General features: G+C 37.4%; 5 protein-coding genes and 1 long non-coding RNA gene across 10 annotated transcripts; 3 read left to right on the top strand and 3 right to left on the bottom strand.

Annotated features, from left to right (window-relative positions):
• Nucleotides 1–6,783: 6,783 nt before the first annotated feature.
• LOC149678753 (uncharacterized) lies at nucleotides 6,784–18,675 on the bottom strand. 3 transcript variants are annotated; one of them, XM_089836715.1, is made up of 10 exons: nucleotides 18,229–18,675; nucleotides 9,292–9,412; nucleotides 9,186–9,225; nucleotides 9,029–9,105; nucleotides 8,607–8,679; nucleotides 8,355–8,519; nucleotides 8,119–8,287; nucleotides 7,747–7,964; nucleotides 7,448–7,683; nucleotides 6,784–7,390 (listed from the first exon to the last, which is right to left on the bottom strand). In XM_089836715.1, exons 1-10 carry the CDS (start codon nucleotides 18,278–18,280, stop codon nucleotides 7,180–7,182), a joined length of 1,362 nt encoding a protein of 453 aa, XP_089692841.1. In that variant the 5' UTR covers nucleotides 18,281–18,675; the 3' UTR covers nucleotides 6,784–7,179. The 3 variants fall into 3 exon arrangements, with proteins under 3 accessions (XP_089692841.1, XP_089692843.1, XP_089692842.1); XM_089836717.1 differs by having other exon boundaries at nucleotides 7,489–7,683; XM_089836716.1 differs by lacking the exon at nucleotides 18,229–18,675 and adding an exon at nucleotides 10,964–11,962.
• On the top strand, nucleotides 15,233–16,701 carry LOC149678754 (uncharacterized). Its single transcript, XR_016366146.1, has 2 exons — nucleotides 15,233–15,949; nucleotides 16,058–16,701. It is a non-coding gene; the product is annotated as an uncharacterized LOC149678754 (long non-coding RNA).
• Nucleotides 18,676–19,632: 957 nt separating the features above from the next.
• Ctl2 (Choline transporter-like 2) lies at nucleotides 19,633–50,302 on the top strand. 2 transcript variants are annotated; one of them, XM_089836712.1, is made up of 22 exons: nucleotides 19,633–19,799; nucleotides 24,479–24,527; nucleotides 26,232–26,305; nucleotides 26,386–26,464; nucleotides 28,930–29,011; nucleotides 29,500–29,616; nucleotides 30,601–30,661; nucleotides 36,002–36,095; nucleotides 37,526–37,609; nucleotides 37,766–37,878; nucleotides 38,637–38,765; nucleotides 40,381–40,480; nucleotides 40,561–40,653; nucleotides 40,760–40,841; nucleotides 41,875–42,107; nucleotides 42,844–42,972; nucleotides 43,051–43,120; nucleotides 43,190–43,263; nucleotides 43,837–43,907; nucleotides 44,431–44,519; nucleotides 45,063–45,147; nucleotides 45,860–50,302. In XM_089836712.1, exons 1-22 carry the CDS (start codon nucleotides 19,760–19,762, stop codon nucleotides 45,961–45,963), a joined length of 2,052 nt encoding a protein of 683 aa, XP_089692838.1. In that variant the 5' UTR covers nucleotides 19,633–19,759; the 3' UTR covers nucleotides 45,964–50,302. The 2 variants fall into 2 exon arrangements, with proteins under 2 accessions (XP_089692838.1, XP_089692840.1); XM_089836714.1 differs by lacking the exon at nucleotides 19,633–19,799 and adding an exon at nucleotides 24,151–24,342.
• A 1,104-nt stretch (nucleotides 50,303–51,406) lies between these two features.
• On the bottom strand, nucleotides 51,407–67,372 carry LOC149678750 (splicing factor C9orf78). 2 transcript variants are annotated; one of them, XM_089836694.1, is made up of 10 exons: nucleotides 67,231–67,372; nucleotides 56,027–56,086; nucleotides 54,133–54,187; nucleotides 53,885–53,949; nucleotides 53,414–53,497; nucleotides 53,271–53,345; nucleotides 53,072–53,200; nucleotides 51,889–52,022; nucleotides 51,685–51,810; nucleotides 51,407–51,615 (listed from the first exon to the last, which is right to left on the bottom strand). In XM_089836694.1, the coding sequence occupies exons 1-10, from the start codon at nucleotides 67,347–67,349 to the stop codon at nucleotides 51,515–51,517; spliced, it is 948 nt and encodes a 315-aa protein (XP_089692820.1). In that variant the 5' UTR covers nucleotides 67,350–67,372; the 3' UTR covers nucleotides 51,407–51,514. The 2 variants fall into 2 exon arrangements, with proteins under 2 accessions (XP_089692820.1, XP_089692821.1); XM_089836695.1 differs by having other exon boundaries at nucleotides 54,139–54,187.
• ari-2 (E3 ubiquitin-protein ligase ari-2) lies at nucleotides 57,348–67,371 on the bottom strand. The gene is made up of 2 exons (XM_089836693.1): nucleotides 67,231–67,371; nucleotides 57,348–59,214 (listed from the first exon to the last, which is right to left on the bottom strand). Exon 2 carries the CDS (start codon nucleotides 59,119–59,121, stop codon nucleotides 57,667–57,669), a length of 1,455 nt encoding a protein of 484 aa, XP_089692819.1. The 5' UTR covers nucleotides 59,122–59,214; nucleotides 67,231–67,371; the 3' UTR covers nucleotides 57,348–57,666.
• Nucleotides 67,373–68,172: 800 nt separating the features above from the next.
• On the top strand, nucleotides 68,173–89,348 carry LOC149678749 (uncharacterized). The gene is made up of 12 exons (XM_089836692.1): nucleotides 68,173–68,466; nucleotides 72,054–72,128; nucleotides 76,225–76,379; nucleotides 77,161–77,339; nucleotides 78,160–78,314; nucleotides 79,530–79,677; nucleotides 79,821–79,964; nucleotides 80,449–80,786; nucleotides 82,356–82,603; nucleotides 83,586–83,768; nucleotides 84,405–84,481; nucleotides 86,337–89,348. Exons 1-12 carry the CDS (start codon nucleotides 68,371–68,373, stop codon nucleotides 86,420–86,422), a joined length of 1,884 nt encoding a protein of 627 aa, XP_089692818.1. The 5' UTR covers nucleotides 68,173–68,370; the 3' UTR covers nucleotides 86,423–89,348.
• Nucleotides 89,349–103,197: the final 13,849 nt, after the last annotated feature.

Genomic DNA, 103,197 nt, shown 5'->3' with positions numbered 1-103,197 from the left:
TAGCCTATCCTAAAAGTTGTCATTTAAAAATTAGGGTCAGTTTGAACTCAAACTTATTATAAGAAAGACCCGGCTTAAATTGTCTGTATGTTTTTTAGTAACAGTATCATAGCTTTCAGCATACAAAACCTTTTTATTAACAGTTTTGAATTATCTTCAGTTGCTGTAAAGCAGATTATATATTAACTCTATGGGGATGTCGTCTTGAGACTCTTCTATCTGTTTTCGACTTCTTCACAAAAATCAGAAGCCAAATGGCATATTCCAATATTAAAGCCAATACCGCGATGACGTTTCCCACGTAGTACAGGGAAAGAAGGCTTTCGATTTCCTTAACAGATATTGTTGAAAAATCGTCCACTGGCTGTTTCCATTCGATGAGATCCATCGAGTATCGCGCTTTGTAGAGATGATGGAAAAAGAGGTCGTTTTCCATGGTTAACTCTATCCTGAAATGAAGATTAATGTGTTATTAATTACACGGTGACTGAAGAATCTCTGATTCTTTTGTCTTACATCAGGTTAACTTTCTCCATGAACTTTGATTGGGAAAAATTGTAGGAAACCGCAAAAGACAAAAGCTGATTGTCTATGGACGGCGAGAAGTAGAATTTGTTTGCATAATTTATTTTATTTTCCATGTGTTGATTTTCAATCAAAAGAAATTGTATTATCAGTGTCCCAACGACCATGAACCTCCTGTTGTCCCCGACGTTTCTTGATACGTTGACGAACTCGTCTCCGAAAACCCCGTTCTCAATCGGAAGTATTGAGCTTCTCGGGATGGACACTTTGGCCTAGAAACGAGATTTATTGTTCTATTTAAACCATCCAGAAATTTTAGAAGCAAAGAAAAATGTTTACTTACTGGTGTTCAATTGCCGATCGGTTGGTATATTTCTGCACTTACTTTTCGTTGAAAAGATACTAATTCGTCAGTGCCGTCCCAGAACATGACGTTGTGAAAACCCTGTTTGACGAGTTGGTCGACGGTATCCACAGTATCGTAGTTCTTCTCGGTGAAATCCGATTTCAACTTGGCTGATATTTCGAAGAAAATGAATGTGGTCGCGATCAACCAGGACATGGCTGCCAGACGCCAAGTGATGGCTTTCTTGACGCGGTTGTACGCTGTGCCCAGAATTGCAAGTATGGATTTATTACACCATTTAAATTCGGAGAAGCTTACGTTCGAAGAAAAAGAGGAGTAAATTATTCCAGATCATTTCGAAAAAAGTCATGACGAACGTTCGGCCCTTTTTGGGCGTGGCCATAGCCAAGATAATGGAAACTGCCAACAGACTCACTGCCCAAGTTATCGAGAACTGCAGTTAATGTTGAAACAAATTGTTATTGCATTTCCTTTGTTTATACGGATAAGTTTATGTTACTTGTCCTTCCATGTTGAGGAAAGAGAGAGATGGTTTCTTGGTCATTTTCGGGATTGAAGAGACGATAAAGGTGGAAGCTGAATCGCAAACGCTCGTCATTCGCCATTTCATCTCCGGGGAATACAAAGTATCGATTTGGAAAGGAAAAAACATCAGGTCTATTTCCTGATAAAAGAAAAGAAAACCATATCTTACTTCTTTCACTGATCAATTTAGAGCTGTAGAAGCATATGCCATTTGTTTAAGTAATCTATGGTTGGAGTGCAGAGATTTTTATAGATTCAAGGCGACTCAAATGAGAGAGCCCAAAATTTACCTGAAGTTCTTTTTTTTTCTTTTTAAAGATTTCTTATCCAGAATTGGTTCATATCAAATCATAATATTAGGTAATGGATTAATTCTCAATTTAGGATTTAATTACTCTACGTGCAAATATTAGCAAGTGGTTCGTGGAAGGCCTGCAGCGCCTGCCACGTTGTTGCGCGAGATTGAAATTCTGAAAATTACCGTTGGTAAATCACTCCGATTTCGAAACTTCTGTAGAACTTCCAAAGGTATGGACACGATTTCGACACTTTGAATAACGTTTATATATTATTCATACAACGTCTTAAGATGAAGTGTAATAGATTTTCACCTAATGTTAAATCTTTTACGGAAAAACTCCGTCATCGAAGTGAAGAAATATTTGGTGATCTCAAATTCCTCAGTTTCCTATAATAAAAGCAAAGTTTAGAGCAACCATTTTAGTCTTTCAAGAAGAATCTTTATTCATAGTTTCAGAACCGAGTTGAAAGATGCTTTTGTCATTGACTAAATACTCTTACCTCGACTACTCCGAACCGCATATCAATCATGTTGAATGATCTTTCAATTACACTAAATCCAACGGGCGTATGAGGATAGGATGATTTTCAGGACCTTACATGCCTATTTGAGAGACCGACAAAAGTTGTTTCAAGACTAAATGTGTACCATTCGTACCAACAACAGCCTTAAAAACGCATAGTGCACGTTACCAAAAACTAAATTTAGGAACGCTATTGAACCCAAACGTTTTATTATTTATCTATTCTTTTTTTATCACGATATATTTCGTTCGCACTCTTAATTAAATATTGACTCGTGTATAATTATGTTAAATCATTATTTCCGTTATGGGTTAAGTATCTTTTATATTTATAATATCGATCCAACTTCACACGCACTTGGGGTTGGCTGAAAAGGTATACTGGAAGATATTAAAGAAAACAAATATGTTACGAAAGAGTAAATGCGTCGTTGGAACGGTTACCCTAAAGATACTTAGTAGAAATCCATATTTGGCCGCTATATTTAATTGTTTTGTAGATGTTTTTGGAAATATTATTTGTTCTTTATACAAAGTGGAATCAGGGATAGATTGAATTTTAGAAGTAGGAATGGAGAACGGTTAGTATTTACTTCAGTCCGACTCATAGCCCAGTATAAAGCCCCTCCCTCCAACACGTAACGAAAAGGTTAAATTATCTTATTGGCTCACTTGAACTACGTTTTGATGACGTTGCTGACGGGTACGGCGAAAAATAAGTAATTCCTTTTTACCTCTGTCGATATGACCCTCCCACCTCTTCTTTCATACCCCCCCTCCGTCCTGTGGAAGGGGGTCCGGGACTTTGATGTCCCTGCGCGATTCCTGACAAAAAAATATTAAAAGTATAATTTCCATGAAGAGATTGCATTTTTCGAGACACGCCACCAAATGAATGTTGACATAAACTCACCGCAATTGTCGTCACGTTTACTGGAGTTTCTTGGGCGCACCTATAAAAAGAAGTTGTTTTTCTAAACGACGACAACATTACGATTTGAAAATGCAAAATATTACCTGTATTTAAAATATCGGTTATTTCCAAGAAATTCAAATAGGTTCATTGTCATTTTGGGTTCTTCTTAAATCCTAGCGAGTAATCGATATGAAACCTTCGAAGACTGTAACGTGTTGCTGATAGATTTGGCGATTTTTTTTTCTGTCCTGCCGAGGAAAACGAGAGTATTTAATCGTAGTAAAGTGGAAAGTAAGCGCTGAACTCAAACAGAAATGAAGTAGAAGTTTTTTGTTTCACTTTTAATTCAATCCTAGCCGGTAGAGTGTTAGTATTTAGTAAAAGGCTGTAATTGTTGGTTTAAGATAGCGTCGAGAAAAAACTTCCAAGGGCGCGGTTTTAAGCTAGTGTACTATTGTTGCGGGAAATCTATGTTCTCTATTTGATAGGCGCCAATTAATTGGGCATAAATATAGCCAGAAAGTTAAGGATAAGGTGAGGACAAAAGTAACAAACCTATAATCAAATCTATAATCGAGAGTTGAAAGAATATTTTACCCTAGTTGACATTGAAATTTATTTAATTTCCATAATTATTATTAAACGACGCCTTAAACACGGAAAATCTGCTCAATATTTCTGAAAGTTTCATAAAACCCAGATTGGGTAGAATTGAACATGGAAGAGAATTGCAATATTTACCCTTTCTAAGAATGAAATCTATTTGAAGCAGGCTCATATTACACGCCCTTTTAAATGATATTACGGTTGGATGATTTTTCAAACAAAGTTAGTTAAGCACTCGCTCTCCTAATGGAATTAGTTCATTAATAATAGCGTTCGGGTTTAACTTTGCTTTCAAGCCTTCATTAACGTTTGAACTTTGAGGAGAAAACTCGATATCAGAAACTAGAATTTTACTTTCAAAATTAATTATATTTTTAACTGCAAATTTAGCTTGGAATATCTTTGGCGTATGCCTATAATTGACTCATTTTTGCTAGGTGTGGTTATGTAACCAGACCTAGCTTTGCGATGATGTTTTGTGTGTGTGTGTTCGTGGCATCGGGTACAAGAATTGAATTAGTTTCTATTATTACCACGAAACGACGCCTTAAACCCGGAAATTTCTGAAAACTTTATAGAACCGAGATTGGGTAGAATTGGACATAGAAGAGAAATACTTTGCTACGGGAATATTTGCCCTTTCCAAGACTGTATTCAGTCGCGCCGCCAGCAGTAGGCACGGGTAGGCACGTGCCTACGTTGGATAATTTTCGACTACTTGGAGGGCCTCCAAATTTTTAAAAACGTGCCTATAGAGGCCTTCAAACAAAATTTTATAGTTTATATTTCTATCTGTAAAAATCTAACACCACATCACACAACTGTTTGACATATTCGCTACACTATGCTGTTGTAAAGTACAAGAGAGCATTTTCAAAACCAGTTTTCTTTATATTCTAAAGAACAAGATCCCCCGCTAAAGTGTTGACCTTTGACCCCCAGGCTACACCTTTCTTGCATAGAAACTAGAAAGGACACTAGTCGAAAATTCCCCTCCCTACCTAAAAAAGGTAGGCGGCATGCGTCGCGGAGAGGAATAAAATTTTCCAACTCTAAACTAGTATCAAGAACACCCAAGATTAAACGAGAGTAACTTTTTTTGGGTGTACCTTGTATGATCAGTTCCCGGTAGAGCAGTTCTCGAAATACCAACCGCAATTCCAAAAAACAGCGGCGTTGTTCAAAACTGCTGTTTTAGAAATAGCGGTGGTTGTGTTGAGTTTCGAGCATTTCTTAACAATACAGTTATATTCGTTGGTTTCAAAAACTACGTTTTTCTGACATCATTTAATCAGTTATGTGACCTACTGTGTGAACTGATCGTGTTTTCGAATTTTTTTGAAGTACACTTAAATATTGTACTATTCTTAGGCTGTATCAGTTTACATTTCTCATACCAGTAGAGAAAAATAATTCGAGAAAGCTTATTTTATTTCGAAAGTAGATAATTGCAATCAGTAAACAGTAATTTTTTGGAAAAGGCATGTTATTATTTGGGAAGTAAGTCAATGAAGATAAACAGCAATACTTTGGAAAAGTCGTAACATTGTTTCCAAAATATTACTAACCTAAGTCTAACCAAACGAAACAAAACTTAAAAACCCAACCTAACCTGATTTAATACTGTTTAGTTGAAATAGTCAACTTTAACCTAACCAAATTATCCATATCTAAACTAGTTCAATTTGAGTTCATTTAACCCAGCTGGGCCAGCTAAGCTTACACCATAATAAACAACTATCGTTTTTCGCATATCTGTTTTACTGCTCTTCAAAGAACTGCTGTAATGGTACGCTGCGTTTACGAGAACCGCTGTATCGGTAACTGCTGTAACGGGTAAACTGCCATTTCGGGAAACCGCTATTTATTGAACTGCTGTATGAGGACCGCTATTATGAAATCCACTCATACGGGAATCGCTCATGTGAGAGCTTCCAGTTACGAGTATTTATTGCCAATGAAAGATGGCTTTCGGGATCTAGTAAAATATTATATTGTTGTTTTGTGTATTCCCGTAGCCAATACAGTTTAAGAAAGAAGTTTCAGTTCCCTGAATAGAATTGGAACACGATTACGTACTACAATGGGGGAGGAGAGGTTATCAGACTGGCCATACTTTAATTAACCGAGATAAATCTAACTAAATAAGAGACTATCCTATCTTAGTGGTTCATGAATTCGGAAAAGCTTCGAAAAGAAGAATTTCATTCTTTCACTAAATTTATAAGAAGGGTCGCTAGGACACGGTTGCCAAAAACTCCGTACTCTTAATAATCTCACAAAAAAGGAAATACTTAAATCTGGAGATATTCGTCAAAATCCTGAAACATATTCCAAAATTATGCACGATAAATTTTCAAAACAAAAGGGAGGGGGCCTCTAGATCATGCTGTGCCTACGCGAGAAATAATCCTGGCGGCGCTACTGACTGTATTCTATTAGAAGCAGGTTCGTATTACACGCCAGTTAAATGATATTACGGTTGGATGATTTTTCAAATAAAGTTAGTTAAACACTTCGTTTACTTATTCTCTTAATGGATTTAGTTAGAGCTCGATTAAACTTCATGCTTTCAAACCTTCGTTAAAATTTAATGTTTGAACTTTGAGGAGAGAAATCTATTCAAGAAACCAGAACTTTCTTAGGTCGAGCGTTTGTATTCCAATGTTCCCAACGTTGACTGTTAGGCCAAAGTTTCCAAGCACTTTTTGAAAATAGGTGCGTTGAGGGGAGGGGGGGCACCTCATTGTGCTTGTGCTCGGATCACAAAATAGACTTTATTGATTGAGTATTCTTTCAAAGAAGAAACATATTCCAGGATATTGAGATAAAAATTGGCAGCTCGATGAGGAAAAGTTAAGAACAATAGGGCCATTTGATGTTATGAAGAAAAATCAATATCAGAAACTAAAATTTTTCTTCACTCTTGTAAAATGAAGTGTATTTTAATTTCCAATTTAGCTTGGAATGTCTTTGTCGTATGCTTACAATTAGCTCTTATTTTAAAATCAACGATCACGTTTTAGATTTGAAAAAGCAATTTTTATTTGCATCTACCGTTTCCAAAGAAATTAAAATTCAACATGTGCTTTTTTCAATCTGCGACCGGTAAAATACAACTGTTCTTTTTGTCTTTATTTCAAAACTGTCATAATGACGTTATATCAAAACCATGACTATTTATATTTTTGACGGTTAAGACATTTAATTTGTATTGTAATGCTAATTAATTTCATATTCGATTGCAATTGTGTTTAACATAATTATCATAGTATATAATTATGACCTATAAGTTAAAGGGAACTTTTGAAGTGAGGTTGAAAGGAGCCATTTTGTTGTTCGTGTGTTTGATTGAAGAGCAAAATATTTTGAAAATTTTCGAAGCATTCAATTTCGTCTCGCGACGTATTTTATGTTTAAGCAAATCCGTTGAAGAATATTTCGGTTGTGACCACGGCTACTGTTCCTGACAACAGCATGAGAAGTAAGTAGAAGGGAACGCTAACGCTACTCAGGTCCAAATCAGCCGCGCTTTTCATGGGTGTCTTCCAAGTGACCTGTCCAAATAAGTGACGCACCTCGAGATCCAGATAGTCCAACGCCTGAGTTTCGAATAATGGTTCCATGCTGCAATAGAACGTTCATCAAATTCATTAATCATTTTATGATCAAATGCATACTGACATCAGTTGGGAAAAGTAGAGCCCTCCATTGCTGAGAAATACTTCTTTATTCTCTGGATCAGATGTCAAGAATTCTCCCAAGATCCAAACCAGAAAAGTGTCTCTAGTGATCAGAGCTTTTTCTCCAGAAAGTATTGGAATGTATCCATCGAGGGTTAGATATTCCGCAGGACTGGTGAAAATATTGTCTTTGTCGAGTGCGTCTAGCCATTCCTTAACAACTGGGTCCTGCGTTGCCTACAGATACGCAACAGTGACTTCGGAAGAATTGAATAACTTAACACGACAACGCCTATTTACCAATATTTTCAGATACTCGAGAGTTCTGGTTTCTTTGAACATGGTGGGTGGAATTCCCGATTTGATCAAGTCCAAGAGGGTGTCGATGCGATTGTAACTTTCCGTCGTGAACTCTGTCCGCAAGAAACAACCCAAGAAGAACAGAATGAAAGTCACTCCGATCAGCCACGACGCAGCGAGCAGACGACAAGTAATGTGCGGCAAAATGGATGGAATAGCTGTGGAACGTAATTATGTTTGATTATAGTGCTACCCCTTTTTCGTTATGGTAATGCAATCTCCGCTAAATAGATTGTGGAAACTGACTCGCACTTAGATTTGACGTAATGGGAAAGATTATTTTCAAATGTAAGCGAGCGGTTAATCACTTACGTTCGGCGCACAAGAGCGACGCGTTGTCCCAAACATTTCCCAGGGTTTCTCGGGCCATTTTATTGACAACTTTCTTGGTGGGCACTGATTTGTATTTGTTGGTTACGACGGAGTGAATGACGAGCAAAAGTGACAGAATGACCAAAGTGGTCACAATTAAAATCACCACCTAATTGAACCGAGAATAGATTTCAATGAATTGGGTAGTCATAGGAATGTAAATGAGCAAAATTTACTGGAGTGTCCATATTTAAGAAGGACAAGGAAGTGGACAAGACTCTTTTCGGGGCGGCTGACACGATAATCATCCTGGCAGTTTCAAACACCGAAGACGGAATGAAATGTTCCTGTTGACCATAGAAAGTCGAGAGTGGAAAGGGAATCATGAAAATATTTGATTCCTATAACCAGAGTTTAGTAGGATCATTCAAACTTTGTTAAATGTGTGTAATTTAATTCAGTCTGATTTTTCTTTCAGTTTCACTTACATTCAAATCATCAGGTTCATTGTGTACTTTTTCAAGATTCAAAAAGTCAAGTTTATGCTCTTCGAAAGATACCCTATAAATCATCGACGAAATTAAATTACAATGAGGAGTCCACAAGTTGGCTAATATTCCTTTCCGAGAGACAGAATTTGGTTGGTTGTGGGAATCATGGTTTTTGACTACGATTTCAAAAATAGATCAAACCCTATCCCTATTTGATTTTTCCGGATTTTTAACATATAAATAAAGCCTTCTCGATTAATGGTCAAAAGTTCCAAATTGATCGAGTCGAAGGAGGCAAAGAATTTAGTAAAATTCTCGAACATTCGCGCACACATTTGACCTAACGACTATGGAACGTTTACAGCGCAATTCTTTCGCGCTCGGCCCAATTAACAAATTTAAAGTAATGTGAAAAATACTTCAGGTTTAGGGATCGTTTTATGTATTCCGCTACGAAATTGTAAGTTGCCCCTCCTCGCTCCATTTCCCACGATTCCTGACAATAAAAGTATAATTTCAATTAAGAAACGCCATTCTGCGAGACACGCCACCAAATGGATGTTGACATATACTCACCGTAATTGTCGTCGCGTTTATTGGAGTTTCTTTTGCGTACCTATAAGAAACATTTTACTTTTCAAATCGACGACAGCATATTGTATTTGAAAATTGAAAATATTACCTGTATTTAAAATATCGGTTATTTCCAAGAAATTCGAATGGGTTCATTGTCATTTTGGATTCCACGATAATCCTAGCAATTAAGTATTCAAAGCGAAAGATTCGAAAGCTGTAAAGAGTTGCTGATAGATTTGCGATTGTTTACTCTGTCATGTCGCTGAAAACAAGGGCTCTGCCCCATTGGACCGAATCGCATTCGGGCGAAACCAGTCCCAATCAACCGAAAACCCGCACTTCTCCGGGTTTCGGATTCGATCCATTGGGAGAAGAATGCATGCGCACATACACCCGATGGAACTAAAATGAATTTAATTCCCGGGAGCGCAGAGCGCAAAGATTGCATCTTTGCAAGCAAACAATTTTTTTGACTTATAATAAAATAATGGTCAAAGAAATTGAGCAATAATACACAGGTTACAATAAACCTAACCAAACCTAACCTAACATAACAATGTTTTGGAAAAGGCATATTATTTGAGAAGTCAAGAAGCTAAACATGAATATTTTGGAAAAGGCGTACCATAGTTAAAAGTTTTATAAAATATTACTAACCTAACTTAACCAAACCAAACCTAACCTAACATAACAGTAATGTTTTGGAAAAGGCATATTATTTGAGAAGTCAATGAAGCTAAACATAAATATTTTGGAAAAGGCGTAGCATAGTTAAATGATTTGTAAAATATTATTAACCTAACTTAACCAAACCAAACCAAACCAAACCAAACCAAACCAAACCTAACCTAACCTAACATAACATAACAGTGTAATGTTTTGGAAAAGGCATATTATTTGAGATGTCAATGAAGCTAAACATGAATATTTTGGAAAAGGCGTACCATAGTTAAATGATTTATAAAATATTACTAACCTAACTTAACCAACCCAAACCTAACCTAACATAACAGTAATGTTTTGGAAAAGGCATATTATTTGAGAAGTCAATGAAGCTAAACATGGATATTTTGGAAAAGGCGTACCATAGTTAAATGATTTATAAAAAATATTACAAACCTAACCTAACCAAACCTATAACCTATCAATAAACCAATTACAACCAAACCTAACCTAAACTGACTATAAAAATGTTATAAAATATTCCACCTCAATTGAAACCCGCCGTTGGGCTAAATTTTAAAATTCTAGCCAAACATTTTCTGACGAATGCGATTCTGTCCAATGAGATTCGGTTGAATGGGAACCCCCCGAAAACGAGTGAGTTTAATCGTAGGAAGGTAGAATGTAAACGCTCAACTCAAACAGAATGAAGTAAAAGGATTTTTTTTGTCACTTTTAATTCACTTCTATCCGGTAAAGTGTTATTATTTAGCAAGAGGCTATAATTGTTGGTTTAAGTTAGCGTTGAGAAAAGACTTGCAAGGGTGTGGTTATACGCTAGGGTTGGTTGCTGGAAATCTTCGCATACGCTTTCTGCTAACCACTTCTATTTTCTCAAAAAAGGGTAGTATGACAACTTAAAGAAATCATTAAGTTTGTTTCATTGTAAAAGTTAACTGGAGTCCGACCACGAAAGTCTAATCATAGCATTTTTGTTATGAAATAAACTCAGAGTTAGAAAAGTCGAACACGTGAATGTTAAACGTGGAAAACACAGGTTTTCTACTGGAATATTTATCTTTTCTAAGATTGTATGGTAAACTCATATTACGTACACCATTCAAAAGCACTGTGCTCATTATGATTGGCCGGTTCTTCGTCGAGTTTAGAGGCAAATAATATAGGTCAGGTTTCACTTAATGATATAAAGCCTTGGTACGATTTCCTTTTTGAACTTTGAAAAGAACATTCGATAAAAAAAACCAAAGTTTGCTTAGCGATTGTAATGCGAAACCTTCGAAGACTGTGAAGAGTTACTGATAGATTTCCGATGATTTATTTTGTTATGCATTGGGAAAACAGTGTGTTTAATCTTAGTAAAGTACAAAGTAAACGCTTAAACTCTCTACACTAAAACAGAATGAAGTAAAAGTTTTTGTTTTGACTTTTAATTCGACTTCTAATCGGTTAAGTGTTAGTATTTTAAAACGTTATAATATTTGATTTAAGTTAGCGTCTAGAAATGCTTCTAGGGCGCGGTTTTACGCAATTTTACTATTATTCCGGGAAATCGACGTTCTGTATTTGATAAGCGACAATTAATTTAGCATAAATGTAGGCAAAACGTTAAGGATAAGGCGAAGACAGAAGTAACAAACCTATGATCGATAATAGTTTGAGAGAGTTGAAAGAATATTTTTTTTTAAGTACAATTATGGCATCAAGTAATTCTCGACTCGTTCCATGGCTGATTTTTAGTGCAACGCGTCATCGAGAGCGCTTGAACCACTCTTACTGTTAACCACCGACTCCCGCTTACTAAACTGTTGCTGGGGTTTAAAAGGAATCGCGGAATAATTAGGCGAAATCACAAAGCTTGACGCGACATTGAAAATTGATTAACTTCCACAATTATTATTAAACGACGCCTTAAACCCGGAAAATCTGTTCAATATTTCTGAAAGTTTCATAAAACCCAGATTGGGTAGAATTGGACATGGAAGAGAATTACTTTGCCACGGGAATATTTGCCCTTTCCAAGATTAAATTCTATTAGAGGCAGGTTCATATTACATAACATTTAAATGATATTACGGTTGGATGATTTTTCAAACAAACTTAGTTAAGTACTCGAAGTGGACAAGACTCTTTTCGGGGCGGCTGACACGATAATCATCCTGGCAGTTTCAAACACCGAAGACGGAATGAAATGTTCCTGTTGACCATAGAAAGTCGAGAGTGGAAAGGGAATCATGAAAATATTTGATTCCTATAACCAGAGTTTAGTAGGATCATTCAAACTTTGTTAAATGTGTGTAATTTAATTCAGTCTGATTTTTCTTTCAGTTTCACTTACATTGAAATCATCAGGTTCATTGTGTACTTTTTCAAGATTCAAAAAGTCAAGTTTATGCTCTTCGAAAGATACCCTATAAATCATCGACGAAATTAAATTACAATGAGGAGTCCACAAGTTGGCTAATATTCCTTTCCGAGAGACAGAATTTGGTTGGTTGTGGGAATCATGGTTTTTGACTACGATTTCAAAAATAGATCAAACCCTATCCCTATTTGATTTTTCCGGATTTTTAACATATAAATAAAGCCTTCTCGATTAATGGTCAAAAGTTCCAAATTGATCGAGTCGAAGGAGGCAAAGAATTTAGTAAAATTCTCGAACATTCGCGCACACATTTGACCTAACGACTATGGAACGTTTACAGCGCAATTCTTTCCAGTGGCGTCGCTAGGCCTTTTTGGGGGGGGGGCTATAGCCCCCCCAAATTCCAAACTTAGCCCCCCCAAAATAATCCGTAAACCCTACCAAAAATTCCTATTAGCCACCTAAAATTCTGTAGCAATATAAAAAAATTTCAATATCAAACAGTAAAATAAGAAAAGAACAGATGGAGACAAGTAAAATGTTTTATGTTCTTTCGAAGGGAGTGTCAATAGTGTGGACTAAAAGCTAACCAAAACTAAAAATAAACCTAAGACGAGTGAAAATCCTTTATAATCGGTTCCGTAGTCTTTATCAGTAAAAGGTTGTATATCTTTAAAATACGAATAATTTCACGTTGACACAAATTTACGGATAGTTATAAAGGTCTACACATTTTCCAATGAACCCATTATGCAATAGACCCAACCGACAAATCTTTTCAATTTTTATAACGGCTCAGATCTCGTTCTCAGGTTTTGAGGCGAGAAAGGGATTACCTGATTGGCTTGATTTTGACATGCGCAGAACCTGTTTTACCCCAAGAGTCAGACTCTAATCCAATCAGATAAATAGGAGATTTATTTTCGTTGCTCAACTACAGTCCAGTCTGGGAAATAGCACACGTTCACTGGTCCAAAACCAGTTTATTAATTGCTTGGACTAGTTTTTTAATTCAAGAAGTGGGGGTTACTGGCCCTCAGGACCAGTTTACTAATTGCAAATCTATAGAACAATGGCTGGGACCAGTCCGGAGACCAGTTAATTATTTCGGGGACTAGGGGGTCACTGGTCCCAAGGACTAGTTTGAAAAATATCCTTATTTCCCAGACTGCTACAGTCAACTTTGTTAGTCACGTGATCCTATCCCAACTTGTTTATTTGTTGGTTGGGTCTATTTTTTATATTAAGTTCTTATAATAACTTTCAAATAGTTTGCCCAGATTTAGCCCCCCCCCCCAAATTTCAAACCCTAGCGACGCTACTGATTCTTTCTCGCTCGGCCCAATTAACAAATTTAAAGTAATGTGAAAAATACTTCAGGTTTAGGGATCGTTTTATGTATTCCGCTACGAAATTGTAAGTTGCCCCTCCTCGCTCCATTTCCCACGATTCCTGACAATAAAAGTATAATTTCAATTAAGAAACGCCATTCTGCTAGACACGCCACCAAATGGATGTTGACAGACTCACCTTAATTGTCGTCGCGTTTATTGGAGTTTCTTTCGCGTACCTATAAAAACATTTTACTTTTCAAATCGACGACAGCATATTGTATTTGAAAATTGAAAATATTACCTGTATTTAAAATATCGGTTATTTCCAAGAAATTCGAATGGGTTCATTGTCATTTTCGATTCCACGATAATACTAGCAAGTATTCAAAGCGAAAGATTCGAAAGCTGTAAAGAGTTGCTGATCATAGATTTGCGATTGTTTACTCTGTCACGTCTCGGACTTGCAGAGGTTAACGGTAATAGTTAGTATAGGGCGCTGTCGGTTAGCTGTGGCATAGGGGCTAGCCACCACCCCTCTATGCATTGTAAGGCGTTAGATAAGTGGCAATAAGTCGCAAGATGACTTGGTCCAATTAGCTAGCTGAACTTAACTTAACTTAACTTAACCTAAGCGAGTGAGTTTAATTGTAGGAAGGTAGAATGTAAACGCTCAACTCAAACAGAATGAAGTAAAAGCAATAATTTTTTGGTCACTTTTAATTCACTTCTATCCGGTAAAGTGTTATTATTTAGCAAGAGGCTATAATTGTTGGTTTAAGCTAGCGCTGAGAAAAGACTTGCAAGGGCGCGGTACTGTTGCTGGAAATCTTCGCTACGCTTTCTGCTAACCACTATTTTCTCAACAAAGGGTAATATGGCAACTTAAAGAAATCATTAAGTTTGTTTCATTGTAAGAGTTAACTGGAGTCCGACCACGAAAGTCTAATCATAGCATTTTGTAATGAAAAAAAGTTAGAAAAGTCGAACACGCGAATGTTAAACGTGGGAAACATAGGTTTTCTACTGGAATATTTATCTTTTCTAAGATTGTATGGTAAATTCATATTACGTACACCATTCAAAAGCACTGTGCTCATTATGATTGGCCGGTTCTTCATCGACTTTAGAGGCGAATAATATAAGTCAGGTTTTGCTTAGTGATATAGCGCCTTTGAAAAGAACATTCGATAAAATAAACCAAGGTTTGCTTAGCGAGTGCAATGCGAAACCTTCGAAGACTGTGAAGAGTTACTGATAGATTTCCGATGGTTTATTTTGTTATGCATTGGGAAAAGAGTGTGTTTAAACTTAGTAAAGTACAAAGAAAACGCTTAAACTCTCTACACTAAAACAGAATGAAGTAAAAGTTTTTTGTTTTGACTTTTAATTCGACTTCTACTCGGTTAAGTGTTAGTATTTTAAAACGCTATAATATTTGATTTAAGTTAGCGTCTAGAAATGCTTCTAGGGCGCGGTTTTACGCAATTTTACTATTATTCCGGGAAATCGACGTTCTGTATTTGATAGGCGACAATTAATTTAGCATAAATGTACGCAGAACGTTAAGGATAAGGTGAAGACAGAAGTAACAAACCTATGATCGATAATAGTTTGAGAGAGTTGAAAGAATATTTTTTTTTAAGTACAATTATGGCATCAAGTAATTCTCGACTCGTTCCATGGCTGATTTTTAGTGCAACGCGTCATCGAGAGCGCTTGAACCACTCTTACTGTTAACCACCGACTCCCGCTTACTAAACTGTTGCTGGGGTTTAAAAGGAATCGCGGAATAATTAGGCGAAATCACAAAGCTTGACGCGACATTGAAAATTGATTAACTTCCACAATTATTATTAAACGACGCCTTAAACCCGGAAAATCTGTTCAATATTTCTGAAAGTTTCATAAAACCCAGATTGGGTAGAATTGGACATGGAAGAGAATTACTTTGCCACGGGAATATTTGCCCTTTCCAAGATTAAATTCTATTAGAGGCAGGTTCATATTACATAACATTTAAATGATATTACGGTTGGATGATTTTTCAAACAAACTTAGTTAAGTACTCGCTCTCCTAATGGAATTAGTTCATTAATATTTGCGTTCGGGTTTAACTTAATGCTTTCAAGCCTTCATTAAAATTGAACGTTTGAACTTTGAGGAGAAAACTCGATATCAGAAACTAGAATTTTACTTCAAAAATTATATTTTTAACTTCAAATTTAGCTTGGAATATCTTTGGCGTATGCCTATAATTGACTCATTTTTGCTAGGTGTGGTTATGTAACCAGACCTAGCTTTGCGATCGACGTTTTGGGTGTGTGTGTGTGTGTGTTCGTGGCACCGGGTACAAGAAATACAAGCGTGGTTAGGAACAGACTAAAGTAAGATCCGCTATCACCTTGGTGCTCATATTGCTAAAGAAATTGCGAAAGAAAGTACATTTGCGCTATTATAGGCCTATGAGTTTACAGAAGTTTTCCTGACTTTAGATGGACGTAAAACAAGTTTGTCGGAACCTGATTTATGAAAACAACCGCTTCCTGGTCTTGGAAGTATTGGGAATGAAACAACATTGACATCTTCGGAGAATTCACCCGGTTGTATGCGGCAACCCTTAAAATTTATGTTAATTTGATGGACACCTGTATCGAATTCCATTTGTTGAAGGCGTTTCAAATTGAAATATTTTCTCTAAACTCCGGGTTTTTTTGTTTAACGAGGGCGGATAGGGGCGCAGTAGCTAGAATTAGGGATCCGTTCTCAGGCGGAAAAATTACTATTTATAAAGGCAGGGTTGCTGTCTTTTTTATTGTTATAGTTGTCGTTGAAATCTTTTCCTGACCCTTCAATTGGTTTTAAGCTACGTGTGTGGAAAACATACTGCCTTCTACGATTATGATCTGTTTGTTGTTTGTGTGTGGAGGTTGTGATAGACGATAATACCTTTTTGGCTATGTGTGGTAAGAATTTAATGTACCCTTATCGTTGTCCATCTCGAATATTTGAAAACATGAATAATGCACCTGCGAAACTAACAAACCCTACCAACCCCCAACCACACCAAGTTAATATGGAAATTGTGTTTACGTGACTTGTTAAAATAAACTATGACATTTTAGATTTGAAAATGCAATTTTTATTTTTATTGACCATTCAAATTGTATCTGTGCTATCATAAGTTTATCATGCCTCTAAGTAGAGAAATGGCTGCTACTCCTATGGCAATAGTGTTTGTCTGTCTCCCTTTAATGAAATCCTATACTCTCTCCGTATCATTTATCACCTCAACTTCAATACAAAATTGTACTGCCTAGCCTAGCGTTTCTTTATCCCATTGGATGATTTTTTTTTCACTGGATCAACAAGTTTGTTGATATAGAACTCGATATTTTTGCCATTAGGTTTAATTAAATGAGTCTGAATATTAATGAAGCGGAACATTCTATCTACAATATAACCTTTCAACATTTACAAGAAAATTCAATTTCCCTAACTTACTTTACTAGTGTGAAATTTTGCTTTATCTCTAATCTCCTTAGCGATAAGGCTACGAATTTATCCATAATGTTTAATTAAATACCGTCTTTAAAAAACATTAGCACGCGACACAATACACCGTCGCCGTAAAAAATGTAAAAACCATCAACGTGGATGATTCCTCCATGCTCAGCCTAAAATTAGCCCCGCCTATGTTACTTCACTCTCCACCGCTGTGGAGCGCTGCTTCAAAAGTTCGTTCTCGGTCGTGGCGGCGCCGAGATTTTAGAATTTTTTCTCTCAATTGGCCATATGTCTAATCAGCGCCACTAGCGGATGGTCTGAAAACTACTCCCATAGAGTCTAGGTATATTTAAGCGGGTTTGCAGAATTTCCGCCAGGTGGCTCGAACGCCGCGCCATCTGTCGGAAATTCTGCAAACCCGCTTAAATATACCTAGACTCTATGGGAGTAGTTTTCAGACCATCCGCTAGTGGCGCTGATTAGACATATGGCCAATTCATGCGAGCTCGGTGTCACAACTTCCAGAACTAGAGGCTATGGCTAAAAGTCGGATATAGGATCTTGATGTTTATTATCTTCCTGTGTTAGCGTTAATCAAAGCTTAAAATATATTTTGAAAACTAGGTCTGAAATCAGGTTATAGCTATTTTCTCCGTGCGAGTTCTGAAAATCTTACCCCCCTCACATTTTGCCAAATCGACTCTTATGGCCGCACAAGTCTTAACAAACTGGTTCATAATGTCATGCAGACGAAATTATAAATTAAAAATAACAAGTTACAACTGAAAAACGATCTGAGAAAATAAGGCGGTGGCCCTGGAGTCCTGGACAAATGTCCTTTTTAAAAATTAACTGGGCCAGTTTAAAAATTAAACGTTTTGGGGTCCACTGGCCCTGTGGCCACTTAAATAATTAAAAACCATCCAATGTTTCACCATTTTAAGTGGCCAATGTCAAGTTTTTTATTTAAAAGTGCTTTTTTGGCTCTACTGGCCACATGGGCAGTTTAAAAAAATCCTTATTCCTCAGCCTGTCCGCCTGAAGAGGATTATAACGAAATCCCCGCCCTTTCAATGTAATATTCCGAATTCAGGAATTATAAATCAGAGTAAGTATTGACATAGTAAAGAAACGTATCCTGAAATTCCTCCTTACTCACCAATTATACTTTTCGCTAAAGTGCGATAATCGTTTGTTGGTATGAGTTTCATTTCGAAGTTGGATGATGAGTGTTTTTATATAAATTATTGCTTTTTGGGGTTGTGAGTCTTCCTTAGTCCTCATTCCGCTCAATTCCATTGGCGAGAGCGGACGGGTTATTCCTTCAGTTTACCAGGGAGCCAATGGTCCGCGTACCTTCTATTGGGTCCGTCTGATGATCCCCCTCCCACGATTTCTCCAAATCCAGCTATAACAAAATCTTTCAAATCTCGACAGCCCTAAAGTCAGGGAAATAAGGACATTTTTTAAACTAGTCCTTGGGACCAGCGACCCCCTAGTGTCCTAAATAATAAACTGGTCTCAGGACTGGTCCCCACCTTTGTTCTCCTATAGATTTGCAATTAATAAACTGGTTCCGAGGACCAGTGACCCCCACTTTCTGAATTAAAAAACTCGTCCAAGCACCCAGGCTACGTTCAGTAACGAAAATCTCAAGGAAATCGCTGTATTCTTGATGTTTGGTTGATGGGCTCGAGACGTCACAGTGACGTAGAAGGTTGTTGAACGGTAAAGTGACATTTTGAAGTTAGCGCTGTTTTCAAATATGGACTTGGGGAAACGTATTACCCTCAAAGCTCAAATGGCTCGTCTCAATTAACAGGCTCGCAAATAATGAATTTTTTTAAGAAAAGTATGTCTATTTGAATGGGGGGAAGTAGTTTTGTAAAGAAAACTAATACAATTAATGTAGGAATAGCATCATTGGAATTTAAATTTAAAATCCAGCGCCAAATTTTCGTCTGCCAAGTGCCAAGTGTTCAACAATCAAGCGCTACGTCACGCCACCAAAAAAACCATATCGATTAGATGGTTTTTTTGATGGGTAAGCGCTGAGCATCATGACGTCAAAACCGGAAACTCGAAAAATCGTACAGTAGGGGAAATCTGACATCGCTTAGTAAGCGCTTTCATCAAAGAGGGTTACTGAACGTACCCTGGTTTTGGAGATGGACCAGAGGAAGTGTGCTATTTCCCAGACTGAGCCCAAGTGCTTTTTCGGTACATTTTATAGTTTTCAGCACCAAAAGTATACTTTTTATTTTTTGAGAGTACATTTACAAATTCCATATTACGCCGCTATGTGACGCGACATTTACTATTGGGGAAAGAACGTTGCCAAAAGTTTAAGGAGCAACACACCAACCAGGGTGGGAAATAAGGATTTTTTTAAAACTGGACATTGGGCCAGCAACCCCCCCCCCCTCCGATTTAATTTATAAACTGGTCCAGGCAATATTTAAACTGGTCATTTGTCCTGTGCCACCGCTTTATTTCCCACGCTGACACCAACAGTGGTCCAACACTGCCTGTAAAAACCCTACTTGGTCTATATCTACTCTGATTTTAATAGCAGACTATTTTTTGATAAGTTTTTGATAGATAGATGAAGACCGTCACCCCTCAGTAATTTTATCAAGCTTTTAATCAGGTCCTTTTTTTTACATCCTGGGTTTTCTAGGGCGCGTATTATGACTAGCGTTGCCGACGAATTTATTGACAACAAATATGGTAAGATTTGGACGTAACTGTAAGTTTTATTCTAGTGGTATGCCTATTTATGTCTGTCATGGTATTTAATTGTTCAATGGTGGCTCAATGCTACTTTTGAAATAATAGGATTGGAGAAATTAAAGTATTTACCATTTAGAGAATGAATAAACCTACCATACTTTTCAGCGGTGGGGGGGGGTGGGGGTCGCAAACTGGCCCAGGCCGCCCAGCTAAAAGGTTTTAGCTTTTGCTGAAGATTGATGCTAGTAAAGGGGTCAAGTTACTGTCTTATGGCCTTAAATGTCATATTAACATTTTTGCAATTAATGGGTTTCTTATAATTTCTTGTGTTCGTCCCTGTCAAGGTATAGGGACTTGGCAATTCGGGCTTAACTCCGCCCCCAGCGCCATTATGGTATGTTTTTTTAACAGAAGGAAAGCTATATAAGCCCCTCCTCCTGGTATGTTTTTTAGCACTAGTGGAAGGTAGCCTGACGTTGCATGACGTAGTACTGCCAAGTCCCTATTATATCCTCTAAATGGTTTTAAAAATAAGGCCCCATGCACCAGGAGTCCCCTTGCATACCTTCCCACTTACCTATCTCATCTGGCTTTTAGTTCTTGGAAAATCCGCTAGAGGGTATGCAAGGGGTTGAGAGAACACCTGTAGGATTCCTTTATTCAATTTCACTGCAATTTGAATCATTACTGACCTCAATGAATCCCGAGTTCAGGCTTCGAAATAATACAAGTCAAAAAGCAGTTTATTAATTCATTGGACCACTTTTTTAACTCAAACCCCTAGCCCAACTGGTCCCAAGGTTTACTTTTATAATTCCAACTTAAGTACATGGTGTAAGTGGCATTGGGCTTTGGGACTAGTTTAATAGAGTCATCTGAGTTGTAACGTAAGTGCCCATGTAAAACGTCACGGGCTTAGCTTTGGCAGTGGGCGACCATGTTTGGTTCTATGGGAAAATAGCATGGGTGACGTCACACTAAGGCTTCTGAGATAGCTCTATTATTCAAAACTCTATGGGTCCCTAGTCTGGAAGACCAGTTTGGAAAAAAATCTTTATAGAGTTATATCGGTTACGGGGAGGGTGACATTAAACTCCGCCCATTCGCCATTTTGGAGGCAGAATTTAACATGAGCTCTATAACCACCAGAAGGTGACTCCATCTGTTGGCTTGTTAATTTCATTGGCTGAAAAACCAATGACGTCTCACCCCCCCCCCCCCCAGCAAATATAACTCTATTTCGAAGCCTGCCCGAGATAACTCTAACTTTTGGCTATGGCAATAAGGTGGATTGTTGCATGTTAGCGTCATTAAGCTGTTAATTTGGTTTAAACATAATTTTACTGTGCAAACTGCGCTAGTCTGTCTTTACATCGACTAGTTTATCACCACTTATTTTTAGACTTGCCATTTTTATACCTTATCACAAATTAAACTTTGTACTAAGATAACACAGGCATATAAAGGTTAACAATTCAAAGTGATTGCAATGGAAGAGAAATTGACAATAACAGATCTTAGAGTCATATTTTAAAGGTGCACAGTCCACCTCTGCAAATAACTGTTTTTAGATTTTCTTTTGAAGAAAGTCTCAGCTGTGGTTTAGTTGAAATAAATGCCACTAGATGCTCCCATAGTCAAGTGGTGGAGTTAACTTAAGACCATTAAACACAGATGGTCTTTGAGTTAACTGGCCTTCTAACCTTACAAATTAAGATTAGCTTCGTCCTCTGAGACATGCCTTTGAATTCCACTGATTCTATAGTATTTTTCAACAGTTAATAATAATTACATTTCATTTTTTAAATATAATGAATTGTAGGACGCCAGGTGGCGCCATCTAATATTCAAAACACTTTAAAGGGAGGGTGAAGTAGAAAATCAAGTAATTTTTTATCGATTCTTCTACCAATTTTAAGACCAGTCTGCATAGTGAAAACATTCAGGAAATACCAGATCCGAATGATTTTGAAATTCAAATTAGGTTCAGTTTTTAAGGATAATTTTAAACAAGGACTTCCGACCAATCGCGTAACGCCTTGCCTTTTTATTAACAAAATTCTCGTGGCACGCTCCATGTCTCGCGCCACGATTGTCACATCGCACGCAAATTTTATCAAATCTCGTGATAAATTTCATTCAACACGGAATGTGCCACGAGAATTTTGTTAGTAAAAAGGCAGGGCGTTACGCGATTGGTAGGAAGTCCTTCTTTAAAATTATCCTTAAAATCTGAACCTAATTTGAATTTTAAAATCATTCCTGGGTATTTCCTGAATGTTTCACTATGCAGAATGGTCTTGTAATTAGTAGAAGAATCGATAAAAAATCACTTGATTTTCTACTTCACCCTCCCTTTAAAACGCATTTTCCTATCATGCTTCATGATATTCACAGATCTGTCAGGTAAACTGTAATCATACCAAGTAGATATGATATTATTGTAGGCAAATTTAGATTAAATTTTAAAAATGGTTATTTTTTATTCAAAATTAAATTAGACGGAATTAATTGTATTTAATCATCAGCCAATCATAGAGAGCTGTACTCTACATGTTTTATTTAGATCTGTCAAACTCAAAACAAGTACATTTTTCAGGCCATTTTTTTATAATAGATTTGGTTTCTTATCATTTTTCTTCAACAACTCAATCATTCACACGCAAAGCATCTACTTTTGAGTGTTTTTCTCCACCAATCAGTTTTCCGCATAATGAACGCGTTTATTGTTATCTGAAAGTTTATGTTAGCTATAGCGTTGAGTTATATTTAGATAACGTACGATGATAAGATCAGATCCGCATTTCTAATTCGCCACTCAGTAACGACGCTACGCTACTACCTTAAATGATTGCATTACGTATCATAAATAAATCATACCTGTTTCATAGCCGTGTGCCAATGTAAGAGCTCATCACACAGGAGTGAATTGAATAAAAAGCTAGTTCAGGTAACATAAAATTATACCTGAAAATAACAGCCTTTTTCGAAATATAAAAGGAAAATATTAAAAGATAAATAAATGATCTCTTATTACAAAATAATTGGCATTTAATTAGTATTAAAAACCAGGACTATTGCACCAATATAGCTTTAGTTAAATCGAACCCCTTACCCCAGACTATCTCCGCCTGTGAGGCTTCAACCAACCAGCGTAAGTGGTTCGATTTAGCAGACGCCACTAAATCAATGGCGGATGGCGCAGTAGTCCTTGATTTTTTTTTAAGACTAATTAAATGCTCATTATTTTGTAATAATTGATCATTTATTTGTAAATTTTTCCACTTATATTTCGAAAAAGGCCGTTCTTTTAAGGTATAGTGTTATTTTACTTGACCTTTTCCTTTAATAGCGTAATTTGTGGTCCAGACACGCGAAATAACATTGGCTCATTCCCGGCGGTGTTCTATTTTAGAACTTTTGTTAAAGATTTTATTAATAAAGTTCAAGTCTTGAACTATCAAAAAGTATGATTCCTGCATACGGAACCTCCAAAATGAACTAGGCCCATGCATGTCAAATTTTATGTGGGGAAATATCCAGTTTGTTAAGGAAAATATTTTCACCATATATGTGTACGAGATGGCGCTTATATTACCGTTGTGACAGGGGTCTTCCTTAAATTATCGTTGATATTTTAGGGGTCAGTCATAAAATTTTCATAATAGAGAAAAGTTTCATCCTAAAATCAATGTAAATGTTTTTGGGGCTATTCACTTTTTATTGAATCTTTCGGTTAGATTGTATTGATGATAACAAAATAAATTATTTCAATTAAAATAATTTAGTAAGAGTAATAAAAACGTATACTTACAGTCCGCGACCTTGGCCCAAATACTTAAGCAGTCGACAGGGTCACGAGGTTGAACTTTGTTTATTTTACGGTAATATAAGCGCCCCCAAGCGTAAAAACACGGCGAACTAAATTGGTTAAAAAAATATTCTCGCTTCGCGACATGCATGGGCCCAGTTCATTTCGGAGGCTCCGCTGCATATTATTACTAAGGAAAAGCTAGTCTCGGCTGAGGGTTAGTTTAAACAAATGCCACTAGATGCTCCCATAATCGAGGGGTGGAGTTGACAGACCCTCTAAGCTTAGCAAAGGCTAGTTTTAGCTCCGCCCTCGACATTAACGAGTTCTTATTGGTTCCTGCCATTTTCAAGGTAGAATTGGTGTGTAGAAGATTAGCCAGCATATTAGGGGCGCCACTGTAGACGATATTTTCTTTACGCTTCGAATGAGGATATTATTAGTTAAGGGCACAACATGAAAAACTAGTGCACTTTTAACACGATTAATTTACTCCTGGGTGCTTGCTAACTCTTGTCTAATCTTATCAATTTAAAGTGCAAGTATTGTAGTCATGGTTCCGGCTTTATGATCGAGGTGGATTAATTTTTTGAAATCCATTTTGTTGCAATCGGGAAAGTTAATTTGTGAAGTTCACACGTTATTATTTTCACAAAGTGTTAAATATATGTGTTAAACGGAGTACATTTTGTTTAAAAATGAAACCCAAAATGGTGGTGGATGAGGCTGGTATGTATTAATATTTCTTAAGCCTTGTCAGACTGAGTAGGCGTACGTCACTTTTAAGTGTTGTACAGTACCTTTTATAGTTTGTGGTATTTTTTAGTGTTTTTGATTTGACGGCATTGTTTTTTTTCTTTTATAGGCGAGCCTTACCAGTTTGATCCAACATTCAAGGGACCTATAAAGAACAGGTTAAAATTTATTTGGTTACTTTTAAACCGTACAAAAATATCTTGAACATGCATGAACTGCAGGTTTCTTTGAATGGCAAAGGGCAAGTCTCATTTAAATCGTTTTCTGTGACGTAGAAGGTGAAAAGTATACAGGGAATAAGGCTTAGACTTGAGCTTAATATTATACACAATGTTAAGGATAGTTTGAAACTTTAAAGAAATTAAGTCTCGGATGCGGTTTAGTTTAAACAAATGCCACTAGATGCCGCCATAGTCGAGGGGTGGAGATTCCTGGCCCTCTAAGCTTAGCAAAGGCTACTTTTAGCTCCGCCCTCATGCACGAGTTCCGATTTGCTCCTGCCTTTGGCAAGGTAGAATTTCTGTGTAGAATATCAGCCAGAATGTTAGGGGTTCCGCAGGAATCCACCTTATTCCCTTTCGCCGGAAGTTAGACTTAGCTCGGGATTCATGGGGGTGAGTAACGGGAAGAAATTGGTCTGTCGTCCGCTGCAGTACATATTTTTGGCCTTTGTAGCAGACGACAGACTAATTTCTTCCCGTTACTCCTCTCCATGAATCCCGAGCTAAGCGGCCTAACTTCCGGCGAAAGGGAATAAGGTGGATTGTTTAAAAAATTTGTATCATGGTGAAATATCAAATGATCTTAACGAAACTTGTTTTATTTTAAAGATAAATATACATATTTTACAAGCAAGAAGGATTCATACCATTTGTACAAGGAGACCAGGCAACTTAAGAGTGTAAAATAGAGAGGTTCAGATGGGATAGTAGTAAGTCACACCCTCCCAAGTCTTAGGGCTGCTCTGGTAGCCATATTGAGTGGGTGGTCTCAGCTTCATTCCTGCTTTAAACCCACCAATATGGCAGCGCAAATTATGTCACGAGACTCAGCTCCTACTCCAACTGAAAGCTCTCTATTTCTGGGTTCATACAAACCTGGAAAACAGGGAAAACCTGGAAAAATCAGGGAAATAAATAGTTGACAAAAACCTCAGGGGAAACTCAGGGAAATTTTGAATTTTTAAAATTAGTAAAATTTAGGGAAAGCAGGAAAATTTGCGTCAAACAGGGGCCGAGTAATTAAGCAAAATGTTCATAAACATACCCTCCATACCCTCTAATTTGGAGGCTCATAACTCTGGTTAAATTAGAGATACGGGATGTCCTTTGATTATTTAATAGTCATATTTGCCCCCCCCCCCTCCTTCGTTAACATTTGCTCAATAGGATACTCCATATACGGGAAAAACCTGGAAAATTCAGGGAAGTATATGGGGAAAAACCTGGAAATCTCAAGGAAATTTGTTTTCCAAAAGTTGTATGAATCCAAGATCATGCGTGGTAACGCGCTTACGTTTCATATTGGGTAGTCTCAGCTTCATTCCTGCTTTAAACCCACCAATATGGCAGCGTAAATTATGTCACGAGACTCAGCTCCTCCTCCAACTGAAAGCTCTCTAAAGCAGACGATTTTTCACTCTTAAGTCGCTCGCTTGGTCTCCTTGTGTTAATAGTAGGAATCCTCTATGCCTGTAAACTATGTATACCGCCAACGTCGTTAAATTGTATTTAGAAAGTGCATTTTAATGGGACTTGCCCTTAATTGAAATACAATTAGTTATTAGTTAGGCCTATTCCTTGCATAAATTTCAGTGCACCAACATTTATTACTGTATTTTATTTTTTTTTAATTTCAATTAGATCCTGCACCGATATACTATGCCTCTTTTTGTTCGTGGCATTTTTGGCTGGATGGGGCGTTGTGGCATTTTTCGGTAAGAATTTTAAAAATATTATCAAATTTGCCGAGCAAAGTTTAATAGAGAATGTTTATTTTCCTTCTTTTATTATTTAGCTTACAGAGAAGGCAATCCCGAACTTTTGATCCATCCAACAGATAGCAAAGGACATATTTGTGGAATGGGAAATTTCACGTAAGTTTCGTAAAGCTAACAAGAGATTTTGAAATAGTCCTGTGGTTTAGTTTAAAAAAATTCCACTAGATGCCCCCATAGTCTAGAGGTGTAGTTTACTATCCAACTAAGCTTAGCAAAGGCCTGTTTTAGCTCCAACCTTGTCTACGAGTTCTGGTTGGCCTTTTTTATCGCCCATCCGCAGCACTCAGCAGTATCGGAAATAGCGCACTTCCTCTGGTCCAAAACCAGTTTATAGGGACTTGGCAGTACTACGTCATGCAACGTCAGGCTACCTTCCACTAGTGCTAAAAAACATACTAGGAGGAGGGGCTTATATAGCTTTCATTCTGTTAAAAATCATACCATAATGGCGCTGGGGCAGAAGTTAAGCCAGAATTGCCAAGTCCCTATTAATCCACCTTATTCCCTTTCGCCGGAAGTTAGGCTTAGCTCGGGATTCATGGTGGTGAGTAACGGGAAGAAATTCGTCTGTCGTCTGCTACAAAAGCCAAAAATATGTACTGCAGCGGACGACAGACCAATTTCTTCCCGTTACTCACCCCCATGAATAACTTCTGGCGAAAGGGAATAAGGTAGATTGCTTGGACTAGTTTTATAATGCAATAAGTGGGGGTTACTGGTCCTCGGGACCAGTTTATTAATTGCAAACCTGTAAGAGAACAAAGGCTGGGACCAGTTGGGAGACCAGTTTATTATTTCGGACACTAGGGGGTTACTGGTCCTCGGGACCAGTTTATTAATTGCAAACCCATAAGAGAACAAAGGCTGGGACCAGTTGGGAGACCAGTTTATTATTTCGGACACTAGGGGGTTACTGGTCCTCGGGACCAGTTTATTAATTGCAAATCTATTGGAGAACAAAGGCTGGGACCAGTTGAGAGACCAGTTTATTATTTCGGATACTAGGGGGTTACTGGTCCTCGGGACCAGTTTGTTAATTGCAAACCTGTAAGAGAACAAAGGCTGGGACCAGTTGAGAGACCAGTTTATTATTTCGGACACTAGGGGGTTACTGGTCCTCGGGACCAGTTTATTAATTGCAAATCTATTGGAGAACAAAGGCTGGGACCAGTTTATTATTTCGGACACTAGGGGGTTACTGGTCCTCGGGACCAGTTTATTAATTGCAAACCAATAAGAGAACAAAGGCTGGGACCAGTTGGGAGACCAGTTTATTATTTCGGACACTAGGGGGTTACTGGTCCTCGGGACCAGTTTATTAATTGCAAATCTATTGGAGAACAAAGGCTGGGACCAGTTGAGAGACCAGTTTATTATTTCGGACACTAGGGGGTTACTGGTCCTCGGGACCAGTTTGTTAATTGCAAACCTGTAAGAAAACAAAGGCTCGGACCAGTTGGGAGACCAGTTTATTATTTCGGACACTAGGGGGTTACTGGTCCTCGGGACCAGTTTATTAATTGCAAATCTATTGGAGAACAAAGGCTGGGACCAGTTGAGAGACCAGTTTATTATTTCGGACACTAGGGGGTTACTGGTCCTCGGGACCAGTTTATTAATTGCAAATCTATTGGAGAACAAAGGCTGGGACCAGTTGAGAGACCAGTTTATTATTTCGGACACTAGGGGGTTACTGGTCCTCGGGACCAGTTTGTTAATTGCAAACCTGTAAGAGAACAAAGGCTCGGACCAGTTGGTAGACCAGTTTATTATTTCGGACACTAGGGGGTTACTGGTCCTCGGGACCAGTTTATTAATTGCAAATCTATTGGAGAACAAAGGCTGGGACCAGTTGAGAGACCAGTTTATTATTTCGGACACTAGGGGGCTACTGGTCCTCGGGACCAGTTTATTAATTGCAAATCTATTGGAGAACAAAGGCTGGGACCAGTTGAGAGACCAGTTTATTATTTCGGACACTAGGGGGTTACTGGTCCTCGGGACCAGTTTATTAATTGCAAATCTATTGGAGAACAAAGGCTGGGACCAGTTGAGAGACCAGTTTATTATTTCGGACACTAGGGGGTTACTGGTCCTCGGGACCAGTTTATTAATTGCAAATCTATTGGAGAACAAAGGCTGGGACCAGTTGAGAGACCAGTTTATTATTTCGGACACTAGGGGGTTACTGGTCCTCGGGACCAGTTTATTATTTGCAAATCTATTGGAGAACAAAGGCTGGGACCAGTTGGGAGACCAGTTTATTATTTCGGACACTAGGGGGTCACTGGTCCCGGGGACTAGTTTAAAAAATATCCTTATTTCCCAGACTGGCACTCAGTACAGATTAGTTTCCATTTATGACGTCAAACACGTTGATACTATATTGTAGGTGGCGCGCCGGTAGACCAATCAAAATCTAGCAAGCCGGAAACTCTCGTACCTCTAGTTATTATATATAGGGGCAACAAGTATTTTAGGCTTGTTGAACGGGGGAGCTTCCCCTTTATTATCTCTGATTCCTGTTAACCGTTTTAGTAATAATTTCCATTTCATTACAGAGATAGGCCATACCTATATTTTTTCGATTTGACCAAGTGCTTCAAAACGGCTACTGTATTCAAGGGCTGTTTAACACCGCAAGTATGTGTTTTAAATTTAAGAAAAAGTTCAGGTAATTATACCTTAAAAGAACGGCCTTTTTCTAAATATAAAAGGAATTAAATATTAAAAATCAAATTAATAATCTCTTACTACAAAATAATTAGCATTTAATTAGTCTTAAAAACAATCAAGGACCACTGCGCCATTCGCCATTGGTTTAGTGGCGTCTGCTAGCCCGAACCCCTTACCCATACCTCTCTCAGCCTGTGAGGATTCAACCAGTCCCGTTACTCCTGCAGGAATAAGAGCTTCGTTTTAGCAGACGCCACTAAACCAATGGCGGATGGATGGCGCTGTAGTCCTTGATTGTTTTTAAGACTAATTAAATGCTAATTATTTTAAAATAAGAGATTATTTAATTATTTATTTAAGGCCGTTCTTTAAAGGTATAATGTTATGTTAGCTGAACGTTTCCTTTCAATGATCACACAGTCAAGGTCATGGTGGTTTACTGTAAATATTTTAAGGTCTGCGTCAGTAAATGTCCTGATGAAACGTTTTCGGTAAAATTTATAAAGCCTGGAATGAGCGAAGACAAAATTAAAGAGAAACTTATATGCAACTACAACGTTAACCGCGGCAAGGTAATCCCCTATCTATTCCTTGAGCTGGTTGTATTTTAAAGGGATGTACAATGCGTTATGTACATGGCTGGAAATAAGCACAGGACACTGGACAGTATCCAATAAAATCTGAAAATGTCCCATAATTTTCTAAAAACCTAAAGGGGTCACTGGACAACTGACCAATACATTTTACCATAGTTTTGATGTCTCGACTATTAAGTTTCGATACTATTTTTGGGAACTCCAGTGGACAGTGTCCTATAGTTTTTCCAATCAAAGGAGGGGTCACTGGACACACGCCCTATAAGAAATAATTCTTATTTCCGGCCCTGGGTACTATATCCTGTTGGGAAATATGACATGACCGTCGTCTGCTTAAACTTAAGCGTGGAACGATTTGGCTGATAGGTTCAACAAATAGGCCATTGCACCAGAGAGAATTTATAATAGGGAATGGAAGCTCTTGCCCTTGACAGTGCTAAATACAATGTAGCTCCAACAAGTGGGCTGCGACGCTAAAACTGGCCAGGTAAATTTCCGGTCACATGACTCTCCTTTAATTTTAAAGTTTGCCCTCAATCACTGTTGGTTGTACAATTACCCAATAAGAGTTCGCGATTTCTAGTGCGACTGGCGCCATTTGGAGTTATTTAAAGTCAGATGTATCCCTTTCCCTAAAAAGGTAGTATCCATCTCCCCTAGACCCTCCCGTAACATTCTAGACCCACCCTAGAGGGAGGGGTCACAAAAAATAGTACCGGAAATAGACCTGGCCAGTTTTGTTGATCACGTGATTTTTGAGCTACATAATATTCCTCAGTTTCCACTCCCTATTATAAATTCTCTCTGATTGCACTGATAACACTATGAAATTCACGCGTGTCCAGTAGAGCTCTATTTGATGGAAGATAAGCGTGATATATGCCCCGCCCCTATATGACACATTGTGCATCCCTTTAATGGCATATTTCAATGACACAATTTTCTAAAATATCTTTTTAGTCGGTAAAGGAACTTACAGATAATGAAGAATGTGCCTCATATTATTTGGAGAGCAAGCCAGGTATGCATTAGTATTTGACTGGTATCTAAGACCATTAAACACAGATGGACTGGAATGGAGATACAGCGCATGGTTCTTTCAGGGCAGCGCCTCTCTAGCGCCATACCCCGACCAATATTGAAACTTTTTCGACTCAAACCATAACATGGTCTATGAGACGAAATGTTTCGGGCTCTCCCGCTAGGGGCGACGACAAGCGATGCCATTAGAAGAACGGGGGTTTTAGCTTATTATTCCAGTCCATCTGTGTTCAATGGTCTTAGCTAGTATATGGGGTTTTTTTTGTTATAAGTGCAAAAAGCGATAAGGTAATGTTCATAAGTCAATTCTAAAAATATTTTTGTTTGTCCACGATGTTAGTTCAGAAGTTCTATAGCACCATGCCATGGTTAAAGGGATAATGTAGTATGAAATCGAGTTAATAATTGGTTAAGGGTGTTAAAATATGCATTAAAGATTAGGATAACTCGATCACCAAAATTTTCTTGTTAATTTATAATCAATTTTCAAAGTTGCGATTTTTGGCTTGCTAAGACCATAAGTTGATAAGATATGTTGGCAATAAGTTTGTCACTGGTTACAAACTGGAGCTTGTCATGAAGTGAATGAGGCTAGGAGGATGGAACTCGTTCCGGGAGGGGAAAAGAGAGCTGAGCGGGTGCGCCATGATTGGCAGTGTAAAAAGGTGGGCATAAGATAGTGGCACCACCTATCGAGCGCTTTGTTAGTTATTTCCAAGCATTGTTTTTTTTTTGGATAAACGTTTTCTGCTAGTTCGGACTTCCTTCGGATACTTCATTCTTCCACGAAACTATATACTACTTAATCATTAAAACTAAATACTACTTATCATTAAAACTATATACTACTTAATCATTAAAACTAAATACTACTTAATCATTAAAACTAAATACTACTTAATCATTAAAACTAAATGAATCGAAATGAAACGAACAGAAGACATCCAAACACTGAACTTACTGAAGAGTGAAGCAGACGGACGGTTAGAATTCAAAATTTTTTTCTCAGGGTCATAGAGAAGGGGCGGGGGGGGAGTAGGGGACTCAAGAAATATGATTTGATTTTCGTCCGCTAGGCAGCAGTTAAAGCGTATGCCCACTTTTTCCCACTGCCACGCATGGGTGTAAGACTTCTGTACTATTGGCAAGCTATTTTCCCCTCCCGGAACGAGTTCCATCCTCCTAGAATGAGGTAGGTCATAAATTCTCGTAAATCGACGCCCGGGGAGGTGCTGTCATAGGCTTAGTACAGACTAAATATGAAGATGGAAGTCCTGCAATGTTTACCGAGTGTGGTCAATTCTGGAACTAAATCTCGTTAAATCTCTAGTGTTAGAAAGTGTCATACTCATGGAATATGTAAACTTATGATACGACTAAATCTATTTTGCAATAAATTTTGAAGGTGGTTATTTCTTTAAAAGAAAAAAATTAATTGTCCGTGGCTAATCAGGTGCCACTAAAAATAGCTCCAACTCATTCATTTCTCCGGTCAAGGATTAGTTCGCGACGTAAAATTACAACTTTGAAAATTGATAATAAATTAACGAGAAAGGTTTGGTGATCGAGTTATCCTAATGTTTTTACGCATATTTTAACCCTCGTAATCAATTAAAAATAACTCTTTTTTCTACTAAATTATCCCTAATTTATTGGATGCTTGAGCGAAAAAATATCCGACTCACTGTAGGATATGTTCAACTCCCTATACTTTTTAGTATAGCTTGGAAATCACAGAAAGTAAATTTAAAATTTCGCACAAACAATGTTGCGATAATTAGAAATTGGTGCCAATTTCGCCACAACACGCTCCCTGTATAGAAAATTGAAAATTCCTGTTCAGGGGTAATTCCATGGATGAAGGATGCGCGTGAAAAACATTCGACGCTCAACAGGATGTGCAACTCCCTATACTAAAAAGTAGACAAGTCGATACTAGCGCCGCCTGGCTACCAGCGCTGGAAACCCTCGTGGGAAAAATAAAATATACTGGACATAAGAAAAAACCCACTCTTTTGCTTCTAGCAGACGACGCTAAGGAAAATAATCGACGGTAGCGCGTGTTTTTTTTCTTATGTCCAGTATTTTTTAATTTTTTCCCGCGAGGCTTTCCAGCGCTGGTAGGCAGGCGGCGCTAGTATCGACTTGTCTACTTTTTAGTATAGGGAGTTGCACATCCTGTAGAGCGTCGAATGTTTTTCACGCGCATCCTTCGTCCATGCCACTAGGCCATAAGATGCTCCCATAGTCGAGGGTTTGAAGTTGACTGGCCCAGTAAGCTTACGGAATGCTAGTCTTAACTCCGCCCTGATTTGCGATTTCTGGGCCGACATTTGCCCAGTCGTTGCAAAATTTAACCATTATATTGGCTGGTGATTCTGTGGTGTTTAAAATAGTCTAAACATTCCGGGTTTAATTTCTATAACATTTCTTTTAGTCTTATACTGTACTCAAGTTAAAAAACTATCTTTGTATATTCTCCTTTGTTCTTACGCTAGCGAGCTTGATAGTTTTCGAAAATGGGGAGAGATTCAGGCACCCTTGTAAGTAAATTAAGGGTCTACAATGGATGCTGCTACAAACTGTGCATGATTAATTGAAAGTTGGTGATGTACCTCTGATTCCGTAATCTCTAGCTCAGCCGTTCTTAAAGTGTGTGGTCTGCTAGAACAAAATTGTTTAAGAGGCTGGACTACATAAGTTTAATAACACCTAACACCTGCCTGGGTATTAAACAGTGTTAATTCATTGTTGAATTCGGAAGATTCATTTAAGGGACTTAATGAAGGCAACTGCGGAGTAGGAGGGGGGGGGGTTAAAAATTATTTGAGATATGTCATGGGCAGTACGTGGTTCAAAGGAACTTAATTCGTTTTATTTTATTTCGAAAACGACCACTTCGGGGAATTGGCGCTGCAATCTCGCGTAAAACAAGCCCTAGGTCTCCACGTAGTGTTGTTCTGATTAGTACAATTACTTTTTAAAGTCTTCAGTATAAAAATTACATTTTGATGTTTGAAAGTACATTTTCAAATTCCGTTTTTAACATTAGCGTCTATCGGACAAAAATTACGCCGCTATATGGTGCCAAAAGCCTTTCGTGTAGGGAAATTATATTTTGATGTTTGAAAGTACATTTTCAAATTCCATTTTTTAACATTAGCGTCTATGGGACAAATATTATGCCGCTAGATGGCGCCAAAAGCCTTTCGTGTAGGGGGATGGAAAATTTAATACATCAACGAGGGGAAAGTATGTTTTCAAAATGCCTCCCATTGGGGTAGTAAGTTTTACTATTGAGGATAGTACGTTCCCAAAAATCAAAGGAACAACAATGGTCTCCAGCCCCATTCCATGTGGAGTCTTAGTATCTTCTGACGTATTTCAAATAATTTTTACCTACCCGCCGATGCCCACTTTACAGTCCCTTTAATTATACTTACCAATGCTAGTTTTTTAAGGTTTGCAAAAGTTATGTATTTCCATAAGCAAGGGAACAAACCCTTTTGCGTAGAGTTTGCAATTTAAAAAAAATCTGTAAAAAAAAAATATTTGTCGGCCATTTTCTTTTGCCCTTCATAGGTTGTATATAAAAAACGACGAAAGACGTATGATTGAATGCCACATCAAACACTTTACATACCCCTATCAGGGATAGATTTAATTTTAGAAGTTGGAATGGAGAACAAAATAATGTGGGCGCGCGTCAAAGTCCCGGACCCCCTGCCCCGGGACGGGGGGGGGGCGTATGAGAGAAGAGGCGAGTCATAGCGACAGAGGTAAAAAGGAATTATGTATTTTTCGCCGTCCCCGTCAGCAACGTCATCAAAACGTAGTTTAAGTGAACCAATAAGATAATTTAAACTTATCATTACGTGTTAGCATGAAGCTATACAACTATGAATATACAGCTCTATCATATACCCCTTCTATCATGTCGATTTGGTTTGGGTGTTACCCTCCTAGCTTTGACGCGTTTTGCGTGGCTCTAATGGCCAATCACGAGACAAGAGGAAGTGACGTTTCGAATTTACACACCTCCGGACTCCCTTCTCCCGCTCCTAACACTAGCAGACACGTGACTGATGTCTCCTTTCACTAAGCCCCGCCCAAACCTTATCGAGAGGTTAGACAGCGTAACACAGCTGTATATTCATAGTTATATAGATTCATGGTGTTAGAGGGAGGGGCTCTATACTGGGCTATACTAACCGTTCTCCATTCCTACTTCTAAAATTAAATCTATCCTTGCCCCTAGCTTGAACAATACCAATAACAAATATTGCTGTTGGCTGTTATCGACAAATTACTGGAATTTGAACATGAAATTTTTTTATTGTGTATGCAAGGAATTTCAAGAAACCTTTCGCCTGTCTTGTCGTGATAAGTTGATAACGTCTTAGATTTAAAGGGTCTGTAAAGGGGTCAGCGGACCGTTAAATTTTGTTTCTGGAAAAAGTCGTTATTGATGTTACAGCAGAACAAAAGTCTTTCCGGGAAAATGATGTTAAAGGGAGGGTGAAGTGGAAAATCTGGTGATTTGTAATCAATTCTTCCACCAATTATAAGACCATTCTGCATAGTGAAACATACAGAAAATATCTCCGAATGATTTTAAAATTCAAATTAGGTTCAGATTTTATGGATAATTTGAAATAAGGACCTCCGACCAATCGCGTAACGCTCTACCTTCTTGTTAACAAAATGTTTCTCGCGATGTGACAATCGTGGTTCGAGGTGTAGAGCGTGCAACGGAAATTTTGTTAACAGGAAGGCAGGGCGTTATGCGATTGGTTGGAGGTCCGTATTTAAAATTATCCATAAAATCTGAACCAAATTTGAATTTTAAAATCATTCGGAGATATTTCCTGGATGTTTCACTATGCAGAATGAATGGTCTTATAATTGGTGGAAGAATCTATAAAAAATCACTTGATTTTCCTCTTCACCCACCTTTTAAGGCATTTTCCTATTTTTGTGATACAATAGGGCCAATCACAGCGCCTTTGCTATTGCTACGGTCGACGTACAGTTCTAGCAAACGCCGCTGACGTTAATGATTAGGGAGGGGAGGGGATGATTTAAAAAAAAAATTCAACGGTTCGCCATTTACTTTACAGTCCCTTTAACCAAGCTTTAACTGACTATTGTAATAATACTTTTTGATTTTGATTTACATTCCTCTGCCGATTGAATGCTTACTTTATCTCTAACAGTGTATAATTAATCAAGCTTGAGAAAGTTACGTGTTTTTGTATGCGCTCGTAATTAAATTTATTGGTACAATTTAAAACAATTTATTTATTTTTGACTATGACAGTGGCTGGAAGATGTCTGCCAGTACAGATTACGAAAGCACTTGAGGTCCTCAACAAAGAGAATATTACAGAAGATGCACTGAAGGATGGAGGAAAGTGAGTACCACTTAGTCATTTTGATTCAATCACTTTCAGGGTCCACGCAAAACTGGATATGTCGGGGAAATAAATTTTTGACTAAAAATTCAGGGAAATTTCAAGGAATTTTATAATTTTTTGTGAAATTCAGGGAAATTTCAAGGAATTTTGCTGTTTTTTTGTTGTAAAATTCAGGGAAATTTCAGGATTTGTATAATTTTTTAGTAAATTTCAGGGAAACCTCAGGAATTGTATAACGTTTTAGTAAAATTCAGGGAAACCTCAGGAATTGTATAATTTTTTAGTAAAGTTCAGGAAAACCTCGGGGGATTTTATAATTTTTACTAAAATTCAGGGAAACCCCCCGGGAATTTTATAATTTTTAGTAAAATTCATGGAAACCGCTGGGTAATTTTATAATTTTTTAGTAAAATTCAGGGAAATCTCGGAAATTGTATAATTTTTTTAGAAAAATTCAGGGAAATCTCGGAAATTGTATAATTTTTTAGTAAAATTCAGGGAAATCTCGGTAGATTTTATAATTTTTTTTACTAAAGTTCAGGAAAACCTCGGGGGATTTTATAATTTTTTAGTAAAATTCAGGGAAACCTCAGGATTTGTATAATTTTTTGTAAAATTCAGGGAAAACTCGGAGAATTTTATAATTTTTTGGTAAAATTCAGGGAAACCTCGGGGAATTTTATAATTTTTTAGTAAAATTCAGGGGAACCTCGGGGAATTTTAAATTTTTCAGTAAAATTCAGGGAAACCTCAGGAATTTTATAATTTTTAATAAAATTCTGGGAAACCTCGAGGGATTTATAATTTTTTAGTAATATTCAGGGAAACCTCAGGAATTTTATAATTTTTTAGTAATATTCAGGGAAACCTCAGGAATTTTATAATTTTTAATGAAATTCTGGGAAACCTCGAGGGATTTATAATTTTTTAGTAAAATTTAGGGAAACCTCAGGAATTGTATAATTTTTAGTAAACTCAGGTAAACAACAAGGAATTTTATAATTTTTAGTAAAATTCAGGGAAATCTCGGGAATTTTATAATTTTTAGTAAAATTCAGGGAAACCTCGGGGAATTTAATTATTTTTAGTAAAATCATGTAAACCTCAAGGAATTTTATAATTTTTAGACAAATTCAGGAGAAACTGAAACCTCACAAATTTAAGGTTTCAGTAAGTTTCTCCTGAAGGGGTTGCTCCAATTAAAAATAACCAATCTCGTAGTTATTACTCCAAAAAACCACTCCTGCAGTTACTAGGTGGCTTTCCAGGGAAATGTAATTTATATGTATGGGGAAAAAATCTGGATATGTCAGGGAAATCTGTTTTCCAATAGTTGCGTGAACCCTTACGTCGAAGCATGATTTCTTGTAGCGCATTTAGCTATATCTGTTACTAGGCCTACTCTAATAATGATTTCTATTCTGCAGAGGCTTAGCACAGTTGATAAACGCCGGAGAGGTTGGAACAAGGATATTTCAAGATTTTAGCGCTTCTTGGTGGATCATAATTTTGTAAGTAGCCTTAAATCCGTAGGCATACACAAACCCAGCCCTCCCACAAATTTTATTGACCTTCAATTTTCAATAATTTTTTTAAAGAAAAAATTTAGATTTTAAATTTAGTGTTAGTTTAATATAGATTAAAATTAATTTAAATTTTCATATTAGGTTTCTGGTAGCCTCTATGATAGTGTCGTTCGTATGGATACTTTTAATGAGATGGCTTGCTGGACCAATGATATGCTTAAGCATTTTAGTAGTCTTAATTGTCATTGGATTTGGTAAGTTTAGCGGGATTCAACTCGAGGGGTTCGACATTACCAAAAAAGTGTGCGGGATTTTGTGATTTCGCCAAACATTTCGTGATTTCACCAAAAATTTCGGGATTTCGCTAAAAATTTCGGGATTTCTTCCTTGATTTCGCGATTTCTCCAAAGATTTCGGGATTTCCTTTTTGATTTCACCAAAAAATTTTTCTTTCATTTCGGGATTTTGCCAAATATTTCGTGATTTCGAGAAAGATTTCGTGATTTCGCTAAAAATTTCGGAATTTCTTCCTTGATTTCGCGATTTCTCCAAAGATTTCGGGATTTCCTTTTTGATTTCACCAAAAATATTTTTCTTTCATTTCGTGATTTTGCCAAATATTTCGTGATTTCGAGAAAGATTTCGTGATTTCGCTAAAAATTTCGGAATTTCTTCCTTGATTTCGCGATATCTCCAAAGATTTCGGGATTTCCTTTTTGATTTCACCAAAAAAATTTTTCTTTCATTTCGTGATTTTGCCAATGATTTCGTGATTTCTTCGTAGATTTCGCGATTTTGCCAATGATTTCGTGATTTCTTCTTGATTTCGCTAAAGATTTCGAAATTTCATCATTGATTTGGCAATTTCGTGATTTCTTCAAAGATTTCGTGATTTTTGTCTGAAAGATTTTGCGAGAAGCGTACAGGATTTCGTTTAAATGTCGGACCCCTCGATTCAACTAGCAATTAAGCTGATTGAAAATCAATATTCACGCGTTAATTAAATGAACAGCTGCCGGTTATTCGCTTTACTCTTATTGGACCTTGGACTCGGGGAAAACTCCCGATGAAGCAATCACCAACGAATTTATTAGAAATCTTAACACTCATACTCATGCCAAAAATTCATGGCTCGTGGTTGGTACGTACGATTTTAACTAAATTGATGCTTAAACACGTCAACGAAAAGTGAAACACAAGTGAATTTTTTACATCACGCGGTAATGTGATGGTAAAAATATACACATGATTTTGAAATGTTTACAATATCGTGGTTTATACAAACCTGGGAAAACTCCGGGAAATAAATAGTTACCCTAAAATCAGGGAAATAAATAGTTGACAAAAAACTCAGAGAAATAAATAGTAGGAAAAAAATTCTAAATTTACAATTTTTAGTAAAATTCGACAAATCAGGGAAATTTGTGAGCTTTGAGAAAGTTTGCTCTGAAGGGGTTGCTACAACTATAAAAATCCCTTGTGTCCCATTCGACCGAATCCCATTTGACCAAAGGCGTTTCCCATTCAAACGAAAACAGCCCAAATGTGCGGTTTTGGGAAAACATGTATCAAAATTTAAAAAGCAAACGTTTTCACTTTTTTTTAAGGAATTTTCTTTTTTTTACCTTACAGTTTTCGTTGTATATATATATTGAGGTTTGAAATGCAAAATTTAATTTTAAGAGTGATTGATAATGGAGAGAATTGCTAATAAAGGCGGCTTTCTTTACATTAATAATATTTTGGAAAAGGCGTACCATAGTAAAATGATTTGTAAAATATTACTAACCTAACATAACGAACCCAAACCTAACCTAACATAACAGTAATGTTTTGGAAAAGGCATATTATTTGAGAAGTCAATGAAACTAAACATCAATATTTTGGAAAAGGCGTACATTAGTTAAATGATTTATAAAATATTATTAACCTAACTTAACCAAACCAAACATAACATAACATAACATAACAATAATGTTTTGGAAAAGGCATATTACTTTAGAAGTCAATGAAGCTAAACATCAATATTTTGGAAAAGGCGTACATTAGTTAAATGATTTATAAAATATTACTAACCTAACTTAACCAACCGAAACCTAACCTAACATAACAATAATGTTTTGGAAAAGGCATATTACTTTAGAAGTCAATGAAGCTAAACATCAATATTTTGGAAAAGGCGTACCATAGTTAAATGATTTATAAAATATTACTAACCTAACCTAACTTACAATTTCCTTCTCTGGGTTTGAACCCGAGCCTCTGAATTAAAAGCCTGATATTCTACCATGCTGCTGCGGTGATTCGAAATCCTCACAGACATTTAATTAACTAATTCTTTCAAATAAATTCCCATTCAGCAGAAACCCGCCATTGGGCTGGAAATTTAAATATATTCTCCATAAAAAACCAAAAAGTGGTTTCGGTCCAATGGGACTATACCTAAAAATCACTCCCATTGTTATTTCCATATGTGGGGAAAAAATCTGGAAAACTCTTAGAAAAAATATGTGGGGAGAAACCTGGGAAAGACGGAAATATATGGGAAAGAATCTGGAAAAGACAGGGAAATATATGGGAAAAAACCAGGAAAACTCATGGAAATATATGGGGGAAAAAACCTTGGAAAAGTCATGGAAATATATGGGGGAAAAAACCTTGGAAAAGTCAGGGAAATATATGGGGAAAAATCAGGGAAATATATGGTCAAGAGGGCAAATGAATAGCGTTTATTTACTAAGTATATATCGTTTCAGGAATTATTTTTGGCGTTCTTTGGCTGATCTTAATATTGATGTTCATCTTTCTAAGAAAAAGAATTGCATTGGCAATTGCCCTGATTAAGGAAGGAAGCAAGTGAGGGCTAGCTATCTCTTAATCAATTTAGTTCCATGTATATAATATAATTACTAAATTGATACGTAAAATGTTTTCAGAGCCGTTGGGTGTATGACGTCATCACTTTTTTTCCCGCTTTTCCCATATGCCCTTCAACTCATTATATTCGTATTTTGGGGATCTGTTGCAGTGTATCCTTTTACCTACCATTTTAGATAGAACTAATTATATTCTTGCATCTTGATTAAATTGATTGATTCTTGCGAGTGAAATTTAGTACTTAATAAAGTACTTCAGGTGTATCGCTTCCGCAGGACGACCAAAGTTTCAAGTAAACGATAACAATTACATTGATGCTCCCGTAGCATGTGATCCATCGGTAAGATTCACTCTTATTTTATAAATATAAAGCGCGTTACCGATTTGATTAGTGTCGGCTTACATGTGAATTAAATTCACCTTTTAATGACGTATTCCAATTACACGCTCTGAGATTGCTCGCGATTTGCACTATTATATCAAATATTGCGTCAGAGAGTTCCAAGATCGTGCAAATTAAGATCTCTGTGGAAATAAAATTCCCATGATTTCAAGAGCCGCTTAAAGGCACTGCAAAGAAGGCATGGGCGGGTGGGTAAAATTATTTGAATGACGTCAGAGGCACGTGACCGAGGCGAGGCGTGGTTCAAAGAATCTTAGTTCGTTTTATTTCCAAAATTAATTACCACTTCATGGAATTGGCGCTGCAATCTCGCGAAAAACAAGGACTAGATGTTAACTAGTTCCACTCCATGAGGTGTCTTTGTATCTTGGGATCACGTGATGTCTGTGACGTATTTCAAATAATTTTTACCCACCCGCCCATTGCAGTCCCTTTAAGCAATTAAGTCTCTGCTGCGGTTTAGTTAAAACAAATGCCACTAGATGCTCCCATAATCGAGGGATGGAGTGACAGACCCTATTAGCTTAGCAAAGGCTAGTTTTAGCTCCGCCCTCCCTCGTGATTGGCTCCTGCCTTTGGTAAGGTAAAATTTATTTGTAGAAGATCAGCCAGAATGTTAGGGGTGACACGCTAGCCGACGTTTGCTTTAAAGTAAACCACAGCCAAGAGACTGACACTCACTTTCAGTGACTTTCCTACTGAACAACGGGTTTAGCTTGGCGAAGGCTTGTGGGCGGGATTTATACATGCACGTATAAATCCCGCCCACAAATGCCTCCCGCTTTCGCCAAGCCAAAAATGGAGTTCAGGAGGAAAGTCAGTTTGTAGGGGATCCACTGGACCCGCGGTATTCTTTAAAAGTCATGAATGCTTCAATGGCCATCGATTTGTATTGTGATGAGATATTTCGGTCGCGAATGATTCATTATCCACCCTGTGTTTCAACGAAAAAAATGTAATATTGTTTCAGAATTACACAGAAGGCCGTTTTTCCAAGTGCATGTTCCAGGGATATGTCACGGATGACAACTTGATGCGAGCTCAAATCTACAATTTGTTTGGTTTCTTTTGGGCCATGTTTTTGGCTGTTGGAATAGGACAAATTTCATTGGCTGGTGCCTTTGCTTCGTACTACTGGGCTTTTGACAAAGACAAAGACGTACCTTACTTCGCTGTGGCCGCCAGCACTGGCAGATGTTTCAGGTATGTACAGTTAAGAAAGCCAGAACAGCTTATAAAAATGTTGAGAGTAATTAATGCCTCTATGACATTTCAATATGAATAACCGATCTGCTTTGACTTGTTTTATCGAAGAATTTGTTCTTAAAGGGAATGCGAATTTACAATTTCATATCATATTTAGCACGAAAGTGGTATTATGTTACACTTTCAAGTCTCTACTTTCAAAATATCAAGTTTTTAATATAATTGAGCCAAAGTTTCTATTCTTAAAATCCATTGAAAAATCACGAAAACTCGACAGTTTCGATATATCAATAATTTTGTCTTGTCGAGCTTGTTCGCCCGTTTGATGACATCACTATGACGTGAGGGGGGAAAAAAGCGCGGGAATCCTATACGCGACTCGAGCTTCTGGCCAGTCTAAACTCTGGGTCTGATAGCGGAGAGAGTGGTACCATCTCTAAGGGGGAAAAATATATCTGTGACGTCAGACTACGGGAAACGTTTTAGCCTTTCGTAAAAAGTGGATTTCAAATAATTTCATATGAAGCATTTTCAAATGCATATTGTGGCCAAATAAGCAGCAGAAATCGGAGGGAGAATTAAAAGCTTGATATTTTTGAATTGACAGAAATTAATTCTATCTTTTGTTATATTAATCAGAGGTTTTTCAAACGAAGCTTCTCATTCCCTTTAATGGTGTAAAATTGATTCTGCTTGTAGTTAATTACTATAATCAGCTGTAATTATTTGGTAGGTATCATTTGGGATCTATTGCGTTCGGTTCCCTTTTGATTGCCATAGTGAGAATGATTCGAGTTGCCTTAGACTATGTTGACGAAAAATGTAAGAAGTACGACAACGCGTTCACCAAAGTTATAATGATGTATGTAAATCTGTGACAATTCGAGAATAATCTCTAAAGTTCGGGGTTTAATCTGTAGCTACTATTTTTATCGTTTAGGTGCTGCAAGTGTTGTTTTTGGTGCCTTGAAAAATTCATTAGGTTTATTAGTAAAAATGCCTATATTATGGTAAGTCAGATTTTGTTACGAAAAACCAGGATTAATATTTAATATTTTGATTCCAAAATTTTAATTTAGATTGCTGTTTATGGGAAGAATTTTTGCACAGCCGCTAAAGATTCGTTCTTGCTTTTAATGAGAAACGTAGTCAGGTATTGCGAACAGAACTACAGGGTTGCCACGGCCGGGTTAGGGAAAACCTGGAAAAGTCAGGGAATTTAAAAATGGGCCGGAAAAATCAGGGAATTTTAAAAATTTCAGGAAATCAGGGAAAAGTCAGGGAATTTGATTTTAGTGGGTAAAATTTCTGGGGATAAGTCTTTATTGAAAGATTAATGAAAGTTTCTCCTAGTCCTCTCTTAACACAGAGTAAACTCTAGAGCAATCCTTAAAAATGTCTAGAGTTGTTTTTGTAAAGTAAATGCTCTCTAAAAAAATCTCTTGGACTGTTATTTATAGTTAAAATGTTTCTTGTTCATTTTGGTGCAACAAATACATTGGAAAACTTAATGTAGATCGAGTTTATTTAATTATAAGCACTTAAAACGTGCTGTAAACATTTACACTTTCGGCCTAAAATGGTCAGGGAAAATCTGAGAAAAAGGTCAGGGAAAACCTGGAAAAGTCAGGGAATTTGGTTCTGAAAATTCCGTGGCAACCCTGAATTTACTACAATGCCGTGTAATAAACAAATACTAAACTTAATCATTGTTTTGTACTTGTAGAGTTGTGGTTCTTGATAAAGTAACCGACTACTTACTGTTTATTGGAAAATTAGTGGTCGTTGGTATTATGGGTAAGTGTTATTTTTAATCTCTTGCACTTAGTTAATCTTATGTTTAACGCGATGGCAATTGCGGTTAAGAATTAAAAAGCAATAAAAATGTACTCTCAGAATTCAAATCGGGTTAAAGAGTACACTTACAGGGTTCATACAAACCGGGAAAACCTGGGAAAAATAGTGTACGTGATATTGTACAAGTGTTTTGAGATAGTACAAAAATCAATGCACCTTTTATGTTAACTAAAACTCACAATTGAGAATAGTGAAAAGCTGCGCAAATTTTGGTACTTTATTTACTCACTAGCGCCATCTATGTTCATTTTTGACTATGCATTAAGTATAGTTTAAAAGCGGGACTATTTCCTTGCATTTGGTAGCGCTTCTTCAACTGCGGGTTATATGAACTACAGTTAATTCATTTGCAGGATTTCATAAGAAATTGCATGGTGTTCTACGAGTACTTTTTTTACCCTTTTCTTGATTATGATTCAGTTATTGAAAAATTAATGTGTGATCCTTGGTTTCTTATATTTAGCCGTTGGATCGTTCTTTTTCTTCCGTGGAAAAATTCAATACCTGAAAGAGTACTCTCCGGAATTGAACTATTACTTCTTGCCTATAATCGTATGTTGAATTCATTTTTATTCTCTACAGATTAATTAGTAAGAGTAAGTGCGCAGATTGCAAAGCGAGTCTGCGCTACAAGAAATTTAGCGGGATTATGTGGGTTAACTGCCAGCGATAGGGCAGTCGCGAGTTGGGACACTTCTCGCCTCTTTCTCTCCGGAACTGTAAATAAGGCATCGGAACTTCGGAAGGGGCGTTGTTTAAAAGTATTTGAAATACCTCACAGACAGAGACACCACTTGACACCAGATACAAAGATTCCACATGAAGTTGGACTGGACACTTAGTCCTTTGTTATTCGCGAGATTGCAGTCCAAAGTGGTAGTTTTCGAAATAAAACGTACTAAGTTTCTTTGAACCTCGACTTTCCTCAGCAGCTTACCTTTGATGTATTTCAAATAATTCTTACCCAACCGCCAATGCCTTCTTTACATAATCTTTAATGGTTTACGTGTTCGGAACGAGAATTCTTGTTTTTCGTAACTAATTCGTGGTTTAAAGATATTGTTTTATTAATTATTGGTACCTTTTTTATTTCAGACTGTGATAATTGGTTCTTATTTGATTGCAACAGGATTTTTCAATGTATATAGTATGGCTGTTGACACGTTGTTCTTGAGCTTTCGTAAGTTATTTGATATTCATTTTACTAAAGCAAAGGGAGCTTCTCAAAACATAAATTGTATCTCATGACGTAACAAAATATTGTATCTCATGACTTAACAAAATATTTGATCTCATGACGGGACAAAGCTTTTGATCCTCAAGGTTTTTGGTTTGGGTAAACTTTACCCAGGGTTGCCACAGTACCTGGAAATCCTGGAAAAGTCAGGGAGTTTGAAAAAGGGTGTAAAAAGTCAGGGAATTTGAAAAAGGGTGTGAAAAGTCAGGGAATTTGAAAATTGTCGTAAAATGTCAGGGAATTTGAAAATTGTTGTAAAAAGTCTGGGAATTTCCGTTGCGTATCGACTTGAGAAAATGTGTAGTCACGGCCAACTAGGCTCACCAGCTCAAATACGGGACAATGATAAGGTTCTATAGGCGTACATTAACTATTCCTAATAGTTCCTTATAAAGTTTTATTAACTACTAAATAGTAGTAGTTTCAGTTAAGAACTGTGCTAAAATTTGCATAATTGTAAGTACAAAGCTGATGAACAATAAGGAATTTTTAAAGGCTGCATTCTTACTTTTCTGTTAGTGTAAGTTCGAAAATTAGTCAGGGAAATTGGCTTTAGATGGTCAGGGAATGCCTGGAAAAGTCAGGAAATTTTGAAATGAAAAATATGTGGTAACCCTGCTACCAGAAATTAAGTCCATATATTTTAATTTTCTAGTGGAAGACTGCGAACGAAATGACGGATCACCAGAAAGACCATATTACATGTCCAAAGAATTAATGAAGATTTTGGGAAAGAAAAACAAGTTTAGAGACGCTTAGACCATGATTGAACTAGTGATATATTTTTTTGGTGTGTGGAAATTGACTGCACAATTATTGGCTCAATTTTTAATCAAATTTACCTGAAGTTTCAACGTAAAATCAATTTTTTTTTGTTTTTCAAAAAAAAAATAGCTTTAAAATGTTTTAAACCAAATATTTTACGTAGTGCGTACAGTTAAGATTTTTGTCTGCCATGTTCTGTTTAATTTGAATTTATTATTTCAAGATGTTAGTAGAAGGAATTCAAATCTTCGGTGCTCGATCACGTATCAGATCAAAGGTAATTAGCAGTCTTATTCCTGATCAGCGCCACCTACCCATAGCGGCGACTTTGAGAACTACTGTAATCGGAAAGCCAATCAGATCAGATGTCGCTAAAATCTGGTGACGTCACTGACGGGCACTCTCTCGGGGGTCTTACCAAAAATGACGTCACCAGATTTTAGCGACATCTGATCTGATTGGCTTGCGTATTACAGTAGTTCTCAAAGTCGCCGCTATGGGTAGGTGGCGCTGATCAGGAATAAGGCTAATTGAGGTGCTGTGGTTTTAACAAAGATTAATTTTGAACCTTAAATTTTAATTTCATGATTTTTAAGAACATGGTAATGCTCACATTATATACGACCAAAAATATTTCTCTCTATTAAAAAATGTATAATTTCATTCCACTTAAGCCATCTAGTGTAGAAATTAATTCTTCGTTTGTATTTTAGATTTTTTTCGTGTACAATGAATTTACTTAATTAATTAATTAACTCATGAATATTGTCTTGATAACCAAACTCAAACTTAAGATCAGCAGCCATAAACAAAATCTGGTGAACTCATATCTACCAACGAATAGAGGAATTATTCATGAGTGTATCGTTAAATTCGTTGTATTAGTTGCCTTTTTATTTAACTTTTAGTATTTTATTCTTTGTTTTGTGATTAGTGAGTAGAATTAACGAAAGAAGGCTAATTAGCTACTACCTACGAAGCCATAGAGTGATTCTCTTTTAAGAGACAATACATATCCATATTAAAGGCCTTGAAATATCATTGTGATAAATCGATCGAAAGTTGTTTAATTTTGTTTCAAATCCACGTAAGAATTAAGGGAAACAGTCATGAAAATCGAAACAGTTTAAAAATGATACCTAAGTTATAGAAATATGCGAAGAAAAATATCCATTTCAGTGTTCGCAACGCCATCTACCAATAAAGATTGAAAATGATGCGAAAAAATTACACGAGGTCCAGTGTTCGCAACGCCATCTACCACTTAAGATTGAAAATGATGCGAAAAAATTATACGAGGTCCAGTGTTCGCAACGCCATCTATCACTAAAGATTGAAAAGGATGCGAAACAATTATACGAGGTCCAGTGTTCGCAACGCCATCTACCACTAAAGATTGAAAATGATGCGAAAAAATTACACTAGGTCCAGTGTTCGCAACGCCATCTATCACTAAAGATTGAAAAGGATGCGAAACAATTATACGAGGTCCAGTGTTCGCAACGCCATCTACCACTAAAGATTGAAAATGATGCGAAAAAATTACACGAGGTCCAGTGTTCGCAACGCCATCTACCACTAAAGATTGAAAATGATGCTGAAAAATTACACGAGGTCCAGTGTTCGCAACGCCATCTACCACTAAAGATTGATAATGATGCGAAAAAATTACACGAGGTCCAGTGTTCGCAACGCCATCTACCGCTAAAGATTGAAAATGATGCGAAATAATTACATGAGGTCCAGTGTTCGCAACGCCATCTACCGCTAAAGATTGAAAATGATGCGAAATAATTACATGAGGTCCAGTGTTCGCAACGCCATCTACCACTAAAGATTGAAAATTATGTTATAAAATTACACGAGGTCTAGTGTTCGCAACGCCATCTATCACTAAAGATTCAAAATGATGCGAAAAAATTACGTGAGATCCAGTGTTCGCAACGCCATCTACCACTAAAATTTTAACATTGAATGCGATTATTTGTGCTGATGCATTAAAAAGACATTGAAATGGTCTGACAATCATTTTTTAATAGATTTATATTCATAAAACAATATCAGAATCATTAATAAAACTTACCAAAACCTTCCCGTTAATGCTAAATAGTTTTTGAAAGTTTCGAAAGTTGAATCGGAGCCTCCGGGATGAACTAGGCCCATGCATGTCAAATTTTATGTGGGGAAATATCCAGTTTGTTAGGAAAAATATTTTCCCCATAGATGGCGCTTATTTTTCCGTTGTGACAGGGGTCTTCCTTAAATTATCGTTGATATTTTAGGGGTCAGTCATAAAATTTTTATGATAGAGAAAAGTTTCATCCTAAAATTAACGTAAATGTTTTTTGGGGCTATTCACTTTTTACTGAATCTTTCGGTTAGATTGTATTGATGACAACAAAATAAATTATTTCAATTAAAATAATTCAGTAAGAGTAATAAAAACGTATACTTACAATGCGCGACCTTGGCCCAAATACTTAAGCAGTCGACAGGGTCACGGGGTTGAACTTTGTTTACTTTTCGGTCGTATCAGCGCCCCCAAACGGGAAAACACGGCGAACTAAATTAGTTAAAAAAATATTCTCGCTTCGCCAGACGCATGGGCCTAGTTCATTTCGGAGGCTCCGGTTGAATTCTAAGCTCAAGACTGTTTTTTTTTTAACTAACACAGGGGTTTATGCAATTGACCATGTACAACCAATTAGAAACCGAGACCTCGCATGCTATCAAAAACTCCCGACCTTTATTCGAGTTTCTCTTTGTTAGACCTGATTGGTTCTTTTTTCACACAAGTTTTGAGCAAATTTAAGTCATTTTGATGCCGTAATTATTAAATAATATCAAAATTTAATTTAACCAGATAATATATATTTTCTCAAATTTGCAAAATTTCAACTTTTTACAAAAAAAAAAAAAAAAATTAGAGGAGAAACTTGATGCAAAGATGGCGTTCTTTTAATCACGGAATTTTTTTTTTTTTTGCTCCAGTTTAGTTGTCGAGCTAGGGCTTAATGAGTTAGCCTTACAGCTCCAAATTAAAGCACGTGAGGCCTCTATTTCTGATTTTTTTTTGCGTTATCTCTGTATTAAAAAAAAATCTTAAGCTCGGAAGTTAACTATTGAAACTTTTAATAAATTATATAAAATTAACGGAAAAGTTTTATTAATGATTTTGAATTTTTGATGTTATCTTATCAATGTATATCAATTAAAGAAATTTTCTAGAAAAAAGATCGATCATAAATGTGGATTTTTATGGCAGTTTCCCTTAAAGTTAACTTAAAGAAAAAGTAGTACGTGATAAATCGAATCAAACAGTTAAAAGAATTTATAGCATATACACAGAAGTATTAAGAGCTTGAAGTGCGCGCTTCCATATCAAATATTTTTAACTGCTGTCCTGTATTTCTGTATTTCTAAATTTTGAAGTGGTTTTTTTCTTGGTCTGGTCACGGAGCTTCTATTTACAGGGAGAGGAAACTCGGACTTTCCCCCCTAGCCCTTAGCGTACCTCGGTTCTGCGCAACGCTTTCGCTCCTCGCGCGCACCCCGAGCCCATGTAAACATTAACAAAGTCTGACGTCATTTTCTTGGTGGAACTTCAATTCCTTGCCATTAAATGATGATTTGTACCGTGAATCGCTTCTGAGGCTACGGTATACACATTTCTCCTCATTCCGACTTGTTCAAACTATTAGCCTGGAATCGCAGTCCATTCAAAATTTAAAAATTAAACCTTTAAAACACCAAGGCTTATGCCTTTCAACGAACGAGTGAAGGCGGCCATCTTTGTTGTTTACATAGGCTCCCTTTTTTGCCAGCGAAAACCGAGAGGGGGTTAAAATATGTGCCCCTTTTTATGGAGAAATAGTGTCTACGTTTCCTAAGAGCGTTTACAGTACTAGAGACGGATGAGGTTTCCTCTCCCTGTAAATAGAAGCTCCGTGGTCTGGTTTAACTAAAGTAACGGGTACTGATTTTTACTGTGGTATATAGTTTTGGGTTTTAAGATTGATACATTGTGTATGGTTCCTATAGAGAAATTTAACTTTAATTATATTGAGATATTGTTCTAAGATTGAATTTCCGAGATACGAGTGAGTATCAGTACGTGTACCACCAGTATTAAAATTGCACAGTGCCTTTGAGAATTTAATATTAACGTAACTTACAGTTTGTATAATCACAAATTTTTGTAAATCTTTTTAAAAATAGTATTTTACTGTATTGATGTCCATTGAGTAAAAAAAATGGGTCAAGTTAGTTGGTATTGAATATTTTTACAGTATGTAATTGTATATCTTTATTTGAAGTGAAATATTGAATCAAATATTTGCGTCAATTTATTTAGAAAGAATCGTCAACATCTTTTTTTACACTAGATGAAATTTTCTGGCAGAAGCTGATGCTATCAAAATTGCTGACGTAGAATATCATACCAATAACAGGGTTGCCACAAGTCAGGGAATTTCAAAAATGTCTTGGGAAAAGTCAGGGAATTTCTTGGGATGAGTCAGGGAATTTCACAAAGGTCTTGGGATAAGTCAGGGAATTTCAAAAATATCTTGGGAAAAGTCAGGGAATTTCAAAAAGGTCTTGGGGAAAGTCAGGGAATTTCATAAAGGTCTTGGGATAAGTCAGGGAATTTCAAATGGGAAAAGTCAGGGAATTTCAAAAAGGTCTTGGGAAAAGTCAGGGAATATCAAAAAGGTCTTGGGGAAAAGTCAGGAAATATCAAAAAGGTCTTGGGGAAAAGTCAGGGAATTTCAGAAAGGGGAAAGTAAGGGATTTCCAAAAAGGTCCGGGAAAAACCTGGAAAAGTAAGGGAATTCCAAAGCGGTCAGGGAAACCTGGAAAAGTAAAGGACTTTCATAAAGGTCAGAGAAAAATCGGAATTTGATTAGAGTTGCTAAAATATGTGCAGTTTAACCATCCAGCGAGATCACGTTTCACCAGACACAGAATTCGCGGTTTGTGTTTCATATTAAATATTCATAAAATCAGATTTAAACGTGATTGTTTACATATAGGTTATCACCCTCTTTATATTAAGGACAAAGACAACTGGGTCTAACCTGATATAAAAATAATAATCCATGACAAAAGCCTAACACGCTGTCGTTTATCAATTTAATATACGCGTGGTGGTAAAATTTCAACAACTTACCTCAGGTTAGTCGACTGCCGCTTGTGGTTCGAGGGAACTAGCCTAATATGGCAGCCCCCCCCCCCTGCGCTGTTTGATTTTCTATGGAATTAGTTATTTTCTATAGGCGCCTTCTTCCTGTCTTATAATTGGTTCTTTGCACTAAAAAAACCACGTCATAGGCTCTAGTTATCACTCAAATCAAATTGACAGGTTAAGAGGTATGATTGTATAGGCCTAGATTCATGATGAACCATCATTAAATATTTTAACGAAATTTCAGATTGATTATAAATAAAAAATTATCGTTTATTGTTTGATAATGAAAGAAATTTTACACTCCCGAGTCTTCTTAAGCAAATTCACTTTCAATTGAAAGAAAATTATGATTTTTCTTTAATAGCGTCTGAATTGCTTCTTAAACTTTTCAAAATGGAAGTCATCCGTCGCCTTTTCGTCATCTGATCTTTTGTTTCCAAAATTGGTATTTTTGGTTCCTATAATGCAAGAATCAATAACTTCAAGAATTCCCTGTCAACCAGAATCTCTTAGTATATGTAACATACCTTGTATATTTCCTAGATTAAGCGCTTGCTCCGTCTCCCCAATGACCACTACTGGTTTTGGTTTTATCTCTTTGACCTGCGGTTTCTTAAATTGCCTAGAAGTGCTGGCAGTTCCTTCAATGTTGACTGAAAACGCACGCAACCCATTAATTTATAAGTACAATTGTTCGTGACAGTAAGGTTAACGAACTAAATAATAATTACATCTGTTATGCTGCACAAAATTAACAGCCATATTTGTCGGGACAAACGATGTGCCACTCTCTTTTTTCGTCATTCTCTCACGCAGCATTTTTTGCTTAGCATCCTCAGTTGCTTCGATATTTCTTATTCTTTCTCTGTTTAGAGCAAAAACCCAATAATACGGTCAAAATTTTACTTGATTCTAAAGTCAGGGTTCATACAACTTTTGAAAAACCAATTTCCCTGAGATTTCCAGGTTTTTCCCCATTACTTCCCTGAGTTTTCCAGGTTTTTCCCCGGATATGGAGTATCATATGGAGCAAAAGTTAACGAAGGAGGGGGGGGGCAAATAGGACTATAACATACTAAAAGGACATCCCCTTATCTCTAGTAGAACCAGAGTTATGAGCCTCCAAAGTTGGGTGTAATGTTAATCCTATGGAGGGGATGTTTACGAACATTTTGCTTAATTAGTCGGCCCCTGTTTGTCGTAGCCCTAAGTTTTTAGTATGGGTGGATGGGGGGCAAATCGGACTATAACATACTCGAAGGGCATCCCCGTATCTCTATTAGAACCAGAGTTATGAGCCTCCAAAGTTGAGTGTAATGTTAATCCTATGGAGGGGATGTTTACGAACATTTTGCTTAATTACTCGGCCCCTGTTTGTCGTAGCCCTAAGTTTTTAGTATGGGTGGATGGGGGACAAATCGGACTATAACATACTCAAAGGACGTCCCCTTATCTCTAATATAACCAGAGTTATGAGCCTTCAAAGTTGGGTGTAATGTTAATCCTATGGAGGGTATGTTTATGAACATTTTGCTTAATTACTCGGCCCCTGTTTGACGCAAATTTCCCTGATTTCCCTGAATTTTACTAAAAATTCGAAATTTCCCTGATTTCCCTGAATTTTACTAAAAATTCGAAATTTCCCTGATTTCCCTGAATTTTACTAAAAATTCGAAATTTCCCTGATTTCCCTGAATTTTACTAAAAATTCGAAATTTCCCTGAGGTTTCCCAGAGTCTTTTGTCAACTATTTATTTCCCTGATTATTCCAGGTTTTCCCTGTTTTCCAGGTTTGTATGAACCCTGAAAGTAAATTTAAAATTTTGGGAGCTTTCGGACTGTGGTCCTTCCTCAGCCCTTACTGTAACTTATTTCACGTGACTAGATATAATGCAATTTTACTAAATTTCTTACTCTATTCCAAGATCAACCTCTGGTATTCCGGAAAGCATCTGATTGGACAACATTTCTTCTGATTTGGTCGAAGAGGATCTTCGTAAATGTTCTGGAACTTGAAATAATACATCTTCCGTCTTCTCAACACTGAATTAAGTTAAACAACAGTAATTTTAATTAACACTCGTTAAACACAAAATATTTCAAGGGCTCGTACTTTTCACCATCTTGATCTGCCTCTTTTTTAACGACCCCTTTCTTTTTGGCCAGTTCTTCTTCTATATATTTCATCCTGTGCAAAATTAAATTAATTTAATTTAATTAACATCTGTATAATGCAAGAGATTTCTAGTTTCTTACATGTCAGCATCTTCGTCTCTTCTATTGGTCTCTGCCGAGAATGTATTGCCCAAGTTTACAGCATCCAGTTCCATCATTCCAGTTCTTAAAAAATTACATGAATTCAATTTGTAATTATAGATTTAGGTTTGATTTTCCTTAAATATCTCCACAACTTGTTACTTAACTCAAATTACTTTAAATTACCAAAAAAATATTATTTAGTACGTCAAATTTTAATCCACCTTATTCCCGATGCGCGTGCCAAGGCTTAACGCTCATTTTTTTAACTGACAAATCTGGGTAAAAATTATGCCTCGTCTGTTTCAGAGTCGAAAAATATTGAAACGTTTCGAATCTGAAACAGACAACGCAGATTTAGCAGTTAAAAAAGCTCGTTAAGACTTGGCAAACGCATCGGGAATAAGCTGGACTGGTAATCCACCCTGTAAATTAGTTTTTTTTTTAAATTGATGGTCATGACCCACTTACTTGTGTTTGACTTTAAGGTTTTTCATGTCCACTATTCCTCCAGTTTTGAGCTTGAAAGGGTCCGTCTATAAAGTAAAGGTTAGTAATATGCATTGAATTAAAACTTAGTGGGCCTAATTTTTCCTAGCGTGTTGCTGTTGTTTGTCATGAAAGGTCTATGATAGAAAACGCGAACTAGAAGTAAAAATTGAGCGTCGATGTATTAGGCGTTTCAATGAAGATGTTTAAATGCCTTATTGTCAACTTACACTCACTAATTCCTCAACGGTGCTTAGCTTCTTTCCAACTGCCAGTCCAACCACACTGAAATTATTAATAACATCCATTTGTAATTAAAAAAAAATCATGAAAACATTGACTTCCGGGTCAGGTGAAAGTCCCGACCCCTGGTCCTACCATTTGTTCATAAATAAAATTTTTATTCAGTTTACTATATGGGTAATTAGATCGCCATATCATGGATGAAGGATGTGCGTGAAAAACATTCAACGCTCTACAGGATGTGCAACTCCCTATACTAAAAAGTAGACAACTCGATACTAGCGCCGCCTGGCTACCAGCGCTGGAAACCCTCGCGTGAAAAATAAAAAATACTAGACATAAGAAAAAAAAACACGGGCTACCGTTGATTTTTTTCCTTAGCGTCGTCTGCTAGAAGCAAAACATTCTTATGTCCAGTATTTTTTATTTTTCCCACGAGGGTTTCCAGCGCTGGTAGCCAGGCGGCGCTAGTATCGAGTTGTCTACTTTTTAGTATAGGGAGTTGCACATCCTGTTGAGTGTTGAATGTTTTTCACGCGCATCCTTCATCCATGGCCATATCGCGTGACCTCTATTAGTGGGCGGGGCAAAACTGGAATTCGTATGGACACTACCAACGAGATATACAAAGCCCCCATGCGGGCGCCAATTTTTTAATTTTTTTTCCGGACCTTTTAAATCGCCACGATTCTCCGCTAGAGGCGCGTTTAAGTCTAAGCAAATTACGTAAACCTCACGTGACCAGCTGCTTGCTCTAAGTTTCGAACCTCAAGCGAAGGAGTGCGCGGCGGGATTTCATGTGAATTAAGCCTAATTATTAAGTGTATTAAAGAGACTAAGAAGCGCCATCTATCAACCACAGAAGTCAAATATATATGGGTGAGGGACCCCCCTTCGAAGTGAGCGCGCATGGCCCTTGTATATCTCGTTGGTAGTGGTATGGAAGTCCCCTTGCAGGGGATCCACTGGACCCACGCTTTGCTTTAAACAAGGCCTAAGGCGTAACCTACTCGGTATATAGGCCTAACCTCCTTGAATACCTCTCTAGGCCCGAAAAAAGCAAGGAAAGCTTATAGTACAATCCTAATTAAATGTTTGATCAGCATAGAGCGAACCAGGCCATTGAAAATGGAACTCGTGTGGTAAATTTAGTTTAATCAAATGCCACTAGATGCCCCCTTAAGGCTGATTTACATGGTTTCTAAAAATCTGCTTGTGCGTGAACTTTTTGCTAGTGACAGAGCTCGAGATTTTTTAATTTACGTTTTTACACGCTCAAGCGCAAGCTTCAAGCATTTTGATTTACATGCTTTTAAAAATGTATTTTAAGATATAACTTGAAATTGTTCAGATTTTCGTTAAGCCTAATGTTTCAAACTTTTCTTAAGCCTAATTTTATAAATACGTGTTTGGACTAATTTTTCAAATATGTGTTTGATATTCATAACGTCAATTCGGTACATTTGGCATTTCAAAGAGGCCAGCTATATAACTAATATCCAGTTAAAATTTAGTCAAAATGATTAAAAACGGATATTTCATTTTTGGCGGAAGCTTTTTTTTGGCGCTTGCTAGAAAAAAACCAAATTCGTTTTGGTTGCGGATTGAGCTTGTAAAAAACCAAACCAAGGAACAAGCGAAGCTACAAGCAGTCATGTAAACGGCAGCGCTTCAGCTTGTGCAGAAAAGATTTAAAATAGTTCAAGGAAAATCCTGTTTTTACGAGCTACAAGCGTGCATGTAAATGAGCCTTTAGTCGACTGGTGTAGTTAAAATGAAACGCGAACGACCACAATCCGCACCTTGTTGTCATCGAGCAATTTGACTACGACATTGTCTTAACAAAATAAGACAATTACGTTAAAATACGAAACATTTTACCTGACACCATTGGGCTTCTTTCTAAGGCTCTGAAGGTCCTTAGTATCTTCAAGAACAGATCTGTAATTAGATAAAAAAAGAGGTTTGTTAATTCCGTAGCGTTAACATCAGCCTTAAAGAGACCAATAGCAGTTGCGTATTTCAAAAATTAAAGAGTTAAAAAGTGAAATTAATATGGGAAAATTATGTTAATTATTCAGGAATTCTGCCAGGTCTCTTTAAAACTGATCCCATTTAACGTACTGCAATGTTAAAACTTACCAATTTCATCATCACACGCACTGAAGTTTTCAATACGGTGATTTTTGCAAATGAATTTTTTTTTTTTAAATTAACGATAAATGATCTCCCAATACTTTAAATTAGGGATCAATTATAAAAAACCTTACAAGAATCCTGATTAATATAAGCTTATTCGTTTTTGCACACGCCATCTTGAGGGGGGTGGCTTTAATGACGTTTTGCGATTCGTGGTGGTATTGCACTGCTTCTAACATAATTTAAAGGCTATATCTAACCAAGAAGTGATACATAGTTTATTAGGGAGAAGGTATAAGATGCCTAAGTATTGGCACGCCATAATCCCAGTCCCCCTTTCAAAATTCAAGGGGGGACGTAAAATGAGGCCGGGATATTTCGCTAGCTCTCCTCAGTCGGAAAATATGACTGTAATTTTCGTCATTCGCGTCGCACTGAAGAGTTTTCAAAGGACCAATGAGATGCTGGTTGTAAATTAGAGGCGGGGATTAACTCCGGACCTACTATACGTTTGGACTGGAGATAAAGCTGGAAATTTGTCGAATTTATACCTTCTCCCTAATAAACTAGATATCACTTCTTGATCTAACCTAAGGTATAGTGGGCACGTTTTTCGGTTCGAATAGCAAACTCCTTGTCAAGACGAGGTTTGTGGGTTCATTGCTGAAGATTTAGTATTTAGAATTGACCCTAGCATGGTCCGATGCCCATCTAAAGTTTGATGAGCTCCGGAAGAGCAAACAAAATGGTGCCATGATCCCGGGAAGAATCATGTACATAAACAAAATGGTGCCATGAGCCCGGGAAGAATCATGTACATAAACAAAATGGTGCCTTGAGCCCGGGAAGAATCATGTACATAAACAAAATGGTGCCATGAGCCCGGGAAGAATCATGTTACATAACTAAAGTATTAAGAGAATACGGAGGGTCATCCTTCTACTAATATTAATGGGGATCAAACTGCAATGGCATCTTGCAATCTTTCATGTTTTGATAGCTTGGAGAAAATGTGATAGCTTGGAGAAAATGTAACTGTGATCACCGATGTATTAACGACACATTTGATAATTAATTTTATCCATTTATTTTTATACATTATAACAATTTAAAAACTTCCCCACACTGATGCTGCAGCCATACTCTCACTTTTAAAAAATGGCACCGATTATTGAAAGTCAAAATGATCGTCATTTTTTAAGCTTCTTAATTATTTTTAATCAATTATCTTTAGGTGAAAAACAAAACTCAAAAGAAATCAAACAAATCAAACGAAATTAAGAAGAAAAAACAAAGATAAATGAAAATCATACGCTAGAAAAACTTTTACTAGGCACGGCTATATCAGGGAGTCAAACAAAGAAAAAACCGGCGAAAAACTTTCACGACGAAAGAAAATCTTTTAATAAGGTTGTACGTCTTTTTTCAGCAATGTCCATTTGATTTTCTAATTCGCCCCGATCAGTCGTTTCGGCTCGTTCAACTTTCCACGATAGGTTTTCTATCTCGGCTTCGAGTTGAGCTTGTTGGTATTCGAAGAGCTCTTTCCGGGGTCCGGGTTCCAAGTAATACGCGAATGGATACGTATACTGAAGAGTATAACGACACTTGGCCAAAAGCGTGGCGGCGTCTAAAAGATATTGCCAATCAATCCAGGTCCCTTCGTTACCCATTACTTTCGAGTGAATCCTAGATTTAATTTTTTCCAACGTTTGCTCTTCCAATTTAAGACTTTTGGCGTGATTTTCCCATCGTTCGAAATAGAAGAGATACTTCTTTAAAGCTTCTCTAGCTTGAGCGTGAGCCGATTCGCTAGCGATGTTAGGATTCTCTTTGTACCTGCTACATTCGTAATATTCGCTACCATGCGTTTTCCAATCTCCCAAGCACATCCAGCAAAAATCAAATTTACAATTATAGCATTGCATATGATTACAGCCGCCATTTTTTTCTATACAAATATGGCATTTGGGGCAGTCTTTGGTATGGGCCGAGATATAATTGGCAGTTTCGGAATCGTCCGCGCATTTGGTTCGCCATTTCTTAATAGTATCGCATCCGGTCGGAGCGTGATAATCGGAGCCGCATTTGCAACAAAAAGTGGTTTTGCAATACTTGCATATAACTCGTTTACCTAGCTTAACTTTAGCTCGAATTATAATGGGGCAATTAGGGCCGGGGCAAAACCTAAGCTCAGGATGGCTTCGAATATAATCGCTAAAAGCAAATTGCTGGTATTTCTCTCTAAGCGTCGGTTTGGTAAGAACGGTTAGTACGATGTCTTCGGATGCCAGGACGGTGCACCCTTGAGCCATGCACTCGATCGAAGTGGAAACGCCTTGTAGAATTTGTACTTCGAAATGCATCGACCAACATTCTTTACAAAATTGGTGATTACAAGTTAAATGATGGAAGTTGTCGTAAGGGTACATTTGGAGGCAAATGGGGCATTGAGCGGTTCGACCTCCTTGGTTGAAGCTCAGAGTTTCTCTAGGGTCTAAACATTTCGGAGGCATCATTCGAGCGTCGATCATTAACTTATTCGAATCTTGACAAAATTTTTGATTAACTTCGGGCACGGCCCAGCTATGGGTATGTAGAAGTACTTTGGCTAAGGAAGGAACAACGTTGACGCTCGCGCACAAGGCTTCGACACTTTCATTGAGCAACCGTTCGACTTCTTCGATGCTCAGACATTCGTATTCGAAATATTCGGGATCCGTTTTTCTCGGATCAGAGTGTTCGATTTCGTTATCATCACCGTTATTATAATAATCGTCAAAGTTCTCCTCCTCGCTACAATCCTCAAAGTCTACATCCGAATTTCCCCCGGACATTCTCCCCGACTGACTGACTGACTAAAACTTTACGGAAGTGTACTTGGTTATATATCTTTCTACGTCATCCACTTGTTGATAGAAATTGAGTTCCTATAAATGGAAATACTCAATAAGCACCTATCTAGAGGGAGTAACTGCTATACATGAAGTAATTGAAGCTACGGTAACCAAGATATTTAAAGGGTTTCGAGACTTTCATTTGGTTTTGCAAGCATTTAATATAAAAACCTTTTAACACTATTTTTTAACACCAAAAGTGGGCACTAATTTCCATAGACAAAGATGTTACGAGTGTGGCGATACACATGTTAAACCTCTCAATAAATATTCACTGGCATAGATTCGAATCAACATTCAAGTTAAAATTTAAGTCAATAGTTTCGATGTTTGAAAATTTAAATAGAAACGGCTTTAAATGAATCTGATTTACAAAGGAATCACTAAAATTAATATAAAATGTCAACGTAAATTATAATAGAAAATATACCAGACACGTTTGATTAATAAAAGACTTCCGAGTTCAGAGTTGCAATCCTTGTTTAAACTATGAAGCTATTGTAACTAAGACATTAAACTAAATTTCTTGGAAAATCATGAAAAACCAGTGTAAGCTTAAAATTGTAGCGATACGCCGTTCCTGATTATCATTTAACAAAAACTACACGGAAAAAAACCCAGCAATTTACGACAAGCGTAGCTGATATTCGATGGGTTCTTTGTACAGTATGGGTCCATTTGTGCGCCGCAAGAGTTCACATGAATCTAGCTCTAGCGGCGTTTTCCGCGGGAAAAATAAAATCACGTGATCGGCCGAAATTTATGGAGAGATTGATTTCTTGTAACATGGCTTAGTCGATCACGTCTGTGACAGTCTGGGAAATAAGGATATTTTTTAAACTAGTCCTTGGGACCAGTGACCCCCAATAGTGTCCTAAATAATAAACTGGTCTCAGGACTGGTCCCAGCCTTTGCTCTCCAATAGATTTGCAATTAATAAACTGGTCCCGAAGACCAGTAACCCCCACTTCTTGAATTAAAAAACTAGTCCAAGCAATTGATAAACTGGTTTTGGACCAGAGGAAGTGTGCTATTTCCCAGACTGGTCCGTGAGCGGGTGGGCCGTGGTTCTGGTTGGTAACTGATTATAGTCTGCTTCATAATTGAGAGCTACAGCACAGAATTATAGAATGGCAGCGTCTATGCCGTATTATTTGAATTTTTTACTATAATTTCTTCCACGTTTAGAAATTGAGGCTTGCAATTTAATTAAATAGTATTTAAATTAAGGCAATTAAAGTTTCCATAAACAAAAATTAATCTTTGCGGATGTTCTGTGACTAAATACGGAATGAATAGAGTAATGTTAGTTCTACGTATGCAAACGTCATACCCTTCTATCTCTTAGCTCAGTGTCATCCCCCCTACCAGGCGCGTACAGTATCCCCTCTTACAAAAGCGCGCCTAGAGGGGGGGATACACCGTCTACTCCCCTCTCTACCGACACTACTCTATAGCAGCCGACGACAATCAGTCAAAAAAATACTAGGGAAAAGGGTCTGGCAGCATTGCACCTGTATATTGTGACTAGGGCTGTGCGAATAGTACTTTTTAAGGTATTTGTCGAATACCAAATAGCAGTGTTTTTGGGACCCATCTCTCGGCTCGGAATAGGAAAATGACCAAATAATTTGACCAAATAGTGTGAAGTTCAAAAATTCGACCAAATTTAAATTTCTATAAAACTATTCTACCAAATTTCAAATTTATAAATAATGGGACACGGAAAGGTACTTTTGAACAGCTGAAAACTTATTTTTGAACGAATCAAAGGTTTTATTTTAATCAAAATTAGGTTAGTTGTCAATATATCCCTACTCGCTTTGCAATGTATGACCTCTTCCATGATACTATATTTTTTAATAGGTATACTATAGTGATATATTTTTAGGAAGTTCAATATAGTTAGCTCCGCAGCGAGAAGTTGATAATAACCAGTACCCTTTAACTTAAAACCTTTAATGATTTATTCTTGTCTATGAACTTCTAAAGACTGAGTGGCTGATTCCAGCTATAGCCTCCTAGATCACGCGACTCGGTGAACGCGGGTAATACTTTTAATAACAGTAGCCACGTTAGAATTTTAAGGCTGTGTCTGCCGAGTCGCGTCATCTATGAGGCCACGGTCCAGCGGACACTATCACAGCGCCCATAGGGAGAGAAGTATAACATTTATGTTTCTAGCTCTATGACAGCGCCCTCAAATTCAAAAAAAAAAAAAAACAGAAAAATTCAAAAACTGGTTGCGAATACCAAATAATTTGGTCAATAGACTGTTAAAAACATTCACTTTCAAATTGTTTTATCCGCTATAGAATAGTCGGTTTTTCGAAGCTCATTATTTGGTATTCTAGAATTTTGAAAATCATTATTCGATTCGTCGGTGCGAATAGTAAACGTCAATTTTGACCAAATTATTTGGTCCGACCAAATAGTAACGAATAGTCTGCACGGCCCTAATTGTGACCCGTCTGGGAAATAAGGATTTTTTTAAACAAGTCCTTGGGACCAGTAACCCCCTAGGGTCCGAATTAATAAACTGGTCTCTGGACTGGTCCCAGCCTTTGTTCTACTACAGATTTGCAATTAATAAACTGGTCCCGAGGACCAGTAACTCCCACTTCTCGAATTTAAACACTAGTCCGAGCAATTAATAAACTGGTTTTGGACCTACAGAGGAAGTGTGCTATTTCCCAGACTGATTGTGACTAAATCAGCTTAGGAACATGCTGTTTCCCTTACCCAAAAATGAACCTCCAATTATTGCCTAAAATTAGTCCAATATAGACCAGCTTTTTATTTATATTTCACTTTGAACGTTTACGTAAAAATTACGTGATTATCATTTGTGAAAAAGTGACATATTATCACTCGTTATAAACCTGTGTGACACCTGATCACTCATTATTCACTAGACATACGTGATACATTATCACCCATTATTGACCCGAGAGACACCCGACATGAGTGACAAATAATCACCCGCTATTGACCCAAAAGACACCCGACATACGTGACACATTATCACCCGTTATTGACCCGAGATGACAAACGATCACCCGTTATTGACCCGAGATGACAAACGATCACCCGTTATTGACCCGAGATGACCAACGATCACCCGTTATTCACCCGAGATGACAAACGATCACCCGTTATTGACCCGAGATGACAAACGATCACCCGTTATTGACCCGACGTACGTGACAAATAATCACCCGTTATTGACCCGACGTACGTGACAAATAATCACCCGTTATTGACCCGACGTACGTGACAAATAATCACCCGTTATTGACCCGACGTACGTGACAAATAATCACCCGTTATTGACCCGACGTACGTGACAAATAATCACCCGTTATTGACCCGACGTACGTGACAAATAATCACCCGTTATTGACCCGACGTACGTGACAAATAATCACCCGTTATTGACCCGATATGACAAATAATCACCCGTTATTGACCCGATATGACAAATAATCACCCGTTATTGACCCGATATGACAAATAATCACCCGTTATTGACCCGATATGACAAATAATCACCCGTTATTGACCCGAGATGACAAATAATCACCCGTTATTGACCCGAGATGACAAATAATCACCCGTTATTGACCCGAGATGACAAATAATCACCCGTTATTGACCCGAGATGACAAATAGTCACCCGTTATTGACCCGAGATGACAAATAGTCACCCCTTATTGACCCGAGATGACAAATAATGACCCCTTATTGACCGGAGATGACAAATAATCACCCCTTATTGACCCGAGATGACAAATAATCACCCGTTATTGACCCGATATGACAAATAATCATCCGTTATTGACCCGAGATGACAAATAATCACCCGTTATTGACCCGACGTAAGTGACAAATTAACACCCGTTATTGACCCGACGTAAGTGACAAATTATCACTTGCATGAGACCTGGGATACACCTGATAAAAGTGACAAATTTTGTCTTGCGATAGACTGAGATACACCTTGAAGTATAGAGCGGCTCCAGTGGATCCCCTAAAAGGGTACTTTCCTCCTGAACTCCGGGTTTGGCTAGACAAAGGCTAGTGGGCGGGATTTATAAATGCACGTATAAATCCCGCCCACAAATGCCTCTAGCTTTGCCAAGCCAAAACTGGAGTTCGCGAGGAAAGTCAACTTGTAGGGGATCCACTGGAGCCGCGTTATGCTTTAAATAATTGATATTATATCACTAGTTTATCTGAAATACACCTAACATAAGTGACACATGAAGGTTCTCGCCCATTCGGCTGTAGCCGCTGTACCCAAAATGCATGTGTCCCATTCAAACGAAACCCCGCATATTGTTCGGTTTTCGAAAAATATGGACTTAAGGATAATTGAACATCGTCGCTTCGATATCCTCGATTGATGTAAAAATCCGAGGACGCAATAATCGATTCATTCAATTAAGAGATACAGGCTTATCTATCTTTATGGGCAATGTAAAGTAGGGCATACTTCGAAAGTGGTCAGCTGTTATTATGCTTAAATGATAATTAAGACGAAGAAAATATATTTATTTCTCAGCTAACAAACTTAATGAAAACGACTTCTGATCTTATCTTCCATTTTTATTCAAAATCTTTATTATAATACGAATTAAAGGAAGCACTATCATACCAAGATAGGGCCGAATAAATGATACAAATGATATAACTTGTTAATGATCTGAGTTAAACTTGAGATAAATGATAATGTTATCTATCACTCGCTATTGATCTAAGCAGATGTTACTTCTGATCTAAGTGATATCACTCGTTAGTGATCTGAGATACACCCGACATAAATGAAAATTTGTCACTCGTTAGTGATCTGAGATACACCCGCCATAAATGAAAATTTGTCACTCGTTAGTGATCTGAGATACACCCGCCATAAATGAAAATTTGTCACTCGTTAGTGATCTGAGATACACCCGCCATAAATGAAAATTTGTCACTCGTTAGTGATCTGAGATACACCCGCCATAAATGAAAATTTGCCACTCGTTAGTGATCTGAGATACACCCGCCATAAATGAAAATTTGTCACTCGTTAGTGATCTGAGATACACCCGCCATAAATGAAAATTTGTCACTCGTTAGTGATCTGAGATACACCCGCCATAAATGAAAATTTGTCACTCGCTACAGATCTGTGATACACCTGATATCAATAATAATTTGTCACTCGCTACAGATCTGTGATACACCTGACAATTCGTTTATGTGTGTGACATATAACAGTTACTGAATTTCGGGTGAATATCAAATCTACAATATTCACTATGGTTTATCCAGTATATGTTGGTGTTAGTGATTCTTGGATGAATCGCGGACCACACATTAATTTTCTAAGGTTTCTAACGAGTGAAGCTGGTATATCTCGGGTGAAGATTGAATGTGTAATATTCACCAACCTCAGTACATAAATGGTAATTTATCAGTCGCTATTAATCTTAGATACACCTGGCGTAAATGATAATTTGTCACCCATTATTTATCTGAGATACACTTGACATAAATAATATTGTATCACTCTGTATTAATATGAGATACAAGTGATAATTTATCACTCTTTGTTGATCTGAGATACACCAGACATAAATGATAAACCATTAATTCACGTATATGCAGTTGTTGAATTTCGGGTGAATATCGAATCTTCAATATTCACTACGTTTTATATAAGTTACTGTTGGTCGTTCTTGGATGAATGGCGGACTGTACATTAATTCACGAATGTTTGAAATGTACGCGGCTGGTGTAACTCGGGTGAATATTGAATGTCCAATATTCAACAAGGTGTACATAAACCCAGTGAAGTTTACTTGATGTCTGATATTCATACGACATGCACCCACTGAGAATCGACTGAGCACCGAAGTGATTTTTGGATGTTATTCACCTGAGGAACCCTCATTTCATTAAGGTTTTACCTTGAACGTGACCGATATCCATGGGTGTATATTAGTGATGCGAGTGTCACCCATGAATCACCTTGAGTATGAAAATTCATCTAACGTGACACTTTAATGAGCTGGTATTCACTAATGAAATACTTCTCAAACACAAGTGATAATCATTGACACGTCGTGTCACGTAATATTCACATGTACTTGGTAACAATTACGTGAAATTCATGTAATATCTACCTTTTTATCATGCAATATTTTAGTAAGGGTTGCTATATTTTCCTAATTAAGTTGTGACAGTGTATTTTTGGGATGGTTGGGATAAAGACCCGCACCCCTATAGAGCTATTTCAGAGGGGGTAATGGCTACGTCACCAATGCTATTTGCCCATAGAGAAAACCCTCATAAAATGGCCGCCCTACACTCAAAGGCAGGCCCAATTTTCGTAGCAGACGAAATTTTTCCCCCACTGAAATAGCTCTATTGGTTCGTCCATGCCTAACCCGACTGTAATAGCAGGGCCATATTTAGAACCCAGGTCATATTTTCTACTGCAGTCAAATAAAAATAAATATTACTGACAATACCATTTGTGGTTCAGGATACTAAGAATCTTATATGACTGAGTTTCTATTTGTGATTATCGAGAAATTATACTGCATCCCTCTATTGGATGAAGCTCTTACAAAGCCAACCAAAAATAGATAGTGTGCGCTTAAAACGCTACTAGAGAGTAATTTCCTTCCCAGTTTCAGGGTTGCCAATAATTTGTGAGGGTATCTCAAGTCATGTTTGAAACTGAATGATCTGAATGATACAGAACTACAAGATTTTCAGTATCTTGTAGATAGTGGTTGAATTGTATTCACAAATGACTGGCATAACTCTTCTGCACACTATCTATAGTTCATGGGCAGTCTCTCTGCTGGGGTTGGAAGCAGGCTGAGAAATAAGACTGTGGCCCTGGACAAATGTCCACTTTAAAAATTAGCTTGGCCAGTTCAAAAATTAAATGCTTTGGGGGTTTACTGGTCCTGTGGCCACTTAATTAAAAACCTTCCAAAGTTTCACCATTTTAAGTGGCCAATGTCCAATTTCTTTAATTAAAGTGTGTTGGCTCTACTGGTCAAATGCCCAGTTTAAAAATCTTCACGTTTTCACAAACACGGGTATATCTTTAGCCAGGTATATCAAACTCATTACTGCACATTTGGACAAAAATAGTGGACATTCTACACAAATGCTTAAGATTGTAGCAAGGTCTGCTAAAACATTGCTCCATGCTCTACTCCAGTTTACACATCATCTGGACAAAAACCAATTTATTAATTGATTGGACCAGTTTTTAAATTCAAGAAGTGGGCCGGGGTTACTGGTCCTTGGAACCAGTTTATAAATTGAAAAATATATGGAAAAACAAAGGTAGGACCAAGCCTAAGGCCAATTCTGCCAGTTGTTTTCAGCTTTTGTCATATAGGACATAAGAAGAAACAGAAAATCTACATTTCTACCATGACAGTATACCCTTGAGTCATAAAAAGAGTACATCAGACATTATGAGCTTAGATTTTGATAACTCAGGGCTAGAATACGGCAACCTGGTACCCACTGAATCGATTCTCACCCTAAGTAACCTTAACCTAACTTAACACACCATCTTATCACCTGGACTGTGTTTGTATCCAACTAGAAGGCGGAAACTGTACTGTACCGTTAAATGTTGGAAAATGTGGCAACTTATTATAGGAAAGTCAGATCATCGTCTTATAAATATCGTATTGATATGAGTACCCTAGCATCTACAAAGTTTACTGACGCAGTTCAAACCATAAACAGTTTAACTTGGCAATTTAGCACAAAAACCTTTACACTGAATTTGCAAATCATGTCAGGTGATTGCGACTTTCGCATTCCGCATTCCGCTTTTCTAGGAAATACTCACCCTCTTTATTGCGAAAGTAAGCTATTTCAAAGTACTGATTAGAGAATAAAATCAGATAAAGCGAGTCGACTCAACAAGCAGATAGATAAACACAAAAAACGCTTCAGAGATACAGGCCAAGGCCCGTAAAACATAAATCAACATTTTACAAATTTTAATAAATTCTAAATCCTCACCTAAAAGTTTCATTTTCTTCTTCGCTATCCGACGAACATTTTCGCTTGCGAAACAGTTTTTGTTTAGGTTTTTTCGTAACTTCTTGAGATTTTGCGCTTTCTTCACAACTCTCTGCCATTTGTAAAATACTTCAATTATTAACGCTGCATTCTTGCCACAAAAGCTTGGAGGATATCTTCGGCCGTTTTCATTAGCAGATTCCACCATGGAGTAGTTATCCCTGGTCATAGCCATAGATATATGGTCATAGCCTAAGCCTACTCGATCAACGTTCTTTCTAAGAACCAACCAAGCTGCTCAGGGCCGGAAATAAGCACAAGACACTTGACATTGTCCAATAAAATTATACAATTACCCATAATATTTTTGCTCGACTGTTAAGATGCAACACTATTTTTGTCCCGGCCCTAAATTTTCCTGTCCAAGGGGGGATCACTGGACACATGTCCTATAAGAATTTTTTCTTATTTTCGAACTTGAAGATGCTCGCGCTGCAGCTAGCTCTGCCCCATGGTCTACTCCATTTTGGGAAATAGCAACACATCCTCTGGACCAAAACCAGTTTATTAATATGAATGCTCCCTATAAATCACTTTTTCCGCTACGCTTTTTCTCGCTATTGGGCACCTGCGCTCTAGTCGTTTTGGGTCCAAAGAGTGCGCAGGGACGGCTATGGGTCTTTATAAAACACTTTTTCCGCTACGCTTTTTCTCGCTATTGGGCACCTGCGCTCTAGTCGTTTTGGGTCCAGAGAGTGCGCAAAAACGGCTATGGGTCCTTATATATCACTTTTCCCGCTACGCTTTTTCTCAATATTGTAGTCATTTTGGGTCCAGAGAGTGCGCAGAAACGGCTATGGGTCAACCCCTTGTATGTCCCGAACTCCCGATTCCGAGGATTGCCTACATCGTAGAGGCATATTCTCATTTCTAGTGTATTCTGTAGTTTATGTCGACCTTGTCGTTGCTGACGGAGTTCATTACTTCATTTTCAGATTTCGGTAGTCTCTTTGACCGAGGCTTACTCGTGGTCGACGGTAAAATTTGGTAGTGAAATGATTTTAACTGCGAATTATGATTAGTTGATAGTTCTAGTCAGATATTTGGTAACTTTTCTACGGTTTGTTTAACGCCAATATAATGAAGGTGTTTTTATCCGTGTTGGGGAGTGAAAGCGAGAAAACTATCGACATACCTTCGGGTAAAACAGTGCTAGGAAGAGGACCATTTTTAGGGGTAAGCCAAGGCGTTCCAATATATTGTAAACAATTTTTTTCGGTTTCGGCAGTTCTACTCGTTTTAGTAATTAACGTTGTTCGTGGGTTTAAATTTTACTACCGTATTATTTTTGACAATTTTCCTCGGTTTTTTAAGCATACAATGACACTACATGGGAATTTTAAAAGGGAAATGACATGTTGCTATGGGTAGATTTCAACATGGAGTATGCATGCCTATATACCATTGTTCATGACTTCATGTTTGAATAAAATGAATCAAAGGCAAAAGAAAATGATTAATTTACAAAATTCTGAAGAAAATAGAAAGTTTTTAAGAAAACATATTAGGTGTTACACATTTGTCATGGATTTAAATGAAAAAAATTAGCTTAAGTTTGTTTCGTTGCGAGTAAATAATACTCTGGTTGATGATTCTGTATTCTCACACTAAAGTGTGTTATATGACCAGGGATGAAAGGTAGATTTGAGAATACCTAAGTTTGAACCCTTCTCTGCCAATTAAAGAGTTATGGTTATTTTTTTATGAAGAGGTTGCACATAAGAATGATAAGACAAGTTGTTGCCATTCTATGAGGTCAGAGGGCAAATGGGGATGGACGGTAATGACTGTTTAGCCATTTTGTTGGGGAATCAGAATGGCATGAAATTCCTCGTCCTGCAACCTTCTTACAAATACTACTCTGCCCCCCCCCCCAAAAATCTAAAGGGATTCTGGGAGAATTATTCTTAAAAACGTGGAATACTGCGCCATCCGCCATTTGTTTAGTGGCGTCTGCTAAATCGAACCCCTTTACCTACCTTCCTTATCAGCCTGAGAGAAGTGAACCAATCACGTACGGGTAAGAGGTTCGGTTTAGCAGACAACATTAAAATCTAAAGGGATTCTGGGAGAATTAGTCTTAAGAACGTGGAACACTGCGACATCCGCCATTGGTTTAATGACGTCTGCTAAATCGAACCTATTTACCTACTTACCTTATCAGCCTGTGAGAAGTGAACCAATCGCGTATGGGTAAGAGGTTCGGTTTAGCAGACAACGTTAAAAAATGGCGGTGCACTAGTCCTTGATTGTTTTTTAAGACTAATAAAATACTAATTATTTTGTAAAAAGAGATTTTTTTTTAATATTTTTCCTTTTATATTTAGAAAAAGGTCGTTCTTTTAAGGTTTAATTTTATGTTACCTGAACTTCTCATTTAAAATCCGCATTTCGTGATCATTTAAACCAATTTTCTCCCATGATACAAATTTTTGAAATAATCAGGGTTCATACGAATATGGAAAACGAGGAAAACCTGGAAATTGGTATAGAGGAAAAAGTTCAGGGAAATATTAGGGAAAATGAAAATTACTTCGAATAATCAGGGAAAAGGAATTTTTTTCTAAAAAATCAGGGGAATTAAATGAAGTGAAAGAAATACACTTCTGTGGGACCCATAATCTAATGGAATAGTGTATGTTGGTCCCTCTAAAGCATCATTTGTCTATTATAACCAAGCTAAGAGGGGTAAACGTATGCTGATGTAGGTATAGTCTAGTAACCCTATTTGAAATAAACACTCCTCCTGGGAATGAAAAAGAAACCCTGGAAATTTATCAGAAGTACTCTGGAAAACCTGGAAATATCAGGGAAATTGGTTTTGGAAATTTCGTATGAACCCTGATAATTTAAAATTCAGTTCGCTCAAAAGTCTATTCTGATATTCAAAATACATGGGAATGGTTTTCTTTCCCTTTTACGTAATTAGTTATTATTTAATTTTCACCTTCGACCACAGGGAACTGACATCAACTTCCGGTAGTGCGAAATTTCAAAGATTTTTGGGGATAATTTTAGCTCGAAAAATTTAAATACTGTTGTTTGAACTTGAAATCGTTTATTGAGCGTTGATTATATGAAAATTAAATATTATCAACGAGCGGAAAATAATTCGAAGCACAATATTTAGTTTTTTTTTTTTAAAGCAGTATTTAAAGGGTATGGGAATTTACAATTTCATATCATATTTTAGCACGAAAGTGGTATTATATTACACTTTCAAGTCTCTACTTTCAAAATATCAAGTTTTTAATATAATTGAATTATTAAAGTTTCTATTTTTAAAATCCATTGGAAAATCACGAAAACTCAGTTTCGATATATAAATCATTTTGTCTTGTCAGTTTGTTCGGTTGGTTTATGACATCACTATGACGTTGAGGAAAAAAGCGCGGGAAACCTATACGCGCGAGCGCGAGCTATACGCGTCTCGAGCTCTGTCCATGCTTTGATAGCGGAGAGAGTGGCACCATCTCGCGTGTGTGACGTCAAAAACAAGAAAACGTTGTAGCCTTTCTTAAAAAGTGGATTTCAAATCATTTCATATGAAGCATTTTCAAATGCATATTGCCAAATAACTAGAAATCGGAGAATTAAAAGCTTGATATTTTTGAATTCACAGAAATTAACTCTTATCTTTTGCAATATAAATCAGAGGTTTTTCAAATGAAGCTTCTCATACCCTTTGAAATGCTAAAGAAAATTTTAGCCGTCTTATTCCTTTGATGTGGCCAGAAGTAAGATGAGACTAGAAGTATGGAGGTAACCAAATTCTTCACTTGGCGAAAGTGAATATTCTTGATAATACCTTCCAACGGTTGGCCCTCTGGTAGCGGTTTCTGAATTTTCCCTCCAAAACGTGAGACGCAGGTGGCGGTAGACGGCAGGTGGCGGCTAGATTCAAGCACCCGCGTTCGTGTTCCGCGCCTTTAGGTTGAGGGGAAGGGGGTAGGAAATTTTTTGGAACTGTACCAATTTTTTCCTCTCTAGTGTAGGCGCGATGGAAGCGGCGAATAAAATCCTCAAATTTGTTCATTAGTGCCAGTATCTACTACCAATGCTAGAGCTCTTTACTTCTAGTCTCATCTTACTTCTGATGTCACTTATATTTTTGGTATATCTAACCAAGAAGTAATATCTAGTTTATTAGGGAGAAGGGTAAAAATTCGCCACATTTTCCAGTCCAAACGTAGGTCCGGAGTTAATCCCCGCCTCTATATTACAACCAGCATCTCATTGGTTCTTGAAAACTCACGTCAGATCGACGCAAATGACGAAAATTACAGTCATATTTTCCGACTGAGGAGAGGCAGCGAAATAGCCCGGCCTCCTTTTACGTCCCCCCTTGTATTTTGAAAGGGGGACTGGGACTATGGCGCGCGAATACAAAGGCATCTTAAACCTTCTCCCTAGTAAACTAGATGTCACTTCTTGATCTAACGTTATATAATTTAAGAAAGAGAGTTTCAAAGTCAAAGGTGGTTTAAAATTGATTTCCCATGTCCAGGTGATTAATGAAACAGTTGATATAGAGTAGTGTTGGTAGAGAGGGGAGTAGACGGTGTATCCCCCCTCTAGGCGCGCTTTTGTAAGAGGGGATACTGTACGCGCCTGGTAGGGGGGATGACACTGAGCTAAGAGATAGAAGGGCATGACGTTTGCATACGTAGAACTGACATTACTCTATAAACCGTGAGGTGTTTGCATGATCATGTCCCGAGTCTGTGCTTAACCTTTTTCCTTTTGTTTTTTCTTTTCAACAGTGTTCTGACAAAAAAGTATCAAGAAACCATGCTGTGTTGGAGGTGCAATCGAATGGCGATATTTTTTTAACTCCAGTAAGTTTATTTCAAATTATTTATCAGTTTTTATGTCATAGCCCTGCACGGTCGGGTCGGGCCTGAAAAATTCAAGTCTATTTAGGCCTAAAAAAAAATACATTGTGTTCTAAAAAGGGCTGTATAATCGAGTGAAGTATGGTGGGTTCTAGGGCGGTTTTTCTTAAAACAAGTCTCGGCTCTGGTTTAGTTTAAATAAATGCCACTAGATGCTCCCATAATCGAGGGGCGGAGTTGACTGACCCTCTGAGCAGGGCCGGAAATAAAAAAAAAATTATTATAGGGCATGTGTCCAGTGACGCACTGCCTCCTTTTACTGGATAAATTATAGGACAATGTCCACTGGAGTGTGCAAAAATAGTGTCGCATCTCCATAATCAAACCATCATAACTACGTAAAATTTATTGGTCAAAATGTCCAGTTACCCCCTTAGTTTTTAAAAAATTTATGGGACCATGTTCAGTGTCCTGTGCTTATTTCCGGCCCTGCCTCTGAGCTTAGCAAACGCTAGTTTTAGCCCCGACTTCATGGAAGAGTTTTGATTGGTCTATGCATCGAACCAAGGATTATTTAAAATGTCTAAGGATAAAACGCACACACAGATTTCTATAGTAAGGGAATGTTCTCTAGTTGTTCCGAAATTTTAACCCATCCCCCTCTTCTCCACCTGCTGTTTTGGTGCGTCAAACGGAAAATAAATATAAATATGGCGCCACCTATCTTATTTTCGCGAAAGCATGCTGTATAGAGTTCTTTTTCGAATTGTCAACGGTCGTTAAGAACATTTAGTTCAAGATTCAAGAATGAGGTTAGTTCCTAAAAATCATAATTTAATTTTAATAGTAGACTAAAGCAATAATCCTTGACTAAAGCAAACATTCAGTGCAAGAATATACGAGGTGATTTTACACTAATTTAGTTTAATAGGCAAGGCTTAGGTTTTGGTAGATCTGCTAGAGCAGACAGAGAGCGACAAAACTTTCAAGAACCCGGTCACGTGTTGACGCTTCAAAATATTGGCTTTCCGGTTTGCCGATTGTGCCCGCTAGGTACCGTTTGGAACATCTACCTTCGATATTTCCTTCTCTGCGTTTTATCCTTAGACATTTTAAATAATCCTTGATCGAACAATGCTAAATATGGGCTAGGCGTGATCAAGTGGGCAGTGTTAAACTTCTAAAAATGTGCTAAAATTGGTCATGGACATCCTGGAAAAGCAAGCCTCTGATCAGAAGGGAGATTTGAATTGTTTTGAGGTAGCACGAAAAGTTTTAGTTCGTTTACAGAGAATTTAAACATTTGCGAGATGAAACGTTACAATAATTCTTTATTCTTCAAATTTTATAACTCGTCGATAGATGGCGCCACTAATTATAAACACTTTAACAGGTTATAGCGTTTTCCTTTGTGTCCTCGGGGAGCGCTCCCATGGAGGAATAAAACTAGGAGATTCTAATCTTCATAAACAGTCTTTAACGAAGCTGGAAACTACTACTACCATTTTTATTGCTCCTTGGGAGCGCTCCGCGAGGACCCAAAGGAAAACGCTGTTAGTTTCTTCTCTCTCTGGCACAAAAAATCGCGAGACCCGCCTCTAAATAGTTTGTCTAGGTTCATAATACCAAAGAGGGTAGAAAGAGGGGGAGTAGAAGCTAGCGGCTTTGGCAAGGCATTTTGGGTGTTCTCGCTTTTCTTTTTTATTTATTTGTTATATTTTCCTCCTAATATCCGGTTCACGGTATTTCAACCAATAAGAGGGCAGAGCAAGATGCGCGCGCACACCGGAAGCTTAGGGGTAAACTTTCAAAGCGAGAACACTCCAGCCAAGCCTTCTACTCCCCCTCTTTCTACCCTCTTTGATAATACTTTTTGAGAATGAGACGTACGCTAGCACACGTAGATATTAATATTAGTATATAATTATGATTTTTCTTGTTTTACAAAAACATTTGGCCCCTATGGAAACACTTTCACAACTGCACGTGGTAACGTTTTTGCTTTGGACAGGTGTTTTTATTTATTCAGTTTTTCCTATTTCAAAATATTTTTGACATATCTAAAAGCTGCAGTGTCACGCACGTCCATTAAGGGGAGGGTTAAATGGATTAGCAAATAATTTGTACCTCTCCGAGTGACGATGACGGAGAGGTATTACACTGGACGTGTCTGTCACCGCGTTCGCAGTTGGCAAATCGGAGCAAACGTGTTCGCAGGAAGCAGTATTTGCTTCTACTCCATTATCATCGTTAGAGTTAAGATTTACGCGGCGTTCGGCTAGGGTTACGAGAAACGTCTAGCCTCCCAATAGAGTAATTTCTTTCCCATATACGGCAACGTCATAACCCTTTATCTCTTACCTTAGTGATATCTCCCCCTCCCCTTCCCTTCCGGGGGCAAATAGTATTCTCTAGTACAAAGTTGCCCCTAACGTGGGGGATACACAGTTCACTCCCCCACTCAACCGAAATTACTCTATGGCAGGATTTCCGCCAAAATTTCACGCAATTGCGGGTTTTCTTATCATTTATAGTGAATCAATCGCCTTACATACCCAAAAATTGCTAAAGAGGCATAGGCTTGAATTCAAGCGTCAATAATAGCTATGTTTAAAATGATTTTTGGAATAAAGTTTCTTAAAACGATTTAACTATAATTAAGCTTAATTACTGCCGATTAAAATAATTAATGTCAATTATATTTATTTAATTATTTAAGAAAAACCTCTTTAAGTGCGTCTCGACTTGGAGAGGTTTATTTTGGTTTCCCAACTTGTTTATATTGTTAAACAATGTAGGAATTTTATTTCAGTCTTTAAAATTTGCAGTAGGCCTAGAATAAAAAACCCTGATGGTTTGTTACTTTCATTGTACCTTTAAAGAAATACTAAATTATTAGTGTTAGCCTAAAAATGATATAAACCATTTGCTTTTTCATTTATTTAGCCTAACTTCTTGAAAGTTGTTCTTCTGTTTCGCTTTACGTTTGAATTTCTAGGTTAAACTTCTTGACTAAGCAAAAGGTTTTACGCTTAGTAAAATATGTTTTTTAAATATTTTGCGAGCTTTCTTTTTCTAGCTTACCAATAATCAAAACTCAAGCTCTGATTGGTTATGAAGTTTATGCTCTTATATCCCTTATCAAAATAATCATAGACCTCGCGATTATAGTCTAAAATTTTAGTGAACATTTATATGAAATTAAAAGAATTGGTTTAAAATCGTGTAGTTTCATAAATGTATTAGTCGGGTTAAAATCAACTATGTAGTTGTAATAGAGACAGCTAGGGAGCCCAGCGGTCCTATATTTTTGAAACCAGTCCTATATTATCCTATAATTTCATGAAATGTCCTATTATGGCCTATATTTCTGGCTTAATTTTTGAAGATTTCTAATAGTTTAGCATCAAATTTATCAAAATTTAGCTGTTTTTATCTAGATGACATTTGAATAGACACCGAAATTGCTTCAAAGGCTAGCTCAGGATTTTTTATATATTACATTTTAATTAAGTTAATCTGAATTTTCAAAGTAAAATCCAATTTGTTATTTTTTTGTTTTTTTGGAGATTTTTCTACATAATTAAAGCCCTAAAATTTTATTATAAATGAGCATTTTTACTTTTTTTAGTTCTATATTTTCCTATAAAAACACATTTGTTCTCCTAAAAAATCCTATAATTCCGGGAAAAAAATCCTATTTTTCCTATAAGGAATTTAAATTTCTGACTGGGCTCACTGTAGAGAGCTTTCAGATGGCATAGTAGCACGTCACACCCTCCCAAGTCTTAGGGTGGTTCTGGTAGCCATGCTGGGTGGTCTCAGCTTCATTCCTGCTTTAAACCCCCAATATGGCAGCGCAAATTATGTCACGAGGCTCAGCTTCTCATCCAACTGAAAGCTCTCTGTTAATCCAAGATCATGTGTAGTAATGCGCTTACATTTTAGTCATATTTTTGGAGATATCGCTGACGTCATGTTGAGAACGACATAGGTGTTTGAATTTAAACAGTTGAAATTGCGTAGTTTTATGAACTTTTCACATTATGGGCGAGCTGATTCCAAGTTGAAGCAATTTTTATTATTCTTTGTGATATAGACTCATGTCAATCCATGTTTTTACCGTACGGCTTCTGAATCGACGCTGCGAATCATCAAAAAGGACATTCCTCAGAAGCTTCAGCCTGGAGATGTGTTCTCCTTGTTGCCAAACAGCTTTCAATACGAAGTCCACCAAAAAACGCCTGATGGAAAGTACGTTTAAAATTTGAATGCCAATAATAACACTGCTAACCTAGGCAAGGCCTATTTCTTATTGTGAATTTAGACCCTGTTTAACAAACATCCGCCTGTAATTACCAAGCAAGCACTCTAGCGTTATTTGGGAGTGTTTGGGTTACTTTCATGGCCGCCATATTTAAAGATGGCGGTGTATCTATGTCAGAAACCATACACGTTGTATAAGTTCCATAAGTATTACACTTTCCTATACTTCGTAATGCTGCAAGAGACTTGCAGCTCGAACTTGTTCGAGTACGACAAGCGAGAATTGACTACACGCAGTTATTTTTGCAGTCCATCTTCCTATTTAGTCTGTACTAAGCCTTTGACAGCACCGCACCAGGCGTCGCTTTACGAGAATCTATGAGCTATCTACGTCACTTCATGACAACCTCTCAGTAACCAGTGACAAATTTATGGAACATATCTTATAAACTTATAAACGTTGTGAATAATTATAGTAAATGGCACTGAAATCATTTGAAATGTAGGGATGTTATTTCGTTAGGAAGGTTTTTTTTATATCGAAGCCTGCCATTTTCCAAGATGGTGGCGGATTGGAAAAATATTTTAGCGCATATCCACTATTCTCTAGTAATGCCGTTGCCAAATTTTAGCGTCCAGGTGTATTCAGTTTTGTTGGTGTGGGCTTTGTTGATCAGTCAATTATTTTTCCTAAACTCCTAAGCTTCATCGTTGTTATATCATTGAGTCATTGACCCGTCTAAATTAAAGATTATGTTCATCAATCCAGGGTATTACCATTGCCAAATGATTCCTTAAACAAGGGGAAAAGCAATGCGCCGAAGAGTTCGGAAGAACATCCACTAAACACTAAATCTGAGATCAATCACTCTAAAAAGCTAACGGAAAATGGCGACTCTACTGACAAGACGAATATGCAAAATAAAAATGCAGCACCCAAGTCTGAAGGTAAATATGCGTTATCCAGAAGCTATATCTACTTTTCTAGGGAGAAGGTATAAGTTGCCTAAGTTTTCGCGCGCCATAGTCCCAGTCTCCCTTTCAAAATACAAGGGGGGATGTAAAAGTAGGTCGGGCTATTTCGCTGCCTCTCCTCAGTCGGAAAATATGACTGTAATTTTCGTCATTCGCGCCGCGCTGACGTCAGTTTTCAAGAACCAATGAGATGCTGGTTGTAATTTAGAGGCGGGGATTAACTCCGGACCTACTATACATTTGGACTGGAGATAAAGCTAGATTGTGAATGTGGCGAATTTATACCTTCTCACTAATAAACTAGATATAACTTCTTGACGTTATTAAAGTGTTAGTAAAGTGATTTTTCCGTGAAAACCTATTTATTGCATTTTTCGAGTCTATAACATTATAAGTTATTTAAAATTTGACAAAATTCCCACCAGTAGTTATTTAATTACACTGAGAAGATCATGAAAAAAAAGTGCCTAACTTTTCATCAACAGCTTGGTCTGACGTCATGCTTGCTAGTTCCGTTATTGGCTGCTTGAATGCGTTAGTTTATTAAAGGGAGGGTGAAAAGGAAACTAAAGTGATTTTTCATCGATTCTTCTACCAATCTGCGTAGTGAAACATCCAGGAAATACCTAATTCAAATTAGATTGAAATTTCATGGATAATTTCAAATTAGCACCTCCAACCAATCGCGTAACGCCCTGCCTTTTTGTTAACAAAATTCCCTTTTTTTATTTTTATTTTTTTGTTTTTTCTATCAGTTGGGCCATAAAATTAGAAATGCTTACAAAATTTTTAGGTGTCAAGAAAGACGAGCCCAGTAAAGCTTCCGAAAGTGAAAGCAAAAAAACTGAATTGCCTAAATCTTCCTTTCCGAAATCGAGTTCATCCGAGCGCTCTTCACAACAGAAATCATCTGAAACTCCGAGTGATGCAAACAGCCCACTGTCAAATGTAAGTGTGTAAACCTGTCTTTAGTTAAGATGTTAAAAAGGAAAAATTCAGGAAACTTAAGAGATCCCTTTGAAGAACGGCCTTTTTCTAAATATTAAAGGAAAAATAAATGATCTCTTATTACAAAATAATTAGCATTTAATTAGTCTTAAAAACAATTAAGGACTACTGCGCCATCCGCCATTGATTTAGTGGCGTCTGCTAATCAGAACCTCTTACCCCAAGCTGGATTAGTTGAATTCTCACAGGCTGAAAGAGGTAATCTCAGGGCCGGAAATTTTAAAATGTCTCATAAATATTTTAAAAACTAAGGGGATCACTGGACGGTTGACCAGTATATTTGTTCTGATAGCTCGACTATGAAGACGCGACACAATTTTTGCGTAATCCAGTGGACAATGTCCTATAAATTTTCCAGTCAAACGGGGTATCTCTGGAAATGTAATGTCCTATAAGATGTAAGTCAAAGTTCTGACTGACAGGCAGACTGATAATCAACGCCCAGCCCAAACCGCTTGCCCTAGAAGGCTGAAAATTAGCAGGAACGTTAATCATAAGTAGTAGGCGCGTACTAAGAAAGATTTTTCCAATCCGCCGCCATCTTAAAAAATGGCGCCCAGAAATGTAAAAAAATCTTCTCTATGCAACAAAGTCCGCGTGTTCCAACCGATTTCGCAAATATTTAGTACACTGGTTTCCTTTAACCTATAGACGGGCTGTATGGTCTTTTCAGTTCAATTTGTTGCCATCTTTTTAAATGGCGGCCACAAATTTAAAAACCCTTCTTTATGGAATAATGTCCGCATGAAAAGTAATAAAAAATGTCCCGACGGGCTGACGGGCAACGCCGAGTGCCTTCGCTCCTAGGGTGCTACAAAAATATTAGTCATCAGTAAAATCTGCCCATTCTTTATATCATTTTGATGGAAGTTCTTGTTGCACGCGAGCGACGTCGCGGGTAACAGCTAGTGTCCTATAAGACATTTTTCTCATTTCCAGCCCGGGGTAAGGGGTTCGGGCTAGCAGACGCCACTAAACCAATAGCGGATGGCTCTGTAGTCCTTGATTGTTTTTAAGACTAATTAAATGCTAATTATTTTGTAATAAGGGATACTTTATTTTCCCTTTTATATTTAGAAAAGGGTCGTTATTTTAAGGTATAATGTTATGTTATGTTACTTGTACTTTTCTTTTAATTGCGCACTCGTATTTTAGTCATGCGGAGGAAAATCTCCAAAGGCTAGTCAGTTAAGTGGTCAGAGAAGGAGGACTTTACCAGACTGGCTTGTAAGAAGTGCCGCTTCAGCTTCTAAAGGAGCCAAGAACTCGAACAATGGGCTGTCTGTTACTAATAATGCTACAGGTAATTCGTAACAAGTAATATGTTACGTTACGTTAGATTGCATTATCATGTTTGAAGTTTGTAATATGTAGCCGTTCTTGGAGATTGCAAAATATTTATTGTAGTATTTTAAATTATCTGACAAGGTTCTTTTCTTGTTGTAGATGATAAGAAAGGCGTGAGCAACACTAAAAACTCCAAAATTTCCTCGACAACCACGATATCCAACAATAACAACAGGGTCAATAGTACGGGCCGATCTTACACTGGAAGGCAAAACAGACAAACAATACAAAAAATCTCTCTTGGTAAGATTATTTTACCTGGCTTTGGTTTTCTTTTGCACTTAGTGTAGACAGTGCACCATTTGGGGGGGATTTTTTTTCTTGTGGTGCTTATTGGGGTTAATGCAATTGTCGGCTCCTGTGGTGGCACCCCTAATATTCTAGCAGCCTAATCTTCTACATGCCAACTTTCCTTGCCAAAAGAACATTAGGGTTAACTATTCGCTAATATTAGGGTCTATTGTTCGCGAATATTAGGGCTCGACTGATTATTCGCGAATATTGGGGCTCGACTGATTATTCGCGAATATTGGGGCTCGACCGACTATTCGCGAATATTGGGGCTCGACCGACTATTCGCGAGTATTGGGGCTCGACCGACTATTCGCGAGTATTGGGGCTCGACCGACTATTCGCGAGTATTGGGGCTCGACCGACTATTCGGGAATATTGGGGCTTTTTTTGTGTTCCCGCATACACTCTATTAGTAAATCTTTATATTTTTTAGACGACTTTGTGGTTAGTGATGACGAAGAAGTCCAATGGAAGAGTCCAGATGAATCTGACGATTCCAGTCGAAGTAAATCGAGGCGGGGTGGGGGATGGCGTGGGAGGGGAGGGAAAAGAGACTCTGATTCGGGCAGTGATTGGGAGATGGAAAATCGAAAGTCCAAGAAGAATTGGCGATCCAACGAAGCTTCATCCGGAAGCGATTGGGAAACTAGCCGTACAACAGCTTCGCAAAAGAAAAAAAGAGGTCGCCCTCAAAGAAGAAAAAGCTATAACAGCGATTCTGGCAGCGATTGGGAGGTCGCTGGAAATAAACGTAGAAGCAACAGAAGAAAGGTTGGTTCGAACAATTTTTTACTATATATATAAAATGACTATGGTGTTGCACAAATTTTTGGTTGTGGCTAGAGTTAAAGGCGTCGGCGGGGGCGGGGAGTTATTTGAAATACGTCATAGACACGTGACCGAGAAGAGGCGTTGTTCAAAGAACTTGAGTTTGTTTTATTTTGAAAACTAGTACTTAGCTAAATTGGCGCTGCATTGTCGTAAAAACAAGGACTAAGTGTCCAGTTCCACTCCCATGTGGAGTCTTTATTTCTTGGTGTCATGTAGCGCCTGTGACGTATTTCAAATAATTTTTATCCTTTTGTCCTCTTTTTAGTTCCTTTATGTCACTTTTAAGTTTTTCACTTGGCAATAGAGCTACCTCAGAAGGGTTAGTGTGACGTCACCCATGCTATTTACCCATAGAACCAAAGCGGCACCAAACATGGCCGCCCACTGCCAATGCTAAACCCATGACGTTTTACCTAGGTACTGACCTCACAACTGAGATAGCTCTATTGAATATCCGTATCACAATAGGGACTTGGCAATTCGAGCTTAACTCCGCCCCCAGCGCCATTATGGTATGTTTTTTAACAGAATGAAAGCCATATAAGCTTCTCCTCCTGGTATGTTTTTTAGCTCTAGTGAAAGGTAGTGCAGGGTTGCCACGGGTCAGGGAAAACCTGGAAAAGTCAGGGAATTTGAAAAATTTCGTTAAAGTCAGGGAATTGTATTTTAGTGGGTAAAATTTCTGGGGATAAGTCTTTATTGAAAGAGTAATGAAAGTTTCTCCTCATCCTCTCTTAACACAGAGTGAACTCTAGAGCAATCCTTAAAAATGCTGTCTAGAATTGATTTTATAAAGTAAATGCCTTTAAAAAAAATCTTTCTGTTATTTATCGTTAAAATGTTTCTTAATCATTTTGGTGCAACAAATACATTGGAAAACTTAATGTAGAGAGTTTATTTAATTTCAAACACTTAAAACGTGCTCTAGACATTTACACTTTCGGCCTAAAAGGTCAGGGAAAATCTCAGAAAAAGGTCAGGGAAAACCTGGAAAAGTCAGGGTATTTGGTTCTGAAAATTTCGTGGCAACCCTGTAGTGTGACGTTGCATGACGTAGTACTGCCAAGTCCCTATTGAGGCACCTTTAGAGTTGCTCTTATGGGCTGTCTCATAGCTGTGCTCCAAGGCCTTGGCTCGGCTCAAGCTCCCGTAAATTTTACCTTTAAACCCACACTTTGGTCAAAGCGCGCTTATTTTGTAAAATATTGAGGCTCTGGCTTAACCTTTTAGACCTTTTTCATAAACCTTTGGCCTTGGCTTGTAAGTTTAGCAATTATTTAGAAGCACCGCGCTCAATTCGTGCTCTAACTCTATTAAATGAGGTGAATACAGACAGCTATGTGGCCTCTTCTCTTAAAGGACACAATATCACAAGTTCATTACATAACCAATTTGAATCTTATGAGTGACATATAATAAACTCGAGTCACCACTAACAATTGCGCGTTTTCCATTTACATATGAACGTTGGTCCTTGAAATTCCAATATTTTAACTGTAAACATTTTAGGCAGCACCAGTGACAAGAAGACCGAGGCGAAACGCGAAAAGAAAAGCATCATCCAGTGAAGAACTAGAAGAGGACGAAGATGTCAGAAGCGAGTCCGAAGTTGACAAGAAAAAGACTCGTAAAAGAAAATCTAAAAAACCCGATGAGTCCGATGAAGTTGAAGATGAGAAATCAACGAAATCGTCTCCTGCCAGGTCTGAAGGTGGAAGAAAACGAGAGCCCTGTCTATACGCGAAAAAGTGTTACAGGTATTAATATTAATCAAGTGTTACGTTGCACTAATTATTTCTTAAAAGGGAGAGGGAAAAATTATAATTCCCATAAAATCTGATATTATTGACCCTGGCCTATATTATCCTATAATTTCATGAAAGGTCCCATAATATCCTATAATTTCATGAAAGGTCCCATAATATCCTATAATTTCATGAAAGGTCCCATAATATCCTATAATTTCATGAAAGATCCCATAATATCCTATAATTTCATGAAAGATCCCATAATATCCTATAATTTCATGAAAGATCCCATAATATCCTATAATTTCATGAAAGATCCCATAATATCCTATAATTTCATGAAAGATCCCATAATATCCTATAATTTCATGAAAGGTCCCATAATATCCTATAATTTCATGAAAGGTCCCATAATATCCTATAATTTCATGAAAGGTCCCATAATATCCTATAATTTCATGAAAGGTCCCATAATATCCTATAATTTCATGAAAGGTCCCATAATATCCTATAATTTCATGAAAGGTCCCATAATATCCTATAATTTCATGAAAGGTCCCATAATATCCTATAATTTCATGAAAGGTCCCATATTATCCTATAATTTCATGAAAGGTCCTATAATATCCTATATTTTTGACTCAGTCAAAGTTTTCTTATAGTTAAGCATCAAATTTATCAAAATATTGCTCTATTACCAAGATCATATTTGACTTGACACCGAAATTGCGGAGCTTGCTTCTTGAGCTTACAATTTTTTAAGTTAATCTTTTCAAACTTAAATCCAATTTGTTATTTTTTGAGATTTTTCTACATATTTTAAGCCAAAATAGTATTATATATGAGCATTTTTGGCACTAAATTTTCCTATAAAAACACTATTTTTCTCCTATAAAATCCTATAATTCCTTAAAGAAAATTATATTTTTCCTATAAATAATTAAAATTTTAATTTTTGTTATTAATATTAATTTTAAGATTTAATTTTCAGAAAAAATGCATCCCACTTTGATGTATACAGCCATCCCGGAGATTCAGATTACACAAGTCCAAAAGAAGAAGATGATGAAGAAGAGGCGGAGGAGGAAGTAGAGAAAAAGGACGAAAGTGAGAAAAAAGAAACTAAAAAAGAGAAACCAATGAAAGAATGTCCTTATGGGATTGACTGCTTCCGGTAAACAAGCTAATTTGCTTACTAATGTCAAATTTTCTTGAAGGGAATGCGAATTTACAATTTCATATCATATTTTACCACGAAAGCGGTGGTATTTTACACTTTCAAGTCTCTAATTTCAAAATATCAAGTTTTCAATATAATTAAACCAAAGTTTCTATTTTTAAAATCCATTGAAAAATCACAAACTCTGCAGTTTCGATACATCAATAATTTTGTCTTGTCGAGCTTGTTTCGCCGCCTGTTTGATGACATCACTATGACGTGAGGGGAAAAAAGCGCGTGAATGATATCCTATAGGCGTCTCGAGCTTCTCGCCAGTCTAAACTCTGGGTCTGATAGCGGAGAGAGTGGCACCATCTGACGTGAAAAATATATCTGTGACGTCACCCAACGGGAAACGTTTTAGCCTTTCATAAAAAGTGGATTTGAAATAATTTCGTATGAAGCATTTTCAAACGCATATTGCCAAATAAGCAGCAGAAATCGGAGGGAGAATTAAAAGCTTGATATTTTTGAATTCACAGAAATTAACTCTTATCTTTTGTTATATAAATCAGAGGTTTTTCAAACGAAGCTTCTCATTCCCTTTAATTTCTGAGTAGCGAATCAATTTCGTTCTTTCTTTCTTTTCAGAAAAAATCCTCAACACAAGAAAGAGTTCAAACATACGAAGAAAGTTCGACCAACTAGAGAGGCTTCCAAGAAATCAAGTAAACTTATAATGCAAAATCTCATAATGAACAATTAGTCGGGTTTAATGTACCTAGAGTTCGCGTTTTTAATATCACGTGATTAGTGAATCAGAATGTGATCAGTCTGTGAGCCCTTATGAAAAATGTGGTGGCTTAAAGCATAGCGCGGCTCCTGTGGATCCCCTACAAGTTGACTTTCCTTACGAACTCCAGTTTTGGCTTGGCAAAGCTAGAGGCATTTGTGGGCGGGATTTATTTGTGCATGTATAAATCCCGCCCACTAGCCTTTGCCAAGCCAAACCCGGAGTTCAGGAGGAAAGTCCCCTTGCAGGGATCCACTGGAGCCGCACTATGCTTTAAGGAATCTAAGAAAAACTAGGCAAAAATAACCCTATAGACACCTAAGACTTTAAAATAGATATGAGTCGCCCTCTGGTGATGATCAGGGGTTATTACCAAATATCAACAAATATTTGATTTTATATATAAAAAAAACCTTATGGTCTTGCCTATCTTATTGGAATATTGCTTTGTCTCTAAGTTACGTGGCCTAGATGTATTACAGGGTAGTATTTCCGTTTCCAAAAATATTTAGTGGCTAGTCGCTTTGATCTGTCTAAGCCTTGGCCATCGAACTTTTGGAAGGCGCCACATCCAGCGAGAAATATAGCTTAATATTAATAATACTAAATTGAACACTGATTTACATTCATTATCTTACTTTATTTTAAAATGAATATGAATAAAACTACCTAGCCAAGCTTAACAGTAATGAGGAAGTCTTAATTTTAAGTGTAGTCCACTCGATCACGCTTATTGCCCGAACAGCCAGCGTGATCGAGTGGCTAGGCTCTAAGCTAAGACCATTAAACAATGATGAACTGGAATGATAAGATAAACGTCCATTCTTCTGATGGCATCGCCTGTCGGCGCCCCTAGCGGGAGAGTCCCGAAACATTTCGACTCAGACAGGGTTCGTACACGACCTGGAAATCCTGGAAAAGTCAGGGAAATTGAAAATGGACCTAAAAAGTCAGGGAAAATTATATTGGAGGGAAATTGAAAGTCTGGATAACAGTATAAGGGTGACTGAAAGATGTGTTGTCTGAGACTTGAGCAGAACCCTAAATTCGCTCACTCTGGTTATTTATGATTTACTTATAGTTATAGTTAAATTTAAACAAAATAGTTGGCTCATTTTTATAACAATAACAACTCGTGCAAAAATGATTCAAGTGAATTTAGATTGGTTTTCATATAAGTTATTGCATATGGTCAGCGAAATTTGTGGAATTTAGTCAGGGAAAACCTGGAAAAGTCAGGGAATTTCATTCCAAAAATTTTGTACGGACCCTGTCAGATCACGTTATGGCTATGGTTTGAGTCGAAAAAGTTTCAATATTGGTCGTTGCGTGGCGCTAGAAAGGTGCTGCCCTAAAGCCCCCAAAAGATCCACGGGCCGGAAATAAGAAATATTTCTTATAGGACGTGTGGCCAGAGAGACCCCCCCCCCTTAATTTGACTGGAAAATTTATAGGACATTGTCCACTGGAGTGTGCAAAAATAGTGTCGCATCTCCATATTCAAGCTATCAAAACTCCGGAAAATGTATTGGTCAAAATGCCCAGTGACCGCTTAGTTTTTTAAAACATTATGGGTAATGTTAAAATTTTATTGGACAAAGTCTATTGTTCTGTGCTTTTTTCCGGCCCTGGCCGTATCTCCATTTCAGTCCATCTGTGTTTAATGGTCTTAGATTAGTCTTAGCTTTAAGGTAATGGTCAGCTTTCATTCGCTTTAGCAAGGAAATTAAATTGGAAACAAAATTTTCACTATAAAACCAACTATTTTACATTGTTATTGTTAATTTTAGGCAAGTACAATGATATAGAAGAAGAAGAAGACATAAGTATGGAAGAGTCTGACGAATATGACCCTGCGAAAGAAATCGCCGATTAAAAGGAAAACAAAAAAATGAAGAATGAAAAAAAAAAAAAATCATGTCCCGTCTCTCTCATCCTTTATAGACTTGCTCGGTGTATCATTGTCTCGCATACTATTAAGAAAAAAAACAAAAAAAACAAAACCTGTGTTCCCCTGATGAAAACTACGGTAATTATTACTACCTACCCACACTTGTTTTTAATGTAAAATGAAAAGCTTAAGACATTATATTATATACTCTCATTGACTGTCCTCCTTATACACAACACAACTATTAGTTTTTAGTATTCATCATTCTAAAAAAATCGCGAGATATTAGCTGTAATATATTTCATTTAAAACAAAAAAAAAAAAAAAAAAAATGTTTCTGCGTGTGATTCCTGGTGTGGCAAAATTTTTTTTTTAGACACTAGGTTTTGTCATACACTACAAAAAAAAAAAAGAAATGGGGTTAAAACGAAAATTGGCCGTCGCGAATACGAATACGAATACGGATGATATCTTAAAAAAACTTATTCATGCTTGTAAAAATATCGCTTAATTACGAAGCACATTTCATTAATTCACTCTTTATATAATTGGGGGTTTTTTATAAACCACCAAAATCAAATCCACCTTTTTTTAATTTTACTAATTAATTTTTCCCCCTCCCCCTCTGAGTTAAGTTCTTAATTATTTTAATTTGTTGAACCCTAATTTTTAATTAATTATTTTTATGTATTTTCAAAATTTTTATTAGAAAACATTTTCTAAAAATGCTAATATGTAATTTTCTTTTAATTGGATTAATTAGTATAAATCTATCAAAATGTTTCTGTATCATTAAAAAATACACACATTTCTTAAAGCAACAGTTTTAATAGTTCCATCTTATCAACGTTATCTTATTTCTAATGTCGCAATACCGATCGTGTTCAGCTGGTGCACTAATTAAGAAGGGTTAAAACATAATTAAATAAGACTTTTAATGTTTAATTTAATTGTGGTTCTCCGAAGTTAAACGACGTTGGTGGAAGTTTTTAGCGTAAAGTGACACGTTCGTAATGCATCTGTTTAAGTTTATGATTGTTTAGTGCGCCTGCGCGAGAGTAGAGATTAAGAGTATATATAGACCGAGTGACGTCATTAAGAACTCGTCATGTTTCCGCTTACTGGCGATGGATAGTTGGGAACTGACTTGGAGGTAGTAAAAGCGCTACCTATCGCCAGTAATTGGAACTATAATGCTTCCTATTATGAAAGAAATAGGGCGTTGACGTCATTTTTGGCCCATTGGGGCTACTCGGGGCCAAGCTATAAGATTAGTGAATGTATTAGCGTCTGCTAAAACCGGGATTTTTAAGAACAAGAAATAGGGACTTGGCAGTACTACGTCATGCAACGTCAGGCTACCTTCCACTAGTGCTAAAAAACATACCAGGAGGAGGGGCTTATATAGCTTTCATTCTGTTAAAAAAACATACCATAATGGCGCTGGAGGCGGAGTTAAAGGGACTGCAAAGTAGGCATCGGCGGGTGGGTAAAAATTATTTGAAATACGTCACAGACATCACGTGATGCCAAGATACAAAGACTCCTCATGGAGTGGAACTGGACATCTAGACCTTGTTTTTCGCGAGATTGCAGCGCCAATTCCATGAAGTGGTGGTTTTCGAAATAAAACGAACTAAGCTTCTTTGAACCACGCCTCTCCTTGGTCACGTGCCTCTGACGTATTTCAAATAATTTTTACCCACCCGCCGATGCCTTCTTTACAGTCCCTTTAAGCCCGAATTGCCAAGTCCCTATAGTCGATAAGCCTTGGTTGCTGTAATGGAAATATGGTGAATTGCTGCATTATAAAGCCGCATGCAATGTAAATTTTTTGTTCCTAAAAAGGTACTAACTGTTTGAACGCCCTTGGAACTTTAGGTTAGGGTAACAACTGCTAATGAGGAACATAACACGATTTAGAAAAAGCGATTTTCAATTGGTATGTTATCATTGAGAAACTGCGAATTATAAGATCGTGGCCATGGCAGATTTTTTTAAACCATGCCAGTCTGCCAGAGATATTAAACACACTATAATTCTAGAGCGCTCCAAGTGTGTTTTGAGAGCATAGCTATCGAGAACTTTTTTTGGAGCGTTCTAGAACAGTATGATTTTAAAACGGAGACTGCGCAGTATATTGACGTGATTTTGAAATTGGACTGGTGATTTCAAATATTTTTTGTCGATTCTTGTACTAATTCTGCGTAGTTAAACCTCCAGGAAATATCTCCGACTGATTTTAAAATTGAAAATAGTTAGAGATTTCATGGATAAATGGAAATTGGCATCTAAGACCAATCGCGTAACCCCCTGTCTTCTTGGTAACTAAATTTTCGTGGCGCACTCTGTATCTCGCGTCACGATTTAATTAAATCTTTAAATCTCGCGCTAAATTTTATTCGACATGGAACGTGCCACGGTAATTTTGTTAACAAGAAGACAGCGTTATGTGATTGGTCGGCGGTGCTTATTTAAAATTATCTATGAAATCTCAAACTTTGAATTTTAAAATCACTCAGAGGTATTTCCTGGATGTTTCACTATGCAGATTGGTCTTATAATTAGTTCAATAATCGATAAAAAAATCACTCCCTTTATGCCTAACAAATTTATAAGTAGCCATATGTTAAATTACTTTTCAGTCGTCAGTTTTTCCTAACATTTTACTAAACGCCACGAAACTTGAAACGAAACGAATATTATCACTGCTGATCGAACTTTGTTTGCCAACTGCTAAAATAATTAACCCGTAATGTTTTATCAGTTATTTGGTACAGTACTTACGAAATTATGTTTGTTTTTTTAGAAAGGACTTGTAAAATTTTCCATCTAAAAACTTCATATCCCAAAAATCCTAACTGTTAATTAAAACACAGTGTTTAGGAATGTATATTCCAAAGTAAAGAAATTCTTGCCTTAATAATGTGAGTTACGAATCTATACTAGTGTCAGTGCGTAGTCAATTTTTGCTAAACTGAAATATCCGTGCATAAAAAAAACTCTTTGTGTTAAGTTAATTATGTATGGCAAAAAAGGTTTCATTTCATTATTGTATCGGTTTTTATAAAAGAAAGGACCAGGGTAGATTTTTTTGTATTCAAAAGTGCGTATAAAATAATGAATATTTCAAACTGGAAACATGTATCCATCTACAATTTTAAAAATAATAAAAAAGCGAGCTATTCTCCTTATTCCCGATGCGTAGACCGAGGCTTAACGCGCGATTTTTAACTGACATCTGGGTCTAAATGCGTCGTCTGCTTCGGAGTCAAAAATATTGAAAATTTGAAGCCATTCTACTCTGAAGCATACCACGCAATATTCTGACCTAGATTAGTCAGTTAAAAATCGCGTGTTATCTTTTAAGCCTCGTCACACGCATCGGGAATAAAAAACCGAGCAATCCCTCTTATTCCCGATGCGTAGACCGAGGCTTAACTGATAAATCTAGGTCAAAACGATGCGTCGTCTGCTTCAGAGGCAAAAGTATTGAAAATTTTAAACTGTTCTACTCTGAAGCAGACGACGCCAAATCTTGGGGTCGACCTCAATCTTCTTTAATATTGTAGATGGCCACATGATTCCAAATTGAAATTTTCGTTATTTTATATGATCTTATAAAAAAAGACTTACTTTACCATGGTATTTTCTTTTAAGCGTAGATTGTCTTTTTTCTTTTAACTCCATTGGCAAGGGATGTTATCATTTTCAAAAAAAATCAATTTAGGAGCTTATTACATACACGAATACTCTTTCTCTCATATTTGAATGGCTTTTTATACCATATTTTGTCAGGAACACTCAAAACTAGTTATAATTGAATAAATTCGCACTTGTTAATGCTTTGTTTGTCTTAATCCAACAGCGGCTTCCTTATTACATTTTACAATTAAAGCGATGAAATCAGGGCCGGAAATAAGCACAGGACACTGGACATTGTCCAATAAAATTTTAAAATGTCCCATAATTTTTTTAAACACTAAGGGGGTCACTGGACATTTTGACCAATAACATTTCCGAAGTTTTGATAGCTTGACAATAAAGATGAGACACTATTTATGCACACGTCAGTGGACAATGTCCAATAAATTTTCTAGTCAAATAGGGGGGTCACTGGACACATGTCCTATTAGAAATTTTTCTTATTTCCGGCCCTGGATGAAATCCCTTAATTGGTGAGAATGTTTTTTTTTTTTTTTTTTTCAATTTCGTGGTTTTTGGAAAAGGCAAGATTTATTGCCTTCCACGCCAGACGTACTCTTAAATAAAAACTTCGAGTAACATAACATTATACCAAGAAGCAATATCTTGTTTACTAGGGAGAAGGTATAAATTCGCCACATTTCTAGCTTTATCTCCAGTCCAAACGTAGGTCCAGAGTTAATCCCCGCCTCTAAACTACAACCAACATCGTATTGGTTCTTGAAAACTCACGTCAGCGCGACGCGAATGACGAAAATTACGTATTTTCCGACCGCGGAAAGGCGAAATAGCCCGGCCTCCTTTTACGTCTCCTCTTGTAATTTAAAAGGGGACTGGGATAATGGCGCGCGAATACTTAGGCATCTTATACCTTCTCCCTAGTAAAATAGATATCGCTTCTTGATTATACCTTAAAAGAACAGCCTTCTTCTAAATATAAAAAGAAAAATATTAAAAAAAAAAAGTAAATGATCTCTTATTACAAAATAATTAGCATTTAATTAGTCTTAAGAACAATCAAGGGCTACTGCGCCATCCGCCATTGGTTTAGTGGCTTCTGCTAAATCGAACCTCTTACCCCTACGGGATTGGTTGAATTCTCACAGGCTGAGAGAGGTAACAGGTTCGATTTAGCTGACGCCACTAAACCAATGGCGGATGGCGCGGTAGTCTTCGTTTTTAAGACTAATTAATTGCTAATTATTTTGAAATAAGAGATCATTTATTTTTTAATATTTGTCCTTTCATATTTAGAAATAGGTCGTTCTTTTAAGGATATATTGTTACGTTATCCTAAGACCATTAACAGGTTGTTAATGGTCTTAGCGTTATCTAACCCTTTCCTTTAAAGGGTTCCACAAGTATCTTACGTAGCCCCTACTGTCCCTTGCAAACCTTCCCCACTGAGTTATGTGGCCTTTAGTTCCTCGTTAATCCGGCAGTGATACTTTTGGAACTCAATGTGGGCACTAAAAAAAACTAAATAGTTTTTAATAAACCAAGTTAACCAACTTTTTTATAACTTTCAACTTCAATTAAACGGGTTTAATCATTAGGCTGAAATGTTAGGTTCTACAATAGGATGCTCTTTATGGTTAGGGGTTCGCGGACCCAACCTTGAGGAACTCAATGAAACCACGTCTAAAACCTTGCCCTAATTTTACTGACATCAAACACGTTATTTGGTCAAATTCGGAAATAACGTAGTGTGACTGTGCATAACGAACAAACATAGAAACAACTTTCTGAAATATAAAAGACAAAAACCTTGACTCCTGACCTCCTTTTTCAATAATATTGAGAAAAAATTATGCGGTAATAAGGTAACCAATTAAAAAGCTTGAAATTTGCCTGCATTGCGATTGCGAATATTTCCACTGTTTCCTCAAGCAAAATTTACCGGGAAGTATTTTATTTCGTAAAGCCGGATTTTTCAGAATACAAAATCCGGAATGAAATTTATTTTTAATAAATTTAAGTTTAATTCTCGGTAATCAGAGGAGTGCAATACTTCCCTATTTAATTTACCCAACAAAGGAGTTACTGTGGGTGAAAGTTTTAAATTCGTCGATATTTTGAAAACAAAACTTATTGGCTTCACCCATCACTAAGAGAACACTCAATGAAATACATTAGTGTTGTGTTATCAAGTAAAACATGATATTCGTGTTGGTGCAGTCAGACCCCCCCCCCCTACTGTCAATAATAAACTGGTCTCCGGACTGGGCCACCTTAGTTTTCCTATACATTTTGCAATCAATAAACTGGTCCAGTTACCCCCACTTCTAGTCAAATCAATTAATAAACTGGTCCCGAAGACCACTAACCCATACTTCTAGTTAAAGCAATTAATAAACTGGTTTTGGACAAGACTGCTACCAACTTGTTACTTGTCATAATTAAAAGCTCAGATTAAAACGAAAAGTAAACTTAATTCACAGTTCCCAGCCTTTGGCTGTGACGCCATGTAAAATGTGAATCAAACAGCCCTTATCGCAGTCTCAACCCCTAAACGAAATGAACCAATCAGAGAAGAGCTTTTGGGGGGGGGGTCAAGGTTTAAGGAAAATGGTGACCAACAGTCTTGGTAATAGAGTAGCATCTGCTACTTTAATAGCATATTCATGTATGTCACTTTTGCTACGGTCGTGAAGGGGGATAGACACTATTCTGTTGGTAAAGTGGTTTCTCGTGTAACACGACGCGAGCAAGGTTCAATGAAGTGTACTTTTTGCTTTTATCTATGAAATTTTGCCACTATTAACAAACCTTCGTGTAAAATTTTAACATTACGATATTGGTAAGTGCCATACCAGGGATAGATTTAATTTTAGAAGTAGGAATGGAGAACGGTTAGCATTTACTTCAGCCCGACTCATAGCCCAGTCTAGAGCCCCTCCCTCCAACACCTAACGAAAAGTTTAAATTAACTTATTGGCTTACTTAAACTACGTTTTGATGACGTTGCTGACGGGGACGGCGAAAAATACGTAATTCCTTTTTACCTCTGCCGCTTTGACCCGTCCGCCTCTTCTTTCATACCCCTCCGTCCCGTGGAAGGGGGTCCGGGTCTTTGACGCGCGCCCACATTACTCTGTTCTCCATTCCTACTTCTAAAATTAAATCTATCCCTGGTATATACTTATTGTTATTATGTTTTTGTTGTATGACTATAATAAGGTCTGTATCTAAACCATACAGTTCTCCTAGAAAGTATCTCCCAAGTCTGAAATTAATGCGAGGCCTCTGTATGATACGAGGTATACGTATGTTTTGGCCGGTTAACGCCCAGGGGACTACTAAGGCTTAGATGTGTAATAACAATAATGCTATTGTCACACACTGATGAGGCGAGCGACCTGAATAATTATTGCTTCTTTCGCTTTATTACCCGCCCGCATTTCTATCTCGCACATCAGGGTTCATACGAGAGTTTAGAATACTTGTCTTCTAAGTTCTTATTTAGGTCCTAAGCATTCTGTGGGCTTCGTCAAACAATTTCTTGCACCAGCGCTCGCTTATAGGTACGTCATGGATATGTATAAATACTAACGTATTTTGGATTCCCAACTAGGCCACTGAATATCGATACACGCTCGAGATGGAAATAGCTAGCTCACGTGGAGAAAACTATATCCGCCGGGCAAGGCCGGAATAAGGAGGGGCCGAGGGGGCACAGCCCCCCCCCCCGGCGCACGGCTTGTTGGGGGTGCACTGAGTTAAACTATACCTCTCCTAGCAACAATCGCTGTCAGTTTTTTTTTTTTTTTGGGTTATGGGGCGCGTATAATCTCGGCCCCCGGGTGCTGAATTGCTTAATCCGGCCCTGTCTCCGGAGCAGTCTGAGAAATAGCACGCTTCCTCTGGTCCAAACCATTGCTTGGACTAGTTAATAGACCCAACCAACAAATAAACAAGTTAGCTTGGTCTCGTCTCCATCTAAGGGATAGGATCACGTGACCAACAAAGTTGACTGTAGTACCATCTGTCGTTGAGTGACGAAAATAAATCTCTCATTTTTCTTGGTGTAAAACAGGTTGGCAAAATCAAGCCAGTCAGGTTATTCCTTCCTCGCGTCAAAACCCGAGAACAAGCGCTGAGCCGTTATAAAAATTCAATAAATTTGGTGGTTGGGTGTATTCAAGAAGTCGGGGTTACTGGTCGTCGGAATCCGTTTATTAATTGCAAATTTATAGGAAAACTTACAGGGGTGGGACCAATCCAGAGACCAGTTTAATCATTTGGACACTAGGGAGTCACTGGTCTCAAGGACTAGTTTAAAAAATATTCTTATTTCCCAGACTGCTCCAGAGATTCCCCAGAGAAGTGGGTTGGAAATTTTGCCCATGCGCAATGAGAAAAAAATACGAATTTCTCTCTCACAGCTTTGGGGGGTGTTTACACTTTACAAGTCATATTTTTTTTATCTTCTGAACGGACGCCTAAGCGAAATGTCTTTTGGAACGTAAGAGATGGGAATCCATGATATTAACATTCATATCCATGGTTAAGGAAAGCTTCAGCTTGCTTCCTTGGTAAAGCGATTAATAAATCAGTCAGTTTGTCAGGATTTAAATGGATTGTATTTCTGAACCATTTTCTAATGTAGTGTCACTGTCACCCACGAACTTCTCGTGGTCGAATTTTTAAACTTTCTCTGGAACTGTGTTTATGACGGCACGTTACTTTCTAAAGTTGTCCCATAAATCAGTATCTTCTAAACCAATCTGTGTCATTACTCTATGATCTCTCTGACACTGGTATAGGCCTATGCATCACGGGCTTCGTAAGCTGTATTTTGCTCAATTATAGCTAGTACTCCCCAACGTTGCTAAGCCCTATAAAAAAAATTTAACATAGTAAACAAGAGTCTCTACGGGAAAACTTCTGTTTAGAAAGGTTTCCAATCCCTATACAAAAACGACGACACTATAGTCCTTATAAGTGCACAGAGACTCTATAGAGTATAGTCTTGGTGTTAGCATGTGTTAGGCAAGATGTTGGAAGACCCCTCTTATATCTAACGTCTATATATCCACATACCAGGTGTTACTGTTAAGGCAACAAGGTGGCCAAACACCAGACTCTGATTAACCCCCAACTTTTTAAAATCTATATCTATACAAATCAAAGTCCTGACTGACTGATAATCAACGCAAAGCCCAAACCCCTTGCCCTAGAATTCTGAAAATTTGCAGGAACGTTACTCAAAGTAATAGGTGTGTACTAAGAAAGATTTTTCCAATCCGCGGCCATCTTAACAAATGGCGCCCAGAAATGTAAAATATCTTCTTTATGCAACAAAGTCCACGTGTTTCAACCGATTTCACAGATAATTAGTACTCTGGTTTCCTTTAACCTATAGACGGGCTGAATGGTCCTTTGGATTCTATTTGTTGCCATCTTTTTAAACGGCGGCCAAAAACTTAAAAACCCTTCTTTATAGAATTATGTCCGCGTGAAAAGTAATAAAAAATGTAACGACGGGCTGACGGGCAACGCCGAGGGCCTTCGCTCCTGGGGTGTTAAAATAACCCATTCTTTATATCATTTTGATGAAAGTTCTTACACGCGAGCGACGCCGCGGGTAACAGCTAGTTTTCTATATATTCTTACCTTTTGCAGCGCTTATAGAGTCTCCCAAATAACCAGCTTCCGTGGTTCTGTCCTCTCATAGTCTCAACCACAGTCACCAATCGAACACTCTCTACACTTACCTGCACTACTGGGATGCTAAGTATTATCGGAGGGTTATATCATGAATTTCTGGTATTATTCACTAAGGAGAGAGTCGGACTCGGAACAAGCTGCTAAACGTTGGACGATGGTATGGGATACTTAAAGCAACAGGCGGCTCCATTAGCGCCCTAGCATGCTGGTTATATCTTGTACACACAAACTCGCCTATTGAGTTTTATGGATATGAAGTCATATATTATTACAGACTACTATTTCTTAATTATTTTTTTTATAGTAATTTAATCAAGGCAGAACAACCATTTGGTGTATGGTGTTAATTGCAACTTTGTCCAAGACCAGGAGAATTTAAAATCAATTTGAAACCTAATTTACTTAATGTCAAAGAAATTTAGAATCACATTTTCTAGTGTCAAGTAATATTGGTCTCTCTGCCAGATCCAAATCAATATGAACCAAGTCAAGCAGGCGATTCGCAATGGAGGTATCTCAGAAGCCTTAGTGTGACGTCAGCCATGTTATTTGCCCATAAAACCAAAGCGGTACCAAACATGGCCGCCCACTGGCAAGGGTAAGCCCATGACATTTCCCCAGGCACTGACTTCACAACTGAGATAGCTCTTCAGAAGATGGCCGGTTTGAGTCTACGTCCTGCTTGCAATAAACACTTGCCAATTCTGGCTACACTCCACCCATAATTCCATTATGCTGTGTGTTTTTTACATAATGAAAGCCATATACGTCCCTCCTGGTATGTTTTTTAGCACCAGTGGAGCCTAGCGTGACGATGCCCAAGTCCTTATTGGGACAGAGTAAAGCCGTGTAAATCCCCTTCTACTGCATAAAAATCCTCCATCATGGAGTTGAAAAAGGGATGGGCGTTCTTTAAGTAAACGTTTATTATAAACATACGTAAAAATTGGCGGGTTTTCCAGTTTTGTATGAACCCTGCTGATTGGGTCAGCAAAATTACTTGAAACGATTTGGCTGTAGGGTGCGGTAGATCTTCTGGGTTGTATTTTTTTTTTGTCTCATTTATAAATTATTTTTGCCGAGTGGCAAGGATGGTAGATTTTCGTATGCAGACTTCGTTACTCAAATACGACCTCTTTGTTGTATTGTTTCTCATATCAACTTATCTAGAAGAAGAAGAAGAGTTAAAAGGAAGGCCGCGCCTAAAGTGCACGATTTAGTCTCGCCATCTGGTTCATAATGAGTACAGAGTTCAAAGGGAGTTTTAGCAAAGGCTATTATAGTCACTGAGCACCTTGTTTTACAAGTCCCTCCCGAAGTTCATTACAAAGAGTAAATTCTTCATCCATGCCAGTCGCGGTTTGCTATGGGTTATTTTTCCCTAATTTTCATCAAATCAGCATAAGTTTATAACAAGAAGTGATATCTAGTTTATTAGGGAGAAGATGCCAAAGTATTCTCACGCCTCAGTCCCAGTCCCCTTTTCAAGGGGGGACGTAAAAGGAGGCCGGGCTATTTCGCCTCTCCTCAGTCGTCAGTAATTTTCGTGATTCGTGTCGCGCTGACGTGAGTTTTCAAGAACCAATGTGATGCTGATTGTAATTTAGAGGCGGGGATTAACTCCGGACCTACTACGTTTGGACTGGAGATAAAGCTGGAAATGTGGCGAAGTCATACCTTCTTCTTAATAAACTAGATATCACTTCTTGATTATAAGATATGTTGCATAGGTATGACACTACCTATACTTCGTAATGCTAGAGACTTACTGAGAGCTAGTTGGAGAACAACGCAAGAATGAACTACTCTCGGTTTTGCAATACGTCCCTAAGCCTTTGACCGCGCCTCCCCAGGCGTCGCTTTACCTCGAATCTATGACCTAAGTCCCTTCATGACAAGATCTCAGTAACCAGTGACAAACTTATGGAACATATCTCATAAACTTATGACATTAGTTGAGCTGCATTATTGTAGACTTGTCCATTTTGTTTTATGTTTATATTTCTACTTCTATAAAAGGATTGACAAAGAAGCAAGAACGATTTGAAGAACAATAACTGAGGAGAGAGAAACAACAACAACCTTCGTTACTGATCCTGTTTCCACCCCACCACTTGTCACGACCTTGTTAATCCCTGTAACTAAAGCCCATTTGATCACTCAACTAAATAGATTTTCACCACTAGGAATTAAATTATGACCATTTTCCCTTTTAACGCCATGTTAATTTTTGTATTCTTTTGATGAAATGCGTCTAATAATCCTTATTCTTGCTCAACTTGTTAAAATATTGGGCCAAATGGTAGTATTCCCCCTCCACGGATTTTTAAAAGTTTGTACTCATTTCTGATAGTAAATGAGGCGGGGAACACGATGCCGTCAAAATTTTTCACCGCAAATGATTTTTTTTTTTAAAAAAAAGGTAGCACATATTACTTATGGTTGTTTGTATATTTGATATTTGGGACGCATACACTTGTTTAGATTATGTTTGGGATATTTTAGGTTCAGGTTAGGTTAGGTTAGGTTCAGGTTAGGTTAGGTTAGGTTCAGGTTAGGTTTGGTTAGGTTAGGTTTGGTTAGGTTAGGTTTGGTTAGGTTAGGTTAGGTTTGGTTAGGTTAGGTTCAGGTTAGGTTAGGTTTGGTTAGGTTAGGTTCAGGTTAGGTTAGGTTAGGTTAGGTTCAGGTTCAGGTTAGGTTAGGTTCAGGTTAGGTTAGGTTAGCTTAGGTTAGGTTCAGTTTCTATTAGATTTCTCCTTTTCCAAAATATTGCAATTTTCATAAAAAAAAAATTCAAAAAAAAAAATTCAAAATCATTTGCGGTGGAAATTTTTAACGGCATCGTGTTCCTCACCTCATTTACTATCAGAAATGAGTACAAACTTTTAAAAATCCGTGGAGGGGGAATACTACTATTTTACCAAATATTGCCCGGGGGGGGGGAAGAGACGGAAAACATTCTAATGGAAAGTAGTTTATAGAATCACACATTAAAACTATTATTATTATCATATCGAACGCCAGTAATAACTTTAAGTGGCCATAGAACCCATACTTATTTCTGATTGAAAGTAAAGGGAAGGACTTAAAACTTTGCAAAACCGCCAGCTCGATCCGCCTTCCTCGCGTACGGTTTCATTAGCTATTCAATTTCGATCCCTAAGCCTTGGCATATGGATTCTGAAGTTTTGGATAACTCTATCTATTGATGTTGACATTCAGAGTTCGGCCCGTATAGACCGCGTGTTACGTGATTTATAAGTTAAAACATGAACGCTGGATCTCTAAAGGGACTGGTAAACGGGATAGATTTTTCTCTATAGCACGTTTGCCTTGTAAAAAAAAATAAATAAAATAAACGGCCCGGGTACTGCCAAGGTCTTTTATTTATTTTTTTCAATAGGTTTATGAAGAAGCACAAAAGACCGAATGGCCTTGAGTGTTCCCAAATCCACAGCCCCCATCTCTTCCCCCGAAGCTATGCATGCTAGAGAGGACTTGGTTTGTACAGTCGAAGGCTAGCGTTTTCTAGTCCCTAAAGTCTTGCCTGACGGTTTCTACACCTCTCCCCAAGTAGAAAGGCCCAGAAAATGACCTGTTAAAAATATTCCAAGTTGAATTCTTTGTATTCCTGCGAACACCTATAGCGTGAGCCGCGATCCGGACCCGGTTAGGAGCGTGCTTTATGAAAACTAGAGCACGTTAGCTTAGCAAGGAAGCTATTATCTTTTTTCTTGCATATGCAAGCACCTTTACATGTCCCATAACCTAATCAGTAATAAAATAATTATTACCTTTTCGTGAAAACTAACTTAACTCATTAATGTGGAAAAATTGAATGTAATTAGCATTTAGATGATATTGTACCCCCATTCTTGTTATTGGTAAATAGGCTCTGAGAATTTCGTGGGCGAAGAATTATGCTATAATTGCTTATTAATTTTCATTAAAAGAGGAAAATTTAGAATGACTTTGATCAGGGATAGATTTAATTTTAGAAGTAGGAATGGAGAACGGTTAGTATTTACTTCAGTCCGACTCATAGTCCAGTATAGAGCCCCTCCCTCCAACACCTAACGACAAGTTTAAATGATCTCATTGGCTCACTTAAGCTACGTTTTGATGACGTTGCTGACGGGGACGGCAAAGAATATGTAGTTCCTTTTTACCTCTGTCGCTATGACCCGCCTCTTCTTTCATACCACTCCGTCCCATGGACGGGGGTCCGGTGCTTTGACGCGCGCCCACATTACTCTGTTCTCCATTCCTACTTCTAAAATTAAATCTATCCCTGCATGCCTTGATATATTATGTTGTGAAATTTATTGTGACATTGATATAATATTCTGTGAAATTTGGAATGACCTTGATATAATATTCTGTGAAATTTGGAATGACCTTGATATAATATACTGTGAAATTTAAAGTGGCCTTGATATACTATACTGTGAAATTGAGAACGAACTTGATATAATATACTGTGAAATTGAGAACGAACTTGATATAATATACTGTGAAATTGAGAACGAACTTGATATAATATACTGTGAAATTTAAATTGACCTTGATATAATATACTGTGAAATTTAAATTGACCTTGATATAATATACTGTGAAATTTAAAGTGGCCTTGATATAATATACTGTGAAATTGAGAACGAACTTGATATAATATACTGTGAACTTTAAATTGACCTTGATTTAACATACTGTGAACTTTAAATTGACCTTGATTTAACATACTGTGAAATTGAGAACGAACTTGATATAATATACTGTGAACTTTAAATTGACCTTGATATAACATACTGTGAAATTTATGGTGACCTTGATATAATATACTGTGAAATTTATTCTGACCTTGATATACTAACAACTAATGTCCTCATGGTTTTTGTATCGAAAACGCGCCCACCTTTCACAACTTCAATATAATTTAGTAGCTGTTACTCGCCGCGACCTCGTTGGCGTGGAATTAGTGTTTAATTTTTAATTAATTATCGCAAAGCAAACAACAAAAACTGAATCGCAAAAGGAAAGTAAAACGAATAAAACGGCGCCAAAGAAACCGCAAAATTAAAATAAAGAAGCGTTGAAATTGAAATTTTCCTACATGTTGAAATAAAAGTCGGTTACGTTTGTTCGACGCAATAGATAGACCATTGCATAAAATGCTTTTAGAGAAACCAAAGCACAGGGTCGGGCCGCCATCAGAGGCTATTTCCCTTGCACCAAGAGGCAACACCAGACGGAGCCCACGTTCACTAAACGTGGGGTGCTGACCAACTCGCACTGCCTCTTGCGGTGCTTCTTAGTGCGAGGGACATAGCCTCCAAAGTACCCTTTATCTACCTGCAAGCCTAACTTCATCCAAAACCGTTTCTCCATTGTGTAACAAACACGCATACTCACAGACTTTCACATTTATAAAATTAGTAGAATCAAATGCGTGTGCTTTTCCGTAACGCACATATAAAATAGTTCAAATCACAATAATATAGCACTCCGTGAAGTTCTCCGCCATTTTGGGGGAAAGTTAATCAGTCATCTTTAAAGTCTCATTTCTCATTTCTTCCCGTACTGCAGCAATTTTAGTTGAATTTATATCTTAAATTTGTAACAATAAGTCTGCAACGGCACACGGTTTCACAGTTTCACTACAACACTTTGGAGAAAATTAGATGCAGCGCTGCTAGATCAGAGAGATTTCTAGATAATCACCTGAGCTTGAGGTAAAATAGGTAGCAAAATCAGCATTAAAAACTCTAGCATCGCATTTATGCCTGGTACGTTATGTTCCGCTGATTTCTGCCCCAGTATTCCCACCGATAAGGGTATAGCCCGGAGGCAAAAATTCTTTATTTATTTTGGCATAAGTAACATAACACGATAAGTATGACGCTTAATAAATTATGTTAAATAAGTTGTGTTTCCGCCAAACAAAATATGGGAGGTTTTTGAGTTGCCCGTAACTAAAGCAATCCGTTTTCTTGCAAAATTCGGATTCCTATCAAGGTATTATGGATATGAATAGTTACTTACTTATAATGGATTCCAAACTAGGCCAAAAAGCTGGCCACAAATATGCGTTACACCCACGGATGTAAGACGGTTGTAAATCGAGGCGGGAATAGCTAGAGCACGTGCGGAAAGGGAGCTATATCTCTCCGGAGAATCCTGAATACACCACTTTGACATTACCTAGGGCGCCACAGCGGGCTACTGAGAACTAGTACTTATTAAGATGGGCCGGGAAAAAAACCGCGTGGGGTTGCGCTTTTGCTAGTAGGGGTAACAAAGAGCAGTTTCCAGTCTTTCCCCTTGAGGCGCTTCGAGCGCGGGGCATCGGGCATGCGCACAACAGAATATCGAAGTGGTGTATTGTGGGTTTAAAATTTCCCCCATGCGCAGAGAGAAAAAATACGAATTTCTGTCTAACTCACAAAAGGTTTTTTGGGGGGGGGGGGGTTGCAAGTCATATTTTTTTCTCTGCTGAACGGGCGCTTAAGAGAAACGCCGTAAGAGATGGGAATCCATAATACGTTATTATTTATACATATCCATGGTGGTAACAAAACTTCCCTAAGAAATTTTGTCTTACTGCAAAATAAAGCGTCATACTTATTGTTTTAACGTTACTTTCAAGTTAGAATTTTATTTTTATTATTATTATTCTCTTGCAGTTGAGAAAGAAGAATATTGCGGTGATAAACTTATGCTTTTTAAAAAGCGGTATAAATTGAAAGTGGCCCACAGATTTCTCAGGACCTGTATCGGCCATTTTCTCATTGTGAAGAATGCAGCCCTAGAATTAGTACCGCTACATAGTTAATCCTTTTAAGACCAATGAAACGAAGCCCTACAATACCCGCTGCTTTGGTTCTCTTCGACACGCGTATTAGCTAGAACTAAAAAACTTTCGCGCGCTTTTCTTTTAACGAGTGGAGTTTGTTCGGATTATTTTTGCTACAAAACGGTTCGGGGCTTGGCCTAGAAAGAAATGGAGAGAAAAATTACGCATTGTCACGCCATTTCTCGATTTATGCGCCTTTATTACTAACCCGGGCCCAGCTTGCTCCAAAAACCCCCTTCAAAACATCTTACGCTAGTAGTGTGGGGGAGGCTCGCTAGTAAAGAGACGTTTGACAAAGGCTCACTTTAAATAATTTATTCCAATTGAACATAAAATGCCTACGAAACCAAAACATTGATATGCATTCCTATATGTAATTATTATACGCGGGAATACAATAGTTTAAGGAAAAATAAAGGATAATATATCATAACAAGGATCTTCTTACATATTGTAATTTTATGGCGGGCTATTAGTTTAAAAAATGATCTCTCATTTCATCCCATTAAAAGAGCCTTTTATTATTATTATT

This window comes from Phalangium opilio, unplaced genomic scaffold, assembly GCF_054372755.1.
Source record: "Phalangium opilio isolate 3A_F unplaced genomic scaffold, DU_Popi_V2 ptg000042l_1, whole genome shotgun sequence".
In the NCBI taxonomy this organism is placed as follows: Eukaryota; Metazoa; Arthropoda; class Arachnida; order Opiliones; family Phalangiidae; genus Phalangium; species Phalangium opilio.
The sequence above is the reverse complement of the archived record's forward strand: the minus strand, read 5'-3'. Positions and strand labels throughout refer to the sequence as shown.

What these genes read in the sequence shown, in the direction of transcription:
- Ctl2 (XM_089836712.1), top strand. Translation starts at nt 19,760, where the DNA reads ATGACTAGCGTTGCCGACGAATTTATTGACAACAAATATG. An exon ending in AGGGCTGTTTAACACCGCAA is followed by an intron (nt 29,012 to 29,499) that starts GTATGTGTTTTA and finishes AAATATTTTAAG; the next exon opens with GTCTGCGTCAGTAAATGTCC. An exon ending in CCGTAGCATGTGATCCATCG is followed by an intron (nt 40,842 to 41,874) that starts GTAAGATTCACT and finishes ATATTGTTTCAG; the next exon opens with AATTACACAGAAGGCCGTTT.
- LOC149678753 (XM_089836715.1), bottom strand. Translation starts at nt 18,280, where the DNA reads ATGAAACTCATACCAACAAACGATTATCGCACTTTAGCGAAAAGTATA. An exon ending in AACCGATATTTTAAATACAG is followed by an intron (nt 9,226 to 9,291) that starts GTAATATTTTCA and finishes TGTTTCTTATAG; the next exon opens with GTACGCAAAAGAAACTCCAA. An exon ending in TAAACGCGACGACAATTACG is followed by an intron (nt 9,106 to 9,185) that starts GTGAGTATATGT and finishes TTTTATTGTCAG; the next exon opens with GAATCGTGGGAAATGGAGCG.
- ari-2 (XM_089836693.1), bottom strand. Translation starts at nt 59,121, where the DNA reads ATGTCCGGGGGAAATTCGGATGTAGACTTTGAGGATTGTAGCGAGGAG.
- LOC149678749 (XM_089836692.1), top strand. Translation starts at nt 68,371, where the DNA reads ATGAAGGTGTTTTTATCCGTGTTGGGGAGTGAAAGCGAGAAAACTATC. An exon ending in CAAAAAACGCCTGATGGAAA is followed by an intron (nt 76,380 to 77,160) that starts GTACGTTTAAAA and finishes TCATCAATCCAG; the next exon opens with GGTATTACCATTGCCAAATG. An exon ending in TATGGGATTGACTGCTTCCG is followed by an intron (nt 83,769 to 84,404) that starts GTAAACAAGCTA and finishes CTTTCTTTTCAG; the next exon opens with AAAAAATCCTCAACACAAGA.
- LOC149678750 (XM_089836694.1), bottom strand. Translation starts at nt 67,349, where the DNA reads ATGGCAGAGAGTTGTGAAGAAAGCGCAAAATCTCAAGAAGTTACGAAA. An exon ending in AACCTTAAAGTCAAACACAA is followed by an intron (nt 53,498 to 53,884) that starts GTAAGTGGGTCA and finishes TAATTTTTTAAG; the next exon opens with AACTGGAATGATGGAACTGG. An exon ending in AGAGACGAAGATGCTGACAT is followed by an intron (nt 53,346 to 53,413) that starts GTAAGAAACTAG and finishes AATTTTGCACAG; the next exon opens with GATGAAATATATAGAAGAAG.